The 144,179-nt window shown below is 42.7% G+C and overlaps 1 protein-coding gene across 1 annotated transcript; it reads right to left on the bottom strand.

Moving 5' to 3' along the window:
- Nucleotides 1–20,037: 20,037 nt before the first annotated feature.
- LOC147637215 (translocator assembly/maintenance protein) lies at nucleotides 20,038–93,179 on the bottom strand. The gene is made up of 11 exons (XM_086800837.1): nucleotides 92,948–93,179; nucleotides 71,398–71,531; nucleotides 65,486–65,542; nucleotides 65,336–65,395; nucleotides 65,079–65,147; nucleotides 64,800–64,892; nucleotides 64,586–64,690; nucleotides 21,197–21,274; nucleotides 20,967–21,098; nucleotides 20,769–20,865; nucleotides 20,038–20,690 (listed from the first exon to the last, which is right to left on the bottom strand). Exons 2-11 carry the CDS (start codon nucleotides 71,521–71,523, stop codon nucleotides 20,518–20,520), a joined length of 990 nt encoding a protein of 329 aa, XP_086656963.1. The 5' UTR covers nucleotides 71,524–71,531; nucleotides 92,948–93,179; the 3' UTR covers nucleotides 20,038–20,517.
- Between the last annotated feature and the right edge of the window lie 51,000 nt (nucleotides 93,180–144,179).

Below are 144,179 nucleotides of genomic sequence, written 5' to 3' on the forward strand. Positions count from 1 at the left end.
TGTTTTTGCACTTCCGACACTCTCTTTTGAATCGGTTTTAGACTTGAGTTTTGGTTTTTGTTTCTTCGTTTTTTTACGATTTTTGCTAACAGTTGTTAGCTTATCTCCTGCTTGGAATCCATCTAATCGTTTTACTTGGTCTTTGATACGATCTTGTGCTTGGACATAGTATAGATATCCGTTCTTTCCTGAGAAGTGAGGTGGTGGTCGAGAGTTTTGACTCTTAGACTCCTCCTTTTCTTTTTGTAGTCTCTCACGTCGTTCCCTCTCATCTTGTTTACGGATTCTTTTATGGCTCTTACAGCATTTACGTTTGGGTCGGCTTCGAGGGATCTCTACTTGAACCTCCCTTCCTCTCAAGAGTAGGCGTGCCTTTCCTAACTCTTCCTCAGGGATTGTCACATCATTATCAAAATCAGAGTCCCATCCATCTTCCTTATCAGCATCATTAGCAGATTCGAGTGTTAAATCCTCCACTGAGACTTCCTCGACATGCAGAGCTGTTGTGGATGTATCCCTATAGTACAAATCATCTAGAAGGGCACGTGGTTGTACCATTCGTATAGGAATAATATCATATCCATCTGAGTCACAAAATTGAATTGGCTTCGGTAAAGCACATGTCGATAATGTTGCAAGGACATGACTCCATTCTAATGGATCAATTAAATGCTCAGGGAAGGGTTGTGGAATGTATGCCTCGTCTGATACACTTTGATTACCCTTAAGTCTCTCAGTGTTGAAATCCCTACATGAGGCTCCACACATCCATAGATCTTCTCGCCCGTCTGACAATGTAACTCTTGAGCCCTCACATGAAGCAGAATCAAACTCATCTATTGGAGACCTTGTTACATCACGATATGAGTGATTCCTTAGGTTGACTCTTGTGATGACAGAATCATGTCGGAGGTACAAATAGTTGTATCCCCAATCTTGAATCATTTGAAATTGTCGCATGAATGGTCTACCCAATATCACTTCATAGTTTGGATGTTTTCCAAAATCCACTACTGCAAAGGTGTGCTCATATTCAATCCCACATGTGGTGACCAATATGTTCCCAAGCAGCCCAAGGGGATGTTCTAAGCTTCCATCTGCTAGCTGCAAGCGCATCCTGGTACTCCTAATAGCTGGTTTGCCCCACTTTTCCCAAATGGACCTTGTCACAATGCCCACTCCTGCACCACTATCAAGTATTGCAGTTGAAGCTACTTTTCGCACTTCTAATGGGAGGGTAGCATTTCCCTGATCGTCCTCACAAAATTTTCCTACTTTGTTGATAGGAACTGGCATAACATGCTTTGTCTCGGGGTGTATAGTACACTCATGGTGACCCTTTTGTAGCAATACCTGCTCTGACAAACATGTGGCAATATCTTTCCACAACTCAGGTCGAATTTTTATCAAATCAAGCAAAGGTAAGGTACAAGCCACTGGTGCTGACAAAATAGCTTGCACGATACTCATATCCTTCTCCTTTGTCAACCTTTTATGCATGGAGGGTATCCTCAAGGTTTGAGAACAGTTCTCATATTCTCCCAGATATGATGGTAAGGTTTTCATTGTATGCTTACTTCTAGGAGAAACAATTGTTTGAACTTCCTCCTGGATGCTTGGGCGTCTAAAGTTGTTTTCCGTGCCCCTGGTAAAATCCACCTTAGAGAATGGAGGCGAACTAATAGAAGACATGTTCTCATTAACTTTCTCATGAACTGCGGCCCACATCTCATTTGCCATGTCCTCATTAGCATCAATAACTTCATCATTGCATGGGAAGACAAGGCTAGGTGGTGGCAGAATACCTCCTTTCAATTGGGTGTCAATTGGTGCAGACCTTTCACTATGAGCTTGTGAAATGTGCTCACTTTTCATTTCCCGACTTGATGACACTTCTGGTATGGTTTCTAATGTTGGCTTAAGAGAGGTTGGGCCCCGAGGAATAGGTGGTGGTGGTCCCTCAAGTATTGACTGAGCTTCCCTAATGAGTTGCTGATGTACAGCTAGATTGATCTTCTCCTCACGAGGGTTTGGGTATTCTTGAAGCTTCTTGGGTAGCTCAGATAAAGCTGCAATGCGACTTCTATGAGCATCAATGATGGCATCTAGAGTCTCATTCACTTTATCCACAAAAACAGAACCCCCAGAACTATCCTCAGTCGTACTAGTCTCATCTGGTTTAGCACTAGGCCCAGGTTGAGGTTGATGTTCCTCATTCACTTCTTGGGATGTAAAAGTTTTATCCCTCATGTTTTGTTTAGAGGCTTCTTGAGAACTAGTGGATGCACTTTTAGTTCGCTTGTTTCGGTTCTTTTTCCTCCTAGTGGTCTTTTTTCTATTGGACTGTAGGGTCTTGTCCACTAGATTTGTCTTTGCATCCCTAGTTCGAGGTGTCTCATCAGTCTGTATTTCGGCATTTCGTGTCTGTGATCTAGTCATGACTCTAAGTGGCACGACATCCTCATTCTCAGATGAAGATTGTGATGGAACTGCCCCTACAAGGTTGAGTGAGACCTTTGGTTGAGAGGTGCCTTCCTCATGTGGTTTCAGCAAACAATCCTTTGGGAAGTGTTCCACACAACACCCTAGACAATATCTTTCAATTGGTGGAAACGGTTGTACTGTTGTATTGGATCGAGATGCTTGCCTTGAGCGATGTGGAAAATCACGAGCCCAATGGGGTTCTCCGCACTCATAACAGGGGTCCATTAGTTTGGCCTCTACTTTCCTTGGCTGCCATTGACCTGAGGGGCCTGGAGTCCTAGGTTGGTAGCCGCCTAGCAACATCAAAGAGTTTTGTTCCCCTGGTTGAATCTCCAGTGTTGGGCTTGGGTATGCGGGACTTTCAAAGAGATTTTCCTTGGATGAATATGATGCATATTCCTCCTCCACATAGCCTGGGTTTACCAAGTCTCTACACATATTTGAATTGTCGTAGTCAACAACCCTCACAGGAGCAGTCCTAGGAGCAGGAGGTTGAGCACCAAGAACAGGTCGTGCTTGCTCTTGTGTCATCGGTGGCTTACGTTCAAAATTAGTATACTGTTGATACATTTGTGGAGCCACTCCTCCCCTTGGCTGCTCACGTTCCTGTCTCATTCTTGCAATGCGAGTACATTCCTGTGTGGTATGGGTGAAGTTCCAAGCATAGGCTTGGCACCACTTTTTTGTGGGTTGGTTTGTGACTAGAGGAGAAAAGGTATTACATTCCTCAGTTTTATGGTTACCGCCACATGCTCCACAAAGATGAGGACATGTAGTAGGAAGTACACTTCTCATTCGTTGCTGCTGTTGTTGTGGCTGCATGGGTGGGCGATAGGTCTGACCCAATCTCCTTAGTACTAGGTTAGCCATCTGGTCTGGATTTACTAGCGCGCTAGACCCTGAACTTTGGTCATCACCCCACTGATCTCTAGGTTTCACCTTAGGGCCAGAACCATCTTGGAATTTGAAGTTATCGGTGAAATCCATAGCATCATGGCAACACTCATTGAAATTTGTATGCTTCTTCGCATAGACATGGGTATGCAGTGTTGAATTTTTGAGTCCTTTTAAGAAGAGAGAAATTAATCGACTTTGGGCGGGCTTCTCATCTTCTGGGCAACGATTAATGTACTGCTTCATTCTATTTACACAGTCTCTAACACTCTCATTCTCACCTTGCTTGAAAGAGTAGATGTGTGCTACCGTGTCATGTTGAATTCCCATCAAGGAAAAAGCAGCAATGAATCTCTCTTCCAAAACTCGTAAAGAAGATTTGTCTGAAGCCTCTAATGCCTGAAACCAAGCAAGGGCCTTTCCCTCAAGAGTGAGCCCAAATCCTTCAATTTGAGTATGCTTGTCAGCCACTTGCTCAGCTCGAAGTGCTTGCCTAAATGCTGCTACATGGTCATATGGATCTCTCGACCCTTCATACTTCTTTACCAGTTTCTGAAGAGTTGATGGCCTTACTTGTCTTGAATACTCATCATAGGGCCTACGGCCTCTCACTCTCAGTGGGAATTGTTCCTCTCTTTGGTAAGATGGTCCACATGCATCCAAAATTGGTGTGGGTCCCCTATTACCAGCCTCACCAAACCCCTCCAAAGATCTTGTCACCCGCATCAGCCCCATAGCGATGCCTGATTCTTTCTTTTTCTTTTTCTCTAGTCTTTTTTTGCACTCATTTATGTAGTGCACTGGTTTCCTGCAATAGTGACACTTGCCCTTCTTTTTAGACTTATTACCTTCTTTCTCTGTATCCTTACATGAGGATTCTGAAAAGATGCAGGGGAGAAGAGAGCTTGAGCTCTTGCAAGCACACACACACTCACAAAACCCTAATAGAGAACACACAAGGTACTTAACCAAATACATACAAGGGTTCTTTATAGCGTGAACCCAACTAAATGAGTTGGCGCTATAACTATTCCAGTCTCTAGAATGGCTGTCACACAGCCTGTCATCCCACTGGCCGCATATCACCCATGATCTCACCAACCATGTCAGTGGTGTAAGTGTGGGGCCTATCCCCTAGGCGAGTCATCAGTGTCCACCGCCTCACTAGATAAGCTCGATATCTCAACACTCCCCGTCGAGCTCAACTCCATCTCATGTACACCAAGCGAAGCCCTGAATTTGCGGAGCTTCTCTGTACCCAATGCTTTGGCGAAGATGTCAGCTTCTTGATCCTGTGTGCTGACATAAACAAGGTCAAGGTCTCCTGCCCCAAGACCTTCTCTCTGACAAAATGGTAGTGGACCTCTATATGCTTCGTGCGAGCATGAAAAACTGGGTTCCTGGCCAACTGTATACTGCTAATGTTGTCACAGAAAATGACAAGTTGTCTATCCAACTGATAGACCCAAATCTTCAAGTAGCTTTCTCAACCAAGCTACCTCACATGCTGCCATAGCAGCACCTTTGTACTCAGCCTCTGTACTGGATAGAGCAACCATAGGTTGCTTCTTGCTGCTCCAAGTCATATAGCAGTACTCCCCAAAGAAAACATGAAGCCACTAGTAGATCTTCTATCTGAGATACTACCAGCCCAATCAGCATCTGTGTACCCATGTACACATATCTCTGTCCTAGTTTCATAAAATAGTCCACAATGCAAAGTAGACCTCACATACCTCAGTATGCGTCTCAATGCATCCAAATGCGGCTTCCGTGGAACCTGCATAAACTGACTCACGAACCCAATAGCATAGCTCAAATCTAGTCTGGTGATCGTCATGTAGATCAAGCTTCCTACTATGCGCCTATACATAGTAGGATCCTCCAAAATCTCTCCTGAATCTGCTAGGCTTACAGCCTGTTATACCATACTTGGACAACATGTCCAAGCCATACTATCTCTGTAGTAATCCAATACCATGTGGTGACGTAATCACCTCAATGCCCAAGAAATACCTGAGCTCCCCCAGATCCTTCATCTCAAACTTCTGTCTAAGCAAGAACTTTACATCAAAGATCTTTGCATCATTGTCCCCCCTAATGATCAAGTCATCTACATAGATGACAACAAGCACAACCCCTCTATCACCATGTCTCACATACAGCGAGAAAATGTGTAATTTCCTATTACAAGATATTTGATAAAAAAATCGACTCAACAGCTGCACGGCACGCTGGTACACGCACCACAATGCTATTGACGCTGCGGCTACTCCTCGCTCACCTGCCTCCCCTTCGCGCTACGGGTACTTGCTCGTAGGCGTGTTCGATGGATGCCCGCCTGCATTCGCCTAGTAGCCAGCCGACTAGCGACCAAACGCCTCAACGCCACCCAGTCGCTCGAGATCGCCTTCGACACCTCCGCCTAGTAGCGCTACACGCTTCGTGGCCATGCGTCTACATGCTTTCCCACGTTCACACAGCCTTATGCCTTGTGGACCGACGCCTGCTGCAAGCTGCTCACGCTGCCTATGACTTGGCTGAAGAAGCATGGCAACCAGGGTTACCAGGTCTGCACAGCAGCACACAGGAGTCCGTACAGCACATGAGGTCGTTTTGCAACTCTTCTACGCCGATTTCCAGCTCTGCACCCTTGAGAACAAAACCCTAAAACCAGGGCTCTTGCTGTTGGCTCTGATACCAGTTGAATGGGAGAATGAATTAGGGTTAGAGTTTCATGTGGGAGACATACACACAGAGAAAGAAGGGAGAGAGAGAGAGAGTTGTGGGGATAAGTCAACTCATGATATGAGTGTGTGACTCCCCTATCACACATGTATATTGCACTAGTACACATAGTGCACTTAGTACATTAAAAGTACTAAGTGTACTATGTACTATAACTTATGGGCTAGTACACACTATAAGGGTGGGCATAATGCCTTTACCCCAACACAACCGACAAGTATGACACTTCACCTCTGCCACACCACCAATTGTACCACCACAACCACCGCAGGCTAAAATCAATCAAGTATTGATTGTACCAGAACATCCCCCTAGGTAAGTAGGAAGAGTTGGGTTGTCCAACAATAGCGGTGATCTGTATACAGGAGGCGCAGGTAAAGCCAATGGGGCTCTAAGTACTGGTAGCTGTGCAACATTTTGAAATCTTGGATATCTGCACATTGAAGTGTCGTGATTTCCTAATTTTACACAGTGGGCATAATAGAGTAATGGCCTTGCTCTTAATTGTGGACACTCGGTGGTACTGTGATTTAATCTGCACATAGAGCACCACACCAATTCCCTCTGCGCGACGGGGGGTAAAGATGATTATGCCCATGCCCAGATGTTTCTCTTCCCTCCTTTACTTTCAATTTCTCTAATATGGCATTACTGAGCTCATCCACTGCCATGTTTCTGACTTGCTTGCTCCGAGTTCCAATTTCTTGGTGACTCGAGACACGTGAAGTCGTAGTGCTAAAGATGTTTTGACATCTTCCGATTGCGGCAATTCCAACATACTATCTTTATATTTAATTGCCAATTTGCAACATGCATCAAGAGTAACGGGTCGGGCTAGTACCAGATAATCATGCATTTTGAGGTCTCTAACCCCTCTCCAGAAGAAGCAAGGCAATAACTGATCATCAGTTAACCTCTCCCGTAGTTTGCACCTTGAATTTAAGTGCTTAAGACGAGACACATAGTCTCTCATCGACTCAACTTTCTTTTGTTTGATATTTATGTAACTGTGCCACAGGGCTCCATCTGTCACCACTTCGGGCAAAACTGGGCACAAAAACATTCTTGAGTCTTGTGAAGTTAACCTTATCCTCAGGCTTGAGGGTTCGGATCCACTGATGAGCTTTTTCTTCCAAAGTCAATGAGAAGGCATGAATCATTGTCACATCACTGACAGGCCTGCAGGTTTCACATGTGGATTTAAAAATCTCTACATGTTGGATAGGATCTCCATCTCCCCAGAGAATTTTTGGACGAGTTTGGAAATGATATGTGGTTTCATCTGGGAGGGTCGGGATTCTAGAGCAGTGCCTAGTCTCTGACCATTCCTCGGCCCATCTTCGTCGCCATATTTAGTAGGTCTGTCCTTGTGGCTGCATTAAAGTCCATGGTTAGATCCATTCTTGGTTTGAGGAATTGCTCCCCCCTTCCTAGACCTCGTCCCCTTCCTGTAATGGCTCTTCTAGGTATTTCTGGTTCATGGAATGGTCCTGCCGTTGTACCTTGGAGTGGATCATCATTAGTCGCCTTCGTACATCTTGCAGAATCAGAAGTTCTATGTCTTGTAGGAGCGTAGGGTGATTGATCATCTGCTCAATCTCCTTTTTGGTGTGTACAGACGGTCCTCTACTTTGCCCGCCACTCTTGCTAGGTTATCCTCTTCTTCTATGGTTGTAAAACCTTTCTCAACTTTGGATTCCTCATTTATGGGTTCCAAGTTTGGAATTTCTCCCTCACTTCTTTCCATAACCAATTCTGGTTCCTTACCTCGTGATTGGAGTGGGTTTAAACTTCCCATTTCTTTTTGCTCAGCTCTCGCCCTTCGAGTATCAAGCTCTTGCTTCCTTAAGCTCAATTCTCGTAGTTGTCATTCCACCTCGCTCCTCCTTTTGAGATCTCACTCTACTTCCTCGGAGGTGGGGAAGAATATTTGACCCATCTTGGCCGCACTTTCCATGTCCCGTCTCATTCAAGGGGTGTGCCGGTGTTCGATAACCTAGAATTCAATGTTTGGATGGGCACTTCTTATCATGGACTGAGTCAAGCGCTAGTTGACGGACCCATGCCCGGAGATTGTGCTTCTTCCTCATGTGACTGGTTTGGAGACCAAAAAATCCCCGGGCGATATCAATGATACCACTGGACCTAGTTAGGGAGGGTGGTTTCTCCTCTTCCCCAAACCTAGCGTATCTTAGCCCTTCTTCCATGGATTCTTCGCTACTAGTTTCAACGGTGGTCGGGTTTCTTAAGACACTCAAGTGTGTGCTTGCGGACTGTCGTGATTCCCCACTTCTTTGATAGGAAGATCCTAGGTGATTCGATGCACTATCGTCAGATGTAAGATCGTCTCCAATGAGTTTTCCAGATGTTAAGTGCATTTATGTATGATTTGATAAGCTACTTTGTCGACCCAATTTGATTTTGTTTCGATTCTATCACTCTGTTTCTAAAACTGTGAAACTGTAGAGAATATTCACGGTGTGAAGTTTCAGAAAACGGTTCATGACGTAAAACGTTTTTCTAATCTTTCACGTGTTCAAAATTTTTTGCGCCTAGGATCAGATCCCCTCTTCTTTGCTATAGGCATCTCTCCCTTACCAACCTTCGTGGCCTTGGCCTAACTATTTGTTGGTTTGGACTAAACCGTGAGTTTGTAGAAAAAGTTCACGTCGTGAACACAAAAGCGTTCACGCCATGAAGATTTTCTAAAAGGGTTCATGTCGTGAAGATTTTCTAAAAGGGTTCATGGCGTGAACGTTTTTCTGAACTTTTACGTGATCAAAAATTTTGTCAGACTTCATGGCGTCAGAGGTGTCAGGATAAGGTTGCCTATTTTTGGCAAGGCAAGCCCGTGATTTACGACGTTAATTGCGGCTCTGATGTCGAGAGCGAGTGCGGCGTGAAGTTGCAGAAAACGTTCATGGCATGAATGTTTTTCTACAGTTTCATGTGGAAACTTCCCGCGTCGAATGTTATGTTTTTGGGTCCAAAATACCTATCCAACGGATCCCAAATTGATTGTGCCACGCCTAAGGAATGGAATGCAAGTTCTTGGCACAGTCAATGGATCCTTAAGTTTTTTATTTTTGTGAATTTTTAAAAAAGAAGAAAAACAGAACACCAACCTGTTCATTCACGTTGGTGCTTCCATTGATGCAAATATCAAAATTAACAAGAAAAAACAGTGAAGCTCTATCCTAAGAAGACCACTCCACCACACACATACACATCACAACCAATTTCTAACGATTTCTTACTACCACACAAATCTTATCTATTCATTTTCTACACAATGCACTACCAAAATGCAAGGGCAATCATGAATCTTATGCAATGGGAGCTGAGACTCCAAGAGGATGGAAGAAACAAAGGTGTTTTCCTAGCAGTGGCGCCAAAAATGTTATGGGCTACCACACCTCCAAGAGGGAACTCAATGCATTCACCTAAAGGATGAGCAATAGATCACAACTATCGTAGGAAATTTACGAATGCTTTGAACTTGAGTCCCTTGAGGCCTCCAAGCTCGCTTGTTAAGCTCCAATCTCCAAGCTCCACCTCCACGATGTCACCGTAGAGTTGCTCGCACCGTCGCATAAGGCAATAACTCTCTCTTTCTCAATCTCTCTCAAGATACAAGGAAGAGCTCTCTATAGCACAAAGGAGATTGTGTCTTTTCATTATGAGAAAATGCCTTATATACATTTGGCCCTTATTCACACTTGGACGCCCAAAACTTACTTAACTAGGTCTTGGGTGATCAATATCTCATAATGTACAACTTTTATAGTGCCATTTCATGACACTTATTAATGTCCTCAATTGGAGGATCATGTTTATTAATCCAAAACGGGATGTTTATTAATCCAAAACGAGATTAACATTGTTATCCCTAAGTATCATTGAGAGCACTATTGGTCACACCACCATAGTGATCTAGAGTATGAGAAAGACTAGCAAAGAAACTTAGTGCAGCCTGCATTCAGCAACACAAAGGTCATCTTGCCACCATTGGAATAAAGCCACTGTGAAGAGAAGCAAGCCTAGCAAGAGTATCATTGCAGCATAGAAGCAGCACATAGAGGAGGAGAAGCTCTTGATCTTGGGAGTTACACAAATTTTATGCATAGCTGAAAGAAGGGCTCGTCGCAAATTTTAGCCAGTAGTAAGAGATCGAGTAGTAGCAAAGATTAAGCAAAACAAAAAATGATGGAGGAGACGCTCTCTTGTGCATCTTTGGATACAAGTAGGCAAATAAACCTGCTCTCATGTAATCATCCAATCGTCCAACTCTGCTCTACTATGTCTCGGACATGTTTGTTGTACTCACGACGATTCTCACTATACATGCGAGCAGCTTCTTAGTTTACTGGGTGAATTGGGGTTCGGGTCACACAACGACTGAATTGAGAGTATCATCAAGCCTCACACATGCCTGTGGGAGGCTTGTGCTGCAGTCGCTTAAAATCTCGCCATCACATGCTTGCGAGAGAGGGCGTTGACATAGCTCTTTGCTTGCCAAAAAAAAAAACACAGACGCACACACTCACAGACTTTGTTCAAGAAAGAAGAGAGCAGATCAGAACACCATCGGCGGCCGTTGTTTCCAAATAAGGAGATAAGGTTATGTTATTAAAAAATTATAAAAATAATAAAAATATATAAAAGGAAAACAAAAATTTCTAAGGTTTAATAAACCTTACCTTTTGTAAGAGGTTGTTCACATGGGCATCATTGTAGCCACCATCAATCAAAGCTTTTGTACATGTTCATGGCAATCATTGGTAAGATCAACACCAAACTTATCGAACAAAAACAAAAAATTTCATGGACTTCATAAAATCAATGTAAGCTAAGAATGTTGATCATCCTATCATCAAAAAAATTCTCAAATATGTTGTAAGCTACCAAATGAGCATGCCATTAAAAATCCTCTCACCACCCTTCTCTTAAATAATAATTCGTTATAAAAAATCCCTACTTCCTATAAAATGTGCTTGTATCTAGCCTCTGGTATCGAAGATGTACCCAAGCTAGAAATTCATCCCACCTAAGAGCCAAAGTAGCATTCATTAAGGGGGAGAAGTACCAAAGTAGTACATGGTACATAGGGGAATGTAGAAAGTAATAAACAAAATCATGTAGTAACCCTACTCTTAGAAGAGACCTCTAGACCTCAAAGATAGGTCAAGTCTCTATCAAGGGGGGGACCTCACTCTTAGAGATGAACTTTACGCCTCAAAGATAGGTCAAGTCACCATCAAGGGGGGTGATGAAAATATGTTGTAAAACCTCGCATCCAACCACCTTGAGTAGCCCAAAGATTTCATACCAAGGGGGGTTGTTGAGAAATGTGGTGCCAAAGAGCACAAGGGTAGTGAGAAAGAGTAGCCAAGAAAGTGCAAAACATAGCATGCAGCCACATGAGCAAAGGGATTCATCCCACATTGATGTACAAGCCCAAGGATGTACCTCCTCATATAAAAGGGGACCATTTCAAGCACAATGAATCATATCACTTGCACTTATCTCAAGTCTCTCTATGTATCCAAGCTAATTCATCTTGGTGTTTAATTGTACTTGAGTGCATCTTAATTAGCACACACTCATGATGAGTTTTCTTCATTTTTATCCACCTTAGATTAGTGTTATCATTAATGTAAAATTAATTTTTGATTAGGTAGATGTGTTGGCATGAGGAGAGCGAAATCCACCATGATTCTCAATAACAAGCACACCAAGGGGTAGCTGGTGAACACTTCGCAGCAGGAGACGTTATGGCAAGAGAAATCCTCCAATTGGGGTATTGGTGGCCCATGCTCTTTAAGGATTGTGCACTATTTATCAAAGGATTTGACGAGTGCCAATAATGTGCTAAACCACAAAAGAGGGACATGATGCCCTTGCACCCTATTAAAGTTCTAGAGTCCTTTATGAAATGGGGCATTGATTTTATGGAACCCATCAGTTTGGCTGCACATAGCACCCAAACAAGGTACTATTTAATAGCTACAGATTATGTCATGAAATAGGCTGAAGCAAGAGCTTCACAAAAAGAAATAATGTAATCCAACATCTCACTATAACGTTCATGATCTCACACCACAAGTCTACCCCATACTACCTACAAGTAAATGGTCAAGCTGAGAGCACCAACAAAGGCCTCATTTTCATATTAACAAAAACTGTTGAAGCTTGATGCAATGATTAGAAATTAAAGCTCACAGCAACAGAGCTCTTATAAAGGTGTAATTGGTTGCACACCATTTAAGATGGTATATGGGGTTGAGGTGGTAATGCCCTGGGAATTCATGATACCCAGCTTAAGGGTGGTAGTGTTGAGAGACTTTAGGGTAACATGTTGGCCGACCGGCTATTCATTCTTGAATGATTGGAGGAAGAAAGACAAATTGCAATGCAGAACATATTAACAGAAAAGGATCGACGAAAAAAGTGGTTTGATAATAATCTCAAGGATAAGGAAATCAATGAGGGAGACCTTGTACTCTGCAAAAAAAAAAAAAACTAAAATATACCAAAAAAGGACCATTTCGAGTTAACAAAATAGCACCTCAAGGTACCATGCGTGTTGAAACCCTTGATGGGGTTAAAAACGTTGGCTTCCTTAATGGTAGTAAATTCAAAAAGTATTGTGGTTCTCTTATCGAAGAAGCCTTACGGGTTGCACATGATAAGAAGGCGGCCAAGGAGAAAGCAGAATTAAAGAAAGATCAAGCTCGACAACAAGAAGCTAAAGAAAGACAAATCTGACAGTAGCAATTTCGAGAAGTTATCCTTAATTTTGCACAAGCCTTTGTGGGAGAAGTTGAGTGTGATACACAAGAGCACATAGCATCTCTATGAACGTTCATTCAATCACCTAGCCCTTATGGGGTAAAGTGCTATACAATGCATTGCTTGTAACGAGGGCTAGTCACAATCTAATTTCCTTCAATGCATGGAACTAGTTGGAAAAACCTTAACTCATTGATAGCTCTTTTTTAAAGGTGAAAGGTATCCAGGGTAGGAATACCAAGGTTCTTGGGCTACTACAAAGAAAGACATAATGTGATGGCAACAAGCACATGGTAAGAGACTTCGTGGTTATGCCTGCAAGAACATTACCCGAATCGGTGATAATTTGTCACACATGGATGAAGGTTGTTGGATATAGGATTGACTGGTCAACAGGGTGTGTCTCTGTGGGTGAAGCCAAGGCTGAACATTCTACTCTCATAACCCCCTGCCATCTCTCATTCTTGTTGAGAGTCGCAAACTAGGAGAAACCTTCAACATCCACAAAATCTAAGGAAACCTCTTCCACTTTAGCATCCACTGTTCAAGGAACTCTCGATTCTTTTACCTCCACATGGCAAATATCTCCATGTCAGAAGGACGAGTAGATACAAACTACAGGATAAAAAGTGGTAACCCAAATCTACCTTGAAATGGGTTTCCAAGATTTCTCCATCTATACCACCTCAACCAACCAAGCAAAGAAGGCCTCAACATAATAATCAGTGTAGGAGATCGAAATTACAAGTTACTCCAAAATGGATACCCAAGTGCTTATTAAAAGCTCATAGGACTACTACGAGGGTAAATATTGTATTTGGATACCAAAACATAAATGTATATCAGTAGCCTCACTGTCACCGATTACAAATTCCCAAGTCTCCTCAGTGATGGACAAAAGCTTCAGTAGCCCAAATTCCAACAAAGGGAAGACTATTGTTTTGTAAGACCACCAACACCCAAATAAGTTTGGATCCCAAAGAGAAACCTTATCACATTAGACATGGTGATTGGTGAAGCTTCTACATCATAAAATGTTACAAAACCATTGTTAGCTATCCCAGCCCCAACCCCATTGGTTTCCCTTGAGCAGCCCACTACGTAAGTACAAATTGCCTTGCCACAAGTGTCAACTCCATTACCCATCTATAACAAAGAACCCATAAGTTCCATCCAATCTTATGAAAGCTCCTTATTGCCCTTAAAGCTAAAGATTGATATGCCGTACAAGTGACAGAGGACGCTCCTAGTCAACAAGCACTGATGGAGAAAAGTTGGAAGGGATTGTTACAAAAAACCTACAATACCTTCCGCAAAGTTAAGGTGTCATAGAAGCAGGAAGAGAGGACTTATGCTAAAATCATTACTTCTACACCCCACATTTTGTTCCCTAACGAATTGCATATCCACATCAAGAGGGAGCCAGTTAGAAAAAGCTAACCCATAACAATATAGCTTACACCAACATGTACAAAATATAGCACCCATACACATACTAAAAATCCGACTAGCCATAAAAATAAAAATAAAAATAAAAAAGATGATGAGAAAGAGCACATATCAAAATAAGAGAATGAAGTATGATTGTGTTGTTACTATAGGCTATGAGCATGGACTTTTCGTGGATTGATACAAGTGACCCTATCCTAGACCCAGATTGTCTGGATTGGTACTATCAAGGATAGCTAAGTATTCCTCCTTTCCAAACTAATTCACACTATTTTTATGCACCACTAGGGGAGCGATGTGGTGGAGCCACCTTTGCGGACCTATTTTACCTACACTTTCATCCCCTTGCATCATGTCTTAGTTGTGAATGTCACATGTTGTCCGCAACATCCTACTTATGCGGGTGTTGTAGAATGTATTTTAGGTGCTATGGGACAAGACTCTTGTAGTCCATGGTAGGAGAGACATCACACCCAACAATGACATGATGACGTGAGTGTACTTTACCCAGTGGGAGGACCCCATCAAGTAAGGTATGCACAGAAAGAGCTTGTAGAGCAGGGAAGAAGTGCAAGAGATTATGCACTCACACCATCATTCTATGAAATATTGTTGCTGACTCCTTATCCCTTTTGGAGCATAGTGGGTTATTTCCTAGATAGCTTAGCTAGCGGTACCTACTTAGCTCACTTGCTTGTAGTACCCATGTCATATCATAGTGAGGGTGCACTCGGCATGTTGCCTCGAAAAGGCACATATACTAGAATCAAATTGTGAGGATGATGAGCTTCGTGACACTGAGTCTGACCGAGCATATGAGTTATGGTAATCTAATGATGACTTGTTGTACTGATTTTTGAAGGTTTTTTAAGCTTCACAAAAAACACATTACAAGTACAATTCGCAAGATCGACTTTCCAACCATTAAACCCACCTCAACTAATGCTATTGTTTTCAGTTTTGATCTTTTTTATAATTATCCATTTAATGTTTGTTTGAGTGCTTCCTTACATTGTTTTGGCTATCACTTTGTGCTATCTAGGTAGGACTGTTGGCTCTTAGTGATGGAGCCTTGGGATCGTAGCCTTAATCTCCATGGGTTAGGACCTTGTGGCTAAAAACCTTCCAATAAAGGACTTTTAAAAAAAAAGCATCACTGTAGGGGTACTTATTCTTAGATACTCTTATATGAGGTCTCTAGGCCTTTGCTTGGGTCTCTGTAGGGTGGTCCCTACTTTTACATTTTTATCTTCTTATTAAATTTAAAAAATAAAAAATAAATAAATCAAGGCGAAAGCTTGTATAATAATCACTTGGCAATTTTATTTATGAGACTAGATAATAGCTAGAGATAGTTTCATGAATGATAGTGTGTAAAGACTAGAGTCATAACCCAAGGCATGCCTTTGCTATATCTTAATTTAGATCGAATTTAGAACAACCTTAATATTACCCTTGACCAGTCACTAATTAATTAGGTGTTTGCATTGTGCTTAAATTTTAATTATTTTCCACAGGAACACCTTACTGATTATACCATGTTGCCTTACAGAGCTTACAAGACCTCCAACATTTCCAATGCCAACATTCATCCAGCATAGAATCTCAACACATCTTCACTGACATGTTTGGAGGATGAAATCTGTATCAGGAAGGGGGGTATGTTAACCCTTGCCAGAGACCTCTATGGTGTCGATGCCGGTCACCGTATCATTTTCTCCACCTTTGGGCCACAAGTGCTAGAATGGCAGGAATTCACTTCAGAGTCATGTATTGTATATTTTATGTGTGTGCTTGCCGCTTTTCTATTGAAGGTGAACCATGGGATTTTAGGTAAAGAGTACTATTTGTGGATTAGATGTTACACAAGCTAGAGTGGTCAAATGAGTCCTAGGACCTAATTGTAACTTTGGCCGCCCAAGAGTGTAAACCCTAGCAACCACACATAAGAGGCAAAATGTAACTCTCACAACTCATTCTTTTATGCTAAATCAATAGAGTGCTCTTCTTCTCTATCTACTATCTTATGCTATTGCTTGCTTGCTTGCTTGAGCTTTTATGTATGCTTACTTGCTTGCATGTGAGAGAGTCAGTGTGAGAGATTAAGTGGTGAGAGGAGGGTCGAGTTTCCTACGGAGTGCGGTGATAATGGCGGACGGAGTAGAGCTTTTGGGTGTGGTTGCACGACAACATTGTCTCCTACAAGAATCCTAGGAAAAAAGCTTTCAAGGTGAGTGGCACACCCCGACTATGCATTTGTGTGCTAGGCCATAGTAATTTGGTTTCTCGGTTGAGCCGTTTGTGCTCCCGAGTGTGATCGGAGCACAAAGCCCCATGACATTAGTTTGTTCTTGTGTTCTTTCTATGGCGCAAGGGCTTCCCAATGGATTTTTGAAAAAAGGCATTGCCTTGACTAAGCAAAAGCACAAGTGTTTATGTGCTATAGTCGTTCCGATGGTGGATTATCATCACTGTAGAATTCTTATTTTCTCTCTACTCACCAGTTACCTGTCGTATGGCTAATTTAAGCTTAAATATTTAGGTTTAAAACTTTAAAAGTCTTGAAGTTTTTTTTAAGAAAGAACTTATAAAGCTTATAACAGCTAAACATTCAGCCTTCAAAAAAGAATTCTATAATCATACTCAGGTAGTCGAGCATTCAGTGAAGAACAATTTTAATTCCTTCGACTTTAGTGCTACATGATACCCAAAAAATTTAATGCTACTCGACGGATTCTAAAACCTTAGGGATTATTTTTCTTGCTTCACACTGAATGAGTTTATGACTTCTTACAAATTGCAGCAAAGCGATAAGTATATCATTTTGCCCAGCAATTTCTTTCCATCTATTTGCATTTAAAATTCACATTCTTTATCTATCTACATTCTCTTTTCATCATATATCCTTAACCCCCAACCATTCAAGAGTAAATTCAAGCACTTCAACATTAGATCTTGGTTAAAAAGGAGTTGAGAAGGGATTTAGAAGATAGGCTATCCCACAAAAAGAGGTGATAGTCTATCCCCCAAGAAGAGGCATAAAGGAGTCAATAGTAAGAAACCTCTGATTTTAAAGGAGACCATATTCAAAAAATTATGGAACCTTACAATTACCTAATGATTTCACCTATACAATTACTAATGTGTTAGTGTTATTGACATATGCTTAATGGGGCCATGCTAGTGACTATATATTGTGTGAGTGATATTTTTCATGTTGATACTATGCTAGTGTATTTTGGTGTGTTTGTGCCTTATCACATGACATGATTTGATTGTTATTGTGGATTTACGTGATACGTGTGCGAGGATATTGACTGAGGCATGTGAGGTCACCGGACTGATATGTTGTACGGGTCATGAGTAATGCGAGAATATCGACTAAGGTGTTGCACTGTACGAGGGTCACTGATCAAGGTGTCAATGGATTTTGTTTGTGCCAATATTTCCTGGATGATGTGAACATTATTATTTTTGGTTAGCCTTGAGCCAAATGATTATACATATTATTTATCTACATTTGAGTGCGGTGTTGCAATTATATTAGCGCAAGCGATAGTTTATTACACTTTGTGTGTGAGCAAGCTCTTAGTCCTTGTTATTTTTGTTGAAGCGAAAAAGCAGAGCCCAATTTTTGTACAAATCATCTATTATTAGCTCTAGGTCTAATTTTTGCAATACAATATTTAAAGTACTCATGCGTGAAGGGAGCTACACACATAAGGGGGAAGATTTGACCCGATTGGTGTCAACAGTGATGTTCTTACAGCTTGTTTATGTGATGCTTGTCTTGATAATTTATCTGAAGTCTAAGCTTTTGTTCAACTAAAATACGTGGGAAATTTGATTTATTCTCCAAAGTGTACAAGGGGACCTAACAAATGCACTTCCTCTCCTCAACACATCCACTTTCTCTTTTCAGCCACTTTGCTACTAGCTTCTAGTGCACATCCACTATCGGACATCCTTCCCTTCACTCGCCTTCCTCCTGGCTCAGTTCGTGCTCCAATGCTTGGTTCGAGAAATGGACGAGATATCTCTGGATAGCAAGATGCCCTCCGAGAACCTTACTAAGTATTTCTTGCAGGAATGGTGCGGCTTGCAACAACGAGCCCATGATCAAGCCATGCCCATTGTCAAGCACTATAATGCCACCTCCATCACTACTCTCAAACTAGAAATCATCCATGCAAAGCACGTTGAGATGATGGAGTAAAAAGAGAAATGTTCGTGCGCAAAGGCATGGTGCAATAATCCAAAAGTACATAGTTCTTTTTCCAATTATTTGTCTTCTCAATTAGATTCTTATAGGCAAGTTTTTCCTTCTCCCCATGTAATAGACATCAATTTTAACCATCCCAATAGATAAATCCAAACTTGGATTTAATCAAGATTCAAATTTAATTCAAAAAGTTGCACATTCTAGGTTTCTTTTTTTCATCCAAATAATCCCCATCATCAAATGGGTTCGACTTTTGTCCGCAAGACGGATTGCCGACTGGGTGTGTCAAGTGTTAGCTTAGAAAATAACCCCCAGTCTTATAAATCATTTATACTTTAGCTCAATGATAGCTTAGGAATAAGACTTGAATAGTCATGTCGGATCGAAGGTGACGCTTTGTTCCTCGATTCAAGCTGCTATGTAAGGCGCTAAGCATTGATATATACAAAAGAAGGAAAATACAAAGATTCACAGTTAGATGTGTGATTTACCTTCACAATTCTGTGCAATTTTGCATTCGTAAGTGTTGTAAGTGCACTAATGTGTGTAGCGCATAATCTGAATGTTTGAATGATGGTTAATAATGCAATTGTGTTTAATGTTTGATCCAAATCTCTATGTTGGTTTATTCGCCGCCATGTGGTAGTAGTAAAGCAAGTGTTACTGCCCACTACCCGGTTTGTTACATCTTACTAGTATTATTCTTGTGTGCATCCATAGGATAGGTTGGGAGATCGATCATGAATTTTCTTTGGTCTTGGCTTGATGGCATGGTGAAATACTTGCAAGCATCCGGTTACTAGGGAAGCCTTGTGGTCTTCTTTTTGGGGGAGAATGAAGGGATATAGTAGATGGATGTTCACTTCAATTGATATTAGTTTGCCTTTCTCCCATCTTATGTCTACCAGCATTGCTGTGAGACTCTCTTTTTGCAGGAGAATGAAGGGACAGCAGTAGATGGATGTTCACTTCAATTGATATTAGTTTGCCTTTCTTCCATCTTATGTCTACCAGCATTACTGTGAGAATCTCTTTGAGGCAAAGGTTTCCTTCTAGAAGAGCTAAGATCGACGAACAGCCCTTTACACAAAATGAAACAATCAAAGATCATGTTGGAATACCAATATAGCCGTATGCTACCAAGTAGTTATCCCATCGTTATGTAGAAAGCTTGTATAAGTGGCAGTGTATGAAAGAGAACATAACTAGACCTCCGTGAACCATATATATGAGAGGTTGGGTAAAATGCATATTGAAAAATGATTGTCAAAGCGTGATCTAAGACAAGGTAATAGGAGATAACTACTCTTTTATTATCTCCACCTCTATGTAGCTTCAACCTATTATCTATTTATCCTAGTCACTGGTTCAGTAATCTTTCATGAAGGAAGATGAAACTCAGATTTAATAACTTGACATTAAATGGACAAAAAGGTGAATGCATAGTATTGTGTAGCAAGAACCTGATTAGATAACATCAATCAAAGGAGGCCATTACACTACAGCATGCTGGTGTCCAGCAGTATTTGTAGTAACCGTGTATACAAAATAGCAATTAAATGACACGATGGATATATAAGATGGAAAGAACATGGGTGCATACTTCAATGTGGTGCATTACCCACTAAACCTAGCAAGAAAAAAATCAAAGCATAGCTCTGATGCCACCGAAAGAGAGGGAAACACTCATGAACCCCAGAGTTTACACAATAGAATACACACTCCTGCAATAACCAAGGCTTGTAGACCCCTAGACTTTTCAGCTGCTTCTCAATGAAGAACATAACCACAACAGGCAGCCTCAAATTCTTTCATAATAAAAAGCTTCTTATGGGGCCTTTGAAAAGGTATGCACACCCATAGATTACAATCACATTGGTTTGTATATGCTTCAACCCTAAAATTGCTGAATGAAATCTTCCTTGCATTCAGCATCTTGACCACCAGGCCTTTGATGCCTTTTTCCACACATAGTGCATTGAATTTATACCCCCTGCTGCCAAAAGGCCTGAAAGCATTTGCTTCACACTCGAAGTCCGAACTATACTCCTAATGGCCCTTTGCAAAGGCTTCACTGGGTCACCTACAAGGATATCCTTCCCTACAAAACTCTTACTTTCAATCATTTGCTATTTGCTAATATAAACAAACACCATCAGAAAACACTAGTAAACTATACCTGAACTGCTTGCCAATCCCATCTGTGGAACCACCTTATGCAACACGGTGGTAGGAAGTGAGCTTACGAGTGACTCAACAGCAAGCGGGCTGCAGTCCTGTACGCCAATTTATCTCTGTTAACGAGTCCCTTCTGGCCTCCCTTTATTAAAAACTCAAGAGCATATAAAAGCCAGCTTTTCTTTAGGAGAAAGCTTACTCTTCTGAGAATTGATCCGAGACTTCCAAAGGATCTTGGTAGTTCCAACAGTCCCAAAGCAGCCATATGACAGAGAGGGGTGCGATATAGAGAGTGAAATCGCTCTGCACTGCCTTGTACTATTCTGCGCACCTGAAAATGTAGAGGTTCAAAGACGAGACAAGCCTCTACTTTTAGCTTAGCAATGCTGAGCAGATACACTCAAAAGTTCAAAGCTAACATTGGCTGACCTTGTTTTTGTCCTCTGCAAACAGCATCCTCACATCACCCATGTATGAGAGGCCACATATCTTCGTATACAGTTCTTCCTACACGCACGAGCCCACTTCCATCACAAATTGATTTATGGAATACTGCTCTTTTCTTTCATGGAGACGAAATCATCTGGAATGGTGTGATGTTCTAAACACAAGGACAGGAGATCCCTTACAGTGACCAACATCTTAATAATCAACATGTGAAGTTCTTTTGACCAGAGATGTGGACTGATATCGATTAGTATGTTCGAAACTGTCAACAATGTCAAGTCGATAAGGCACGGTGGCATGTGACAGTGTGGCTTGCTATATCCGTTAGAGGCTTCCAGACAAGGGGAAATATCTTTACCATGAAATACCCCAGCACATGCGTGATTGGAGTGCCTAACTAAGTTAACCAGGTTTATCTATTGTGACTGCTCCTTAACTTGCTCAATTGTTAGTGGAAATTATATTCAGCTGTTGGCAAGTATTGCAATTGATCGTGGATCATCTCAAATTGGACTGCTGGGGGCACAGTAGCATTCTGACACTGGAGGATAAGCTTCGTGCCAATGTCTGCAATAAGCACACTGATTAGAAGCTTTATCTCTTGCATGCTGCTGTGTTGCAAAGCATGCAGTGGTTCAGTTGAGTCCATTAATGTTTGTGTATGGACTCCCCCCTAGAGCTCCATAACCTGTTAATTTGAAGAGCATTAATTAAGGTGTAGGAAGCCTTTGATTTTCTGCAAGAGCAGCAGGTGACATTACTATTCGTTTTTTTTTTTTTAAATGACCCTGCTCACAAGAGAAAGCGAGTGTTGCATGAATCAAAGGTATTCGCCTTAAGTACTCCAGGTTGGTCAAACAGTTAGCCTCCTGATATCCTAAAACTCTGATAACCTTGCCCTCTTAAAAACCTGTTTGAGTGCTAAATTTGCTAGGTCTTCTCTCTCTTGGAATCTCCTCCTTCTGAGAGCCGGATAGTCCTGACCTTCATCTCCTAAGTTAGGATTTTCCTCATCTCCTAAGTTACGGTTTTCTCTATCATCCGCTTCTTTGTTTATGTCTACCCCTGGATTGATTCTTCAAAACAGATTTTACATCCGTTTGGTGAACAGGGCATCCCGCTTGCGCTGCCGATGTAAGAACGGTATGGATTGTGGTTAACCTCGTTGCAGGAGCAAAAGTTTCCTGAAAGTGAAAATCTTTAACTTGTGCAAAACCTTTGGCCACCAGCCGTGCCTTGAACTTTTCCAAAATACCATCAAATCTGTATTTTGCTTTGTAAACCCACTTAGTGCCAATTACCTTACGCCTTGGAGGACGATCTACAAGGTCCCAAGTGTGGTTTTTAGGATAGAGTCATACTCTGCTTGCATCGCTGGTGATGGGCTCGCCTGAATCTTGGGTACCTCTATCATAAGAGAAAAATTCACAAGACTCTCTTGAGCCTTGTTTTGCTCCTCTAACCTTCTAGATCTGCGAACATCTTGAGGCACATCCTCAATGGCCAGAGGTTTTGCTCCATCCAAAAGTTGCCTTCATTACTTAGTGAATGGCTTACCTTTTTGTGGCACATAATGCTCTTGTTCTTCATCTTCAAAATCCATGTCCATAGGAAATGGAACGGACTCCCCTCCATTAGAATGCGAGGAAGCCCGTGTTGCATGTGGAGGTTGTGTTGCTTTGGAAACTTCCTTGTTGCATGATGAAGAAGAAGGAAGCTCCTCCGCCATCCGACATAAATGTTCGTGGAATACCACATCACGGCTCACTATGATCTTCGCCTGAGAGTCATAGAGCCGATATCCCTTCGACTCCATGTTATAACCGAAGAAGATGCATTTCTGGCTTTTGGCATCCAATTTGGTTCTCTCAGCATCTAGAACATGTACATAACATTCACACCCAAAAACTTTCAAGTGTGCAGCTGAAGGTTTCTTACCCGAGTAGGCCTATAACGGAGTTATCCCTTTGATGGCCTTTGTTGCACTCCTGTTAAGAATGTACACAGCCGTGTTAACTCAGCCCAAAAGGATTTAGGTAGATTCTTGCCATTAAGCATACTCCTTGCCATCTCAACAATAGCACGATACTTGCACTCTGCAACACCATTTTGCTGCGGAGTGTGAGCGATAGTACGAAGTGTGAGCGATAGTGAATTGCCTCTTTCTTTGCAGAAATCCAAGAATTCAGGCATGAATTCTCCTCCTCGATCTGTGCTAAACTGCTTCAATTTTGTTCTCGCCTCAGTTTCAACCAATCCAAGCCATTCCTTTAACTTTCCAAAAGCCTGGGACTTTTCCTTAAGAAAATACACCCAATTCTTTCTACCATAATCTGAAGGCAAATGGACACTTATGGTAGTCATTAAGTGTGAACAGGACCCAACCAAGGGCACTTTTTTCCATGTGGTTTTTCCCCTTGGATATCCAAGGTGAAAGGACACTCTATCTATTGTTTTGTACATTCATATTATTATTATGGATGGATATATGTGGATGGCTGACTCCATCACCTCATTCTCACTTTCAACATTTTGGTGTGTTGTCTACCTCAATCTCTATTTTGGTTGTGAGGATACCCCATACAGGTACTCCGATTTGTCTCATAGGCCGAGTTCGGTCTTTTGGAAGACGTTAATAAAATCTTTCTTTCTTTCTTTCTTTCATTTCTCTCTCTCTCTCTCTCTCTCTCTCTCTCTCTCTCTCTCTCTCTCGTTGTGGCCTTCCAACATTTGGTATTATAGCTGGTCTCTCCTGGAGAGAGCTGCCCGTCGAACTGCCTAGACCTACTGAAGGCAGAAGGGGTGTTAGGGTTAGGGTTTGGAGAAGCTGCAAACAGGCGTGGAGGCCAACAGAGAGAGAACACGAAAAAACCTCCACTAACTGAAGTAAAAAGTGCCCTAGTAATCTACTGATGATCACTAGCACTCCTCTGGGTGTATACACAGCATAAAACCCAACAAACCCCCCTGGAGTGATATGTGATCACTGTACATCATCCACCAAAAGGAAACAAATTCAAAGCACTGCGGAATGCTTCAAATTTCGGACGTGGTAATGCCTTGGTGAAGATGTCTGCCACATTCTGATCTGTAGGACAGTAGATCAGACTGATATCTCCTGCCTGGAGTCTCTCCCGAACAAAATGATAGTGAATCTCAATGTGTTTTGTGCGAGCATGAAACACAGGATTCCTGGCCACAGCAATGGCACTCTGACTATCAGTATAGATAGGTGTAGGCTCCTCCACTGAAATATCTATATCAGTCATGAGACGACGCAGCCAAACACACTCAACAGTAGTAGTGTAGGCTGCTCTGTACTCTGCCGCCTCACAAGACGAAGTGGCCACTGTGGTCTGTTTCTTGCTTAGCCAAGAAATGCATGAAGAGCCAAGAAAGAATCTATTTCCAGTAGTGGAATGTCTGGTATCAAAATCACCAGCCCAATCTGAATCACTGTAAGCGTATAACTGCATGTCACCCCCCTCAGGATAAAGCAATCCAAGAGACAAGGTACCCTGCAAATAACGGAATACACACTTCACAGCTTGCCAATGTGACAACCGCGGGCTGTGCATGAATCTGCTCAACTGAGAGACTGCATACTGAATATCTGGCCTTGTATTACACAAATAAATGAGGCACCCAACAGCCTGAGCATATGTAGTGGCATCAAAGGAAATACTGTCATCTTGTAGTGACAGTTTCATCCCAGGCTCCATAGGAGTACTAATAGGCTTGCAATCCTGAAATTTAAACTTCTCCAGAAGTTTAGCAACATACCGTGATTGCAACAACCCAATGCCTCTATTATCCTGCACAAACTGTATGCCCAAATAGTAATGTACAAGCCCCAAGTCAGACATGTCAAATGTCTGTTGCAGTATCTCTTTAAAAGCTGCAATTTTGTCATCATTTGATCCCATGAGCAAGAGATCATCCACATAAAGACTGATGACCAGCAGATCTGTCTCTTCTTTCTTTACATACAGAGTGGCTTCCGATGGGACTGTTCACAAATCCCTGAGTGAGTAGGAAAGCATCTATTTTTGCATACCAAGCTCGTGGAGCTTGTTTCAAACCATACAAGGCCTTTTTCAGCCTACATACTTTCCCCTCATGACCATGTTCTGCAAAACCCATGGGCTGAAATACATAAACTTCCTCCTCGAGGTCCCCATGTAGGAATGCAGTCTTTATGTCCAACTGGTGAACAACCCAACCACGATGTGCAGCCAATGCAATGACACACCTAAGTGTCGACATACGGGATGTAGGAGCAAATGTCTCCTCATAATCAATGCCCTTCTTCTGTGCATAGCCCTTTGCAACTAGACGGGCTTTGTACCTGTCAATGGATCCATCTGCATGTCTTTTCAACTTATAGACCCATTTAGTACCAATTGCTTTCTTGCCTTTGGGCAGATCAACCAAATCCCATGTTTGATTCCTTTTAATAGAATCAAGCTCATCCTGCATGGCTTTGTTCCAATGCACATTATCTCATGCATCCACAAATGAATCAGGCTCATCATCATCCTGTAAACTGGCTGCCATAACCAGATTCAAATCCATGATGTGTGCATGCTCATTGGTCCGTGTCTCCCTACGAGTACGACCAGCAAGAGGACCCTCTAAATGGCTGTCCTGTAATGTCCTCAAATACCATCTAGGTATGTGTCTGACCTGTGGTGCCTGCTGCCCCATATTTGGTTCAGCTTCTGGCTCATTTTGCTGCTGAATTTCTGCACCACCTACATCATTTGCTGGCTGTCCTGTACCCTCATGAGTTGGATCACCAACTGTGGAATGAAACTCCATAGGTAGTAGACCTTCAAACACATCATTTTCAGCCTGATTTGCCTCATAACCAGCCATGGATATTTCTGATTTTTCATCAAAAATCACATCCCGACTAGTGAATATCTTCTTGGATAGTGGGTGATATAACCGGTAGCCCTTGCTCTCACGGCTATACCCAACAAAAATGCATTTCGTGGCTTTATCATCCAGCTTCCTCCTCAACTCTTTGGGTATGTGTGCATATGCAAGACACCCAAAGATACGAAAATGCGATACAGAAGGCTTGCGGCCATGCCAAGCCTCAAAAGGAGTAATGGATACCAATGCCTTTGTGGGACATCGATTCAAAATATGACAAGCACACATGACAGCTTCCACCCAAAAGATATGTGGTAGCCTTTTTGCCTTTAGCATACATCTGGCCATCTCCATGAGTGACCGATTCTTCCTTTCTGCAACCCCATCCTGCTGTGGAGTGTAAGGAGTAGTATACTGATGTTTTATACCTCTACTCCCAAGAAAGGAATTTAGCATATGTGACATATATTCCCCCCCTCGGTCAGAACGGAGAGTCTTGACCTTGCATCCTGACTCTGTCTTAGCAAGTGCTACAAAGGCCAAAAATGCATCATATACCTGTGATTTCTGTGTCAAAGGATAGACCCAGCATATACGAGAGAAGTCATCAATAAATGTTGCAAAATAAAAGCAACCACCTAATGACTTCGTCTGCATGGGACCACAAAGATCACTGTGTATAAGCTGCAACTTTGCAGTTGCTCTTAGAGCCTGATCACGTGGGAAGGAAAATCTATGCATTTTTCCCAAAATACATCCTTCACAAATGTGATCTGGAGGCTTCTCCATGAGAGGTAGATCTGTAAACATGTTATGTCGTTGCATAAGCATAAGACTACCAAAATTTACATGCCCCATGCGAGCATGCCATAACTCCGCATCAACCATAGCTGGAGTAAGAGTGAATGCATTATAAGCAGACTGATCCATTGGCTGAAATGCATCCAACTGATAAAGTCCATGACATAATGTACCAGTAAGCATCAAGGTCAAGGCATTAGCTTTGTCTCTGACCATGCATTTATCATCATCAAAGTGGACTTGCATACCACAATGTGCTAAAGAAGAAATGGACAACAAATTCTTCTTTATCCCTGGTACATAAAAGGCATCCGTAAGGTGGAGAATGGAGCCATCAATGGCTGTGAGCTGAATCTCCCCAATGCCACGAACTGGATATGAAGCATTGTTGGCACACTGAACAGTTTTGCCAACAGGGGTAGGGCCAACATGACTAAACAAATCCCTGCGAGATGTGATATGTTTTGAGGCACCACTATCAAAATACCAAGCACATGCATGCTCTGTCATACTGAGTGCCTGTGAAGACCAAGAGGCATCATAGCTGCATGTATAAAAACAGTAATCCCTGTCCTCAACAAAAGAAGCAGTCTCTGGAGGAGCTTTAGAAGCATCATTAACAGACATCCCAGCTTCCTTTGCCTTCTCTTTGGCAATCCTCTTCCTACATTCAGTGATGTAGTGACCTGGCTTCTTACAGTAATGACATTTGCCCTTCTTCTTGGGCTGTCCATCACCTTTCTTGGTATCCTGTGAAGAACCACCATCACCTGAATTTTGATTTGAACTCTTTGGCTGAGTTTTTCCTTTCCCCTTTTGACCTGTAGTAAATGCTTGTTCAGCATTTGTGTTCATATTCATATTCTTCCTCATTTGCTGCTCTTGTAGTAAGAGAGCAACAAGTTCCTGATACTTGAGGGGTTCAACAGCATTCCTCATGCTGAGGTTCAAAGAGGTATGAAAAGCCAAGTAAGATCTTGGCAAAGAGTGCAAGATGGTGGACACAAGCTGTGTCTCAGGAATAATCTCATCCACATTGATGAGTTGCTCTCTCAAATCCTGCAGCTTGTTTAAGTGGCTAGACATATCATCTCCTTCATTCATTTTCTGATTTTCCAGCTCTCTTTTCAAAAATGAGATCCTAGCCTCATTACGAGCAGCATACATCTGCTCCAAAGTCACCCATGCATTCTGTGAAGAGCCAGCTGAACGAATATGAGGTATAATGGACCTCTGTACTGACAATGCAATGAGTGACAAAGCTTGTGCATCCCTGGCATCCCATGTCTTTTGAGCATTTGTTCTTTGAACAGGCAATGGCTGCCCTGGAGCCTGTACCTGTTGTCCTCGTCCACGAGCACCCCCTTGGGGAGGAGTTTCTGGAGCCAATGGACCTGGACGTGGTTCATCACCACTAACAAAATCCCAAAGACCTTTTGCCACAAGCACATTTTTCAGCATAAAACTCCACAAGGAGTAGTTCGTGCCGTCCAATTTGTCTTCCTTAGACAAATACGTGAATACATCACTCTGCTGTTGATTTGCCATTATGCCTACGCACAATGTTGTACCTGTGTATCAAAAAACCCAATAGCAAGAACCCTGAAAACAACTGTACTCCACTGAATACAGTTCACCCAAATATGCCTGCACTCTCAATCCTCTGAATGTGCAGCTCAATGCACCAATGACTGAGTAGAGCAGCAAATGGCGTACACAATGCCAAAATGCCCCAAAAATGCCCAAATTTGCTGCACGCAAAACTGTGCAAAAAACCTGTATAGTTCTTTGCTAGAAAATCTGCCTGTTGTGCCTGTAGTTTTTCACTGAGAAAATAGTATTGCCCAAAAAACAGAATATTTAATGCTTACCACAGATTGACTGAGCAGGTTGTGGTACATATGCAGGTACAGTCCACCAAAAAGAACACGTACTGTTGACTGTACTGTGCAGGTACAGTCGACTTGTACTTTACACGACTGAAGGCGACTGCAGGCTAATACTTTTCAGGTACTGTGAAGATACTGATGAGGCGGCGCTGCTGTGCAAGTACTGACAAGGCGACGCTGACGTGTGCTGACTGGTACGGAATGAAGGCGACGCCTGACAGGTACTGAAGTTGCACAGAGTAGAGCAAGGCGACCAGGTACAGTATACGGGCTGCAGCAGTCGACTGAGTGCAGTCGAGAGACGACCAGCGTTGACAGATACAGTCGACGTTGACTGTACGGAGAAGGTACAGAGGCTGACAGGTGCAGTCGGCTTGGACAAGATGCAGTCGGCACTGACAAGATGCAATCGGCGCTGACTGTACGGGTTGTACGGAATGTACTTCAGTACTCCAGCTGGCGGCGGCGAGCAGGTACAGTGACTGTAGTCGAACAAGTACAGTCGGCAGCTCTACGGTTTGCAGAAGGCACACAGTGTACGGGCAAAGCAAGAATGTACAGGCAGTTTATGAAAGCGACTGTGTACAGCAATGGCAAGCCTTCAATGCTCTGATACCAAATGAAGGCAGAAGGGGTGTTAGGGTTAGGGTTTGGAGAAGCTGCAAACAGGCGTGGAGGCCAACAGAGAGAGAACACGACTTTTGTGTATTATGCTTGATGAAAAAGTGAAGTACAATAGCCACATAATAGTGACCTAAAGATATGTGTTCACATGTCCGGCCATAAAATGTGCCGGGTGGACCAAAACACCTATAAACTGAATATAAGTGAAACTAAGCTAAACTGGGGGAAAAAACCTCCACTAACTGAAGTAAAAAGTGCCCCAGTAATCTACTGATGATCACTAGCACTCCTCTGGGTGTATACACAGCATAAAACCCAACACCTACCTGCCTTCGAGCTTATGTGGACGCCTGCGATATTCAGCCACCCATCTGCTCAGCCCCCCTTGGTGGCACTACCACCTCTGCTCCTTTCCGCCAACCAACTGGGTGGCACTAGTGCGGCGTGGACCACCCCCGCGCCCAGCCGGTGGGTGGGACTCAGCCCATTCTTGGGCTTACATGGCATAGGCCCAAGTTCTTTGCGGATGACGTCATCGTTCCATCGTTCTTTCTGTCGCCGTTGCAGCCCCCATCGCTTACGTGCTGTTGTCGTGCCATCACTGTCAGCTGCCCTCGCCGACTCACTTGGAGTTATCGTGCCCTCGCCGTCTACTGCAGTAGCTCCCCGTCAGCCACCGTGCCTGCACCTACATTACCCCGTCAACTGCCATGCCTGCGCCTACAGTACCAGGTCAACTGCCATGCCTGCACCTACAGTACGTCCCTGTCGTCGCCAACCAAGTCACCATCTACTACTACAGTGCCCCTCCGACCCGCACACCTTCGTCGAAGATCTACAGGTCTGCACCTTTGAATCTCTGAATTTCATGAGGCTTTAAGCTTGCAGGTACTACGATACAGAGCTACACAGTTTGGGGCTTTTCTAAAATCCATGCAGTTCAGCACAAATTGAGGCCAACACTCTATACAACTTTTGGGGCTTTTTCTGAAATTCATGTAATTCAGCACAAATTGAAGCCAACACTCTATGCAAAATTTGGGGCTTTTCTATTTGGAGCATGTATTAGGAGATTTGAAACATATGTACACACATTGAGTGTTTTTCTCGACACTAGAGAGAATTTGCAAGAAATCTCTTCCTTGAGGTTGCATTTTTTGCAAGTAGAAAGTTTGCACAACATTGGGTTGCCTGTAACTATTTGACCCTCCTAGCTCTATTTCATAGGATGAAACACATGCCCGGACACTAGACATGTGGAAGAAGACATGAGGATAGGGTCCATAAGGTTTGATTAAGAAAAAAGCACCACTATTGGTCAAAAAGCAAGAAAAGAAAAAAGTCAAACAGGGTTGACCGCAAGCCAAGGGCACCATTGGAAAGAGGACACTGAGCCGGACCAAAAGGCTAAAAGCCACTTTTTCAAAAAGCAACTCTAGGGCCAAAAAGCAAGGCCCTGAAGCTAGAAAAGCAAAACAAGAACTTTTGACTAAAGTTGAGTAGTATTTTACTATTAAAAAGGCCAAAAGCAAAGCAAAAGCATCACTTTTTGGCAAAAAGCAAGGCTTCAAGTATAAAAGAAGCATGAGCCTCTCTTGAGCATCAAGTTGAAGAAGCTGCTCTTCATCGTATTGCCATCTTCGTTGAAGCGTGGAGATCATCTTCTCCATCATCATCTACTTGATCATGAACCAGATCATGGGATTTTTCATCGTTGCCCACTGATTCAGAGTGCCTTCATCAACTGTTGTGCCACATCATCACTTGTAATTACAAATGTACGGATCTGTACAACCGTATGGAACTGTACGGGCATGTATGGAGCTGTATTGACTGAAAATTTTAGAAACCCTAAAATTGCTCCAAAAACTCTAAAAAATGCTTTTTCGAGGTTTTTATCGCCCAAAAACCATTAAAATAGGTTTTATATCAGTTTTCTTGCCAGAAAGAGCTTTTTTCATCAACAAGGCAATAGTTGTGGAGATTACTCATGGATGAGCGAGTGATTCTTGGACTTGGATTAGGACGTGGATATGGACTTGGACTTGGATTTAGACTTGGACTTGGATTCATTGGATTTGGATCTGGTACTAGCTCGGTGAGAGTTTCTTGTGGGTCATCCTCATAGTGTGCTCGGCATCAAAGATCCTGTGCCTCAACATCGACATCGACTTGGAACTCAGCCATAATGAAGCCTAGCACTAAGGGAAGTAACAAAAAGAAAGAATTAGTTCACCTAATAAGTAGTTGATAGGGCAAATGCACCGCTAAAGATAGAAAGAATTAGTACAGCTACTAAGTAGTTGATTGTATTGATCCTGGCCAGTGTGCCCGTGGATTGTTCTTCAATAAATTCCTGAAAGGAGGCGGGGCCTGTTCCCCGCTCAGTGTGGTGTACTATGCAAGATCCCTATTCCCTTCTCTCTCTCTCTATATATATCTTTATCTCTTGGACACATGGTTGAGTCTGTCACTACGCGCCCCTCCGTTGGGCTTACAGTGGTATCAGAGCATAATTTCTCTTAAAGAAACTTTCTTGGGCTGACAGAGCCATGTCGAGAGCAGAGGAAAACCAAGGGCCTAATGAAGGGAACACAACTGAGGCCAATCTAGGACTTCAAGATGGGAACCAAGGCCGACAGTCTATTTCTCATGACCAAGACTTTCAGCGGTTCAAAAGATTTCTCAGAGATAAAGAATTCTTTTCTTGGAGAACCAAGAGGGAACAGGACCAAAGAAGGGCTCAAATGTTTGAAGGATTCATCAGGGAAAGAGTCACCGAGCCGAAGGAGTTGAAGTTGCCAAAGATGCCACCATTTCGGAAGGATTTAGAACCACCATTTTGGAAGGATTATCAGATTGACATCACACCGAAAAGTTTGACGAATGGTTTGCAGTGGTGTGTTTAGCCCATTACATGCTTCGACAAAGAAAGGCGTGGAATCTTTGTGGACCAAAGTTGAAACAAAACCCTTTTGAAGCATTGAGACTTTATGCTAGCAAAGGACCGGTGTTGGTTATTCTAGACCTTTTTGTGGTTGAACAAGATGAGATTGCATTGGAGCAGTCTTGAACCAAGTAGGTCATGTTGTGGCCTATGAATGTCAAAGACAACAAGGAAGTAGATGCATTATCTCGGAGACCCATGAGCTATGTGGTCTATGGGTTACCATATGGATTTCACTTTGATGAAGGATCCTTATGCTACCAAAGAGAATTTCAAAGATGTTTTGGAACAGATTGCATATTAGAGATTTGGGGACTTTTTTATGTCATCAAGTAGGGTTTTCTTATGATGCAAACCCAGGTTATGTGTGACACAAGGAATTGAGGCCAAAGTAATGGAAAAGTACCATGCTCCTCCCTACATGGGACATAGAGACACATTGACTACACTTCAAGCTTTGGAGAGCTATTTCTATTGGCCTACTATGAGAAAGGACATTGAACTTTATGTTCAAGAATGTTCGGTTTGTCAGAAGGTCAAGTTTGATTGACAAACACCAGCAAGATTATGGCACCCATTGAATGTTCTATGGGAGACTATTGCTATGGATTATATCTTTGGATTGCCAAAGTCAGGGAATGATGGTATATGAACCTTTCAGATTACCAAGAAGATCAACCATGTATGTCATCGGTTAGACCTTTCAGATCAATGGAGGATACATAATGCCTTCCTTGACAGTTTATTAGAACCATGTACAAGGTTACCCTTACAGAAGCTTGTATTGAAGGATCCGGGGGTGGAAGAGCCAGAACAAATTGAGTTTCATTCTGGGAGAAAAAAGAGGAAAGACAAAGGTCAGAAAGTTCCTCTTGGACTTCGAGAATTATTCGCTATTGGATGCGAAAGGAATGCCAGAGGAACTATCCAGATATACTTCGAGTTTATGAGGAGGTGGTTGGTTCAGATATATTTGAAGTACAGGTATATTGACATCTTGCGATCAAGCCAGATTTGAGAGGGAGGGATTGTACCCTAGCCCTCTCCATTGTATATATCTATTGGACTGGAATTGATCATTATTCTACTTATAATGGTTACTTGGACATGCTCTAGTTAGGTGGCAACGATGCCTGATAGCCCAAGGAGCAAGATTTGTATATGGGAGGCAACAATGCCAAATGACCCATTGGACGGCAACGATGCCGGATATTTTTGGACTTCGCAGTCGTGCGGTCATTGCAACCAAATGGCCCAGATGACTATATTGGATTTCGCAATCGAGCGGTCATTGCGACCAGATGGCCCAGATTGAAGGCAATGAAGGTGTTAGGGTTAGGGTTTGGAGATGCTGCAAACCCTAACCCTAACACCTTCATTGCCTTCATTTGGTATCAGAGCTTTGAAGGCTTGCCTTGCCCTGCCCGTACACTGCCAGGTTATTATTGCTGCTGCCCGTACAACTCCGTACATCATTCTTGCTGCCCGTACACCTGAGCGCCGCCTGCAGTAATCGTACAGCTGCTCGCCTGCAGCAACTGCCGTACCTGTTCGTCGCTATCAGCACCCGTACCTGCTCCATACAGCCAGCGTCGACTGTACTTGTCAACGCTGGTCGTCTGTCGTGTACTCAGTCGACTGCTGCAACAGGCGTCGCCTTGCTCTTCACTGTGCAACAGGCGTGGCCTTGCTTCCGTACAGTCAGCGCCGCCTTCAGGTACTGTACCTGCCCGTATACAGACTGCGCCGCCTTCAGCATCTGGTCGCCTTGCTCTGTACAGTCCTCCGTACAAACCTGCGCAGATAGCCGTGCAGCATTCAGTGCTGCGTACCTGCTTCTGTACCAGTCGACTGTACCTTCTGTACATTCGACTGAAGCTTCAGTACTGTACTGCTTCGACTGTACCTGCTGTGATACGACTGCAACTTCCATACCTGCTTCCGTACAAAACCAGTAGACTGTACCTGCACAGTACAGTCAACTGTACTTGTTCAATTACTGAGTACAACTGTGGTAAGCATTACAAGTTTTGAATATTGGGCATTTTTATTTTCTCTGTGAAAATCTACAGGCAAATACAGGCAGACTTTCTAGCAAAGAACTATACAGGTTTTTTGCACAGTTTGGGTGCAGTAAATTTGGGCATTTTTGGGGCATTTTGGCATTGTGTACGCCATTTGCTGCTCTACTCAGTCATTGGTGCATTGAGCTGCACATTCAGAGGATTGAGAGTGCAGGCATACTTGGGTGAACTGTATTCAGTGGAGTACAGTTGTTTTCAGGGTTTTTGCTATTGGGTTTTTTGATGAACACGTACAACATTGTGCGTAGGCATAATGGCAAATCAACAGCAAAGTGATGTATTCACGTATTTGTCTAAGGAAGACAAATTGGATGGCACGAACTACTCCTTGTGGAGTTTTATGCTGAAAAATGTGCTTGTGGCAAAAGGTCTTTGGGATTTTGTTAGTGGTGATGAACCACGTCCAGGTCCATTGGCTCCAGAGACTCCTCCCCAAGGGGGTGCTCGTGGACGAGGACAACAGGTACAGGCTCCAGGACACCCATTGCCTGTTCAAAGAACAAATGCTCAAAAGACATGGGATGCCAGGGATGCACAAGCTTTGTCACTCATTGCATTGTCAGTGTTAGGGTTAGGGTTTGGAGATGCTGCAAACCATAACCCTAACACCTTCATTGCCTTCATTTGGTATCAGAGCTTTGAAGGCTTGCCTTGCCCTGCCCTGCCCTGCCCGTACACTGCCAGGTTATTATTGCTGCTGCCCGTACAGCTCCGTACATCATTCTTGCTGCCCGTACACCTGAGCGCCGCCTGCAGTAATCGTACAGCTGCTCGCCTGCAGCAGAGCTGCCGTACCTGTTCGTCGCTGTCAGCACCCGTACCTGCTCCGTACAGTCAGCGTCGACTGTACTTGTCAATGCTGGTCGTCTGTCGTGTACTCAGTCGACTGCTGCAACAGGCGTCGCCTTGCTCTTCACTGTGCAACAGGCGTGGCCTTGCTTCGGTACAGTCAGCGCCGCCTTCAGGTACTGTACCTGCCCGTATACAAACTGCGCCGCCTTCAACATCTGGTCGCCTTGCTCTGTACAGTCCTCCGTACAAACCTGCGCAGACAGCCGTGCAGCATTCAGTGCTGCGTACCTACTTCTGTACCAGTCGACTGTACCTTCTGTACATTCGACTGAAGCTTCAGTACTGTACTGCTTCGACTGTACCTGCTGTGATACAACTGCAACTTCCATACCTGCTTCCGTACAGAACCAGTAGACTGTACCTGCATAGTACAGTCAACTGTACTTGTTCAATTACTGAGTACAACTGTGGTAAGCATTACAAGTTTTGAATATTGGGCATTTTTATTTTCTCTGTGAAAATCTACAGGCAAATACAGACAGACTTTCTAGCAAAGAACTATACAGGTTTTTTGCACAGTTTGGGTGCAGTAAATTTGGGCATTTTTGGGGCATTTTGGCATTGTGTACGCCATCTGCTACTCTACTCAGTCATTGGTGCATTGAGCTGCACATTCAGAGGATTGAGAGTGCAGGCATACTTGGGTGAACTGTATTCAGTGGAGTACAGTTGTTTTCAGGGTTTTTGCTATTGGGATTTTTGATAAACAGGTACAACATTGTGCGTAGGCATAATGGCAAATCAACAGCAAAGTGATGTATTCACGTATTTGTCTAAGGAAGACAAATTGGATGGCACGAACTACTCCTTGTGGAGTTTTATGCTGAAAAATGTGCTTGTGGCAAAAGGTCTTTGGGATTTTGTAAGTGGTGATGAACCACGTCCAGGTCCATTGGCTCCAGAAACTCCTCCCCAAGGGGGTGCTCGTGGACGAGGACAACAGGTACAGGCTCCAGGACAGCCATTGCCTGTTCAAAGAACAAATGCTCAAAAGACATGGGATGCCAGGGATGCACAAGCTTTGTCACTCATTGCATTGTCAGTACGGAGGTCCATTATACCTCATATTCGTTCAGCTGGCTCTTCACAGAATGCATGGGTGACTTTGGAGCAGATGTATGCTGCTCGTAATGAGGCTAGGATCTCATTTTTGAAAAGAGAGCTGGAAAATCAGAAAATGAATGAAGGAGATGATATGTCTAGCCACTCAAACAAGCTGCAGGATTTGAGAGAGCAACTCATCAATGTGGATGGGATTATTCCTGAGACACAGCTTGTGTCCACCATCTTGCACTCTTTGCCAAGATCTTACTTGGCTTTTCATACCTCTTTGAACCTCAGCATGAGGAACGCTGTTGAACCCCTCAAGTATCAGGAACTTGTTGCTCTCTTACTACAAGAGGAGCAAATGAGGAAGAATATGAATATGAACACAAATGCTGAACAAGCATTTACTACAGGTCAAAAGGGTAAAGGAAAAACTCAGCCAAAGAGTTCAAATCAAAATTCAGGTGATGGTGGTTCTTCACAGGATACCAAGAAAGGTGATGGACAGCCCAAGAAGAAGGGCAAATGTCATTACTGTAAGAAGCCAGGTCACTACATCACGGAATGTAGGAAGAGGATTGCCAAAGAGAAGGCAAAGGAAGCTGGGATGTCTGTTAATGATGCTTCTAAAGCTCCTCCAGAGACTGCTTCTTTTGTTGAGGACAGGGATTACTGTTTTTATACATGCAGCTATGATGCCTCTTGGTCTTCACAGGCACTCAGTATGACAGAGCATGCATGTACTTGGTATTTTGATAGTGGTGCCTCAAAACATATCACATCTCGCAGGGATTTGTTTAGTCATGTTGGCCCTACCCCTGTTGGCAAAACTGTTCAGTGTGCCAACAATGCTTCATATCCAGTTCGTGGCATTGGGGAGATTCAGCTCACAGCCATTGATGGCTCCATTCTCCACCTTACGGATGCCTTTTATGTACCAGGGATAAAGAAGAATTTGTTGTCCATTTCTTCTTTAGCACATTGTGGTATGCAAGTCCACTTTGATGATGATAAATGCATGGTCAGAGACAAAGCTAAGGCCTTGACCTTGATGCTTACTGGTACATTATGTCATGGACTTTATCAGTTGGATGCATTTCAGCCAATGGATCAGTCTGCTTATAATGCATTCACTCTTACTCCAGCTATGGTTGATGCGGAGTTATGGCATGCTCGCATGGGGCATGTAAATTTTGGTAGTCTTATGCTTATGCAACGACATAACATGTTTACAGATCTACCTCTCATGGAGAAGCCTCCAGATCACATTTGTGAAGGATGTATTTTGGGAAAAATGCATAGATTTTCCTTCCCACGTGATCAGGCTCTAAGAGCAACTGCAAAGTTGTAGCTTATACACAGTGATCTTTGTGGTCCCATGCAGACGAAGTCATTAGGTGGTTGCTTTTATTTTGCAACATTTATTGATGACTTCTCTCGTATATGCTGGGTCTATCCTTTGACACAGAAATCACAGGTATATGATGCATTTTTGGCCTTTGTAGCACTTGCTGAGACAGAGTCAGGATGCAAGGTCAAGACTCTCCGTTCTGACCGAGGGGGGGAATATATGTCACATATGTTGAATTCCTTTCTTGGGAGTAGAGGTATAAAACATCAGTATACTACTCCTTACACTCCACAGCAGAATGGGGTTGCAGAAAGGAAGAATCGGTCACTCATGGAGATGGCCAGATGTATGCTAAAGGCAAAAAGGCTACCACATATCTTTTGGGTGGAAGCTGTCATGTGTGCTTGTCATATTTTGAATCGATGTCCCACAAAGGCATTGGTTTCTATTACTCCTTTTGAGGCTTGGCATGGCCGCAAGCCTTCTGTATCGCATTTTCGTATCTTTGGGTGTCTTGCATATGCACACATACCCAAAGAGTTGAGGAGGAAGCTGGATGATAAAGCCACAAAATGCATTTTTGTTGGGTATAGCCGTGAGAGCAAGGGCTACAGGTTATATGACCCACTATCCAAGAAGATATTCACTAGTCGGGATGTGATTTTTGATGAAAAATCAGAAATATCCATGGCTGGTTATGAGGCAAATCAGGCTGAAAATGATGTGTTTGAAGGTCTACTACCTATGGAATTTCATTCCACAGTTGGTGATCCAACTAATGAGGGTATAGGACAGCCAGCAAATGATGTAGGTGGTGCAGAAATTCAGCAGCAAAATGAGCCAGAAGCTGAACCAAATATGGGGCAGCAGGCACCACAGGTCAGACACATACCTAGATGGTATTTGAGGACATTACAGGACAGCCATTTAGAGGGTCCTCTTGCTGGTCGTACTCATAGGGAGACAAGGACCAATGAGCATGCACACATCATGGATTTGAATCTGGTTATGGCAGCCAGTTTACAGGATGATGATGAGCCTAATTCATTTGTGGATGCACGAGATAATGTGCATTGGAACAAAGCCATGCAGGATGAGCTTGATTCTATTAAAAGGAATCAAACATGGGATTTGGTTGATCTGCCCAAAGGCAAGAAAGCAATTGGTACTAAATGGGTCTATAAGTTGAAAAGACATGCAGATGGATCCATTGACAGGTACAAAGCCCGTCTAGTTGCAAAGGGCTATGCACAGAAGAAGGGCATTGATTATGAGGAGACATTTGCTCCTACATCCCGTATGTCGACACTTAGGTGTGTCATTGCATTGGCTGCACATCGTGGTTGGGTTGTTCACCAGTTGGACATAAAGACTGCATTCCTACATGGGGACCTCGAGGAGGAAGTTTATGTATTTCAGCCCACGGGTTTTGCAGAACATGGTCATGAGGGGAAAGTATGCAGGCTGAAAAAGGCCTTGTATGGTTTGAAACAAGCTCCACGAGCTTGGTATGCAAAAATAGATGCTTTTCTACTCACTCAGGGATTTGTGAACAGTCCATCAGAAGCCACTCTGTATGTAAAGAAAGAGGAGACAGATCTGCTGGTCATCAGTCTTTATGTGGATGATCTCTTGCTCATGGGATCAAATGATGACAAAATTGCAGCTTTTAAGGAGATACTGCAACAAACATTTGACATGTCTGACTTGGGGCTTGTACATTACTATTTGGGCATACAGTTTGTGCAGGATAACAGAGGCATTGGGTTGTTGCAATCACGTTATGTTGCTAAACTTCTAGAGAAGTTTAAATTTCAGGATTGCAAGCCTATTAGTACTCCTATGGAGCCTGGGATGAAACTGTCACTACAAGATGACAGTGTTTCCTTTGATGCCACTACATATGCTCAGGCTGTTGGGTGCCTCATTTACTTGTGTAATACAAGGCCAGATATTCAGTATGCAGTCTCTCAGTTGAGCAAATTCATGCACAGCCCGCGGTTGTCACATTGGCAAGCTGTGAAGCGTGTATTCCGTTATTTGCAGGGTACCTTGTCTCTTGGATTGCTTTATCCTGAGGGGGGTGACATGCAGTTATACGCTTACAGTGATTCAGATTGGGCTGGTGATTTTGATACCAGACATTCCACTAGTGGAAATTGTTTCTTTCTTGGCTCTTCATGCATTTCTTGGCTAAGCAAGAAACAGACCACAGTGGCCACTTCGTCTTGTGAGGCGGCAGAGTACAGAGCAGCCTACACTACTACTGTTGAGTGTGTTTGGCTGCGTCGTCTCATGACTGATATGGATATTTCAGTGGAGGAGCCTACACCTATCTATACTGATAGTCAGAGTGCCATTGCTGTGGCCAGGAATCCTGTGTTTCATGCTCGCACGAAACACATTGAGATTCACTATCATTTTGTTCGGGAAAGACTCCAGGCAGGAGATATCAGTCTGATCTACTGTCCTACAGATCAGAATGTGGTAGACATCTTCACCAAGGCATTACCACGTCCGAAATTTGAAGCATTCCGCACTGCTTTGAATTTGTTTCCTTTTGGTGGATGATGTACAGTGATCACATATCACTCCAGGGGGGTTTGTTGGGTTTTACGCTGTGTATGCACCCAGAGGAGTGCTAGTGATCATCAGTAGATTACTAGGGCACTTTTTACTTCAGTTAGTGGAGGTTTTTTCCCCCAGTTTAGCCTAGTTTCACTTATATTCAGTTTATAGGTATTTTGGTCCACCCGGCACATTTTATGGCCGGACATGTGAACACATATCTTTAGGGTCACTATTATGTGGCTATTGTACTTCACTTTTTCTATCAAGCATAATACTAAAGTCGTGTTCTCCCTCTCTATTGCTCTCCACGCTTGTTTGCAGCATCTCCAAACCCTAACCCTAACACCTTCATTGCCTTCACAGATGACTGTATTGGATTTCATAGTTGGGCGGTCATTGCGACCAAATGGCCTAGATGACTATGTTGGACTTCGCAGTCAGACATTCGCACTCGGACAGTCATTATGACCAAATGGTCCACATGACTGTATTGGATTTCATAGTCGGACAGTCATTATGACCAAATGGTCCACATGACTGTATTGGATTTCATAGTCGGACAGTCAATGCGACCAGATGGCCCAGATGACTATACAAGAATTCTCGGGCAGTCCTAGTGACCAGATGGCCTTGAGCGAGAGTCTGAGCGGTGTCCCTCAAGAGCCAGATAGCTTAGCACGGTTTCCGATAAAACAAGACAGGACAATCTATGAACAGGAGGATCATTCCTTGTGCACTACATACTCATGTATGTTTGAATTTCTTTGACTTTGTGTGCTGTTTTTGATGTGTGGACAATGCTTGGATTTATGGCATGTGATAGTCCACTGGGCTCTAGACTACCTGGAATACCCAGTAGATGCGAATGATGCATACTTGTTTGTTGACTAGCTTCTGTCTAGTTTTTGCAAAAGGTAAGTATCCATTTATTATATCTAACACATGTGATAGGCCATGAAGATGTACCATCAAGAGCAAGGATATCGGTCAAAGAAAAAAAGGCATTGAGATGTTGCCAGATGAGCAGATGTACTTGGAACACATGAATATACATAGAGCACATTGATGTGCTTGGAACACTTGTTGCAGTCTGCAATTGAGGACAACTGCGATAGAAGAGGGAGGGAATGTAACTATTTGGCCCTTCTAGCTCTATTTCACATGATGAAACCCATGCACGGACACCAGACAAGTGGAAGAAGACATGGGGACAGGGTCCATAAGGTTTGATTAAGAAAAAAGCACCATTCTTGGTCAAAAAGCAAGAAAAAGTAAAAAGTCTTATAGGGTTGACCGCAAGCCAATGGGCACCATTGGAAAGAGGACACTGAGCCAGACCAAAAAGCTAAAAGCCGCTTTTTTCAAAAAGCAGCTCTAGACCCAGAAAGCAAGGCCTTGAAGATAGAAAAGCAAAACAAGACTAAAGTTGAGTAATATTTTACTATTAAAAAGGCCAAAAGCAAAGCAAAAGCATCACTTTTTGGCAAAAAGCAAGGCTTCCCAAAGTATAAAAGAAGCATGAACCTCTCTTGAGCATCAAGTTGAAGAAGAACCTCTTCATCGCACTGCCATCTTCATTGAAGCGTGGAGATCATCTTCTCCATCATCATCTACTTTATATCAGTTTTCTTGCCAGAAAGAGCTTTTCCAAAAAATTCTTCATCCACAAGGCTATAGGAGTTGTGGAGATTACTCATGGATGAGCGAGTGATTCTTGGACTTGGATTTGGACTTGGACTTGGATTAGGATCTGGATTTGGACTTGGACTTGGACTTGGACTTGGACTTGGACTTGAACTTGGACTTGGATTTAGACTTGGACTTGGATTCATTGGATTTGGATCTAGTACTAGCCCGGTGAGAGTTTCTTGTGGGTCATCCTCGTGGTGTGCTTCGCATCAGAGATCTTGTGCCTCGACATCGACTTGGATATCCTACATCGGCATATCTGTTTGTTTTGTATTCACTGATTTTATTGATCTTGGCCAACGTGCCCGTGGATTGTTCTTGAATAAATTCAAGAACGGGGACAGGGCGGCCCACAAGGCTCGTTCCTCGCTCAGTGTGGTGTATTGTGCAAGATCCACCGTTGGGCTTACATTGCCTGGTAGTGCACGTAAGTGCTTTTTGATTTGCCTGCAGGTATAAAAGTGTGCACTTTGACATCATGGCTCAAAATGTGACAAATGTATTTCGTGTGCTATCCCAAGAGGATAAGCTAGATGGATCAAACTCCTGTTATGGACTTTCATGATTCGGAATCTGTTGGTAGCCAAAGGGCTTTGGGGCATTGTGTGTGGTGATGATATATGCCCACTTGTTGAGATATTGAGCTCAACTAGTGTTGCGGACATTGATAACCCGCCTAGGTGATAGCTTCCGCACTTATGCCACTGGCATGGTTGGTAAGGTTATGGTTGATATGCTGTCAGTGGATGACAGGTTATGTAACAGCCACTTTGGAGTACTAGAGTTATGGCATAGTCATAGTGGCACCCGGTTCGCGCACCGCCCACCAAGAGGTACGGTTCGGTACGGTTCGGTGGAGGTACGGTCGACTAAGATTCGACTGTTTTTTTACCCTTCTTTTTTTTGACCATTTTTTGGGGCTGTTTTTTGATCTTTTTTTCACTCACAAGTGCTCATTGCTCAAGTCTATCCTCTCCCTTGAGCTCTCCTTCAAGGCTCAAGCCTCTCCCCTCTAGAGACTCTCAATCATCTCCCTCTTCCTCCACCGTATTTTTTTATTTTTAAGTATTTTTTAAATGGACCGTACCTCCACCGTATTTTTATTTTCAAAATTTAGTGGTGCGTTCCGAGACCGTATTTGAACGTACCGTACCGAATCGAACTTTTCGTACCTGACAACTATGGGCATAGTTATAGCACCAACTCATATAGTCAAGTTCACACTATGGACTGACCATTGTATGTTATAGTAGAAGAGTACTTTACCTTATAGTATGTGCTCTTTTATAGTAGCAGAGTACTTTTCCTTTTAGTATGTACTCTTATCTCTTTTCTGTTAATAGTTATAGAGAAGAGAAGAAGATAGAAGAAAATTCAGCCATCCATCTCTCTCGTGTCTTGCTCTCTTTTGTGTATGTGTGTTTCGCTTGCAAGGAATTCAAGCTCTTCTTCCCCACATTCTCTTTATGGTATCCAAGCTTTGGTTCGTGTGAGAGCTAAGAAGACAAGCACGAGGCAAGAGAACAAGGCAAGCAAGGAAGCAGTACAAGGGTGAGAGTATTTCCATCTCTTTCCCTCTTTGATTTTGGAGCAACACCTTCTTCAATAGCTGTGAGAGCTGCAGGCAGACAAGGAAGTCACTGTCTCAAATTGAGGCATCCTCTTGGGTGAAGGAAGAAGACGATATTGCGTGTAGTTAAATTAAGTTTTTGCGTGTTTTGGCACGATTCGGGTCTCGTTTTGGCTCTGCATATTTTTTGCAGACACTCTATGAAGTGTCGATTTTGACTATATATACCCAATTTCTCATTCGGTGCAAAGTTGCAACAGAAATTTGATTGTGGCAGTCTGTGCAGAGAATCTAAGTGTTGTAGGTTGTTGATGGATGTGCATATATGTGACTGGTTCACATACAGTGGCATTATAACAAGTTTACAGCAGCAAGACGCTAGACAAAAATAACTTCCAAGCATGGAAGTTCAAGATGACCAATTCCCTTATGGAAAAAGGATATCGGGAGTTCATCACAAGTAATGAAAAGGAGCCAGAGATTGCTGAAGAAAATTCAACCCCTCAGCAAGTGCAAGCATATAAAGCATGGTATAAAAAAGCTAAAAAGGTGCTATATTGGTTGTCTGTCAGTGTGATAGATTCTATAATTGTGTATATACAGGATGCACAAACGCCTAAGGAGGCTTGGGACATCTTGGTGAAGATGTCACAAACACCCAAGCTCGGAAGATGTAGCTAAAGCAGAAGCTGCATAATATGACTAGAGGAAAGCTGAGTATAAATGATTACTCAGTGAAGATTAAAGGGCTTACAGATACCCTTGCTTCTATTGCATCCCCAGTAGATGATGATGATATGGTGTCTGTGACCTTGAATGGTCTTGGCAAAGAATCCAGCCAGGGTTCTTTCCGTACGGCGTATGACGGCTTATTGTATGGAATGTATGATACCATACAGACTTGTGCGGATTTTTTTTTAATCTGAATTTTTTTTTTAATAAAATTTTGGAATATAATGGTCTTTTTTTTTTGCTTATCTATGGTTGTTTGAGCTTCCTCTGTACTATAATGCTTCCCTCCTTTTTAAAATACTCCATATCTGGAATTGAAAATACCTAAGTTTATAAGTATTTTTTTTAAAGCATCGTATTTTATCATACGATAAGAAAAAAAAATTATGTCGCGCCGTATTTTCCCGTACGGTATCGTACCTAATAACTATGAATACAGTCAGCTTCAAATCTCCATTGGAGTTCAAGAGTTTGAGAGAAATTTTTTGATTTTCAAGAATTGATTGCTCTCCTCATATGTGAGGAGATGAATATTAGGAGAGGTTCATTCTCTGGAAATTCAAATGAGCAGGACTTCTACTCAGATACAGATAGAGGCAGAGGAAGATCATCATCTAGAGACCAAGGTGGAGACCGTTTTCGAAACAGAAATCATGGGCAACGACAACAACAGGATTCAAATGTACAAACACGTGGAAGAGGCCACTCTAGAGGCAAGGAGAGCCAGAGGAGCCGACGTAGTTAGCAAAGAAATCAGAGTGCAAATAACATAGAGTATTATTACTGTGGCAAACTAAGACACATGGCAAAGGATCGCTATAAAAAACGAAATGATATTAAAAGTGAAAAGTTGTAGCAAGGCAACTATACATCATCAAGTAAATAGGGTGGTGATGACACAAGTGAGCAGTTGTTTGAGATATAGCATATACTTAGTTTTACAACAGGAGATGTGTCAAGATCTAGAGTTGTTTGATATGTGGATTCTAGCTCCTCTAACCACATGGCTAGTCATAGTGAGTGGTTTAGAGACATGTAGAGAATGGAAAAACTAGGTTATGTAGAAACAGGTGATAATACTGTGCATGCACATGTTGGTAAAGTGCCATTATCTATGCAGAATGACAAAATAAAGTACTTGACAGATGTACTTCATGTTTCAAATATTACAAAGAACCTAGTTTCTGTTGGATAGATGGTTGAGTAGGGTTTGCAAGTAAGATTTAATCCTCAAGGATGTTTTGTGGAAGACTTCAAAAATCAATACTGATTGGTTACAAAGAGAAATAGAAATGGCAAGATATTTACTTTGAATGTTAACATGCTTAAGGTGAAAGCAGTCATGTTTACACATGGGACAAGTGTCATTGCATATATTAATATATGGCACGAGTGCATTGGTGAAGCATGATATTGACATTTGACACAAGTGCATTGTGCATGTAAATTGTAACATTCATTGAGGTTGATCGTAGTAATCACAATCTTGATTAACTTAATTACTATAGAGATGAATTTATATGAATGCAAATGAAACTATATTAATGATACAAATGATTACAACTAAGATGAGATCTGTGAACAGATCTATGATGCTCATGCTAACGTTGACTTCATGCTAAATTACGACTTCCACTGCTGAACTTCTGACTTGATCAACGTTTGATTTGATAAAAGAACTCGATGAATGACTGAATTATGCCGTTTTGCTTATATATATGTGAGGGATGCCAGTCGGCCAATAACAATTGTTATCGGCCTCTTTTGTGGGACAAATAATCATGATATAATCCATTTAATACTGCGCTTTGCTTCTAGCCTTTCCCACAACTTCTACCATGCATATTGATGCCTAACCGCCTGCTACCTGAGCCACCTGCTGACTGCATGCGCAGGCTGTCAACAAGGTACTCAACCCCCATGCTCATGCTGCTAATGATGCTGTTGACGTTGATGATGTGCTACTGCTGTTGATGATAACGATGATGCTAGCTTGTCACCGTGCAATACGAAGGGTGTACACGTAACATTCCCTTCTGCTTAACTTGTTGGTAGGGTGGAGACCTTGCAACACTTTGATTCCAGCAACTGATTGCAACTCCACTGACCCCATACTTCTTCTTTTGCGACGATTGAGGCTTATGCAGGAGCAACCGAGAAATACTTGAACCAAGAGTCCTGAATTGCGAGAACTTGTCTAGCGATGCGGCGTAAAACTGCTTAGAAAACTTAACACACCATTGACTGGCCTATTGAAACCTTTCACACACCATTGACTGGCCTATTGAAACCTTTCACACACCATCTCTAGAAAGCATGAAACTCCGTACCTCCTGAGGTGAATGTTTGAAACCCCTTCCTACTACCATACGCAAGACCCACTTATTTGCCGGGACATGCGCTAACCGATGGCGATGTTCAAGAGAACTTCCTTGTGCCAACTGATGCACAAAACTCCACTTTCCCCTTTGATGATGGATGTCGGACTTCTTCTAGACAACCAAGGATGGTCTTGTCTGCCTTGCGAATGCAAAGGATTAATGCATGACTGAATGAGATGCAAAGGATTAATGCATGACTGAATGAGATGCAGGGCTAAAATGACCTACATGCTAATGCAACCTATATGCTATGCAAATGCAAATGAAGGATTACTAATGCAAATATAGGCTAAAGCCTATAATGATGACCTGTAAAATCTTTAATACTGGATTTATTTGAGTGGAAACAACTACTGAAGGAATGGAACACATCTAGCTAAAGTGAAAGCACACAACTAGTCTTTACATTAAAAAGGAAACTCTCTCTCTCTCTCTCTCTCTCTCTCTCTCTCTCTCCTGACAGGGTACTCAGCTCCCATGCGCATGCTGTTGATGATGCTACTGATGTTGATGATGACGTGCTGCTGCTATTGATGATGATGATGCCGGCTTGTCACCATGTAATCCAAAGAGTGTGTACGTGACATGAATATATAGTGGCTGAAGTTTACAGGTCCAAAATATTGTTGCAGGTTTACCAAAGTTTAAGGTTCATAGTATGCATAAAGTATGTGAAGCATGCCAGCTTGGTAAGCACGCCAAACATGCGTTCCCGCATGACAAGCATGTCAGTACAAGGCCATTGGATGTTATACATTCGGATATATGGAGACCGACCATGACTGCAACAATTGTAGGTTGCAGATATTATATTACATTCATTGATGATCACACGAGGAAAGTGTGGGTATATTTTATGAAAGAGAAAAGTGAGGTGTTTTCTCACTTTCAGAGATTTAAAGCCTTGGTTGAGAAGAAAAAAGAAATGCAGATCAGATGTCTAAGATTGGATGGTGGGGGAGAGTATTTTTTCAACGAGTTCAGTGATTTCTTGAGAAAGCAAGGAATCAAGAGATAGTTTACATGCAGGTATACTCCGCAACAACAGAATGGTGTTGCAGAAAGAAAAAATAGGCAATTGCAGAAGTGGCATGTGCTTGCCAGATTATTTTTGCGCAGAAGCAATGGCAACTGCTGTGTACATTATGAACAAGACCCCCACTGGAGTTGTTCATGGTATGACGCCTGAACAAAAGTTTGCAAGCATAAAACTAGATGTGTCTCACTTGAAAGTGTTTGGGTGTATTACATATGTGCATGATCTTGATGAAGTGAGAACAAAGTTGGATCCAAAGGCAAAGAAATGCATCTTCATTAGTTATGCTTTGGAGCAGAAAGGTTATAGATGTTATAACCCTACCACTTGTGAGATGCGAGTAACCAAAGATGTTGTCTTTGATGAGATGAGTAGCTGGTATGCACTAGTGAAGGCAACATAAGATGCAGATGTAAGTAGTGAATCGTGATGTTATCCCACATGTAGAGCAGCAACCACAAGTGCTTAGTGGACCTGGAGAGTCCTTTAGCAATGGATCCAATGTTAGTCCATGGTCAGGCAGGTTGAGGACACATGTATCACACAAAGGGAAGGAAAAGATAGATTAACCTTTTTGTTAGCATATTCATCCCCAGTTTCTGCCCATGTTTGGAGTCCCCTTTTGATCCCTTTTATGGCCTCCCCTTTTGATCCCTTTTATGGCCCTTGGTTGTGGGCTGGCCACCCCTATTTTCCTAGTATTTTTCCCACGTCGGGCGACTTTTTCCCAGTCGGCCAATAGCTTTGCTCCAGTCGGCCAGCCCTCATGAGCTATTTATAGGTGGGCTTGTCTCCTCACTTTTTCATAGTTTGGTCATCTTTTGCATCCCTCACTTATGAGACTAGTTTGTCTCTTGCTCGGGATTGCTTTCATTGCAGCATATTCAGCATAGTTACTTTATATCTCTCTCTCTCTCTCTTGCACTTCTCAGATCAGCACACTCTAGTGCTTATCTTGCTTCCGCTCTATGCACTCTCTCATGGTATCATCGCTCTAGGTTCAGAATTTCTCTACTACCCCTAGTTTTTTGCCCTGTTTTCAGTACCTTCATTTCTGCGTTTTCTTCCCCAGATCTGCTGCTGGTCAGCCTCACTCTTCCAAGCACTTCACCATTGCAGGTTGTGGTCAATCATCATCGTTTTTGACGCTCGGGACCCCTGTACAGCTGTCGGCCTGCTCTGTTTTTAGAGCAGCAGACTGTTTCTGCTATGTTTCCTTCTCTACAGGTGTTTTGCAGATTTTGGGTTGCTGATTTGAGGTTTTGTGGCATCCGGTACCTATGGAGGACATTTCTTCCTCTAAGATTGCGGTTTTTTTTTTCCCCTGAGATTGAGCCCGAGCTTTCGTGATGGCTGCCCCAACTATTCTTCATATGTTCTCTGAGTCTGCAAAGTTGGATGGCTCCAACTATTCTTTATGGAAGGTGACGGTGAAATCAGCCTTACGTGGAGTGGATCTCTGGGACTGGCTTGTTATAGCTGCCAATGCCACCCCTCCCACCATTTCTACCTTTGGTGTGACTCAGGCACAGATTGATGTTTGGCGGGCAAATAATCATCGTGTTTCTCCTTTCTGATGTTGAATTCTCAAGATTTTGTTCTCTCTCATGTGCGTACAGCAGATGCTGCACATGAAGTTTGGAAGGCATTTGCAGATCTTTACGAGATTAAGACTCCGCGTCGGATTTTGGCTTTGGAAAAGCAACTTATGAATTCGTCAATTTCTACCTTTCCATCTTTATCTGTTTTCATCTCGAAGATGAAAGATCTCCTGGACGAGCTTGTAGTTTGTGGCAAGGATATCTCTACACAGGATATGACTATTCAGCTCCTCTCCAAGCTTCTAGAGATGCTTTCTTTCAATCTCTTGTTGCTTCTCCTCGTCCTGTTCCAGTCACTGGTGGTTCTGATGGAGTTTTGGCTGCTCGAGATAAAGGAAAGAATCGACAGACGAAAGGGAAAGGGGGTTCTAGCAAGAACTCCAAGGATACCGACAAAGATAAAGACAAAAATAAATCTTCTAAAAACAAGGACATGGAGTGTCACTATTGTGGCAAGAAGGATCACAGACAGCCCCAATGTTACAAAAAGAAGCGATTTGAAGAATCAAAAGATTCTACCTCTACATGGGTGTCTCAGACCAAGAAGGATGATGGTATTCTTCTATTAGCCGGTGCTCATCGTGTACTGGCTCTTGTGACTTCTCAGTCACCGCATAGTAACAAAAAAAACTGTTTCTAGCTTTCAAAACCTCGAAACCTCGAAACTTCGAAAAAGTTTTAAAAAAACCTCGAAACCTCTCAAGTACGGCAGTTTTGCCCAAATTTCAAGTTTCGTTCCCTCCCCCCTTCCTCAGTTTTTATGGGGTTTTTTATTTTTGTTTTTCTTCCATATCCTTCCTTCCCTCTTCTTCTCCTGCCTCCCTCCTTCCCTTTTCCATCTTCTGCTACTTCTTTCACCTCTACTCCTCCTTCATTCTCTTCTTCTCTCCTCTTCTTCTTCCTTTCTTCTCTTTTTCTCTTCTTCTCCTCTCTTCTTTTCCCTTTTTCTTCATAGACCATTCTTCAATGTCTTAAATCTTTCCCAATTTCTACCTTCTCTTCTTCAATTTCTTAAGTCCTTGATTGAACCATTTGTGGTATCTAATCAAGCAAAATTGCCATGATGCCTCAGTAAAATAAGGATGGTTCCCCGAGATGTGTGAGAAGACACCATTTTTTCATCATTACAATATGTTTTTAGATGGTTACTATAAGTTCTTAAGTATTTATGCTTTATGAAATTATTGATTTTTCGAAACCTCGCGGTTCTTAAGCGAGGGACAGAACCTTTCTACACAAAACCCGAAAAACTTTGAAACAAAAAAAACCTCGAAACGTTTCTTGTGATTATGAGTCGCAGTCTTGGACTGTGGATAGCGGTGTTACTGCTCACATGATACCTCATTGGGATTGGTTCAAGGACTTCACTACCAGGACAGGCAATATCACTTTGGGTGATTCTTCTTCCGTGCCAGTTCATGAATGTGGCACCATCCCCATCTTCCGCTCCTCCGAGGACAAGAGGTACTTCTTTCACGTTCTGTACATTCCAAATTTGGCATTTAACCTTTTGTCACTGAATGCTCTTACACCTCAGGGTGCGGAGGTGATCTTCTCTCGTTACGAGATTACTATTCGTGATAAGGAGACTGGTAGCATCTTGGCTCAAGGAGTCCAGGATAGTGGCTTGTACAAGTTGACCATTTTGCTCTCTATTGGTTCTTCTTCAGCTCTTTGGCATGCTCGGTTTGGCCATTTGAGCTATCCGCTTCTACAGCATTCAGAGACAGCTTACTATAGTATATACTCCATCAAGAGTTGCAGAGAGGAAGAATAGGACCACCATGGAAATGGCCCGTGCTATGCTTGAGCATTCTTCGTTACCTCGACGTTTCTAGGCTAAGGTGGCTTCTACTGCTATCTATATTCAGAACAGGTCTCCTACTGCTGCTCTTCCAGATAAAACTCCATATGAGGCTTTCCATGGTGAGAAGCCCTCTGTTGTTCATTTGTGGGTATTTGGTTGTTCAGCGTATGTACGTGTGCCTAAGGAGCATCGCTCGCCATGGTTGAAGATGGCTTGACTCTTGAGCCTTGAGGAATGAGAGAGAGAGAGAGAGAGAGAGAGCCTAGAGGCTTGGAAGTTGGAAGAGTCAAGACTCAAGAGGCTTGAGGGAGAGGTGAGAGCCTAGGCCCTAGAGCTTGGAACTTGGAAGTTGGAAGAGAGAAGATTCAAGAAGCTTGAGCCTTGAAAGCTTGAGCCTTGAGAGTTGTGAACTTGTGTGTGCTTGTAGCCTTGTAGAGGCTTGTTCTTATATAGATAGGCAAGAGAGAGAGGAAAGCCTCAAGGGCAAGAGAGAGAGAGAGGGCCAAGCCTCAAAGAGCCAAGGCCCAACAGCCATAAACGGCTAGAAACGGGCAGGCAGGTGCAACGGCCAAAAATGGCAGCAACAGCAGGCGCAACGGCTCTCTGCCGTCCCCGCACAGTGCTGTCCCTGACAGCCGTCCCCGTCCCTGCGCTGTCCCCGTCGCCGTCCCCTGTGAGAAACGTCCAGTGGGGGACGTCCGTCCGTTTCGCCGTCCCGTTTCGCCGTCCCGTTTCGTCGTCCCGGCATTCCAAGCCTCCGTCCCCTCCGTCCCCTATGACTATGGTCAAAGGACATGCCTCTTCAAATGTGTCTCTTCATCTCCTATATAAAAGACCTATTGTACTCAATTTAATCAATTCAATTCAGTCTTCTCTCAAGTGTTTTTCTGAAGTCTCTTGTTCTCTAAGTTAAGTACTTAAGTAGTAATTAGTACACAATATGAGGGATTAACAACATAATCCTCACAATGCTGCTGACGGGGTTTGGATGTGAAAGAACTCAATAAGCTGACTTCGAAACAAATGTCCAATCGGGAGTAGGTCAACCATACCAAACAACTGACGAGAACCCGATACTGTCCTTGATCAATCCCTGGAGAAGCATCAAGAAGAGAAAGCTTCTCACTAGTATCCATAGGAGAAGATACTAATCTGCATCCAGTCATCTGAAACATGTCAAGTATATTCCGTGTGTACTTCTATTGAGAGAAGAAAATACCCTTAGGGGTTTGCCGAATCTCAAAGCCAAGAAAATAATGCAAAAGGCCAAGATCCGTCATCTCAAACTCTGTCTCCAAAGCATCCATGATTGAACGGATCCTCACAGAATAAGAACCTGTAAAGATGAGGTCATCAATATAGACCACAATGATAACAACCAACCCCCTCTCAAGGAGGATATAAAGGCTCGAATCTGCATGAGAACGGCGCAGGCCAAGCTTTTGAAAGAACTCATCAATCCAGTGGTACCAAGCCTGCGGAGCCTGCTTCAGACCATACAAAGCTTTCTTCAGTTGGTACACCTGATCTTGTCTGCCTGGAACTTCAAATCCCGGCGGCTGATCAACATACACTTACTGTGTTAACTCTCCATTTAGGAAAGCTGACTTGACGTCCATCTCGAATACGGACCATCTATGATTTCCTGCAAGAGCAAGATTTCCTGCAAGAGCAAGAACGGTGCAAATGGTAGTCATCCGCGTTGTCGGAGCGAAGGTCTCATCAAAGTCGACTCCAAGGCGCTGAGCAACCAACCTCACCTTGTGCTTGTCCAAGCTGCCATCAGCTCGGTACTTCGTTTTGAAGATCCACCGCACACCGATCACCTTACGTTGCTATGGCCTAGGCACCAAAATCCAAGTGCCATTCCATTCAATAGAATCCAGCTTTGCCTACATAGCACGACGCCAAGGCTCAAGTGAAAGAGCCTCATCCACAGAAGTGGAATCAGAAGGACCATTAATAATACAGGACATAAGGGCATAGTTAACAAACATGTTGCTCTCATGAATTTGTTTCCTTGAAACTCTTGAAGATCGCCTAAGAGAACCAGGCGGAGAAGCAGAAGGAAGCTCTCGTAACCTAGAATCACGAACTGTCTGAAAATACCATCCAGGCACTGATCTGCTCAAACTCGCTAGAGGAGGAGCAAAGTCATCATCATCATAAATCTGACTAAGAATCCATAGCTGGAGAAGTAATAGAAGCAGGGGAAGCAAAAGGAGGCGGCGGAGGAAGAAGAAGCTCACCACCCCCCTCTGAAGATGTCGGAGTCTCGTCGAACACCACATCACGGCTCACAACTACTTTGCCGTCCTACTGATCATATAGACGAAATGCCTTGGACACAGAACTGTATCCGAGAAAAGTCATGCGCTGAGACTTCGTCGGCCATGGGTATGCAAGCTTTGCCCGTACCGGCGAACGGGTGGCGCCGACAAAGTGCGAGCCCACCTCTTGCATGAGGTGAGGTTTTGCACGAATGTCACGCCCGAGAAGAGACGGGAACTTCTTGACAAGCTTAGCGTCTATGAAGCGGTCGAAGCGACAAGAAGGACACCACGAGTGGCCGTGGATCCCGCGACGATGGGGAGAGGAACTCAAGCCTCTACAATGGAGTCATGTGGTGGATTGGGATCATGCACACCATCACCTTCACCATCAAGTCGGAATGTTACTCCATCCACGACACCGGCACCCTCCATCTCCACGGCCTCTCAATCATTGCGTGGCCCACGGCGACAATCTACACTTGGGGAGAATTGGAGCCCCAAGTTGAAGGAGGAGGTGGATATGGCGGTGGCCCACTTCTTCTTCCACGACCACATTGCCTTTCAAGCGGCTAGGTAAGTGCAATGGATCATTGCCAATTCATCATTCATGTTTTCATCATCCTAGTCCCCTTCTCATTAGTAAATTACTTTCTTGAATAGGTCGGAATACTTCAAGGTCATGGTTAAGAAGATTGGGGAGTATGGCTCAACCTATACGCCCCCCTCATCCGAGAGCTTGCGCACTACATTGCTCGACAAGGAGAAGCGCATTGTAGAGCAAGAGGCCGACAACACAGAGCGGCAATGGGAGAGGAACGGAGTCTCCCTCATTGTGGATGGATGGAGTGACACCCGCAAGAGGAGTATTCACGGCATGGTTGCATATTCCCGCACAGAGATGTACTTCATCTCATCTCATGATGCATCCGGCACTGGGAAGAGCGCGGATGTGCTTGCGGCGGAGTGGGCTACGACCATGGAGATCGTTGGCCCCGAGCATGTAGTGGGCTTTGTTGCGGATGGGGAGCCTTCCAATAGGGCGGCGGGAGCTATTCTCCAAAGTATGTATGGACATGTCACAGTGTCCTTTTGTATGGCTCATTGCCTAAACAACCTCCTCAAGGACATCGGGGCATTACAATGGATCAGCCCACTCATTGAGGAGGCCAACACCATGGTCTCCTTTGTCCTCAACCACCAAAGACTTCGGCATGAATTCAACAAGCGGTCCTGTCTCTCTCTCCTCAAATATTCCGACACCTGGTTTGCCTACAACTTTCTCATGTTGGGTCGGTTGAAGGATTGTAGCGGTGCTTTGAGGGGGCTTTTCCTTAGCGACGAGTTTGTCACCATGCAAGAGTCCCATACAAACACTGGCCAAGAGTGTAGGCTACGGGCGGATGACGCGTCTTGGTGGGAGCGTGTGAAGACCACAGATGCTATGGTGAGGCCCATAGTCCACCTATTGAGGAATGTAGACGCTATGCAACCATGCATAGGCAAGGTCTACGAGGCCATCGATCGCATGATAGAGAAGTTGAAAGACTTTGTGCCTGACGAAGACAGATACGAGGAGATCCATGCCTTGTGTCTAGGAAGGTGGAATTCCTACTACTCTCCATTGCATGCAGCAGCTTATGTGGTGGACCCAGAATTCCAAGGCAACAAGCAAGAGAGCGACCGGGAGGTGAGCGCTGGATGGAGGATCATCTTGGATCGTATTGTGCTTGATGTATCGGTTAGGCGCAAGATCAGGGACCAGCTTTCGATGTACAGGTCATTTCATGGCTCCTATGGCTATCATGATGCACAGGTTGACCGCTCCAAAGTTGGTGCTGCTCTATGGTGGGAGGACTTTGGTTCAGATGGACCGGAGCTGCAGCGGCTTGCCATCCGCATACTTAGCCAAGCCGTCAGCTCCTCTTGCTTGGAGCAACTTTGGAGTACCTACAGCCACATTGCCTCTAGGAAGAGGAACCGACTCGGGATAGAGCGTGCCAATGACCTTGTCTTCGTCAGTGCGAATTTGCGAATGCTTTGCAAGAGCGTAACCAAGAAGGCAGATTCCTTCACGGAGTGGAAGATGAGTCAACAAGAAGAGCAACAAGAGGATGAGGTGCAGGAGCAGCATGCCAGTGAGGATGAGACTAAGGATGAGCTTGATGCTTCTTTGGCACAAGCTACCCATGACCATGAGGCGAGCACTTCACGTGGATGATCATTCATGGATCATGATTCATGAGCCTTACTACTTAGCTCTAGCCTCTAGCCTCTAGTCTTCAGCACTTTTTTGTCATTGACTCATTTGAGTCCGTCCATGTATTTTGCCTCCTTAAGGCTTAGTCCTGACTCCTGAGTCCTGACTCCTGAGTCCTGACTCATTTTGTATCTACTTAATTATTAATATGACTCAAAAGCTTACCATTTTAGTGTAAATTTGTGCTCATTTTGATGTACTTCCAAAGTAGAATAAGTGTAGAGTAGAAAAATTTTTTAAAAAAGTATTTTTTGAGTGCCGTTCCCTCCCCCGTCCCCGTTCCCTACTTATGGCCGTCCCCTGTCCCGTCCCCGTCCCCGTCACCGTCCCCCGTCCCTTGTGACTATGCCTTTGACGAAAGGACATGACCATAGACGAAAGGATACAACTTTAGGCTAAGGGATGCGTCTATTCGATGTAGAGGCACAACCATTCATCAAGGGATACAACCATTCGTCGAAGGGATGTGGCTATTCGATGAAGAGGTACATCCTTTGGCGAAGAGTCGCAACCAATCGAGGGTAGGGGTTCCCTTGGCTGGTTACTCTTAGCATCTGCAACAAGAATCAACAATGAAGAGAGAATCTGATACATACATACATCACGATCGTGACATTTCCTCCCATTTAAAACAAAACCTATGTGTCAAATGATAGACATCCGTTTGTCAAAGAATTCCTGAAGAAGATTAGGGTATTGCTGCATTTCTTCATCTGTTTGCCAAGTGGAATCTTCAAGAGTTGTTGTTGACACCGAAGAGGTATTGTTCAAATATTCATATGCAGCGACTAAAGTCATGCTGCAAGAGTCCGCAGTATCCGTTGTACCATTCAAGGTAAGGTCTTGAGTCTTCAAAGTTGACTTAAGGTTCTCATTCGCCACTGCATCGATTTTCTGGTCAGAGACAAAGACTTAAGTTTGTAAGGGCGGTGACGAGGCCATTGTTTTTGCCTGGATCACGGCCGGAGGAGTTGTGTGCTTTTGGGTTGTCACACACGAACCATAATTTCTTAAATCTTCAGCTTGTTCAGCGGGTGTATTAAGGCTTCCGAAGTAGAAGGGCATGGCTCGCGAGGGAAAACTTGTCCATCATCGCGGCCTTCACGACCGAGTGCTCGACTAGGGTCAGAAGTTCGTGCCATTAGAGAAGTCCACTTTGAAGAGGTTAAGTGCTCTTCAAGGGGAGACCTTCTGAAAGCTTCATGTTGCTGCTTTGTGTTGCTGATGTTGATTCGAAGAAAAAAGTTGTTGTGAACGGTAAGAATGTCGATGTCGAGTCTATTGTTGCTCAAACAAAGATAATGTGTGTCTGGTTGTCTCCAAAGAACCGTGCTTCGGGTGATTTTTTTTTTTTAACGCCAACTTCAAGGCTTCTTCACACACGTGCGTGCGTGAGAAGAGGGTGGGGAGGATTTATTTTGTTTGTGTTTTGAACGTGACTGCCCGTATGCATGCTGGAGGACTTCTTCTTTTTTTTTAAAAAAAAAGTGACATGTTGCTTTTTTTTTTTTTACCTAGGGCTGGACCCGTTTGTTTACGCAGCGTACAAATTATTATTTTTTTGTAGTGCTGTTTGGAAAGGGTGTGATCCAGAGAGGAGGATGGGCAGCCATCGCACGAGAGAGAGGGGATTATTATTTTTTTGTAGTGCTCTTTGGAAAGGGCGCGATCCAGAGAGGGGGATGGGCAGCCATCGCACGAGAGAGAGGGGGCTTCACTTGTGGGCATGGAGGGGGGAGGGGGGGGGGGGGGGGGGGTTCCGCCTAGAAAGGGAGGGGGTACCATCTGCACGCCATAGCGGGGCCAGGCGCGGCCTTCAACGAAGAGGGGCAGCCACCAGCGCAAGGAGGAAGAAGTAACTCCTGTGTGCGAGAAGGGGGGGCCCACATGTCTTGTCCACCGCGAGGCGCGAGGGGGCAATGGCCTCCGGGAAGGGTAAGTACACCTGTAGTGGCCCGGTAAGTGGAAGATCGCCTCTCTATCTGCGTGAGCGGGGGGGGGGGGAGAGGTTTACATCACCATGAGGGGGGTTTTACGCCAAGTCCGCCATCACTCCATAGCTTCCATACAACACACTTGTGGGTTGTCGAGGGGGGAGAACGCTGAGCAAAGAGGCTAAGTGGCCCGCATAACCCACGGGGGGAGGAAAAAAATATTTTACATCACCATGGGCAAAGCTTTACGCCAGGTCCACCATCACTCCGCTGCTTCCATACAACACCGAGAAGAGGGATGGAAGGGGGAGTGCCGCGGAGAGAGTGAGGGCTTCACAACCCACGGGTAGGAAAAGTTTTTGCTCTAATACCACTGTGAGGATTATGTTGTTAATCTCTCATATTGTGTACTAATTACTACTTAAGTACTTAACTTAGAGAACAAGAGACTTCAGGAAAACACTTGAGAGAAGATTGAATTGAATTGATTAAACTGAGTACAATACTTAAATGTGATGAAAATCATTCTTTTAGCCAAGGATATTCAATCCTAGAATATGGTAGGAAGTCCTAGGAGATGAAGAGACACATTTGAAGAGGCATGTCCTTTGACGAAAGGACATGACCATGGACGAAAGAATACAACTTTAGGCTAAGGGATGTGTCTATTCGATGTAGAGGCACAACCATTCATCAAGGGATACAACCATTCGTCGAAGGGATGTGGCTATTCGATGAAGAGGTACATCCTTTGGCGAAGAGTCGCAACCACTCGAGGGTAGGGGTTCCCTTGGCTGGTTACTCTTTGCATCTGCAACAAGAATCAGCAATGAAGAGAGAATCTGATACATACATACGTCACAATCGTGACAAGCATTGGTGGTATGCTCTCAGGGTTCTTCGGTACTTGCGTGGTACTTTGGACTTTGGCATCTTCTATGGCCAAGGGTGCACTCTTCTTGGATGGTCTGATTCAGGAGATCCAGATACTCAACGTTCAACCACCGGTTGTCTTTTTTCACTTGGGTCAAGAGCCATTTCATGGAGTAGTAAAAAGCAGCCTACTGTGCCGCTTTCCTCTACAGAGGCAAGGTATCATGCAGTTTGTTATGCTGCATGTGAGGCAATTTGGTTGCGGAGATTATTCGGAAAACTCGGCTTTCCTTCTACCGGATCTGCTCTTCTTTGGTGTGACAATCAGAGTTGCATCGCCATCGCCAAGAACCTTGTGTTTCATGCTCGTACGAAACACATTGAGATTCAATATTACTATGTTCATGAACGGGTTCTTGTTGGAGATTTGTGTTTGGAGTATTGTCCTTCAACACAGAACGTAGCAAATTTGTTCACCAAGCCGGTTTCTCAGGCTTCCTTGGCTCCTCATCTTCGGCTTCTCGGAGTTTGTTCAACATCTGGTACTAAGAGGAGTGTTGGCATATTCATCATCAGTTTCTGCCCATGTTTGGAGTCCCCTTTTGATCCCTTTTATGGCCCTTGGTTGTGGGCTGGCCACCCCTATTTTCTTGGTATTTTTTTCTATTTTCCTAATATTTTTCCCACGTCAGGTGACTTTTTCCTAGCCAGCTAGCTCTGATTTGTCCAGTCGGCCAGTAGCTTTGCTCTAGTCGGCCAACCCTCATGACCTATTTATAGGTGGGCTTGCCTCCTCACTTTTTCAAAGTTTGGTCGTCTTTTGTATCCCTCACTTATGAGACTAGTTTGTCTCTTGCTCGGGATTGCTTTCATTGCAGTATATTCAGCATAGTTGCTTTATATCTCTCTCTCTCTCTCTTGCACTTCTCAGATCAGCACACTCTAGTGCTCCGCTTTGTGCACTCTTTTCACTTTTGTGCTTATGTGTCAGCAAGTCACTCACATGTGGATGGTGACGTTAGTGGCTCTAAACAGAGCCTTGATGAGGACCTTGGCAGTCCGTCAGTGGTTACTCTTGGTGCAAGGAAAACCCAAGACTGTTTTGAGGACACCTCGCATTGATCCAGGTGTACGGAGATCTACGAGGGTTAGATACCTTGTTGACAGGTTGAGATATGATAGATGTACAACCCATCATTATGCTTACATGGTGAAAGCAATACAGAAGTTGGACCCCACTTATTTTGAGTAGGCACTTGGAAATAAAAAATAGGAAGATCAGTCATAGAGAATGAGCATTTTTAGAGTCGGGAATGTTAGTGATGGCAGCATCTTCCCGTTCCCGTTCCCATTCCCATCCCATGTCACTCTATAGTCACAGGGAATGGCCATTCTCAATCTTTTCTGTCCCCGTTTCCCGTCCCCATTTCGTGTCCAATGTGACTATGAGGAAGATGCCATGAATGAGGAAATGGCAACATTAGATACAAATGCAACATGAGAGTTAGGGCCTTTGCCTAAGGAAAAGAAGACAATTGGATGTAAGTGGATGTGTAAGGTCAAGTATAACGCAGATAGATCAGTGATCAGGTATAAGGTAAGATTGGTTGCCAAGAGTTATGCGCAGACCTATGGCATTGACTATGAAGAGACATTCAGCCCAATTGCGAGAATGGCAAAAGTGAGAGCTGTCATTGCTATGGTTGCAGCAAAGAGTTGGTCTTTACATCACATGAATGTAAAGAATGCTTTCTTGCATGGTGATTTGCAAGAAGTATACATGATGCAGCCATCAAGTTATGAGAGTGATACACACCCAGATTTTGTGTGCAGGTTACGCAAACTCTTGTATGACTTGAAGCCCGCATCCAGGGCATGGTCAAACAAGATCGAGGAGTATCCTGTCACCATTGGATTTCAGATTCAATGCAAATTTTTCACTTTATGTGAAAAAGATAGACAGAGGAATCATGCTATTAATCATTTATGTGGATGGCTTGATTATCACCGGTGGTGATAGTGATGCTAACATACATGATGTCAGGAGACTTTTGAAGCAAAAGTTTGAGATGAAGAATTTGGGTGACCTACGGTATTTCTTGAGCATAGAGGTGGTGAGATCACCTCATGACATTTTGTTGTTACAGAGACAGTATGGCTTGGACATGTTATCCAAGTATGGTATGAAAAGGTGTAAGCCTATTTCAATGCCATTGGAGTAGAACACAAAGCTTTCCACGAGAAGTGAGCTTTTGGAGGATTCCAGTATGTATAGGCACATAGTAGGTAGGTTATCTACATGACCATTACTAGGCCATACTTGAGCTATGTTATTAGACTTGTGAGTCAATTTATGCACGCCCCTAGAAAGCCACACTTGGATGTGGCTAGATGGATTCTCAAGTATATAAAGTTCACAGTTGATTATGGACTTTTCTATGAGGCTGGTACAAAGATACAGCTATATGGATACAGAGATGCTGATTGGGTTGGTAGTGTCACAGAGACGAGATCTACCAGTGGCTTTATCTTTTCTTTTGGGAGTGCTGCTCAAGGTCACCGCGAAACGTTTCACTACTGAAACGAAACGATGCTGAAACGATTTATTTTGGAACAAAACGTTTCAGCACCAGGTAGGTGGACAATGAAACGTTGGACCGAAACGATCATATACATAAAATGTGAAGGTATTGGCCAATAGTTATAAGATGATATTAGCATATTTATCATCAGTAAACAAAGAAGACATACAAAAGAGAAGAGAAAAGAATGAATAGGATGAAAGAAGGAAAGAGAAAGAATTATAAAAGATAAAAAGCATACAAAATCAACCTTTTTCCCCACATGAAACGATATGGTTTCAATGTGCACATGAAACGTTTCAACACCGAAATGTGAAACGAGTTTCAAAGCCCCCGAAACGAGTTTCTTGGTGACCATGGTGCTGCTATGAGTTGGAATAGCAAGAAACGGCCGACAGTGGCCTTGTCGAGTATAGAGGCAAAGTACAAGAGTGCTACTATGGCAGCTTGTGAGGTAGCTTGGTTTCAAAAGCTACTTGGTGACATGGGTGATAAGGTTGTTGTCATTTATTGTGACAACATGAGTAGCAATACACTTGGCATGTAACCCAGTATAACATGCCAGAACGAAGCACATTGAGGTGCATTATCACTTTGTGAGGGAGAAGATTCTAGCAAGAGATGTAGATATAGTATATGTCAGCACAGAGGATTAGGTGACTGGGACGTTAATATATCATTTCATTTCATTTTCATTTCTCTCTCTCTCTTTTCATGTGAGGGTTGCAAGACTTAAGAAGGGGGAATCTCCCAAGGCTTGGAAGAGGAGAAGAGGAGGAAGGTCCGTGCTCTTCATGTGAGGGTGACAAGACTTAAGGAGGGGGAATACCCCAAGGCTAACGCCCTAGCCCTATGAAAGAAACTCAAAGTGGAAGGGACCCCTTCGGTGGACACATGGCGTGTGGGATGGGACACCCCGTGAGAGCACCCCCTCGTCTTGAAATTCCCAGACTTGCTAGCCGAGAGGCCGTCATGGACACACGGACAGCTCTCCGAGGGGAGAAGATATACCTACGGGGATGATCTTACCCAAACCCAGGTAGAGTACAAACGGGCAAACATGCCCAAGATGCACAAGGCCCGCAAGGCGGGAAGTGGGCAATATACAAGGACAGGGATGGGCAAGTCCTCATCATAAAGCGGCGTCCCAAATAGAGGCGCAAGGTCTCTGGGACCACACACCTGGAGCTGGGAGTTTGGAACTGCAATGGGACACTATGGTCGCACATTCGGGGAGCTTAGGGAAGTTTTTATACAAAGGGACATCATCCTCTTCACAGAGACCCACCAGAGCCCAAAGAGAAGGCTACCATGCATTTTTGGCTATGAGTGGGCATTCGCCTACCAAGAGGAGACACATGCATGTGGTGAGGTACACGGACAGGTCAAGCTATTCAGGACAAACCTACGGCCCATGATCACCATAGTCCACAGAGACACAGAGGCACGCTTTATGTGGGTGAGGTTGCAGATCACAGTAGAGAGATGTATAGACATTGCAATCTGTTACTTCCAACCTAGGAAGTCCTCATATGCATTATGGAGGAGAGAGAGCACTTGTATCCCCTCACAATGAAAGTGAAAGAGAACCATATGCTCTGATACCAATGTAACTCCACCGATCAGTGTGAAATGCTTGGTTGAACACAATCCTAATCAATACACTTAAATACACTGAGGAGAGTGAATACCACCTAGAAACACTCTTGGAAGCTTGGAAAACACACTAGCAAGCTTGGATATGGTGTTGGAAAGGAGAAAGTGCAGAAAATACAGCCAAAGAGCCTCACGAAGGAGGGCGCCAACTTCTAAAGAGAGAAGGAAGAGAGATGATGAGATGTCCACCCTGAGTGTCAGGCAGAGAGGGCAAGTGAGTTGGGATGCAAGTTGGGATGGACACATGGCTGGTTCCTCTCTTTGAACAAAGGGGATAAGGTCTGCACAATAGGTATTGAGCTTTGTCCACCTTGGGACATCAGTGCATGCGAACACAGGATTGATCATAATTTATAAGTGAGTTTTAGTCGCCCAAAACTTAATAAAGTGTGTACACACTCACTCATAAATTAATGCTAGATTCTAAGGGTAGGTTTTGACCAATACTTACCACCTATCACATGCCACATAACCATGTCAACAGACAATTTCACACACAAGGTTCATGGATGGACGTCCCCTTACCCGCAACTACACATTGATCAAGCAAGCATGAAAACAGCATGCAAATTCAATTTCCAGGCAAGCACATAAAGATGCTATGCAATGCAACATTGGTATGGACAATCCCTGTTCATGAGACTATACCAAAGTAGATTAAGTACACAAGGTACCAGACCCAACGGAACACCAATCTTCCACGCATTTCTGGGCATGTACATACAAGCACAAGTTCCAACCAAAAGCCAAGTCCACAGTATCACATGAGTGGCATCAATCCCCGGCATGGACGCCAGTCCAATGTATATACATAATGAGAAAGTGCAAGTGGAACAGTTGGGTGGCCAAATGGTGACAAAGCAGCTAGAGGGGGAACTCCAGCTCTGCCTATCTCATGCTTGATGAGTAATTGCACTCACAGACAAAGAGGGATTTTTGGAGGAAGTGGATGGAATACTTGATGGGTGCTCTTCTCAACAATCCTCATTCAGTTGTTGGACCTTGCTCGATTTGATGAACCAATAAACAGTTCTGAATTATTGTGCAAGAGGATTCACCTTTAGAGATGCTTACAAAACAAGGGGACTGCTCTAAGCAAGTTAGTTCCAGAGAGTTAGAGCTCCCTCGAGAGGTGATTCCTAAAACCATTATTGTGCAAGAGGATTCACCTTTAGAGATGCTTACAAAACAAGGGGACTGCTCTAAGCAAGTTAGTTCCAGAGAGTTAGACGTCTCCCTCGAGAGGTGATTCCTAAAACCATTAACCATGAACTTCTGTGTTTTTTTCCCCATGGGTAGATCGTTCTGTAGTCGCAAGGTTTTGTACCCACCCAGAAGGCAGCTTGGTCTTCCCACCCAGACGCATTACAACTTGTGGTCACAAAGTGGCAAACATATCTAGTCCCAAGCAGACGTATCTAAGCTAGGGTTATAATGGGGTTAGGTAAAAGGAGGGAAAGGATCAGTGACTTTTGGGTCACTATCATAAGTCACATATTGTGTGGGACGGTGTGAAAGGGCTTATCTTACTATATAACCTCCTTCAACCTCCATTCTTTTCCTTCCCCTTGCCAGTTCTGGTATCCAAATTTTGCTGATCCTCTCCTCTCCCAGAATGTCAAGCACCATCTGCCTTCCTACCTTTTCCCAAATCCTGGTAGTGTGCAACTCGAGTCAAGACATGGCATATAGATTTTCCATTTAAATAACATCCAACCCAATGTAAAAAATGGACAATCACACTCTTTTGAAAGACATTACAGACAGATCCCCTGCCCATCAGATGGGCAGGATCCCCCACCCATGAGAGACAAGTGGGTGAGATCTCCCCTTCACGCCGGTGGGAATTATGTCTGTAGAGGCCCTTAGCTTCAAAGATTCACACTTCTATTGCACAAAATAGACAACAATCACTTGAGATAGTTCAGACAACCTCTGAGAACTCAGCAGGAAGAAGAAGCAGTGCCGCTGAAGCTGCTGCTTGCAGATTTACTTGATTCACCCTTGCCATAGCCCAGTCATCTACAAGTATTTTCACCTAAATGGTGAACCAAAGAGAGAATTTTGGACCGTGTTCCACAGATGGATTCATATTACACACTGCAAGCTGTCTTTGATGTATTGCTGCTACAAAAACACACACATACTGGTTTTTGAAGCCGCCCACTAATGTACAGTGATTTCCATGACAGTATGTCTTGGGTCAGATACTTCATGTTGATAACCCCATACTTGATCATCTGCAAAGACATGCAAAGGTTAGTGCCCTCCAGACCTACATACAAATGTGATATCCTGTGTCAAAAGACCAACAGGTCACATGGCATCTAAAGAGTCCTTCACAATTGCAGCATATGTCTATTAATGGATTTAGAAGGTTGTGATCATGTGTACTCAAACAAGAAGCCACAAAGCTGCATACGTACCTTCCCTTTCCAAGGCACAAAGGCATTGAAGTGCACGCCAGCACCAACCTTGTCTGCAATCAAGGAAACCTATAGTGAAGGTAAATCTCAAATCATTCAAATGCTCACAAAGCTCACAAAAAGAATAACCGCAATACTCAAGTCTTAAGAAGGTATTGTCCTTATGCTCGTGCTTGTCAAGAGACTCTCTCAAGGAGCACTTGATGCCATAGAAGGAGAAATCCCATCTGTACAAGTTCCTCACATGAACTGCTTACCCCTTTTCCTCCAAAACAAGCAAGCAACGAGTTGTAATGGTGTGGATTTCTCTCAAGGTTCTGCAGAAAAGAGACCAACTCCATAAAATATTGGCTTTGCTAAGTTGTGTCCACAAAGGAACCAAACCAAGAACAAGCAATAACTTTCACCTCCGAATGCCACAGCACGGGTACCTTGACACCTAAAATGTAGTCCATCATAGGTGCCTGCTCAGCCCATCATCATATAAAAGAGATCAGCATGGTTTATCTTTCAAGCAAGCACAACATTACATCACTCCAGACACAAGATGACTCTGAGAGAGTACACAGAGCGGAAGCAAACAAGCACTAGTGTGCTGTGAGAGAGTGCAAGAGAGAGAGAGAGAGAGAGACATATGAAGCAACTATGCTGAATATACTGAAGTGATAACAGTCCCAAGCAAGAGACATGAACAGTCTCATAAGTGAGGGAAGCAAAAAGGAAGACTAGACTATGAGAAAAGAGGGAGGCAAGCCCACCTATTTATAGGTAAGAAGGGCTGGCCAACTGGACACCTGAAACAGGCCGAATGGACACGGGGCAGCTGGCTGACTGGGCATGAGGTACCCGACCTGGGGAAAAAATGCCAGAAAAATATACAAAAATAGGGTGGCCAGCCCACAACCAAGGGCCATGAAAAGGGACCTAAAGGGGATTCCAATAATGAGCAGAATCTGGGGATGAATGTGCTAACACCCCCTCTCAGCACCAGATGTTGAACATACTCCGAGAAGCTGAAGATGAGGAGCCAAAGAACCTTGAGAAACCGGCTTGGTGAACAAATCTGCTGCATTCTACGCTGAAGGACAACTCTCCAAACACAAATCTCCAACAAGAACCCGTTCACGAACATAGCGATATTGTATCTCAATGCGTTTCGTACGAGCATGAAACACAGGGTTCTTAGCGATGGCGATGCAACTCTGATTGTCACACCAAAGAAGATCCGGTAGGAGGCAAGCCAAGCTCCCCCAATAATCTCCACAACCAAATCGCATCACATGCACAATAACAAACTGCACGATACTCCACCTCTGTAGAGGAAAGCGCCACAGTAGGTTGCTTTTTACTGCTCCATGAAATGGCTGCAAACCACCCAAGTGAAAAAACACAACCGGTGGTCGAACGCCGAGTATCTAGATCTCCAACCCAATCTGAATCAAACTATCCAAGAAGAGTGCATCCTTGGCCATAGAAGATGCCAAAGTCCAGAGTACCATGCAAGTACCGAAGAACTCTGAGAGCACACCGCCAATGCTAGTGACGGGGTTTGGATGAGAAAGAACTCAATAAGCTGACTGCGAAACAAACTTCCAATCGGGAGTAGGTCAACCACACCAAACAACCAACGAGAACCCGATATTGTCCCTGATCATTCCTTGGAGAAGCATCAAGAAGAGAAAGCTTCTCACTAGTATCCATAGGGAAAGATACTGATCTGCATCCAGTCATCTAAAATCTGTTAAGTATCTCCCGTGTGTACTTTCGCTGAGAGAAGAAAATACCCTTCAAGGTCTGCCAAATCTCAAAGCCAAGAAAAAAATGCAAAAGGCCAAGATCCATCATCTCAAACTTTGTCTCCAAAGCATCCATGACTGAACGGATCCTCACAGAATAAGAACCTGTAAAGACGAGGTCATCAACATAGACCACAATAATAACAATCAACCCTCTCTCAAGGAGGATATAAAAGTTAAATCTGCATGAGAACAGCGCAGGACGAGCTTCTGAAAGAACTCATCAATCCGCTGGTACCAAGCCCGCAGAGCCTGCTTCAGACCATATAAAGCCTTCTTCCGCTGGTACACCTAATCCTGTTTGCCTGGAACCACAAATCCCGGCGACTAATCAACATAAACCTCATGTGTAAGCTCTCCATTCAAGAAAGCCGACTTGACGTCCATCTCGAATACGGGCCATCTATGATGTCCTGCAAGAGCAAGAACGGTGCGAATGATAATCATCCGGGCCGTTGGAGCAAAAGTCTCATCGAAGTCGACTCCAAGGCGCGGAGCATAACCCTTGGCATCCAACCTCGCCTTGTGCTTGTCCATGCTGCCATCAGCTTGGTACTTCGATTTGAAGATCTAGCGCACACCAATCACCTTACGCTACAATGGCCTAGGCACCAAAGTTCAATAGCATCCAGCTCTTCCTGCATAGCACGATACCAAGGCTCATGTGAAAGAGCCTCGTCCACAGAAGTGGGATCAGAAGGACCATGAATGATAGAGGACATAAGAGCATAGTTAACAAACATGTTGCCCTCATGAATTTGTTTCCCTGAAACTCTGGAAGATCGCCTGAGAGAACCAGGCGGAAGAGCAGAAGGAAGCTCACGTAACCCAAAATCACAAACTGTTTGAAAATACCATCCAGGCACAGATCTGCTCGAAATCGCTGGAGGAGGAGCAAAGTCATCATCATCTAACTGAGAATCCACATCTGGAGGTGTAACAGAAGCAGAGAGAGGAGGAGGAGGAGGCGGAGAAGGATGCAGAGGAAGAAGAAGCTCACCACCCCCCTCTGAAGATGTAGGAGTCTCGTCGAACACCACATTACGGCTCACAACAACTTTGCCGGCCTGCTGATCATAGAGACGATATGCCTTGGACACAGAACTGTATCCGAGAAAAGTTATGCGCTGAGACTTCGAGTCCAACTTGGAGCGATGCTTCTTAGGCACATGTACATACGCCGAACAACCAAATATCCGGAAATGAACAACACAGAGCTTCTCACCATGGAAAGCCTCATATGGAGTTTTATCTGGAAGAGCAACAATAGGAGACCTGTTCTGAATGTAGACAGTAGTAGAAGCCGCCTCAGCCCAGAAACGTCGAGGTAATGAAGAAGCATAGCACTGGCCATTTCCATGGTGGTCCTATTCTTCTTCTCTGCAACTCCATTCTGTGATGGAGTATATGTTGTAGTAAGCTATCTCTGAATGCCATGAGCCTTGCAATATTGTTGAAACTCCTGGGATGTAAACTCACCCACTCTGTTGGTCCTGAGAGCCTTGACCGAGGAACCGGTCTCTTTTTCCACCTCAACCCTCCAATCACAAAAGTGCTGAAAAGCCTCATCCTTGGACTTCAGAAAGAAGACCCAAGTATATCTAGAGAAGTCATCCACCATCATGAGCATGTACAACGCCTTACTCAAAGACGCGGTACTCATAGGACCACATAAGTCTGCATGAACAAGAGCAAGTGATGTCGAAGATCTGTGTCGCCTCCTTCGGAAAGGCGGCTCGGTGTTGCTTCCCTTGTAAACAAGAGGAACAAACATAAGATGGAGCCTTGATGGTCAGTAAACCCTTAACCAACCCATCCTTCGAAGCTCGTTGTAGAAGCTGATAGCTCAAATGGCCAAACCGAGCATGCCAAAGAGCTGAAGAAAAACCAGAAGAAAGCAAAGCGGTCAACTTGTATAAACCACCTTCTTGGAGTCCCTAAGCCAAGATGCTACTAGTCTCTTTATCATGAATGGTAATCTCGTAACGACAGAAGATCACCTCCGCACCCTGAGTTGTAAGAGCACTCCCTGACAAAAGGTTAAATGCCAAATCTGGAATGTACAGAACGTCAGAGAAGTACCTCTTGTCCTCGGAGGCGCGGAAGATGGGGATGGTGCCATGTCCATGCACTGGCACGGAAGAAGAATCACCCAAAGTGATCTCGCCTATCCTAACAGTGAAGTCCTCGAACCAATCTTGATGGGGTGTCATGGGAGCAGTAGCACCGCTATCCACAATCCACGACCACGACTGAAAAGTCACAAGAGCAAGTACACGACAAGTACCTGCTAATAGAAGAATACTATCATCCTTCTTGGTCTGAGACACCGCTGTAGAGGAAGAGTTCTTTGCTTCTTCATCCCGCTTCTTCTTGTGACATTGGGGCGATTTATGACCCTTCTTGCCACAATAATGACACTCAATGTCCTTGTTTTTAGAAGATCTGTTTTTGTCTTTGTCTTTATCCTTGGAGTTCTTGTCAGAACCCCCTTTCCCTTTCTTCTGTTGATCCTTCCCTTTATCTCGTGCAACCAAAGCTCCATCAGAACCACCAGAGGTGCCAGTCCGCTCCTCAAAGCGGGACTCAATCTGCATAATGGAGGGGAGAACTTCCTCCCAAGCAACTAGAACAGGATGAGGAGAAGAAACAAGAGATTGAAAATAAGCATCAAGCCTCTTTGGAAGCTTGGAGAGAAGCCAAATAGCCATATCCTCTGAAGAGATATCCTTGCCACAAACAGCCAAGCTCGTCCTGGAGATCTTTCATCTTCGAGATGAAAGCAGATAAAGATGGAAAGGCAGAAACTGACAAGTTCATAAGCTGCTTTTCCAAAGCCAAAATCTGTCTCGGAGACTTAATCACGAAAGATCTTCAAATGCCTTCCAAACTTCATGTGCAGCGTCTACTGTACACACATGAGAGAGAACAAAATCTTGACAATTCAACATCAGAAAAGAGAAAACACGACGATCATTTGCCTACCGAATATCAATCTGTGTCTAAGTCACACCACCGGAAGCAAAGGTGGGAGAGGTAGCATTGGCAAGTGTAACAAGCCAATCCCAGAGATCCACGCCACGCAAGGCTGATTTCACCTTCACCTTCCACAAAGTGTAGTTGGAGCCATCCAACTTTGCAAACTCAAAGAACATATGAAGTGTAGTCGGGGCAGCCATCACAAGAGCTTGGACTCAATCTTAGAAGGAAAATGCACAATCTCGGAAGGAGTGTCCACCATAGGTACCAGAAGCCACCAATCCTCAACTCAGAACACCAAAGACCACAAGAAACACCTGTAGGGAAGAAAATGCAACAAAAAATAAATGCTACAGTCCTGAAAAGGAGCAGCCGGCAGGTGAAAAGGGGGATCTCAGAGATAAAACCGGTGAAGGAAGACCCGAATCTGCAATGGAGAAGCGCCGGAGGAAGCCCACCTATTTATAGGTAAGAAGGGGTGGCCGAATGGACACCTGAAATAGGCCGACTGGACATGCGGCAGCTGGCCGACTAGGCATGAGGTACCCGACCTGGGAAAAATGCCAGAAAAATATACAAAAATAGGGTGGCCAGCCCACTACGAAGGGCCATTAAAAGGGACCAAAAGGGGGACTCCAATGATGAGCAGAATCTGGGGATGAATGTGCTAACAAACTCTTACTGTCATCAACATACATCAAGAAAAAATCATCCATTACAACATGCATGCTTAGACAAGGCATAAAAGCTCCTAAATTTTAATCAGGACTATCCATAAAAATTGGCAGAGAGCCGTATCTAAGGGGGAGTCCAGGCTCTAAAATATCGTACTTTGGTCTGTTTTTCACCTTAGTGAAGCACAACTAGTGCATCAAAATACAAGAGGTGTAGATGCAACAAAACCAGGCCAAGCGCAAGCCCAAATACAACACTAAGGAGCAGCCCAGCCAAAAAGTATGAAAGTAGACAAATCAGGCTTAGAGAAAATGCACTCAGCATGAAGTAAGGACATTAGCCTGCTTTGAGCACCCAAACAGCCATCACAACTTATAAAGTGGTTGGGCAGTTTGGGCCGACTTCAACTCGGGATAAATGCTTTTAAGCAAGCTGTCAGCTGGTTGGATGCAGATGCATTTGAATGGAGGGATCTGGCTCTATTTAAAAGCACAAACACATCCCTTCCCCCCCCCCCAAAAAAAAAAAGACAAACTCTAGAAATGGACAACTTCCTGTTGTTGATGGGAACACTTACACCAATAGTCTAAGTTTTGGTTCCCGTGCAGCCAGTTTATAGCTTACAATAAAGTTTCCTCTGCATGCCATGTGCAATGTACACATGACACATGTTCAGCTTATGTAACAAGATGCGTACGTAATACATGCATGCATTGCCACATAACTAGTCAATTAACTAACATAACTGGTGCTTTAAGGAGTAGTGCATTGCATAAAAAACAACGCTATGGCCTGCCTATTATCATAAGCAGTGCTAACAAGAATGAACGTTCATGCAATGATCCACATCAATTTATGAGACATCCCACCTCATTTCTAGCTGCATGCGAGTTCCCAGGCTGCTGAAATACTCCAGATCCATATGCAAACGCAAACTCAACAGGAGGTAAGTCTTCCAATGGTGCAATCAATGCCTCCTCCCTAACATCTATCATCTTTGTAACTGCCATGACCATACACAAAACATTACACCTCCCAGATGAGTGAGCATCCAAAAAAACCTGTTTTAAATTGACCACTTCCAAGTTACGCAAGTATGCAAGTATCTTAAAAGGAGGACAAAAAAGGCTTTTACATAAGAAACAAAGTCAACCCAATACAGGTCAAGCTTCTCCAACATCCAATTTCTGCATTGTGTTGATAAAGGACAAAGTCAAGTAGTCCCCTCATGGAAAGCCTTCCTAACAGTCCCGACTTCCATGCAAAGCTGATGGTGGTATGTGAAATGCTCTTTACAACAAGTCTATTAAAACTTTTTGGCATTGCAAGGCACAACCATGAATAGTAAAATGATACCATGGGAATCAATGCCATTGTTGCATGCATGGAAGCCTTGCTGTACTGATCCACAACCCTAAGCCTGATTAAGAACAAGATGCTGATTTAAATATGATTAAGACAAAGGAAAGAAAAGAAGAGAGAGATTGGTATCAAGGTTTTTCTTGTATTTAATATGGTACAAAAAGGTGGCTTAATGAATGTACATGGCTAAGGCCCTTAGTCGGCCCCAAAGGAGTTGACCTGTTGAATGAGTGAATGATTGCTTGATGAACTTGATTTATGACTTGATGTATCTATATATTCCTGGTGGGCCGGCAGAAGAGACTGTCGGCCAGGTACTAGATTTATGACTTGATGTATCTATATATGCTTGGAGTGCTGGTGGGCCAGCAAAAGAGGCTGATGGCCAGGTACTGGACAAGGAAATGGGCAATAAATGCCATAAATGCTGCGCTTCACTTCTTATGCCGCCCCACCTTGCTGGCCTTTGCCTGAATGCTGTCCCACCGCTGCAAGCGAATACTACTTGCTCCCATATTTAAGCATAAAAGCTTACCAATAGCAAGTAGAGTCGATGACAGCGGAAGTCTTCGCGATGGAAGTCCTTGGAGTGTTGAGATCTTTGATAGAGGATGAAGGGAACCTTGGGAAAGCTTCCCCTATGGTTCAACTTGAGAAAGGAAGGCTGAAATTAGGGTTTTCAGCAAAAAGACCAGAAATCACAGTAAAAATGAGAACTGTTTTGCTGAATTTCAGTCATTGGGAGTGAGTAGGAGAGTGATTAGCACTTGGAAACACTCTTGGAAGCTTGGAAAACACCCTAGCAAGTTGGGTATGGCTATGGAGAGCTTGGAAATGGAGAGAAATGGTAGAAAAACAGAGTTTTCAGCCTCCAAAAATCTTCATGAAGAGAAAACACGAATTTTCTCTCAATAAGTAAGTAAATTGGGATCCAATCAGGTGAAGTGACATAGGGAGATGCCCATTTATGAGTAAAAGGGGAGGATCAGGTCTTGGACATTGAGTCTTGTCCGCCTCGGGACTTCAGTGAGTGTGAACTTGGAACAGTCATAATTTATAAGTGACTTTTGGGGGCCCAAACTTTAACGCACTCACTTATAAATATTGGCTAAGTCCTAAGGGCTATTTGAGCCTAGATTGGGTAATACTTACCACCTGTTCACATGCCACACAACCATGTCAGCAGACAGTTTCACACGCACGGTTCACGGGCGGGCGCCCCCTTACCCGGAACTACACATTGGTCAAGCAAGCATGAAAAACAGCATGCAATTTTAATTGCAAACAAGCACATAAAGATGCTATGCAATGCAGCATTGGTATGGACAAACCCCGTTCATGAGACTATACCAAAATAGACGTGCTCCAAGCAAGTACACGAGGTACCAGACCCAATGGAACACCAATCCACCAAGCATTTCCGGGCATGTACACGGAGGCACAAGTCCCAACGGAAAGCCAAGTCTACAGTATCACATGAGTGGCATCGATCCCCGGTATAAACAACTACCATGGACACCAGTCCAATGTACATACATGATAAGAAAGCACGGGTGGACCAATTGGGTGGCCAAATGGTGACATCCCCCCCGGCTTCTTAACATTGTCCGCAACTGAAAAGCATCCAAATATGTCTGAAGCACATGCGGGCAATCTTTGAAGAACTCTTCATCTACCCATTTAGCATCATGATGCGCAATAAATCCCAGGCAGAGACAGTCCCTTGAGTCGATGAAGAAGGCAGCCAAAGGAGAGCAGCAACAGTACAGCGGGCTGTAGCAGTTCCAATATGACGGGCAGCAGCAGCTCCAAGAGAGATAACAGTAGCAGCTCCACGAAAACTTTGAATAAGGACAGCCCGATGGCTGAGATGAAGGCAATGGGCTGAAGAGGCTAGGAGGAACCTCGCTCTGATACCATGTAAAAATATGGAAACAAGAGCTAGAAACTAGAAGACTAGAAGTGAAATAAGAACAAGATTAAAGGACAAAGAGTTACCTTGAGATGAGTGTAGACAAGACACAAGCTAGATACTTCTTATGATGTGACACCCACAATATATAGGTGTAGTACAAGAGATAGTAGCCACGCTGATATGTGGGACAAATAAGATGCCACATGGCAGACACACAAGACTCAAGACAAAAGTTTATACTAGACTAGGAAAAGAGTACCCCTAGTGTGCACTTATTTCCAACAATTACAGCAAAAATGAGAACTGTTTTGCTGAATTTCAGTCATTGGGAGTGAGTAGGAGAGTGATTAGCACTTGGAAACACTCTTGGAAGCTTGGAAAACACCCTAGAAAGTTGGGTATGGCTATGGAGAGCTTGGAAATGGAGAGAAACGGTAGAAAAATAAAGTTTTCAGCCTCCAAAAATCTTCATGAAGAGAAAACACGAATTTTCTCTTAATAAGTAAGTGAATTGGGGTCCAATCAGGAAAGGGGAGGATTTGGTCCTGGACATTGAGTCTTGTCCGCCTCGGGACTTCAGTGAGTGTGAACTTGGAAGCGGTCATAATTTATAAGTGACTTTTGGACGCCCAAACTTTAATAAAGTGGGAACGCACTCTGTAACTCGCGGCGCCGCCCGGGGGACTAGGGCCTTTGACACACTTGTTGATACCATCAATGCATATTAAAACATTTAAACATGGCCACAGTCTTAACACATATCCATCATCACTTTGCATAAAACATAAAAGATGGACAAAACATCCACAAATGCTGAAAATGGAGCTTGCACATGAGGCCGGAATGGGCCGTCCCCCCTCCCCCCCCCCCCCTTGGAGTATTTTATTACCCAAGGAGAATAATATCATGTACAAGCTTTGAGGGCCTTACTCTCCCCATGGGAGATGCCGGATTATCCATATATACAAATGCCATAACACAGCCCAACACAAGGCAACTGAGCCGGAACATAGGCTGTAGAAATGCCGAGCCAACAACATAATCCATATACCTCTGTGTGGGTACTGATTCTTCCCCAAAAACCACGGGTCTTCATGCAATAGAGCTGGTACAACAAGTACAACTCTCCATTCAGCCGGTACAGGAGGTACAATGGCTGGTACAGCCGGTACAGTGGCTGGTACAACAAGTACAATGACTGATACAGTAAGTACAACAAGTACAAATGTTGATACAACATGTACAGTGGCTGGTACAGCAAGTACAGAAGCTGGTACAACCGATACAATGGGTGGTACAACAAGTACAAGGACTGGTACAGCCAGTAAAATGGCTAGTACAATAGGTACAAAGGCTGGTATAACAAGTACAATGACTAGAAATCATAAAAAATGATTAAATATCCTTGCCTTCAGTATTTCTTCGCAATGGAGGCCTCCAAAACAATCCCCAACAGCCGGTATTCTTCATGGGCAGCCTTCAAAAAGAGAGAGAAAGAGAGTAGCCATCATTAGGGCAGCCTGTAATGGTGGTAGAGGCTAGTGTGCAGCAAGAGAGCCTCCATTAATGAAGAGAGTGAAACTCGCCGCGGGTGCCCGGGGGACTAGGGCCTTTGACACACTTGTTGATACCATCAATGCATATTAAAACATTTAAACATTTAAAAGCTGGACAAAACATCCACAAATGCTGAAAATGGATCTTGCACATGTGACACCACATAGAGGCCGGAATGGACCGACCCCCCCCTTGGAGTATTTTATTACCCAAGGAGAATAATATCATGTACAAGCTTTGAGGGCCTTACTCTCCCCACGGGAGATGCCGGATTATCCATATACAAATGCCATAACACAGCCCAACACAAGGCAACTGAGCCGGAACATAGGCTATAGAAATGCCGAGCCAACAACATAATCCATATACCTCCGTGTGGGTACTGATTCTTCCCCAAAAACCATGGGTCTTCATGCAATAGAGCTGGTACAGCAAGTACAACTCTCCATTCAGCCGGTACAGCAGGTACAATGGCTGGTACAATCGATACAATGGCTTGTACAGCAGGTACAATGACTGGTACAGTTGGTATGGTGGCTGGTACAGCAAGTACGAATGCTGGTATAGCATGTACAGTGACTAGTACAACAGATACAGTGGCTGGTACAGCAAGTACAAAAGTTGGTACAACCGGTCCAAGGACTAGAAATCATAATAAATGATTAAATACCCTTGCCTTCAGTATTTGTTCGCGATGAAAGCCTCCAAAACAATCCCCAACAGCCGGTATTCTTGATGGGCAGCCTTCAAGAGAGAGAGAGAAAGAGAGTAGCCATCATTAGGGCAGCCTATAACGGTGGTAGAGGCTAGTGTGCAGCAAGAGAGCCTCCATTAATGAAGAGAGAGGGCTCCAATTTATAGATTTGGGCCTCCCATGAGCTAAAATGGCAAGAGAAGGCTACAATGACAAGTGGAGAGCCACACAATAGCTGAAGTGACAAGTGTGAGGCCACTTGTCTCACTTTGATCCACTTTATAACAAGTGTCAGGCCACTTGTCTCACTTTGGTCCACTTTCTTGCCACATGTCCCAATCTAAGAGATGGGTCCTTCCATAAACTTTATCTCTAAAAATATCCCAACTGGTAGACATTCTGTCATAGGCACTTTGCCAACTTTTGGTATCTGCTCAATTCCAGATGTAATGACGTGAACAGAATTTCCATCGGAGTCGGGCCAAAAATAGCAACTCTCCTAAATTTTAGGAGTGTGGTCCTTTGTATTCTAGGATAATCCCCCATTCCCAAAGCTTGTACTTTCCAAACATTTAGACATCCTTGAGTCCACCAAACCCCTTTCATATTGAGAAATGTCCAGGCTAGTGACATCCTCCCCAACTTCGTACCCGCAACTTTAAGATTCAAGCCATATATTCAAGATATAATCATGTCCCATCAAGTGGGCGAGACGAGACAGTCTCAAAAATCTAATATAATTGAAGAATCCATGTCTCAAAGAAATGGGTGAGACTAAATAAGTCTCCATAATTCTAATATCAAAATCATGTGTCACGATTGTGACGTATGTATGTATCAGATACTCTCTTCATTGCTGATTCCTGTTGCAGATGCAAAGAGTAACCAGCCAAGGGAACCCTACCCTCGATTGGTTGCGACTCTTCACCAAAGGATGTACCTCTTCATCGAATAGCCACATCCCTTCGATGAATGGTTGTATCCCTTGATGAATGGTTGTGCCTCTACATCGAATAGACACATCCCTTAGCCTAAAGTTCTATCCTTTCGTCTATGGTCATGTCCTTTTGTCAAAGGACATGCCTCTTCAAATGTGTCTCTTCATCTCCTATATAAGAGACCTATTGTACTCACTTTAATCAATTCAAGTCAATTCAATCTTCTCTCAAGTGTTCTCCTGAAGGTTCTTGTTCTCTAAGTTAAGTACTTAAGTAGAACACAATATGAGGGATTAACAACATAATCCTCACAGTGGTATCAGAGCAAAAATTTTTCCTACCCATGGGTTGTGAAGCCCTCACCCTCTCCACGGCACTCCCTCGTCCACCCCTCTTCTCGGTGTTGTATGGAAGCAACTGAGCGATGGTGGACTTGGCATAAATCTTTGCCCATGGTGATGTAATCAAAAAAAAAATTTCCACACCCATACACACGCACCGTGTGTTTTAGAGAGGGAACCATTACTGCATACCTGGATTACCCCCCTCCCTGCTGCCGGTGGTGGTAGTCGTTCGCTACATGGCAGGAACCCTCCCCTCTTTGCCGAGTATGGAACACCCCCCCCCTCCTCGCTTCGTTCGCTGCAGGCCGTGAGCCCTAGCTCGCTTTGTGCAGCTGCCGGCCCTGAGCCCCTCGCCACCGAATATCGACCGCCCTCCCCCTCTTCGCATAGTAGCTGGCGGCGCCTTTTCGAAGCGGCGCACCCTTCCTCCGGTCGGCTACGTGATCCAGGCCCCGTCACCTTTACACCATTAAAAATAATAATAATAACATTGGCACTTGGGTCTCTAATCAAAAAAAAAAGGGCGTGCGCTAGTGTGAACCGAACCCCCCCTTCCGTTGGCGATTCAACGCGTGTGAAGCGCCCCCCTTTCCGTTGGCGATTCGGCGACCATCCTCCCCCCGGCTGTCAAGATGCCGCTAGTTACACGTTCACCTTCATCCCCTCTCCCGGCTCTGCCCACGCCACACTGTGTGCGCGCTCTCGCCATCCACGAGCATGCTTCATGGACAATTTTCCGGAGGAGCCCGACATGCACATCTCCTACCTGAGTTACATCGACGAGATCCCCGAGGCTCTTCTTCCCGAACACAGCCCTCCTCATGCCCCCACTCCGGAACCAGTGCCACTTTCCGCCGATGCTGGGTGGATTCCAAGTCTCCCGTACTCTCCTATCCCAGTAGCCCCGGCCTCACAGGTGTACCGCATACATGTCAGCAGCCCGCATGTAACCGAACCCGACACTTGGGCGATCTGGACTATTTTCCTCACCTGCGAGCCACTGCACCTTACTCATTTCGAGTACTTTCTGTCATGGTACCCTCAGTTGGCACACTTTCTTCCAGAGTGCAGTGTGGATGGCCTCCGCAATATCTCGTCCACGCGCCCTCCTGTGACATTCTACTGCGAGATCTTCGTCCCCGATTATACTCCATTATCTCCGGTGCCCGGCTCTTTGGCGGAACCAAACGAAGAAGTGGAAGCAGACGAAGTAACCTCCGAGGACGATCCCGAGGAAGTGGAAGACCCCGACTTCAAGTACGAGGATCCCGTTACTGCCTCTCCAGCAGCTGTTCCTTCCATCCTACATTTCGGGTGGACCTTTCCTGCTTCACCTCAGTACTCTCTCTGAGTTCTCCAGATGTCGACTTCGCACAACATGCCACCCGCCGATCCTCAGATGGAGGCCTTGCAGATGACCACTCTTCAACAACAGATGGAGGACTTGCAACGGGCCCTTTTCGACGGTATGGCATCAATGCGATCACAAATGGAAGACATGCAACAACGGCACCAACACCAACGCGAGGGATCCAGGAAGTCACAACGAGCGCGTCGTTCGCGTTCTCCAACATCATCATCATCATCCTCGGTGGGCCAGCAGGACGATCCCTCAACTCCTCCCGATCCGACCGCCGAGGTAGACAATGTTAAACTCAAACTTTTGTATAAATTAATGACCACAGCACAGACAAGAAAGATGGATATCAAGTTACTTGAGCCCTACAATGGCCGCCGCGATAAGCGGTTAATCGATCACTGGCTCTACAAGATGGAGGTTTATTTCTCAAATACCGAATTGCCCGAAAATAAAAACGTGGCATTGGCCAATACCCTCTTGATGGGAGAATTAGGGTTAGGTCATGTGGGAGACATACACAGAGAAACAAGGGAGAGAGAGAGAGTTGTGGGGATAAGTCAACTCATGAGGCATGAGTGTGTGACTCCCCTATCACACATGTATATTGCACTAGTACACATAGTGCACTTAGTACATTAAAAGTACTAAGTGTACTATGTACTATAACTTATGGGCTTGTACACACTATAAGGGTGGGCATAACGCCTTTACCCCAACAACCTCCCACTTAAAGGCAAAGTGCCCTTAAATGAAGGAAAAGAAAAAATCAGCATGTACATGATAATATACAAGGCCATATCAAGGCTGAAACTGGCCTCATCCAATGCCCATCAAGTGTCTACAATGAGCAAACCGCTCCGGAGGCAAACTCTTTGTCAACAGATCAGCCGGGTTGTCTGAATTTGCTTGTTCTCTATCACCTCTCTGATGAAGTGATACTTCACATCCACATGCTTCGTCTTTGAGTGAAAAACAGGGTTCTTTGCCAACTGAATGGCACTCTGACTGTCACAATGCAACAATGGAATATCCCCTGTATAACCCAAATCAACCACTAACCGAGATAGCCATAATGCCTCCTTGCAAGCCTCTGTGGCTGCAATATACTCGGCCTCTGTAGTAGATAAGGCTGTGCACTTCTGCATCCTGGATATCCATGACACAGCACCTCCTGTGAATGTAAATACATAACCGGTAGTAGACTTCCGGTTATCTGGATGACCGGCATAATCCGAATCCGTGTAACCATGCACTAATGCATCCTGTTTGCCAAAGCAAATGCACAAATCCTATGTGCCCTTCAGGTATCTCATGACACCTTTCACTGCTTCCCAATGCTTCTTGCCAGGGTTGGCCATGTATCTAGAAACCACTCCCACTGCAAATGCAATGTCCGGCCTAGTAGCAACCATGGCATACATGAGATTGCCACAAGCTGAAGCATACGGAATCTTGGCCATATCAGCCCTGTCTCTATCCGACTGTGGGCTGTCCATAGCACTGAGTTTCACATATGGAGGCAAAGGAGTACTAGTCTTCTTCCCCCCGTCCATATTGAACCTCTGCAAGACTTTGCCAATGTATTCCTTCTGAGACAAATACAACACATGCTGATTTCTATCCCGAAGTATCCGCATACCCAAGATGTGATTTGCATCACCCAAATCCTTCATATCAAAGGTTTGATGCAGCCTCTGCTTCAAGGCATCCATCTCCTTACGAGATTTCCCGGCAATCAACATATCATCAACATACAAAATGAGAATCAATAGACTGCCATCCAAAGCTTTTTTGGTGTACAAGCAGTGATCTATGTCACTTCTCCTGAATTTCTGAGATTTCATGAATGTATCAAATTTATGATACCATTCTCTTGGTGCCTGTTTGAGCCCATAAAGACTCTTTTTCAGCTTGCATACAAGCTTCTCCTTTCCACTTACTGCATAACCCTCTGGCTGCTGCATATATATCTCCTCATGGAGATCACCGTGAAGAAAAGCAGTCTTCACATCCATCTGAATCAAGTCCAGATCATCATGTGCAACCAAAGCTAACACAGCTCTAAGTGTGGTCATTTTGACCACTGGAGAGAAGATCTCCTCAAAGTCCACACCATATTCCTGCTTAAAGCCCTTAGCCACTAACCTGGCTTTGTATCTTGGCTTTGCATCTGGTGCAACTTTGAGCCTGTATACCCACTTGCATGGCAAAACCTTCTTGCCTGCAGGCAAATGCACCAATTTCCATGTTTCATTTTTATGCAGAGAATCCATCTCTGACTTCATGGCACGCTCCCAAAGAGCCTTGTCTGCCCTCTGTAAAGCCTCCTTATAACATGAGGGCTCCCCACAGTCAGTGAGCATCAAGTAGTCAACCCCTGGAACAAACCTGTCAGGGGCTCGGGAGGGTCTAGTGGACCTCCGTACCCAATGACCATCATTTGCAGGTTGCTGTCCAGCCTGCATATCACCCATTGGTGGCTCCTGTTCCATGCCATAAGGCTGAAAAATCATGCCCGGTATCTCCTCTAACTGTGGTATATCCATAGGGATATCTTCTGCCATCTCTGGCTGTCCATTTGGACCATTTTCAGCACCATTTAAGGGCTAGTTTTCCTGCTGTGATGGCTGATTTACAGCCCTTTGTTGTTGTCCATGATGTCCATCATCATCAAAGATGACTCTGCCAGGCTCCTGTTGCCTTGCAGGCTCCTTATACATGCATGTTTCATCAAAAATGACATCATTGCTGCGTATGGTCTTTCTATTCATGGGATCCCAAAGTCTATACCCCATTTCACCTCTGTCACCATATCCTAGGAATATGCATTTGTGAGACTTAGGATCAAGTTTGGTGCGCATTTCCCTGCGTATGTGCACGTACGCAACGCAACCAAACACTCTCAAGTGCTTGTATGACGGAGGCTTCCCTGTCCATACTTCTTCTGGCACTTTCCCACCAAGCCTCGTGTTAGGTGACCTGTTTATAAGGTGAACGGCTGTCATAACAGCTTCAGCCCAAAAACCATGAGGTAATGCAGCATGTGACAACATAGAACGGACCTTCTCCTGTATGGTCCTGTTCATCCTCTCTGCTGTCCCGTTTTGTGGAGGATCATAAGGAGTAGAGAGCTCCCTCTTGATGCCTTTAGCATCACAAAAGTCCTGAAACTGTTTGGACGTATACTCTCCACCATTGTCGGAACGCAAAGCCTTCAGTGTTTTGCCAGTTTGATTCTCAACAAGAGCAACAAACTTCTGAAACACTGAGAATGTATCACTCTTCAAACGAAGAGGATAGACCCACACCTTACGTGTGGCATCATCAATAAAAGACACAAAATATTTTGCCCCTCCCAAAGAAAGCTGAGGCATCTCACATACATCTGTATGCACAAGCTCTAACTGAGCATCTTTTTGTCCAAGAGCTTTCTTGTGGGGGCACTGTAGTTGCCTACCATATATACAATGCTCACAAAACTGAAAACTTGAAAACTTTAGAGAAGGCAAGTAACCCAAACGAGACAATTGCTCCATTCCCTTGACACTCATGTGTCCCAACCGGCTATGCCACATAGAAATTTCCGGCAGCTCGGTTGCATTTACATTAGCATGGTGACAAACACCTGCATGCATGAAATAAAGAGTGTCCACCTTAGAGCCTCTGGCAACAACCAGTGAGCCCTTACAAATTTTCCACTTTCCACTACCAAATGTGGTAACATAATCAGCATCATCAAGCTGTCCAGTAGAAAGCAGATTCTTCTTGATCTCAGGCACATGCCTGACATCATGGAGCATAAGCTGTGAGCCATCTGAAAATACAAGCCTCACATCACCTCTGCCAAGAATTTTGCATGCATGGTTATCACCCAAATAAACCACTCCTTCATTGCCAGCAGTATACCTGACAAACAAGTCTCTGCAACCTGTGACATGAAAGGAGGCACCTAAATCAATGATCCATGAGTGCATACCATGACCACCTGTAAGAAGTGAATGGGCATCAAGTGAAGACGTAAAGAGGACCTCATCCTCACTGCCACCTGCATGTGACACATTGATTTCTTCAATCTTGACTCCACTTTTGCCCTTTGGCTTTACATCTTTGGCTTCATCTTTCTCTTTGTCTTTGCCTTTTCCCTTTTCCTTTTGATCATTTTTCCATTTGTAGCATTGCTTTTTAATGTGTCCCTTCTTGCCACAATAATGGCATTCCAAATCCTTTTTGGAGCGAGACTTGCTCCTTCCCCTTTCTTGGCTTTTTCCCCTTTGCTGGGATCTCCCACGTGCATTCATTGCATTGGACTTTCCAACAGAGTTGTTTTTCCTGTTCATCTCTTCTTGAAGAAGAGCACCCTCAACATCTGCATATGACAGCATAGCATGCGAATTGCTAGTGGCTGTCCTGAATGTGTCCCAACTCTCTGGCAAAGTGCATAACAGAAAAGTGGCTTTGAACTCATCGTCCATTGCCAACTTTTGATTAATGACCTGGCTGACAATACCATTAAACTCATTTAGATGGGCTGTCATAGACGCCCCTTCCTTCATCTGAAGACCTATGAGTTTCTTCAACCAATACACTTTGCTTGAGGCACTTTGTTGGGCATACAAGTCCTGCAATCTCTGCCACATTCCCCAAGCTGTCTTCTCTTCACGAATGCTGAAAAGTAAAGAGTCTGACACAGACAACATGATAGTAGATCTTGCCAGCTCATCCATATCTTCCCACTCTTCAGCAGTAAGAGAAGCGGGCATCACACCCCTTTCTTTGATAGGCTTGTGCTGCTTTTTCTGGAGCAACACATTGTAGCACTGGGTTTGCCAAATATCATAATTATGCGAGCCTTCAAGCTTCTTGATGTGAAGCAATGAAGAGCTCTCACCTGTGGTTGCCATAGCAAAATGCAACCTGTCAATGCCTGACTCCCGGCAAAAAATGTGCAAACACTGCACCAAAAGCACACAAAGTGCTCACAGTTTTTCTCCCAAGCTTTATCTCCCACTGCGGAAGCAAGAATGCAACTTTTCTCCCACTTTATGTGATGAAAACAACAAAATCTGGTTGCTGCAGATTTTGGACAGCACCTTAAATGTGCTCTATTGCCCTTCCAAAGTACTGTACAGCAGTACTAAGTGCTCACCTGTAATGTACCAAACCTGTCCCGGCAAATGCAGCAGCTGAAATTGAACCTTTTGGTCACTCAAAACAGTGTACAGCCATGCCAAAACTTGCACAAAGCTGTGCCAAATCTGTACCAGCAGGTACAATAGCAATAAATGCTCTCTTGGCTGTCCAAATGAGTGAAAATCAGACTTTTACAGTCCCATACACTGCATACAACAGTCCCGAACAGAAATTGGGCAAAAGCCCCTTGACTGCAAGCTGATTTCTGAGGATTCAAGGCATAAATGTCTTGCCTGCTGCTTTGCCAAGCTCAACAAGCATACGAACTTGAAAAGCCCCTTGATTTAAGATCAATTTCTGATCATACATGGTACATTGACGCACATGAAGGCATCCAGAGTGTTCACGATGCTTCCCCCTGGCCACATGTACATCCAAATAATGAAAGCCCCTTGATTTACAGGCACATTGAGTGCTTGTAAGGCATCAGCACATTATCCACAGCATCAAATGCGATCGCCTGCATGCAAATCAACCAAATCGGCACAAAAGCCCCTTGATTTGCACTGCAATTTGCCGCAATTTTGCCCAAATGTGCGATTTTTCACATCATACAGCATGTATGAGTGCTTAATTGCACAATTACATCAAAAGCCCCAAATTTCAACATCCAATTTCCTGCAAATTGATCCTGATTTGACCAATTTCCTGCAAATTTATCCTGATTGTGACCAATGTCACCCAATTTTGCCAATTTTGCTCAAAAATTGAGCAATTGGACACCTGTACCTGCTCAATTGCTTGAATTGATAAGAAATTCCCAAAATATTGAAGGCAAATACCTCTGAAATTTCTGATTTTTCTGAGTTTCTTGACTTGCAGGTTGAGACGGAGGCGGTGGTGGCGGCGACTTCGGTGCTGGGCAGTTTCTGAAGCAGCTGGGCAGCCCCACCTGGCTGTGGGCAACCAGTTGGGTAGCCCTTGTTGGGCTGCGTGGGCTGTCGTGGGCAGCCACGTATGCTCGTTGGCCAGCCCCTTAGAGGTGGTATCGGCCGGCGACGGCAGGGAACGCAGCGGAGCTCTCGCGTGTTCGTTCCACGCTCATCCGCCCAACACTTCGCCTAGCACAGGTTTCAACGTGCGCCAGTTCCGCCCGTCAACCTTCTCCGCCAGCAGCGCCACGTTTGCACGGTTGACGCCCGCCTTGTGGACTTCGTTCGCCTACGGCTGCTGTGCGCTTCGCTCGCCTAGCTTGTTGACGTATTCGCCTAGCGCCAGCATTCGCTCACGCTTCGCCTGGCTGCTGACATCTTCGCTTAGCGCCAGTCTGGCCTATACCAGGTATGCGCCTTGTGGGTATGCGCCTTGTGTAATGCTACACGTAGCTCTGTCTCTCTCTGCAATTTACGCAGGTTGCAGCTGAATCAGGTCGACAGAGCTACAGAGAGGATACAGGCAGCTCCAAGAGGGATTCAGCAGGCGACCAGCGTGACAGGGCTGTCTCATGCAGGAGCCATCAAGGAGAAGAGGGAGGGACCAAAGCTCTGATACCAGTTGATGGGAGAATTAGGGTTAGGTCATGTGGGAGACATACACAGAGAAACAAGGGAGAGAGAGAGAGTTGTGGGGATAAGTCAACTCATGAGGCATGAGTGTGTGACTCCCCTATCACACATGTATATTGCACTAGTACACATAGTGCACTTAGTACATTAAAAGTACTAAGTGTACTATGTACTATAACTTATGGGCTTGTACACACTATAAGGGTGGGCATAACGCCTTTACCCCAACACCTCTTGAAAGATACCGTCTTCCTTTGGTGGCGACGCAGGATTTCAGACGACAAGTATACTCCGACATGGGATAAATTTCGGTGTGCTCTTCGCAAGGCTTTTGAGCCTGCCAATGCGAACTTTCATGCCAGGTCTTCTCTCCGCCGCCTGAGTCGAACTGGCTCCGTGGCCGCATACATCTCAGAGTTTCAAAAACTGGTTCTCGAGATAGAGACACTCAGCCCCTCTAACCAGCTTCACAGCTTCATTGACGGGCTTGAACCCACGATCCAAGACGAAGTCCATAAGTACAATCCTGCCACCTTGGGTGAAGCAATCTCGTATGTCGAGCGCATTAGTGATTACAGGCGTACTCCCAAGAACTTTTCCTCTGGCGCCCGTTCTTACCAGCGAAATCGATCCAATGGGACTAGCCAACCCCAGCGTCCCAATTATGGACAACCCAACTCTCGGCGACCATATTCTGGACAACAATCCTTCCGGTCGCGCTTCTCCGGGCAAGCTCCCGCGTCAAACGCAGGATCCTCTCAGACCGAATCCTCTGGCAGCAGAAACCGAGATCGGTCCCGACAGGACCGTCGCAGCAATGATCGGCGCAACTTCAAGCGAGACACCTCTTCAGGACAGCAAACCTCTTCATCGACTGCCACTTCATCCCAACCTAGTCGTCCAAGCCTCTGTACAATTTGTTCTGGCGATCACCGGTGGTATGAATGTCCTCAGCGCCCTAAACCCTCCAACACTCGGCGCAATTCTCAGGTGGACAGTTGCCACCATGGTGATCATGACCCGCCTCCTGTGAAAGACAAAAACAAACAAATAGCTTGTTCTGTTCGTGTTTCTTAAGTTGTCAGTACCCTGATGCTTAATGGCCAGAGTATCAACCCTGTTCCGGTGAATCTTTCCAAGCAGGTCCTTAGTCTTCTGGGTTTCATTGACGACCATCCCATCAATGTGCTGGTGGACAGTGGCTGTTCCATTAATTTTGTGGGCACTTCTTTGGTTCACAAGCTTCGCCTACAGACCCGACATTTTGTGGATGCTTTTCAAGTAGAGCTTACTGATGGTTCCTTCCTTAATTGTAACAAAAAGGTGCAACAGCTTCAATTCCAGATTCAAGATTACCAAGATCACCTTAATTTTTCAGTGATGCCGTTGTCACATTATGACATGATACTGGGACAATCTTGGCTGTATCAATATGATCCAGTGATCAACTTTCGTTCTCATTCAATCCAGTTATACCATGATGGTCGAGAGCTGGAACTTCGTGGCCTTTTCAGTGCCAAACCCATCACTATTGTTTCTGCCCTGCAAGTCAAGCGCCTTGTCCGCAAACGTGACTGTACAACATCCTTGGTCATGTTACGGGAGATTGAAGCAGAAACTAGTGAGCAATCTCAAGCCTCGTCATCAACAACTGCTTACTTGGAGCAACCCTTCTTCAGGCCTTTTCAAGATCTGTTTCCGAATGATCTTCCGATGACATTGCCTCCTCGTTGTCCTGTGGATCACCCGATTGATCTTATCCCAGGTCAACCTCCTCCAACCCGAGCTCCATACCGTGTTTCTTACTCTGAATCTCAGGAGATACAAAGGCAATTACAGGAGTTGCTGGACAAAGGTCACATCCGTCCCAGCAAAAGTCCCTTCGGCGCCCCGGTTTTGCTTGTCAAAAAGAAGGATGGATCATGGTCTTCTGAAGCTAAGCAATCCTTCAATGATCTCAAGCATGCCTTGACGACAACCCCGGTCTTGGCCATTGCAGATCCCACCCAACCCTTTGATGTAATGACAGATGCCTCAGATCGTGCTTCTGGTGGAGTTTTGATGCAGAATGATCGTGTCGTTGCTTTTGACAGCAGGAAGTTTTCAGCCATTCAAAGCAGGTATCCTATGTATGATAAGGAGTTTTTGGCAATCGTGCATGCTTATCGAACTTGGAGACATTATCTTCTTGGAGTAGATTCAGTTGTACGTACAGATCATCAATCTCTGACGTACATTTTCACTCAACCTCTTATGAACTCTCGACAAGGCCGATGTGGTTGCAGATGCTTTGAGCCGCATGCCTCGAGCCACTAATTTTGCCATCACAGATGTACAAATGGAAATCCCTGCTTGTTTCAAAAATGAGTATTTGACTGATAGAGATTTTGGAGATGCGTTCCGTGCTCTCAAATCTTCTAATCCCAGTCCTGCAGAAATGAACATGTTTGCAGCCTACACCATCATAGATGAGTTGCTGTTCTTTTCTGATCGCATTTGTGTGCCTCACAATACTTCATTGCGGAAGATTCTCATTCAAGAGCATCATGAAGTTCCTTATTCTGCTCATCCTGGTATCAACAAGACATATCGGCTTTTGTCTACTACATACTTCTGGCCTCAGATGCAACAAGATGTTATCAAATTTGTCAAAGCTTGTCATTCATGTCAGATAATGAAAGCATCTCGACAACTTCCTCAAGGGTTACTTCAACCATTGCCAGTTCCCAATGAGAGATGAGAAAGTATCAGTATGGATTTTATTACCACTTTGCCTCGTTCATCCAAAGGCAATGCTCAAATTCTTGTGGTGGTTGATCGATTTTCCAAAATGGCGCATTTCATTCCTTGCAAGAAAGCTGCTTCAGCCCCAGATGTGGCGTCATTGTTCGTGCAACATGTCTTCAAATTGCATGGTTTGCCGAAGACCATCATCTCTGACAGAGATCCAAAGTTCACTGGACATTTTTGGACGTCTTTGTTCAAATCTCTTGACACGAATTTGCTGTTCAGTTCAGCCTATCATCCTCAAACAGATGGACAGACTGAAAGAGTCAATCAGATTTTGAAAGAAATGATTCGACATTACATTCAATCCTGTTTGGCATCATGGGAAGATTATTTGCCACTCGTGGAATTTGCTTATAATAATTCCCATCATTCAGCAATTGGATTAACTCCATTTCAAGCAGCATATGGGCATACTCCTCTTGTGCCTACAAACTTTGTTTTACAACACAAAGTGGCGTTGGCAGATCAGTTGGTTCAGGAGATGCAAGATGTGCTTATGCAAGTTCGAGATAAATTGGTCCATGTGCAACAAAAATATCAAAAACAGGCCAACAAGCATCATCGACATGGAGATTTTCAAGAAGAAGAGTTGGTCTTGTTATATGTGGCACCTCACCGCTACAAAACAGTGAAGTCAGTTTTTCCAAAGTTGCGACCTCGCTTCTATGGGCCTTTCAAGATTCTTAAGAAAAATTCAGTTGTCAGTTACAAGTTGGAACTTCCACCTTCATGGGGGAAGGTTCATCCGACTTTTCACATTTCTTGGCTCAAACAGTATGTTCAAGGAGATTCACCTATTCCAGACTTATCTTCATATGTACCAGAAATTGAAGATGACCATATTATCCTTGTTCCAGAAGTAATTCTTGACGTGCGACAGAAGGAAACAAGAAGAAAGTTGACTACAGAATTTCTTGTGAAGTGGATGGACTTGGATGAGTCTGATTCCACTTGGCAAACAAATGAAGAAATGCAACAGTATCCTAATCTTCTTCAGGAATTCTTTGACAAACGGATGTCTATCATTTGACACATGGGTTTTATTTTAAATGGGAGGGAATGTCACGATTGTGACGTATGTATGTATCAGATACTCTCTTCATTGCTGATTCCTGTTGCAGATGCAAAGAGTAACCAGCCAAGGGAACCCCTATCCTCAATTGGTTGACTCTTCGCCAAAGGATGTACCTCTTCATCGAATAGCCACATCCCTTCGACGAATGGTTGTATCCCTTGATGAATGGTTGTGCCTCTACATCGAATAGACACATCCCTTAGCCTAAAGTTCTATCCTTTCGTCTATGGTCATGTCCTTTCGTCAAAGGACATGCCTCTTCAAATGTGTCTCTTCATCTCCTATATAAGAGACCTATTGTACTCAGTTTAATCAATTCAAGTCAATTCAATCTTCTCTCAAGTGTTCTCCTGAAGATTCTTGTTCTCTAAGTTAAGTACTTAAGTAGTAATTAGTACACAATATGAGGGATTAACAACATAATCCTCACATCATGTCCCAAGATAAATAGGTGAGACAAAAACAGTCCCATAAGTCCAAATATCATAATCATGTCCCAAGTACATGGACGAGACAAATCAATCCCATAAGTCCAGATATCATAATCCAAGCTCAAAGCACACAAACATGTGCCAATCCACATGACCCTTGGCGTACACATAAGTCCCTTGCCAACCAGGTGTCATGTCCACTTTACCACTTGCACTCCGTGTTGGTACTCTGACCACACACCTTGGATGAGAGATGGGCACCAGTAACAAGATAAAACAATCACTCGCAGGCATAAATAGCCTGGTGTTCCATAAGCATTTTTGCTGCACATAGTTTATAGACATTTCGGCCACCAATAGTTTATAGACATTTTTGCTGCACATAGTTTATAGACATTTCGGCCACCGATAGTTTGTAGGCATTTCGGCCACCAACTCACACTACCCTCTCAAGTGTCCATGTTCCCTTCCATCTGCACTCTATTGTTCCACCCACACATGGTAGAAACAATCTTCAAGAGAGCACGTAGGACAAGAGAACACTACACAAGGTATATTGTGCTTGTCACTACCCTTTGAAGTGCCCATGTTCCCTTCCATCTGCTCTCTATTGTTCCACCCACACATGGTAGAAACAATCTTCAAGAGAGCACGTAGGACAAGGCGAACACTACACAAGGTATGTGAACCATGAGTTCCATAAGTCCAATGCATCCCAAATAAAGGAAGCCAAAAAGAATAATCCATAAACTTGAGGATAGATCCAAATCCCTAGAAAAGAAGTCCAGGAATCCATAGACCTGTATACCATACCTCTTACCACATACTCTATGCTAACCACACACCTTGGAGTAGAGGTGGACTTTTATCCATAAAAGTATCATATCCATGAGAGATCCAAGTATTTCTTCTCTATAAACTGGGACAGATTCGTCCATAGAAATTGCATGTTAAGCCCAATATCTATATAAATCTCGTCCAAGAAAGAAATCTCCATAGATATAATCCATGCCAATAAAGGGAGCCATAAACAATGTTTCCCTGAAACCATCTCAAGGCAAAAAATAACACCTTTCTCCTTGCATGGCTATACAAGGGTTAGTGAACATCAAAAATACTTCATAGTAAATAGCCAAAGCACCAACTTTGCAAACTCAAAGTATACTTAGCTTTTCTTTGCTACCTTGGTCATGAAGCCAAAAGAAATATCTCGTCACCATATCCTTAAGATATCCTGAGATATATCTCCGTATAGCTTGCCTGTAAGCTTGATAATATAATCCACAATATCCATATGGAAAGAGTGCTAAACGTGTGCACACAAAGCCAACTTCACACTTCCAAGATAAAATTTTGTGAATTCATAAATCCTTTATTGGCTCATGCTCTTGCTTCATAGGCTCTGAAGTGGCTGGCCGCTGGCCATGCTTAATAGCAATGATGGTAAGTGTGGTCCCCACTTGAGATCTTTTCTCTCCCTTATTGATAGAAGGAAGCCTCCGCTTCCAAGAAAGCCTATGCTCTGATACCAATGAAACTCGCGGGCGGGTGCCCGGAGGACTAGGGCCTTTGACACACTTGTTGATACCATCAATGCATATTAAAACATTTAAACATTTAAAAGCTGGACAAAACATCCACAAATGCTGAAAATGGATCTTGCACATGTGACACCACATAGAGGCCGGAATACCAGCATATACATGGACGTATAAAAGGCACCTCAGCCCTTAGTCCATAAATCATCAGAAATCAAATCAAGACTCAAGCAAAACAGTCCAGCATGTGTGCTTAGGCATCCCACCTTTGCATATTTACAGCCATTCTTGTGCTTTCAGCCCAAGGCAAACGGAGCTCAGCCTCTTCAAGAGATCTCAACACACCAACCCTCAGTCTTGGGCCGGTGTATCCTCTTCGAAGACAGCTTCACAATCACCTACACCTAATACACAGTTCTACCCGGCGTTTGGTCGCTTTGTCCTTGCGTTTGGTGGTCAGTTAGTCAGTTTGTCCGCTCAATCTTGTGGACACAGTTCAACTTGTATCCAGCTCTCCAGAAGAAGAAATAAAGCAAATACTCCTGCTTGCAAGAGAGGGACCCTTCAGTGGGTAATTTGGGACCCCATATGGTGGCGTCTCAACTACATCTTTCAGATTCATTGTATGATATTTAAAGGATTGTTAAAGACTCAATAAACTCAGGTTTAAACAAGGCTTCGTTGTTTCACACGGTCCGCATATGCTACGCTATCAATACCAAAAAGAATGTCTACAAGACTAGCATGCATCATTCCAACAAGCCAACAAGGATGCCTAGCAAGACTAACATACATTATGTTGGGATCAAAGACAAAGTCTAGCATTGAACAGATGAGCATGCATCATAAGGATGTCTCACAAGACTGGCATGCATCATATTGGGATCCACAAATATGTCAGGCAAGATTTGGCATGCATCATATCGTGGTCTACAAGCAAGACTGGCTTGCATCATGTCAAGGTCCAATAGGATATTTGGCAAGGCTAGTCTGCATCATCATGGGTTTAACAAGGATGTTTGGCAAGGTGACATGCATCATAACTAGAATGTCTAGGATGCGCGTCAAGGCCGACATGTCATATTGGCCCCAACCACGATGTAATGCTAGCATGCATCATCATATCCAAGTCGACAAGGATGTTTGGCAAGGCGACATGCATCATATCTATGATGTCTGGCAAGGCCAACATGTGTCATATTGGGGTCAACCAGGATATAATGCAAGGCCTATGTGCATCATATCAGGATGATCTGCCCGCAAGGTGGACATGCAACGAGGATGTCTGGCAAGACTAACATGCATTATCTAGAAATCAGCAAGGATGTGCAAGATTGGCATGCAACCATATAGAGGTCAACAAGGGCTTCTAGCAAGATTGGCATGCATTGTATCAGGCTCAACGAGAACAAATGGCAAGACTGACATGCATCATACCGAAGTCAACAAGGATGTTTGGCAAGATCGACAACGATTCCTTCCGTAATGAAAGTGGATGCTGATACCTTTCAAGGATGATGATACCTTGCCGGATCATCCCTGACTATCGAAAACAGGACATAAGGCCCTTATTCCAGAAGCTGCTCCCGATTGCCTTTCCATTAATCATCATTGACACACGTGGGGATCATTAGTTTTATATAAAAGAAGCCAAGGTCACATATTGGAGAAAAAGATAATCGTAAAAGCTCACTTGAGGACAGATTTCGTGGGACCTCACCTCGAAAGAGAACGCGGCTGAACGCCCAACAAACTAGTCCGAATTGTTCAATGTGAGGCTTTTTAACTACAAAAGTTGAGGGAACACTCTGAAATAAACATATTAATAGGGGCCTACAACGACCTCCATCTCTTCGTCTGTTCTTCTTCCGGAGGTGCGGAGAGACTGCAGGAGTCTCCAGGAGTGCTTGTTGCAACAGGAAAGCCAGAACACCAACCTTTCTTGTGATGCAGGCACAGAAAGTACGTTTTTAAGAATCCCTTATTTTGCAGAGGGCAGAGACGGGCGCAGCTTAGTGGATTCAGGGTTTCCCTCCTTCTCCCACCTTGAGAGATTCCAAGTACTGGAAGACGACGGTGTGGTAGTTCTGCAGGTGATTCACGCCCTCCCAGCGGTAGCACTAGCGACAACGAGAGAGAGAAAGAGAGAGTATGTGTACGTCTCTCAGAGAGAGCCTACCTGCAGGAGAGACACGGGCGCACCTACATCAGCTCTGAGATTCTCCCGCTGCCACTGCACAGCGTCCAGTCTGCAGCTAGCTCAGAAAAGCGGTGAGGCCTCAGCTTCTATTTAATAATTAACAATAACTATAAATAGTTTTATTATTATTACTAACAACATTTTAAGTATAATTTTATATCCTTGTATTGATTATATTTATATTTTATAATTAACAATAACTATAAATACTTTTATTATTATTACTAACAACGTTTTAAGTATAATTGTATATTATCTAGATTATGCAATTTGTTAAATTTTCTACCTATTAATAATTATATACCTTTTATTTAGTACTTATTAACTTTAATTATTCTATTTAATTAGATTGATCTTTAACGTTATACCTTGGTCTTGAAGTCAAGCCATTAATTTTGTATGTACTTTACCCTTTTGCCAAGGAAAGGAGAATTTGAACCCATTTGTCTACCCATTTTATAACGTAAAAGGAATTTGAGCCCACACCAGTGTGTTGTAACTCATGTGTTGTCTTGTTACACACCATTCTTGACATGTGTATTATAAATATATAACTCTTGTTTTTATTTTGGATTGATGCCAGTAGAAGGGCAAGCTTTACATGATCAAATATCATTTTTTACAAAAACAAATTTACGCTACCATAATCCGTAACTATTTTTTTAGAGTAGACCAAAAAACCATCATACCACCAAGGCAATTTTTTTCTTTCAAGAAAGAGACTTCTATTAAAGTATGAAAAAGGCATACAACAATCACAGCTATAAGCCGGAATAGAATAGAATCACCCCAATACCATGATGCCACTAAGGAGCATCATGATGCCATGAGAGACCTGTGGGACTAGAGGAAAAGAAAATACCATGGTCCCACTCCCGCATAAATATAAGGCGCTTTGCCTACGCGGAACGAGAGGACCCTTGAATACGAGCCCAAGTAGCCATGAGAGTATGGATGATATCACCCCATATAGTACTAATGCACATAGACCCAAAGATTTGGACACCCTCAATAGCCTCCGTGCATATGGCTCTCCAGATTTGCCATGCTGTAATATTGGCAACAATCTCCCAACTGGTGTCAATCCTCTGTCTGGGGGGTGTATAATCTGAGTGAGGGACATCTTGCAACAAAGCATGCTAGGCAATACCTCTACGAATGAAAATAGTAGAGTCTGTACCACTTCCCTCGTAAAAAAGTTTCAAACCGGACTGGGAGAGCCAAGCAACTACCCCCCCAAGTCACATGCATGGCACAGCCACTCAATTTGCCCATAAGTTGGGCTATAGAATCCCAAATCTACTGTGTAGTGTTGCATCCCCATAAACAATGTTATGTCATGTTCACTAAACCTCAGGCCCCATTTTCAGTCACACAACTCCACGACAAGTACAAAAATACGAGTCTCTCCTATTCATGAAGAATTTGTACAGGAAAAAGTAGAAGTTACACAATAGGAGGAGCTAGTGCAACCCATGATCCTAGATCCTAGAAGAGATTTAAGTACCCTCCCCATCACAATAAGAGCTACCAAAAAAAGGTAAGATGGTAGTAGCCAAAGAAACAAAAGATGTTCAAAAGGCCGAGGAGTAGGAGAAAGAGGTGCCATAAGAAGAGAGCCCACCTACGAAGCCCATGTTACAAGAAGCCACTCCTCTAGGTGAAAAGGTAACAAAATTGGACATAGTAGACGAGGTTGGACCATCCAGAAAACATGACAAATTTAAAGTACATAAGAGGCATAGAGAAGCCCAAGTAAAGTATAGTGTAGGTTCCCTCTTAAGGATCTTACTTTATAAATACTAGCCATAGGATTCCTCACTGATTTGCCACTCTTATACCCTCACCACATAGAGCCTAATCTTCTAAGTTACATGTCGGCTATATAGAATAGAGATAGAATATTACCTTGGGAAAGAGATGGATGCAAGATCCTACATGGAACCCCCAACAAAGAAGGGTGATCGCAATGAGGGCCAGTGTCCGATTGCCACCAATTAACTAGCTATATAGTCGATAAAAATTAGCACCTACACATGAAAAGACTACAAGCTTGTGAGGAAGAGCTAAAAAGAACAAAAGAGGGATTGATTAGAGAAAGTGCAAAAAGAAGTAAATCCGGAAAGAAATCAATGAACAGAAGTAAAAGTGGAGGAAATAAATGTCCATCTCAATGTAATGAAATCATAACTCGACAAAAAGTTACGGGAAACTCTAGCACATGAGACAGAATCCTGGAGGCTGCAAAAGGCTAGGTAAGCCAACAAGTCAAGCAATTACAGGACATAAAAGAGAATTATGATCTGAAACTATAAAAGGGGATAGAGTTATCCAGTGAACTAAAAGGCAAAGCTTCATCGTGCGGATAACTCTAAAGGCAAAGCTTTAGCAGACATATAATGACTTTAAAGCAAGTAAGAACTAGGTAGAAGTGCAGATAGAGTTATCCAATGAACTAATGTCAAAGCTTCAGCAAACATATAATGACTTTAAAACAAGTAAAAAGTTGGCAGAAGTGTAGATAACTGAGCTCCACAAAGCTATGCAAAGAAAAGGAAAAGGAAAGAATAGAATATCTGGCTCCACAAAGTTGAAGAAATAAAAAAGGAAAGATAGAATATCTAGAGAAGGAAAGACAAGAATAGAATATCCTTGCTCTTAATTTGCCTTGTGGTACATATGTGACACCATCTTCTCATCATCCTCTTTACTCATTGATCATGGAATTTTCGAATCCACTCGAGAAAGAGACTCTGAAATGTAGACACATACTCAATCTTGCACAAACCAACCCTCTAGCATGCTTCCTTCTAGCCTTTCTCTTATCCTTTACGGTCTTCACAAACCGCTCGAGGGGGAGAACATCCACCAAGCATGCACAACACCACACATGGATGCTTCATTTGCTACTAAATGTACCACAAGATGTAGTTGACTAGTGAGTGTAGATCTTGGAGAGTTGATTGTATACACTGCCTCCACTACCATTCAATAGTTGATGGATGTATCTCTTTTAAACTTATTTACCTAAGATGGCGTGACTTAATTTAAGTAGCACAATGAACCCTTAAAACTTGCACAACAACAAAAGAAAACCACATTAGAATTTTTTGTATGCATATCTCACAAGTGCCCCCATTTTGTATATTTCCTTGCATAATCTTAATCTCCACACCCACTAATGTATAGAAGAAGAATGAACTACATAGCACAAAACATCACAATCAATGTTGTGTCATTATAATTTCATAATCATGTAGATACAAAGACTAAACATACATGTAACCTCTCAAAAATCATATGATTTTAGACCATATAATTGTATTGCTCTCTTTTTTTGTTTTGTTTTTGTGAATGACCCCTTCAAAGGTTGTATGATGACACCTGTAGTGTATGAAATGATGCAATTTGATCCTTCACTCTCTTCTCCTCCTTTGTCAAGATCCAAGGTGCCATAGATAAGACCACCTTTCCATTCTCTTGAACCCTCGGCCTAGTGGTTGGGAGAGATGTTTAAGTCCTCCCTATGTGCTAGACTCTTTTGCTTTTCCACATGCACCTCTTTATCTTAGCCTCAACTCCACCACCGCTCACCCTTCCCTTATCACTTCCACTATGTCGATCCCTCTCCCTTTCGGTCCTCTAAGAGCCGCACTAACACGTTTGTTATATGCACATTATGTGTGCATATACTAGGAGGCTAACCCACATTAGGCTTGTGAGCATGGGAGCATGGGAACAAGCTCTAGTGGAGCATGGGTTAGGACTAATCTTAAGGGTTAAGGTTAGGGTCAGGCATCCAAGGGTCACACATGGGAAATGAAGAGTCAAGAGTCACTTGAGGGCCCTCCTATATAATAGAGGCATGGGACACACTCAAGGGAGACTAAGGCTATGATATCTTGAGGCTTAGGCTATGGTCTCTTGATGTTATCTTGAGGCTAGGTTAGGTTATGTTCTCTTGTGTAGAGGATCATAACTACTCACTACCATTTCACACTATAGCTACATGCTACTGGATTGGAGTTATACCTCTTGATAGTATGGGACATCAAGGCAAAGGTATGATGTACTTCATTATAATTCATGTGTGCATCCCTTGGACTCGGGGGTGGTTGGGTGGATGAGTTTATGCATGATTTATGCATAACAATTATCTAGATAGATCTTAGGGTTTTAACAGTGGTATCAGAGCAATCTCTAGTTAATTGTTGTTATTTTTTCTTTCTTATTGTAAATTTTTTGGCATTTTTGAAGTAAATTTTAATATTTACTAAATAAAAAATATTATTTTATTGATTTGTGTTGATGATTTTCACGTGGATCGTTGATATGGCGGTTGGAACACGTGCTACTACTATTCAATGGAGGACGAATCGACGTTGCGGGAAAATTCCGTGAGTTTAATGCTATTTTTTCTATTTTTTGTGGTTTAAAATAGGCATTAATGGAAGTTTTTACCAAAATACCACATATTTTACTGTGGATATTTTTGGTAGAATGGATTTCTTGAATTTCTATAATTTTAAGGAATTTTTCCTAATTTTTAAGAAATTTTTAGAGCATTTTATGAAAAAAAATATATTTTTAATGCATTTTGCGGGTTTTCTACAGGTATGCTTTCGGTTTTCTACTAATTTTTTGCTAAAAAGCAGTGTGGGGTAGTCAATTAATGCATGGAATGCTCTCCCATGTGTGTGGGATCCTCTTTACCTCTCAAATCTGAATCTCTTTTCTATTTTCCTCCCGCCCGTGTGAACGCCTCTTAGGCACAAATTGATTAATTTTTGATTATGATTAAGGTAATTTAATCAATTGTTAATCCTCTCTGTGATATAACAGAGGAGGGGTGGTGAGAGAGATGAAAAATTTAGAGAAGAAGGAGAGAGGAGAGTGGAGAGGGAGACCCTTCTCCCTCTTTCACAGTTCTGCGCGCACGTTGGGGGGGGCTGCGCAGCAGCAGCCGCCGGGCGAAAACTGCCCCCCCTTAGAATTTTTTTTATAAGCTTTTTACAAAGCTTAATTGAGTTTTATTAAACTTTTTTTAAATAAAAAAATGTTTTTTGAAAATTAAAAAGCTTTTGAAAGCTCTTCAAAAAAGCTTAAAAAAAAGAGAGGAAAGAGAGAGATTTGAAATTTTTCATTTATTTCTCTGAAATTTTCTTTTTCTCTGAAAATTTCTCTTGGAGCTTTTTTTTGGCTTTCCATCTCCCGGAAATCTATTGGCTTTCCGAATTCCAGAAAATCTTTTGACCTTTCGGATTCCGGAAACTTTTGACCTTTCACATTCTAATTTTGTTTGTCTTTTCATTTGCCCGAAATTGTTGGCTTTCCGTAATCCGGGAAAACCGTTGGGATTCCGAAATTTTTTGACCGTTCGTATTCTAATGCATTTAGGGTTAATTAAAAATTTTAAGAAATTAGTCAAAAATTAGGAAAAGGTTATTTTAAATTTCTGGAAAATGTGGGGTTGGTGTTTGGCATGTGGTGTGTCCATTTGGGCACTCGTGGCCATTCAAATTCCTTTATATATATATATTTTTGACCCAAAAAATTAGAAAATCTATTAAAATTATAAATTTTCATTGGATTTGAGAATTGTCAGGCAAAATTGAAAATTTTGTGGAACGATGGGGTTCTTAGAAAAATTAGGAATTTTCTAGAAATTATTTTTAGAAATCCTAAAAATTGGTATTTTTAAAATATCAATGGTATTTTGGCAAATCTAATTGCTAATTTTTTAAAAGAAAAATATAGGTTTGGAATGCCATAAGATAGGTTTGGTGGAATTCAAAATTATCATATTTTGAGGCCTTATAAAATTAGAGAAAATTAGGAGAAAATTATGATAATTTTTTTCTCAAGAATTTAATATTTTCGAGGGTTATTTAATGTTGAAGTACGTTTTCTCATGCTGACATTAGATAGATGCGGGTTATTCGCATATTATTAATATGATTATACACATATTAATAGATATTTCTGTTTCGATTAATTCTGAACGATATTTTCATGATTTTCTACCATTGTTTAGCCATTCTTTTTGGACATGTTCCTTAATTTCTTTAATGATGGGCTAGAATTTCCATTCAAAGTGTGTTTCACCTTTGACACTTTTCCATGATAATTTATTTTGCACTTGTTTAAGTGTGGTTTATGCTTGTTTCCTAAGCCTAAGATAATTTATTTTGCACTTATTTAAGTGTGGTTTATGCTTAATTTCCTAAGCGTAAGATAAATTATATCATGGGTCATTTGATTGGTTTGTTTTGGTGGATTTTATTGGATGTTTTTCAAGTTTTATTTGGACTCATCAGGTTCTACCTAGATCACTTGTGTCTAGGGGTTTTTTAATGAGTGCTACACACATGTGTTTCACTTGCTTACTTTGGAGTTTTGCTTGAACGACACCACGTTCATATACTCCGGATTGATGACTTGGCCACCAATTTTAATGCTTCTTTTCGCATGATTAATGACCATTAGATGGCATGCATTGATTTTTATGATCAACTATGGTTTTCGTGGATTTGAGGAGCTTCTATGCTTCTATCCATGGTTTTATAAGGATCTTTTGATCTTTTGATCTTTTGATCTTTTGAATAATATCATGTGCTTTGAAGGTAGCATTTGCCTTCGTTTTTTGCACATAATTTTGGACTATGTTTCTTGTACTTTTGTACATATTCCAACTTGGATACCTAGTTGTTTATGTATCTAGGTGAGTTATTTTTTCTACCCCAGCTTTATTGTGTTTATTGGGTAGTATCATTAGAAAGGCGCCAATAATTCAAAATTCTTTTCTAATGATGTACTCGAAAAGAGTTATTCCTTGATGTAGTCTCAGGTATATAGAGACATGTTTTAGTATGTGAAAGTCTAGGATAAGGCCATCTTATTCCTTTTATATAGGATTTTATTCATTTTTCCTAGACGGCATACTAGGAAGCTTTAAATTAATAAAGTATGTATGGGTGGTATCATGGTGGTATGGGACGCTAGCGATCCCTCACATATATTATCTTATGGGATAATTTGGGCTCAAGATTGTTGATTTGCTTACATCACTTAGCATGTTGACCTCAACATTCAAAGACAATCTCATTTTTTGAATTCATTTAAAGTTATTGTGTGGGCATTCTCTAGATAAACTTCTTTTATCTATAGCCTGCATGTATTGATGAGTGTAATCTCGTCGAAATTTTCACTTGTTGAAATCTCTTTCTTTAGAGTTCAACGAGTTTATCTTGTTGTGTTCGGATTAAGGAAATTTAGATTTTTCCTTTGTTGGCATTTCTTTCTCTACTTTCGTACTTTAGGTGATTTATACAATCAACCTGATGGTTTACGGATGAACATATGTGACTCATCGAGACGTCAATGACTCTCTATGTTGATATGGATAACTTGGGATGCCGATAATTCCATGTGCAGATGTGGGTACGTCGGGTCGCCGATGGATACCTGGTTCCTGCTGTTATAATGCCATGTTTTCCTACTTTATTCCGAATGGTTTACAACGAGGAAACTACTTTGAGTATGAGTTCCTTTGATCATCGTAGTTTGATGGGCAAACAGAGCGTATGAATCAGATTGTAGAGGATATGCTTCGTACATATGTCTCTGAAAAAGCATCAAATTGGGAAAAATACCTTCCAATGATGGAATTTACCTATAACAGTTTTAAACATACGGCTATTGGTTTTAGTCCATTCATGCTTATGTATGGGTATCAACCCAGGGCACCTATTGATGTCGGTCTTAAGGACATCGAGCTTGATGCATCGAGGAATTTCTTGCATGATATGCAAGAAATGTTGACCGAAGCTCGGGATTCTATCAGGAGTGCTCAGGATAGGGCACGGTTCTATGCTGATAGAGGATGCTCAACTTGGTCTTTTGAACCAGGAGCGTTGGTTTATTTAAAAGTTCCTAAAGATTCTCAAACTTTGTCAAAAGAAAATCCTTGAATTTATCTCCTAGATATTGTGGTTCATTTTCGAGTTATACATCGGATTGGCACGGTTGCGTATAAACTAAAACTACCTCCAATTGTCAGAGTTCATCCAGTCTTTCATATCGATAGATTGAAAGGGAAACTGGGAGGTGAGGATAACACAGTTACTCCTTAAGAACTCGTTGAAGTCGAAGAATTATCCTATGTTCCACATGAACCTGATAAGGTACTTGAATTCAGGGAAAGGAAACTTTGTAGTTGACTAATCCTTGAGGTTAAAATTAGGTGGAAAGATAGGGAAATAGAGGATTCGACTTGGGAGTCGAAGGTTGAGATGGTTCAGCGCAGTTCTCCTTCTTTTCATTGCAAGAGTGCAATGTTTTAAGACAGGGGAAGTATTTTATATACACATTATGTGTACATATACTAGGAGGCTAACCCACATTAGGCTTGTGAGCATGGGAGCATGGGAGCATGGGAACAAGCTCTAGTGGAGAATGGGTTAGGACTAACCTTAAGGGTTAAGGTTAGGGTCAGGCATCCAAGGGTCACACATAGGAAATGAAGAGTCAAGAGTCACTTGAGGGCCCTCCTATATAATAGGGGCATGGGGCACACTCAAGGGTGACTAAGGCTATGATATCTTGAGGCTTAGGCTATGGTCTCTTGATGTTATCTTGAGGCTAGGTTATGTCATGTTCTCTTGTGTAGAGGATCATAACTACTCACCTACCATTTTACACTATAGCTACATGCTTCTGAATTGAAGTTATACCTCTTGATGGTATGGGACATCAAGATAAAGGTATGATGTACTTCATTATAATTCATGTGTGCATCCCTTGGGCTCGGGGGTGGTTGGGTGGATGAGTTTATGCCTGATTTATGCATAACAATTATCTAGAGAGATCTTAGGGTTTTAACAACGTCTCCCCTTTGGTCCTCCTACTACCCACATGAGGCCCCTCTCCCTTCCAGTCATCACACTTTCTGTCAGACCATGCTCAATCACTACCCCTCTTCATGGGGGTAGTGGCTGTTAATGTGGTTCTGTCTTCTTTGTCTCCACTCACCACTTAGGCACTTGTAGTGTAAGCGGTTCTAGTAGCCATCACCGAGGGTAGTGGCTCTCAATGTGGTTATGCCTCCTATTTAGCCACTAATAGTGTAAGCGGTTCTCAGATCCATCATTGTCCTTATATTGGTGTTCTAGTGGTGGGTGGTCTAGCAAGGTGCTTTAGATCATCTTTACCTAGTCCTGGGGAGACAAGGATCCCAAGGATGATTACATCTATTATGACTTGGGTGATGATTGGGCCCTTCATGGTGGATGATATGGGGAAGAGGTTCTTATATACCTTCTGATAATCGGTGAACCAAACTTACAACAAGGATGCCTTTATCTACATAGTGCAAAGGAGTAAAGACTTTATCTACGTAGTGGAATGCATGAATGAGTAGTTACCCAATCCCCAAAGTATGCATTTTTTGATAACAAGCTAGAGATTGCATTAACAAGATACTCAACAATAGGAGATCATGCATAAGGAAAAACATCAGGAAAGGAAAACCTCTACGGGCCCATTGCATGAAAAAGAGTTAAAGAAGGCTTGTATTACAAAGCACTAGCAATATTCTCCGTCATCTTCTTCATGGGGACAATATTGCCTTTGAGCTAGGTGAGGCTCAAGTGCAACTACCATCGTGGAGCTTGGAGACAAAGGACAAGTAGCCACAATTCCTTTCTCTGAGCATTAGGATTAATAAGGCCACCAATGTTTGCAAGGAGGCACATGTTTATGAATTATTTTCTCTCTGGGAGGGATAGGTTGGGAGCCGGACGACCTCTTCATGGGCTTGACCCTATACATTTGAAATGTGATGACTTGCTTCCTCTTGATCTAATGCGCATCTATCAAGTGGTTGTGCTTATCTTCTTTGCAACTAGTGACACTTGGTGCCTTGGTTTGTAATCTTGATCAAAAAGGGCAAGCCACCAGTGATGACGATGATATCCAAATTAAAAACCTTTTTACTCCAATATCATCCAAAAATCTTGTCATAAATATGGCCAATGGAACCTCATCAAGACCCATGGGAGTCTTGTCGTAGATCAAATTAAAAATATTTTTGCTCCAATGTCAGCACACATTCGTGGTGATGAGATTCTCGCATGCCAACCAGATTTGTATGCCACTTGGGGTGGTAGACCTTCCCTGAGGGAGGCCAGGTTGGTGTATGATTTGGCCTTAGACCAAGTGTCCTTACAAAATAATGCTTAAGTTCTAAAGATGGATAAATTTCTAGACATGGAAGACTCCCATGTGATGGTGGAGGGTGACCTCTTTGGAAATGACTCTATTACAAGTGATCAAACCACATTAGTGTAAGTGTGTGAAATGTAAATTGTTTGAGACAAGGGTGAGGAAGATATGATGTATACGTCCCTTCCTCCTCCAGATTTTAGTGAAAATTGGATGCACGTGCTGTCAATAATTCATGTGTTCCTTAGTTAGGGAACCAAGTACATGGATTGAGAGACCTCAATTGCCAGAGAAGGTTGAGCCACAATTTTCTAGATCAAAAAGGTGCAGGAGAAACAGAGCCTTGGCAAAAGATGAATGATAGGCAAAAAGGATTTTGGCTCAAACCGAGGCAAAAGAAGATGATGTGATGGACTTAAGACTAGTCCTTAAGCACTATAAATCGTATACAGTGGGTGTCTAATATAATTGTTCACTTCAAAGCTCAATAATCTATAAAGGGACAAGAAGTGTTCCACATATGGGCCCATGGAAGTCGAGGAAGTAGACTTGGCTAAACCTTGTTGAACCGAGGGAGAAGCCTCAAACCAGTGTTCATTTCTAAGGATCAAGATGATTAAAGTGAGATGGTAGATTTGTTAAAAGAGTTTAATGATTTCTTTGTTTATAAATACATAGACATGAAGGGAGGAGTACCATCGTTGAGGTAGTACAACACACAATCCCTATTATAAAAGGATCAATACCAATAAGTAAAAGACCTTACCGAATGAATCCCAAGTATTCAACCATTGTACAAGAAGAGACTGACAAACTTATAGTTGTAATTAAAAAATCATGCACACTGACTAGGTTTCACCCATTTTCATTGTTCCGAAGATAAAGGGAAAACTACGAGTGTGTGTGGACTTAAAACAAGTCAATGTGGCCACACAAAAAGATCATTATATGTTTCCATATACTAAAAATGTTTTAGAGAGAGTTACCACTATAAGGAAGCCTATAACTGTCACGGATCTAATTTTCTAGGAAAATAGAGTTAAAAGAAACTTTGCAAGAATTGATTGAATTAAATCACGTCACTCATCAAATACCACATATTCAATATTTGAGTGAAACACAAATAATACTTAGCCCATAAGCATACCAAGATTGGGTGCAATCTCCCCCCTCATGCGTGTAGCTTCACTTCCACGACATGAATATTTTGAGAATTGTATTCGATAAATAGCCCAAGGAGCTATTAATAGTTGTGCATACAAAATTGGGCTTTGCTTTTACACTTTTTACAAAAATAGCTCAAGCACTAGAGCTTGTTCACACACTGTGTAAATAATCAAAACTCTTCTAGCATATGTGCTAGGAAGATAGCAATGCCATGCACAAGCATGCATAAATAATTTGTACAAACATTTGGCACGTGGCTAACAAAAATAAGTCATAAAATAACCTTGTGCTCATTCGCACATTCCATTAAGCTTATTTTTGCACACACTAAATCAAGATCATTATGCATTAAAAATATGATAAAATATATACCTATATAACAATAACTTTCTCTTACTACAATCGCGCACCTGAACACTAGCACAAGATTACATTCAGCACTATGTGGGTGACACGCTTGCCCATGCGGTTATGAATGATGCAGGGGAGAGGATGAAGCAAAAATACACACACACAAGAGTAGACAAGGACACGAGAGTGATGGATGGATGAATTTTCTTCTATACTCTTCTCTTCTCTACAACTATAACATAAAGATAAGAGTACTCTCCTACTATAACATACAAAGGTTGGTCTATAGTGTGAACCCGACTTTATGAGCTAGTAATACTATAACTATGCCATAACTCTAGTAAACCAAAATGGTTATCACACACCATTGGGTGGCATATCAACAATAATCTCACCAACCATGCCAATGATGTAAGTGAAGAGCCATCATCCTTGCGTGCCACCCATATTTGCACTAGTTGAGCTCAATATCTTAACACTCTTCCTCAAGATCAACTCCATTCCATGCAGTCTAAGTAAGCTTCTGAACCTTCTATAAACCCAATGCCTTTGTGAAGATGTTAGCTTTCTAATCCTTTGTGTTGACATACACTGAATCTATATGCCCCCTTATTAAGTCCTCATTAACATCGGGTCGGTTATGAGGCAAACAAGTTAAGAGTATGTGGAGGGTCCTCGGAGTCACATCGAGACAATGAGGCCAGCTGTGATGCGTGCTCCACCAGAGTTGCTTCACTTTGTCATTTGGTTATGTTATTTTTGTGGCTTCTATAGTTGACTCAATTGCTATTCCAATCTTTTAATACAGGCATCCTTTTCAGTTAGAAGAGCTATGATATAGCCTCCTTATGAGTTGCTCTTTCCTATAGAAGAATGGTATACTTGTTATTGGTCTTTTCTTATCATATCTTGAAGTTGGAGAAAAGACTTTTGAAGAATGTCTTTTTTTTTTTTGCACTTCAACCTTTACCTCATGGAGTGAACTTGTTAAATACGACACTACTTGATGGCTACTTGCTAATTACAAACTCTAATTGATCATTTCCCTTCTATACCTCTACATGGAGAGAATGGATTACGCATGTGCATGTGCCTTGGTAATCTCTTCACATTATCCCTCCAAATGCGTTATGCACTTTCTTTGGATCTCCTTGGCTTGCTGAAGCTCCTCTTTAGCCTACTTTTTGGTGGCCTTTATTTCATTAAATTAAGGTCCTTCGAATGCTCTTCTTGTTGGCTTACCTATGCCTTTAGCTTTGTGGATACTCTATTTGTGATTATATCTCACTTTGATTGGACGTGTACTTCGAGGCTATTAAGTCCATGTTAGCATTTATTTCCTTCATCTTACCTTCATGTTGTTGTTGCTGCTCCTTAAGTGTTTGATTTTCTTTACTTCTTTTTGATCTTTCTACTACCAATTTGTCTTGTGGCCCTTCCAACTCCTTTTCACACACCTTGAGCCTTTTTATGTGTAGGTATTGATTATGATGCAGAATAATATAACTTGTAAGCATGTGATAATCTGATACTAAATCCTCACCATTATCATCCTAATTCTCTAGATTTATAATATAAGCACCTGTATCTCTGTATTTATTGCCATGGAAATGCTCTAGTTTAGACATTTAGCTTAAAAGGTTTGGTTCTGTATGGCTTGGAGATAATAGTGGAAGATCTTTAAGGAAATTGGGTGTAGGCATATGTGAGCTTAGATCTTTGAGAGGGAACCTCCTCTACAATTTACTTGGGCATGCTTTTGCTTCTTCACATCTTCATCCCTCCCATGCTTCCTTAATGGCCTTGCTAAATTAGTTTTGACTCGAGTACATGAGCAACTACCTATTACTGGAGTGTTGGCACTTCTTTTCTATACTGCAAAGCTCTATTTTTGGCACCACTTCCTCTAGTCTTATTTCCTTTGCCTTGTTGGTATCCTCTTTCTCCCTTGCCTCTTTGGCTTTATCCTCTTTTGGTTATTCTTTTTGTAGTGGGGAAGGACCCTAGGGTGGCTCTTTGGCTCTATCCTCTTTTGGTTATTCTTTTTGTAGTGGGGAAGGACCCTAGGGTGGCTCTTTGAAGACCTCTAGATACATGGCCTCCTCTAGGGGCTTCTCAGTGTGTTCCACTATTGGGTTCCACTAGGGTGTGGAGGGTTTAGATACTAAACAACAATGGTTCTTTGTTGTTGCAATGGGTGTGATCCTCTAATTAGAGGTGTTGTCTGTGCCTTATTGAAGGAAACAAACTCAATCCCCATATTTGGATCCCTACCTAAGTGAGGGAGGGAGATTTCCCTATACATATTCTTCACCTTCATCACATGCTTCTTGCTCACCCTGGGCTTCATGAGTACATGACCTTATAGGAGTTTTCTTGGTCCAAGGTCATGATTTCTTCTTACGAGAATTTCCTTTGTACTGGGCAACGAGGACATTTACATCCTCTAGATCCTCCACCACATCTTCTTGGCCGAGCTTGGTAGGTTCTATAAAGATTTCATCTTCTAAAAGATTTCATCTTCTAAAGGAAGTGGGGTGCATGTTATGAGACTCAACACCTTAGTGAGAACGTAAAGGTTTACCACTTTGTTTTGGTGATGTAGTAGGTATGCATAGAGCTCCTTGTGAAGATAGTAAGCCGAATCATCCTTGAGGCTCATATGTATCTTTTGCACCTTATGGAGGTCAAAGTCATTGTACTTGTCAACTGGCTTAATTTACATTATCATGGACATTTCCCTACTGATCAACTCATCTGCCTTTTCCTTGATATTAGTATATTCTAGTCCATTGTTATTCAACACCTTTTCTTTGAACATTGTGTCAAAGGGTAGGTATTTGTGTTCCACTTTGTTTGTGCGTTCCACCTTGATATTAGTATATTCTAGCCCATTGTTTCCACTATGTCCATGCATTCCACCCTATGTGTGCGTGTGGTTGGTGGTAATGGCCTGTCAAATGTTGCCTTCTCTAATCATTACTCTTTTTTTGGTCCCATCCACCACACCGGCACAATCACTTCCCCTATTTTTATCCTTTTGTCATAGCACTTACACACAGCTAGACATTGATGATTCTAGGGAGTTGTTTATAGCAATTGTCCAACCCTATCACTTCCATCTTAACTTTGATTTTTGGGGCTTTAAGGAATACTAGTATACATTCTGGTGGTGAATGATATTGGAAGGCTACCTTCCCCTTGTGGTTGGGATGGCCCTAGATGAGTGAGCCTCTTTTTTTCTTCTTTCCTTTCTTCTTTGTTGAGATGGTCCCGATATCTCCTCAGGACTCGAGATCTATTGAAGCATAGTTAGAGTCATCATGCTTCTTCTTATGGGGAATCTTGTAAAAGGAATAATCAAATGTCTCATATATAAGCTGGTTATTAGTAGGGAAATTCCTTAGTTGCTTTGTCTTTTAAAGGTTAGTATATTAATGTCTAAAGCTCGTGTTAGAGTGTGTAAATTTATCTATACACTTGTGTGATGATCTGGAAAGCTTTATTTAGGCATGAAAAACTAGATTAGTGTTTTGGTTTTTCACAATCATGAATATCTTGAGATATTCACATCAAAAGAATGTCATCATCTTGAAGCAAAACATGCTAGAATGGATTACTAGTCTAGAAGATGATGAGATTAAGGTTAATAGCGTCATTCCTGATAACTTCCCTCGACGTGAAAAACCACACTGGTTTTTCATGGCATGAATAGCTTGAGATATTCACACTAGTTTTTCATGGCATGAATATCTTGAGATATTCATGCAAAAAAAAGTGTTTGAAGATAAAAAAGATGTTAGAATGGAAGATGCAAACATGTCTTTCTTGAACAATTTCTTTGATGTGAAAAACCAATCTGGTTTTTCATGGGGCGAATATCTTGAGATATTCACATAAAAAACATTATCTTATTTTGACAAGTTTAATGCATATTAGTAACCCTCATGAGCCAGTGCACAGGAGTGGAGATGTACCTAGATACATTGTAGTCAATGCTATTAGATTGTTGCGTGTTGGTGAGGAGTCGCTAGTGAATTATGGTTGGCGTAGGCGATCGCTAGCTCCACATAGAGAATATATATATTCATAGCATTTTTAGTACACATGTCTTTTGTAACGGGCTTCGATCCATGACATTCTAGTAGTATATTTAAATTTTTCACTTATTATATCTTGTGACGCTAAAGGTCCTATTAATTTGAGTATATTTGAAACAACATATGTACATGATGTCAAAATTTAATTTGATGAGACTTTGCAAATGTGTTTACTCGTGCTTTGTTGTCACTTGTCCTATTATGAATTATTTTATCTTTATGATTGTCGAATTCGTATTGGATCATAGGTTCTAGACTATGATATTGCAGGGGATGTGCCCTTATGAATTATTCTCTCTTTATGATTGTCTAATTCGTATATTGGATCACAGGTTCCATACTATGATATTGTAGAGGATGTGCCCTTATATCGTCAAGGTCACTCTCGCAGTAGAGTTTATGCAGATTCTTAGAGCACAGGATCCTAGTACTTTTCAAAGGTTGAGAGAGCAATACGCATGTCAAACAGAGAAACCTGATGATGCAGAGCATGATGGTGATGACATGACTAGATTTCTTGATGATTGGTTTCAGAGTAATACTACATATGGCAGTGATACTCATGAAAAATATCTCTGAGAAGAAGAACCTCTCACAAATATATATAAGGGTTCTTCTACGTGACGAGATTATCTACAACCTTCTTCCTCATCCTGAATCTCCAAGCTTGCTACTCCTGGAGCAATGTATCAGTTTTAGCATTACTAACGTAAGTGGATCCGATACAATAATACATGGATGCTAAGTGATAGGGTATGTTTTTTTTCCTAATAAATTGTTGTTGTTGCCAGATTACTTTCTAGTAAGATTTTATCGCCGCCCGATATCACCATCCAAAAACAAGGAACGAGGCCCAAAAGATGATGATGAGTCTTGGAGTTGATTATGAAACGATCCCTGCATGCATTAATGATTGCATTTTGTATCGAGGAGAGCATCAAAACTCCATTCTCTATCCCAAATGCAGTGCTTCACGTTTTAAGGAGGGAGCAGCACTTATTCCTCATAACGTTCTAAGACATTTTCCATTATCTCCACGAATAGAGTACCTATTTTGGAGCCCGGAGTTGTCAAAGCTTATGGATTGAATGGCAAAGAATGTGAGCACAGATGGGATACTACGCATTCCATCTAACTATAAAGCTTTCAAGTTGCACATTGATAGAACATGGCCATAATTTAGTCAAGAACCCCGTCACTTAAAACTTGGTGTTGGTCTCGATGGAATCAATCCATTTTCACATAGATCAAGTAAGTGGTCAACTTGGCTGGTGGTGCTGATCAATTAAAACCTACCACCATTCATGTCCATAAAGAAAGAGCATCTAGTTTTGAGTTTACTAATTCCAAGTACATGCACAAGCAACATGGTTTGAAATTGTATCCACCCTTTATACTTCTTGAAAACTTTGACTCGATACAACACTTCAATACAGGAAAACGACAAGTCAAAGACATCAGTGTGTACCTAGCACTACTCATCGAAGATCTACAACAACTTTGGAAAGGGATAAAAGTGCTTGACATGTCCAAGCCTAGAGGTGAACGAGGCTTTGAGGTTCACGGCATTCTAACATGGACTATTCATGACTATCCTGCCTACGGTTATTCTTAAGGTACATGATTGGAGTTACTTTGGATTTGAAGTGACGTGAAATAACAATTGCACTAAGAATTTGATTGTTCGTAGGTCTATCAACAAAGGGTTACAATGCATGTCAACCATGCAGAGATTGGCTACGATCAAAATATAGCAAAAATCTCAACAAGAATATATATCTTTGACATAGAAGATTTCTACTGGAAGGACACATTGCGATTGAAAGAATTGGCAAGACATTTCAATAGAAGGATTGAGAGTGGAGCGTGCCCTATACGAATGACTCCTATGGATTGGTCAAAAAATGGAAAATTGGACCTATTATAGATCCAGATGCAAAGCTCACAACAAGCGGTGTGAGGAAGATGAGGATTGTCACAAAGACAGAGGAAACAAATCAATGACACCTGAGATTTCAATATGGTATATTTTGGAATATTGGAAATAATTAAAAATCACACATATTCTTGACCCCATGCATATTTTCAAAAATGTTGGACACTCACTTTGGAAACATCTTGTGGGTATCAAAGATACAGAGGCTGCGAGGGAGGAGGATTTGAAGGAACAAGTTGGAAATTGGGAACTTGAAACATCTCACCGATCTAAGGCTCTTCTTGGACCTATTATAGATCCAGATGCAAAGCTCACAATAAGCGGTGAGGAAGACGAGGATTGTTACAAAGACAGAGGAAACAAATCAATGACACCTCAGATTTCAATATGGTATATTTTGGAATATTGGAAAGAATTGAAAATCACACATATTCTTGACCCCATGCATATTTTCAAAAATGTTGGACACACACTTTGGAAACATTTGGTGGGTGAAGATACAGAGGCTGTGAGGATTTGAAGGAACAAATTGGAAATTGGGACCTTGAAACTTCTCACCGATCTAAGGCTCTTCTTGAACTCTCTAATTGGCCCCATTCCCACCTCCCTGTACAACTACACCAACCTTGTGACACTACAGCTTCAAGTGAATCTACTTACTAGCACCTTGCTGTCAGAGATTAGAGTATTCAAGAGCCTGGATTATTTTTTTGCTTTCGAAAACCACCTAACTGGAAGCATTCCCACTGAGATTGGAGCTTGTGAAAGCCTTCGATCCCTATACTTACAACAAAACAACTTGACTGGCTTTATACCAAGTTCCTTGGGCTTGTTGACCTTGTTGCAAGCGCTAGATCTAGGGGCAAATGCACTCAGTCGGCCCTTGCCCGACACCATAGCTAGGCTTAGTAACCTCACTTGGCTGTCTTTGCCACTCAACAACCTTGATGGTGGTATGGCATCCCAAATCATAGCTTTTTCTAAGTTACAATACCTTAATCTAGGTCATAATCAATTCATAGACAGGATACCTGAAGGCATCAATAACTGCAAGGCTCTAATACTGCTCTGCCTTAGTCAAAATCTTTTACTGGAACTGTACATTCAGAGAGAAGATTTTGGCTGGTGACATCTTGCTAGTCTTTTGTTTGATGGAGGATAATGCAACGGACCTCTTCATGAAGCCTATACCTCAGCAGATGCTTGGTCAGCACTCTAGCTCATAGGGATTAGTTCCACATCCAGGAGTTGAGAGGGGGTGTTAGCAGTCATCTCCTGTCTGTACATATTACTCAATAGAGAGTGAGAGCGATTGTTGTTGGTGTGCCCGCTCGTGTAGAAGTTTCTCCATTTTTTCCTCATTGTTCCTTTTTTTCTCAGTTTTTCTCCACGTGGTATTGTTGTAGTTTTTTCCGTGGTTGGCTGTAGTAGCTTGCTAGCTAGGAGGGCCTTTTTTTTGCTAGGCTAACCAGACTTGGTCTCATGATCGACCAAGTGGTGCTCGTCGTGGGCTAGCTGATTAGCTTTTATGCTAGCCGACTGGATATTATCTAGTCGTGGGCCTATTTAGGGGCTGTCGGCCCAGTCCCTACTATTGGCCGATTAGTTGCTCCTTTCACATGCACACCCAGTTTTGGTGTACAGGTGACATGGCATTCTTAGCATTCATGAGCATTAAGCAGGGCATTCAAACATTAATCCAGCATTTACCAAGCAATTAAATCAGTGTTAACAAGCTTAAATCATAGTAATAGCATTGTATGGGGCTATTGCAGCACCTGCAGCAGCAGCAGTACACAAGGCATCAACAACATTTCAGACATGCATCACATCAGGTCGGGGCATGGGGAACCAATCGACAATAGCTATGGGGCATATATGAAGTCGTGAAGATCCAGACCTGCAGGCTGACAGCATAAGCCTGGCTGATGGGGGGCAGCATCATTCCATATAAATAGAAAAGCGGCTCATTCCATCGACAATAGCTATGGGGCATATATGAAGTCGTGAAGATCCAGACCTATAGGCAGACAGCATAAGCTTGGCTGATGGCAGCATCATTCCATATAAATAGAAAAGCGGCTCATTCATTTTAGGGATCTCCTTCTTTCTAACATTTTCGACCTATAGAGCAAGGGGAAGCATTCATCATCAGCATATAGTCATAAAGTTAGAACAGTAGTCAGCATACAGTCATCTCCTACCTCCTACATAGAGGAAAGCCAGCATCTGAAGGGTGGACCTCAACATTGGAGAAAGGACCATTTAATCATCATCATTATTTAGCATCTCTCTCTCTTCTCGAGAAGGATACTCATTTAGGACAGCCATAGATCTATTCATAGATCTCATTGTAACCATCACATTTAATATAGTTGTGTTGCATTTGCATTGAGACCATTCTCTTTCTCTTAAGTGTTTTTAGGTGAATTTTAGTTGAGCCTAAGGTTGTTTTACTATGGTCGATCCCTCACATGTCACATTGGTATCAGAGCATAACTACAGGATAGCTAGCCTTAGTTTATGTTCATTCTGTAAGTCATTCAGTAAAGTCAGCATGTTAGTTGCTTTCGCTCAGTTAAATCTAGTTCTCAAGATCTTGCAGGACATCCTTAGGGTTTTCCCCTTAGGCATGCATCAGTAACCCATTCATTTGCATTCTTGCATAGAATATAGGGTAGCACATGGCTTGCATCAGTATAGAAGTCATCCTAGTAGTCTAGTAAAGATAGTCAGTCTAAGCATCTTACATCTGTAAGGCATACATGATTTACCCATGAGTTTTCTGGGGAAGAATGACATCCAACATCAAAGGAGCAAATGGAGTTTTGGGCTTCAAGTGGCATCAATAGGGGGTTCTCTTCCACATAAGAAGACAGAAGTGGCTCCAACATCGCCTCAAGAGGTTCAGAGTTTCATGAACGACGAAGATGGTGAGTGAAAGGATTCCATAGGTAGGTCAATGGTGGTGATTCAAGTTTTTCCAAGAAGATTTATCAGCATTTGCCATGCAGTTTTCGCAGTGGAGGCCTTTGGCTCAAAGCATTTAACTCATACAGTCGACCTGAGTCCCGACAGCAAAAGACGAAGTGGGGCAGTGGTTTCAGTGGAGGAGGATCAGCATAGGAGTCGAAGGGTTGTCAGGTGTACCACCTAGCAATAGTTTAGCAAGGGGAATGTCATGTGCACACCCAGTTGGTGTACAAGTGACATGGCATTCTTAGAATTCATGAGCATTAAGCAGGGCATTCAAACATTAATCCAACATTTACCAGCATCAATGTTAACAAGATTAGATCATAGCAGTAGCATTGTAAGGGGCTGTTGTAGCACCTACAACACTACACAAGGCATCAACATCATTTAGGACATGCATCACGTCAGGTCAGGGCATGGGGAACCAACCGACAACAGCTATGGGGCATATATGAAGTCGTGAAGATGCAGACCTGTAGGCTGACAACATACCTGGATAGATGAAGCAGCTGGGGACACGGACGAGTGGAGAAGCGGTGGCGGCGATGGGCTTGGCGATTGTCCTCCAGACTCAATGGTGGAGGGAAGGATGTAGACAAAGGAGATGGCTCTTGCAAATTTGCGGGAGCCATCTCTTTTGGGTATTTTTTTAAAATTCCCAGAGCGTCATGTAAGCGATGGACCTATAAATGACGTCACTTACACGACGTAATGCAGTTTACTAGCGTTGCTTATGCCATCGTTTATACGAGGCATTATTATCTATCGCTTATGCGACCATATTGCGATGGGCTTTGCAATGCTGTTCTTACATTTAAAATGCATCGCTTAAGTGATGCATTTAGAAAATTGCATCATTTTGGCCCCGTTTTGCTAAGGGGGGGTTTGTTATAGTGGCGAGAGAGAGAGAGATGCAATAGAGCTCAACTATGAGAGAGAGATTGCACAACTTGAATGGTACTCATTGTATGAATGAAGGTCGAAGTACATACTTTTATAGGCACCCAGGCCTTATCTTTGACCCTTAGATAGAGGTGGCTCACACCTAATGTGTACACACCAAAGACCTTTCACACCAATGAGACTCCGATAATTCTAACACCCCCCTAGAGTGAAAGTGGTGAGATCCGAATGCAAAAGAAGCAACCAGCCTCCTCCAACTCCATCACATCACTGCAGAGAGGCGACCTAGCCATGCACACATCTCATGCCATAACTATTCCCTCAATGAGCTTATGACCGAAGCTGAGATTATTACTTAGTCACCTCCCCGGCTCCTAACTAGGATAAGAATACATCTTTTCCTTTTATAGCATCAAGGCTTTACAACAACTTCAAAAGACATCCAAAATATTCAAATTTTGAGGGACAACCCGGGAAAAGAACCCTTGACTCATACATAAAATAGAAAATAGATTAAAAACTTGGAAAATAATCCCCCCTCGATGCCGGTAAAGACCCTTTTGCGGTGTCATTTCGATGCTAAAGAGACCTCAGCTCCAAGCACGATTTCCGAGGTAGATGTGTTCAATGAAGTAGTAACCATTGTTAATGAATATCTCATCAATGAAGTAGCCGATGCATATCACATATGCCTTGACATAGGCATCACTGATGCCTTGACATAGGCATCAGTTTTGACTTTGGAAGATTCCATAGCTCCATGAAAGAGGCACATGATGTAGCCCATATGGTTGTGCCAATAGCTAAGACCAAATAGCTTTCTTGACCTTTCTAAATGCCATGGTTGTGTAACAAACTTTCTATTATATCAAACATACTCATGGAAGAGTCAAATACAACAGCTAATGCATACAATATATCCTCTTCTTTCTCCTTGAAAGAAAGAAAATGTTGAAAGAAGTAGTGATCCATGTAACTGCTTACCAGAACACGATGATGAGGATGATGTAGAATATCCTTTGTTGATGATAACTATTGCAAGTCCAGACGCCTCAGAAAAAATGATGATTTTTGAATAGCTGCATGAAAGAAGCTGAACGCACAACGCTTCAACGGCGGTCAGCCAGCATACGGAGGCGGCGCAGCTCTGCTGCTGATGATCAAGAGACGCTATGGAGAAAAGCCTGACAACACACAGTAGTAGACGACTGCTGGAGAGGCTGGTGTGTGGTGGTCGTTGGCTAGCGTCTGACGCAAAGATGGAGACGACGGATGCCACAGCACGACGAGTAGGTGCTACATGGCGAGTAGAAAAAAAACGTAGCAAAGTGACTGAAGCCGTGGCAGTGGTGGTCGTAGGCGATAGGCGGGCTGGTAAAAACGACGAGGGCTCAACTGACGTGGGCTGTGATGATAAATCCCTCAATTCGAACCCGGAAAAAACTTCCCTTGCCTAGAAGCATAGGCGATTCCTCCAAGAGAATTATTCTAACATAGTCAAGGGCCTTAACTTCCCTTCTCGCGGATCACATGGTCGGATCAAGGGAGGATCTTGCACTTGGATCATAGAGACCAATGCTTTTTTCCTCGTCAAAGAGGCATAGCCCCGTCTTGGATTGTTCCACAATAATTTAGCATGCCTACTTCAGTATGGCCATCACTTGCACTTGAACTACTTTCTTGCATGAAATTAGCCTTCACACCACAATCAAATGTTGTTCTCTTTTTATCTATTCCTTCTACTCGAAAGTGACATCCGCGTAACCAAATTGCCCCAAAGTTACGATACTACAAGCACAATAAATAAGTACTCTTATTGTATAAATTCATGAAAGCACAACATAAAAGACAATGCGTAGAAATCTCAAACTCACATACATGGAAATCACAACCATATACAAGCTCCTCCTCCTCATCACTTATTGATTCACCATTGCGTTTAGCTTGCAGTATGGTTTGCTTGAGCCATTTATTAGAAGAAGAGTCTGGAAGAACTACAAGTTTTGTTGGGTACGGTAGTGTATGGGTTGTTTGACTCCTTCTAAAACTCAAACGAGCTTGGTCCCTTTTAGCTTTCACCAAGTTATATCTCTCGATCCATTTCTCCATAGCATGTGAGTTTAAGATGCAAAATTTATTGATCTTCTCATGCAATGCTATATCCATTGTTCTCACAAGGCCTTTCCCTTGTGGCTCTTCCCCCCCAACTAGTCGATCATCTTCTTCTTGTGTCCATAATCTTGGCATATCGGGATCAGACATACTGAGAAATTCAATTAATATATATACAAGTGATTCTTGAACATGCCATCCCGCTTCCATACTACCTTCAGGACAAGCTCTTTGACGAACAAATCCTATAAGTGTCTTCATAAATCTCTCCAAGAAAAACATCCATCGGCTATTGACAACCCCAGCCACAATAACCTTGTCAACCACATGAACTAGCAAGTGCAATTGAATGGTTAAAATACTTGTTAGAAAGTATTTCTCAGCCATTGTAACAACCTCGATGGAGTTTAACCGTGCTGCTTCCAATGTGTCTCTACTAATCTCTTTCCTTGATATCCAACGTACCACTACACCAATTTTGTAAATTGTTGCTCTAATGTCATTGTTGAGGCAATCCTATAGGAAGCGCGAATTGTAAGAATTTGTGCCAATCATGACTCTTCAAGCCACTAAGCTCATCTTCCTTTTGAAATGCTCCCTTCAAGCAATGCATGCATCCTGCAGGGGTACTAAACTCACTAATGTACTTCTTTACAAGTCGTTGCTCTTTCTTTGTCATCATGACCCAAGGTGCTTTTGGTAGCTTCACCTTCCCATCTGCTCTATTTTGGGCCCATAAGTGTTGCATGCATTGAACCTCTTGTAAATCATCTCGTTGTGCCTTGCTCTCCTTTGCTCCTATGATGGTTTTCCAAAGTACCTCGGCTATATTATTGAAAATGTGCATTGGGTCAAGAAGATGGTTCACTAGAAGGTCATTCCAGTATGGAATTTGATGGAAAATGGATAGACGCTTCATTCCTGGAGGTGTGTAGGTTGGATCCAGCTCCCATAAGATCCTTCAATCACTTCTCTTCCATATGCGAGGAGACCTCCCTACTATAAATCCCTCACGCAAAGGATGGTTGTTAGGGAGATACTTCTTGTGGCCCTCGTATACTATCTTCTTCATAGACTTTGAGTACCGAGCCTCAAGTTGCGGCCCACATAATGGACATCCATTATACCCTGACATAGAAAGCCCTCTGTAGAACATAAAAAAGATTGTAGTAGGTAAGGTTGTATGACAATCATGACTTAACATAATATGTTAACAAGCTACAGTATTACTAGAGCACTCTCCATAGCCAGGCCAATCATGCATAGTCCACATAAGTATTTCTCTCAATGTTAGCGCATGTTGTCCAAACCTCTTGGAAATATCATGAAATTCAATGCCCTCCCATAGAACACAAAGCTCCTCAACTAAAGGGTGTTGGAATTAGGGTTGTAGGAAAGCACACCAAGCTTGGAGAAGAAGAAGCAAGAATGCACACAATACAAAGTGTATTAGATTGTGTCAATGTACAAAAGATAAGTTAGCCCTAGAAGGATGGGCGTATATACAAGCCGGGGAAAAAAACCTCCTAAAGAGGAAAAAAGTGCCCGACGGTCCTAAGTGTGTTCACACACATCACTGTCTATATGTATATATGGGAACAAATCCCCCCTGGGAGTGATGGTGTGAACGAGAGCTGGCACTCATGTATAGGGGAGTGCCATGCCCGAAGTAGATCAGTCCACAAAGGAGAGCAAGCCCAAAGCTTTACGGAAAGCTTCGAACTTCTCACAAGGAAGTGCCTTTGTGAAAAGATCGGCGAGGTTGTCCTGTGTTAGCACATAGGCCAAGCTGATCTCTCCTGTTGAGAGTCTCTCCCTGACATAGTGATAATGCACCTCAATGTGCTTTGTGCGAGCATGAAAAACTGGGTTTCTCGCAACTGCCAATGCTCTCTGACTGTCAGTGAAGATAGAGGTGACAGACTCTTGTCCAACACCCAAGTCAGCCATAAGCCATCTGAGCCACACACACTCAACCGTAGCTGTGAAAGCTGCCCTGTACTCAGCTTCACAACTAGAAGTGGCCACAGTAGGTTGCTTCTTGCTCAACCAAGATATGCATGAGCTACCGAGCATGAAACAAAAACCACTTGTGGACACTCTTGTGTCATAGCAACCAGCCCAATCTGAGTCCAAAAAAGCATGCAAATCTGGCGGCAACGATCCCCCCTCGGGATAAAACAACCCAAGATGTATGGTGCCACTCAAGTAGCGAAAGATGCATTTGACTGCCTTCCACCAATGCTGAGACCCTGGGCTATGCATAAACCTGCTCACCTGTGAGACTGTAAACTGAATGTCCGGCCTCGTAATGCATACATAAATGAGGCAACCAACAGCTGTTTGATAGAGTGTGACATCAAAGTGATCTCCAGCATCATGAAGACTCAACTTCAAACCTGTCTCCATTGGAGTAGCAATAGGCTTGCAATCTTCAAGGCCAAATCTCCGTAACAATGTCTCAATATACTTTGTTTGACACAAAGCAATACCTCCATCACACTGCTTAAATTGTATCCCCAAATAATGATGCAAATGCCCCAAATCTGACATCTCAAAGGAAGCATTCAAATCAGCCTTAAAATCAGCAATATGACTCTCATTTGGTCCTGTGAGCAGCATGTCATCGACATAGAGAGCAATGACTAGATGTACACCATCCACACGTTTAACATACAAAGTGCTTTCTGTTGGACTATTCTGAAACCCATGTGCAGTCAAATATGCATGTATCTTTTCATACCAAGCTCGTGGAGCTTGCTTTAAACCATATAAAGCCTTTTTCAACCTGCACACTTTGTTTTCCTGTCCTCTTTGAACAAAACCACGAGGCTGCGATACATACATCTCCTCATGCAAATCTCCATTCAAGAACGTAGTCTTTATGTCCAGCTGATGTACATTCCAACCATTATGAGCTGCCAATGCACAAATGCTACGAATGGTAGTCATACGACAAGTGGGAGCAAAGGTCTCATCAAAATCAATGCCCTTTTCTTGAGCATAACCCTTTGCAACAAGTCTAGCCTTATAGCGATCAACACTGCCATCTGGCTTTCGTTTCAATTTAAAAACCCACTTACATCCCCGATGGCCTTTTTACCAATAGGCAAATCACACAAAGACCATGTACCATTCTTCATTATAGCATCATATTCACTTTGCATTGCAGCCAACCAATTTTCTGATTTTTGTGCCTCATCAAATGAAAGAGGTTCTTCCTCTTCACACATACTAGACACAGCCACAAAGCATAACAATCTTATGCATAAGAGGCATGCTGAAAACCTGAACGAGTACGACTAGATATAGGTGCATCAATTTAACTATCACGCAAGGTTTGCACCAGCCATTTAGGCATACCTCTAGCCTGCTCATTTTCAGCCCTATCCTCAGAAATTACATCTTGTAAATCTGCATCAGAAATAGGCTGATCTATGATGTCATTTGAAATCTGCATAGGCTGAATATTTGCCTCATTAGGACTTACATTTGAATTCCCACCTGTAAACAGAGGCAACAATGTATCAAATACATCCCGTGAGCTCACACCTGTCTCTTTGGTACATGATAACAAAGGCTGCACAGCATCTTCCACAAAAACAACATCTCGACTAATCAAGATACGCTTTGATTGCGGATGATACAATCTGTAACCCTTGCTCTCAGCACTGTAACCAACAAAAATGCATTTGACAGCCTTATCATCCAATTTTCTGCGTTGTTGCACAGGCACTAAAGCATAGGCCAAGCAACCAAAGACACGCAAGTGACCAATAGAAGGTTTCCTGCCATGCCAAGCTTCGTATGGAGTAATAGACTGCAAGGCCTTAGTGGGACACCTGTTGAGTACATATGCAGCACACATGACAGCCTCAAGCCAAAATGCATGTGGCAAATCTTGGCTCTTGACCATACATCATGCCATCTCCATAAGTGACTTGTTTTTTCTCTCAGCAACACCATTTTGCTGAGGGGTATACGGCACTGTACATTGGTGTTTTATCCCACGACTAGCCAGAAATGCATCAAACTCTTTAGACATGCACTCCCCCCCTCTATCAGAACGGAGGGTGCCCACATTACAATTGGATACATTTTCAACCATAAGCAAAAACTGTTTGAAGCACAAAAACACTTCGGACTTTGCCTTGAGTGGATAGACCCATGCATGCCTTGAGTAATCATCAATGAAAGTCACGAAGTACAAGTGTTTACCAAATGATGGAGTTTGCATAGGCCCACATACATCACTATGTACAAGTTGCAATTTGCGAGTGGCCCGCACAGAACCATCCTTTGAAAACGCAGAATGCTGCATTTTGCCCAAAATACAGCCTTCACAAACATGTTTCAATGGTGCCTCAAGAGGGGGCTAATGAAGCAACCATATCAAATTTCTGCAAACGCAGCAAACTAGCAAAGTTTAGATGACCAAAACGAGCATGCCATAGTTTTGCATCTGAAACTGTCTTTTTATCAAAAACTGCATTTGCTGAATCTTCCACACACTTGTCATAAGAATTGAGCCTATACAGCCCACGAAACAAGGTGCCAGATACAATAATCGTATCACCAGAAGTCAAATCATGAACAGTACATCTGTCATCCACAAATTTGACAACAAGTCCAAGTCTAGCAAGTGCAGAGACAGACAATAGATTCTTCTTTATCCCTGGTACATACAAAGCATCTGAAAGTGTGAAAGCGCTACCATTTGCAGAGCATTAAGCATAATTTTACCAATGCCCTTCACTGGGTAAGAAGCATTATTGGCACATGTGACAGTATTCCCATTAGGGACAGCCTCAAGACAAGTGAACATATCACGATGCGAGGTAATGTGCTTTGTAGCACCACTGTCAAAATACCATACATGAGAGTCAACAGAAACTGCCAAATATGCATCATGTACAAATGGGTCATACTAGCAATACACGCTAAACGCCCATTCTGTATCCTACACAACATTTGCAGAATCTGCATTTGTAGAAGCATCCGCTATTGTGGCTGCATTTGACTCTTTCTTCTTTGCCTCTTTAGCCTTTAGCTTAGGGCAATTCTTAATGACATGATCATTTGCCTTACAATAGTTGTACCTGGTCTTTTTCTTGCCTTTATCAAGAGCCTTCTCAGACTTATTGTTGCTACCTGTGGAAGGAGAAGAAGTTGTAGACCTACTAATAGGAGAAGAAACAGTGGAAGGGGCTGCCTTACCACTTCTTCTCTGCTGTGTTGCTCTGCTGGGCAGCAATAAATGCTTGATCAACTGCACGCTGCCTGGCCCTGTTTTGCTTGGACTGCGCTTCTTGCAAGAGCTTGTTGACTAAAGTATCATACTTGACAGCATCAGGTCTGTCCTCAGCAAGAAGTCTCCACGTGGAAGCAAAAGTCTGATATGTCTCAGGTAAAGCATCATGAACAGTCTGCCCACTAGAGAATGATCTGGAATAATCTCACCTACAGAAATCAACTGTTCTTTGAGATCTTTAATCTCAGCAAGAAAAACATTTATGTCATCATCTTCCTGCATAATCTTCAATTCTAGCTCTTTACGCAGGTAAGAGATTTTTGCCTCGTTACGACCTGCATACAAACCAGCTAGAATATCCCAAGCCTGTTTTGCTGTTTTAGCTGAACGAATATGTGGGGTGATGTTACGTTTGACAGAAAGTGCAATCAAGGCATGAGCCTGCGCATCTTTACCATCCCAACGAGCTTGTTCAGCAGTGGGTAAAACAGCAGCAACAGTAGAGCTGCTAGAACCTACAACATCCTCAACAGATCCTACATCCACAGAACCTGGACGTACATCCATACCCTGCACAATGTTCCACACTCCTTTTGTAACCAAAACATACTGCATCATGTATGCCCAAAGTGGGTAGTTGCTGTCTCCATCCAGTTTGTCTTCAGCAGACAACATGCGAAATACATCATGTATGCCCAAAGTGGATAGTTGCTGTCTCCATCTAGTTTGTCTTCAGTAGACAACATGCGAAATACATCATTGTTGTTATCAGCCATGGCCATTGACTGAAACATATACAAAAGCTACCTGTAATGAAGCAAAAACTGAACAGAAAACAACTCGTGCTATGTAGCACAGTCCACAATAGAGTACGTATGCTTGTTTTGCAGAAAACTGCACTGTCGAAATTTCTGCACAAAATGACGAAAACACTTGTGCAGAACTTGAAATGCAAAAAACAGAGCCCGAAACGACCTCAGATGCGAATTCTGAGAACTCAAAGCCCTACAGGCATATTTACAGAGTATAGGGACTTGCAAGCGCTCGTGAAAGCTCACCTCAATCAGAGAACGTGAGTCGGAGGGTGCTGGCGATGTAGCCCTGGGAGCCGATGCCTGCTCTGATACCAATTGTTGGAATTAGGGTTGCAAGAAAGCACACCAAGCTTGGAGAAGAAGAAGCAAGAATGCACACAACACAGTGTATTAGATTATGTCAATGTACAAAAGATAAGTTAGCCCTAGAAGGATGGGCGTATATACAAGCCGGGGGAAAAAACCTCCTAAAGAGGGAAAAAGTGCCCCGGCGGTCCTAAGTGTGTTCACACACATCACTGCCTATATATATATATATATGGCAACAAAGGGTCTAAAAACACATCCATGTTCTTCACCTTGTACTTTCCAGGAACTATCAAAGACAATAAAAGATGCCCTTTTTTATCGCTAGCCATGGTGGAAGATTATAGTTAACTAGAAAAAAATGCCATGTACTCCATGATAAACTTCGTAGACCAAATGGATTCACTCCATCCATTGCTAGTCCGAGTTGAATATGGCGAGCCTCCTCCTGAGAAAGGCTACCCACTTCTCTTCAATGTGCTTCCATGCAAGGGAATCTGCGAGCACATGCATAACACCATCCGTGGACCTACTAGTGTTATGGTGCCAACTCATCAATCCTATAATGGATTTGCACTTGAACATTGTTTTAATCCGAGGGATGATGGAAAAGTGTCGTAAAACTTTTACTGGTACCCTTTCTCCTATCCATGCCAATTGAGTGCAACATTATTTTTTCTCAACTACGGTCCACAGGCATCTCATTATCTTCTGGCAATATTTGATGTTTCAATAAGCTGTTACACAAAATAGACAGGCTAAGAAAATGCAAATAACGGTACACAACTCACTAATTGCATATGATATCATCACTTACGCAAAAAGTTTTGATACGCTCGTATCTCAGACCATCCAAAAATTGATTGCAAGTTCAATATGGATAGGCAAACGCGTAAAACAAACACATGTGCTCCACGATATAGTGGAAGATGAGCAAGCCTGCATAGCTCTTTCTCTTCTTGGGAAGCATAATTCACACATCATCATATGATTTCTTCTACCCCTTCGTGTTCCAAACCACGATCTTCTATTCCCATCATGTAAGGCATTTATCATGTCATCCATGTCATGTTCTAGTATTTGCTTCGAATTCGCCTCAAGTTCCTCGGGTTGTTGGATCACCTCGTTTGTGGCTACTCTTGTTGGTCTCCATCGTTCAGGTCAGATATCCACTGGTTCGTCATTGTTGAAGCGTGCATTGCCACTAATTAGATGTTCCAATCGCTCCATCGAAAATATTTTCCATTTTTTTGTATGATCATTGCAAACTCGTCGACGTCCAGCCACTTGGTATTTGCAGCAGCAGTACATGGGCAAAGTGTCTTCTCCTCTAAATCAACAAAATTTGAGGGTGTGCCATCGTCCATGGTTTCCATATTGATTTGCAATGGGAACAAATGCTTATTTTTGGAGGGGGATCCTCCCTTAAGTATTTGTAGAGGGTGAAAGTCTGTGATATGAAATTTGAAATGTCGGGGGCGCGCAAGATTTGAAAAGATTTTGAATTTGAATGAAATGTAGCGACCGTCGAAATAAGCGTCGTCAAAAAGGTCGTGGAAATAATCATGAAAAAGGTCATCACGAAAAGAACATCGAAAAGGTCGTCGAAATAGCAGTCAAAAACAGTGTGGAAAACTTTTTTTTTCGACACCTATTTCCACATTCCGGGTGTGAACTCGTTATTATTTTTCGACGCTTTTTTCCATGCTAATTTTCAAACCGTTTTTGATGGTTCAGGCTTTTACAGTAAAACAAAGCCTTGCTTTCTAATGTCATTTTCTGTGTTTTTGGAAGTGCACGTGCATTTTTCTCCCTCTCAAGCAGCCGGTTCACCTCCTTTGCCCTCACTCCCCTCTCCTCTCTTGGCTGCATGTGCGTGTTTTGTGGGATGTGTGTGTGTGTGATTAGGGATAATGGTCTTGTTTTTTGCTTTGTTCTTTGTTTTGCAGGTTCTCTCTCTCTCCCAAGCTCTTCTCCACTTAGGTTTGCCTCCTTCTTTGCCCTCCCTCCCCTCTCCTCTTGGTTGCATGTGCATGTGTTGTGAGATGTGCGTGTGTGTGATTAGGGATAATGAATGTTTTTGTTTTTTGCTTTGTTCTTTGTTTTACAGGTTCTCTCTCTCTCTCTCTCTCTCTCTCTCTCTCTCTCTCTCTCTCTCTCTCTCCCCCAAGCTGTTCTCCACTTCCTTACCACACTCAAGCAAGTTCGCATCCTTCTTTGCCCTCCCTCCCCTCTGCTCTTGGTTGCATGTGCATGTGTGTGATTAGGGGGGATAATGTTTTTGTTTTTGCTTTGTTCTTTGTTTTGCAGGTTCTCTCTCTGTGTCCCAAGCTCTACTCCATTGGCTCTCCACTTCCTTACTCCTCAGTGCTTCGATCTCATGTCGGTAGATGCTCTAACATTCATCTTTGCATGGTTTTTTCATGTGTATGCTCTTATTCAAGTGCCCATGTGGGCTTTGTTATGTGTGTGTAGAGACATGTCCCGCACTCCAGATGAGACATCGGCTTACTCTCCATCCCTCTCTCCATATGCCATGTCACTTGACCAATTTATGGATTTTTTAGCACAAGCCATGCCCGAGCAAAGAGCGATGGCACAACAATATTTTAGGGGAGGGGCAGGCACTTCGGCCGCACCATCGGGCACCACCACCGCTAACCCTAGTTCACCAATAGAAACCCCACACAAAGGACTCCACGAAGAACTATAAGAACCCCTCCCTCAGGTCGCTCGTCCAGCTCGCAAAGGACAACGCTCGAGTGGTGGAGGTGGAGGCGGTTGTCACGTCCAAGTCCCGCTAGGGTTAGATGAATCAGGTGATGACTGCTCAAGTGATGAAGAGGATGGTGACGTCCCCTTGTATGCCAGGGACCATGATGCACTGAGCAACGCATTGAATGTAAGGGATAACTATGCAGTTATCACACAGAGAAGGAAGGCTTCAATTTTTACATACTAAAGTGTACTGCCTCTAAGGAGTTGACAAGCAAGGCATGGAGAGAAGGATGGAGAAATTTTATTCTTGCAGGGACTTATGTGGTTCAGGGGTACTGGTATAACAAAGTGTTCGATGATGTGTACAAGCTCCTTGATAACATGTCGATTGTTGCTATCATATACTCACACTTGGTTAGGGCCATTAAGTTTCATATGACACCCATTGAGGATGAAGGATAATTGTTATATTTTATGGCCTGAAACATATGATAGCATTTACAATAGCATGCCCTATGTATGAGAACATTTACAAGTGCTTTGTCTAATGCAAGAAGCACTTTTTTTGCATAACAAGTACTTTTTCTTATGTAAGAACTACTTTTTTGCATAACAACTTCTTTTTCTTATGGAACAAGCACTTTTTCTCGATAATAAGCGCTTTTTTTAATGCAAGAAGTGCTTTTTTTTTTTTGCATAAGAAGTACTTTTCTTGTGCAAGTACTACTTTTTTGTATACTAAATCCTTTTTCTTGTGGAACAAGAAAAAGTACTTGTGGAATAAGTACTTTTTTCTCTGTAAAAATTGCTTTTTCTAATGCAAGTGCAAGTACTACTTTTTCTTGTGCAAGTACTACTTTTTTGCATACCGACTTCTTTTTCTTGTGAAACAAGCACTTTTTCCTCTCTATAACAAGTGTTTTTTCTAATGTAAGCAGTACTTTTTTGCATAATAAGTATTTTTTCTTGTGCAAGTACTACTTTTTCACATACCAAATGTTTTTTCTTGTGGAACACGTACTTTTTCCTCTATAACAAGTTCTTTTTCTAATGCAAGAAGTACTTTTCTTTGCCTTAGCAAGTATTTTTTCTTGCATAACAAGTACTTTCTTCATCTTTGAACTACCTCACAAGCACTTACAAGTTAGAATAACAGTATTCTAACTCCTTTAATGAAAACAACTCCTTTAATGAAAACAAATAAAAATAAAAGTACTCAACAAGTGTGACAAAATCCAATCGTATTTCCTTGCATCCAATAAAGCACTTACAAGTTAGAATAACAGTATTCCAACTCCTTTAATGAAAACAAATAAAAATAAAAGTACTCAACAAGTGTGACAAAATCCAATCGTATTTCCTTGCATCCAATAAAGGACAATTTCATCGGCTCCCAGGGTGTTTGGGTATACATAATTACAAAAATGTTATTACAAAAATTGAGATTTCTGGATGATGTTTTTGTAACCATGGCTCTATATATCACTATTGATAATTTTTAGATGGTAAATACAAAAAGAAGAGGGTTGATTTGAATGGGAAAACTTCTATGGCTTCTTGCTATCCACCCCCTCTTTGTGTGACACTATGCGTCTTAAATTCATCAATCGATTGTTGATGTAGTGCTCCCGATCCTTGTTCTCTTTACTCTCCTTGCTCTTGAGTGAAGGAATCCATAGTTGCAAAAGCAAGGATGTTTGTGCTTGTCACCCACTGGTAAAGCCACATGCCAAGCTCACATAATAAAAAAGATGTTTATCATTCGATATTCATGTCTTTGATTCTTGGGACTATCACGTACGTGCCTAGGATGTTCATTGAGTATATGTATAGAGTGTCTGTGTAATCCTCATTACATTATAAGCTTGAGGACTAGTAAGACTAGAAATTTGATTCTCCACCCAACCATTTCTCGAATGGACCCTAAACACATGGTTATATAGGCCGCAAAGTGACGCATGACCTTCAACTTCAGCCCCTTGACCTTTCATTGGCTAGACATGGCCTTTTCACTCTCCAATGCCTCCTCAAATCCTCCTAGAAGGGGACGCCTACTTCTGTGGCCTTTGGGCATCCCTTGTGCACCATCTACATCCCTTTTACTTTAATGTTAATGCCTATTAACCATTGCTTTAGGTATTTCCAATTTGAAATCCCCTAAACCTTATTTATATCCAAACCTTTTATATATAAATAATCTTTTCTAGTCTTACCTTACAGTGTTTAGTGCTGTCAGTCTCATATAACAATGTCATCCATCAGTAACAACAACGTGTTAGATGCATTAGAAGTTGGAACCCTATCCCAAAAGCTGCTCAGGTGCTAAAAAAAGATTGGAAACTTGTCGGGGTTTTTAAAGGTGGGTCACCTGGTAGAGCTCCCACCCACACCAGCCTCTGCAATATACTTGTTTGATGTTGGAAAGTATTTTTCAACGTACTGCTCTCGACGATGTGCCCTGGCCAACAACTACAAATCCATATTGATGCAAGCAGGCTTGCATGATGTGAGGAAAGCCTCTACATGTATCCTTGTGACATATCATTTCACCCCCCCTCCCCATCTTCTACTACATAGAAGTCATTGAAACTCATGTTTGGTACCTGCTCCTTGGAGTCTCTGGAGGGTCGTCCCAAGAGTGCATTAGCATCCCTTCCATGTCCACAATGGTGTTGGACACTCCTCATGGATAGATCTGGGCATGAACTGCTTGCATGGCTCCAATTTGGGCAATTCTCTCTCTATGTATTCTACCACCACCTCCATTGAGGGGACTGTTCTTGCTTTGGCCTAGTTCCTACACACCTAGGTCCCTTAGAGATGTTTATTTTTTAGCACAATTACAAAATGATAGATTTTAGGGACAATGAAAGAGACTTCACGAGAAGGAAGCAAGAACAACAACAATGGATGAGATAAAAAAGAACATTTTTCATTAAGTGGTGATTGTACAATATATGAGGGGATAGAAAATAGTTGTAGTTTGGCTTCTCTATAGTTTTTTGCATGTCTGTAGGGTCAGTAGGTGTAGCACTCTTTTTCTTCTTGGTCAGATCAGTAGTAGGTGCCTGCAGGGTGCCTCCTAGTGCCCTCAGGGTAGTGGGTGCCTCTCTCTTTTGCTTACTTATCGGATCAGTAATAGGTGCTTGCAGGTCGTCTCCTACAAGGTGTCTCACTCTTTCCCTTCTTGGTCAGATGATCAATAGGTGTTTGCGAGTTGCCTCTTGGAGCCGTTGGGTCAATGGGTGCCTCACTCTTTTGCTTTTTGGGTAGGTTGCCTCTTTGTGGTGCAGGCTACCCACCTATTACAACATGGTAAAAGAAATTAAGATGGTGTCATACATGTTAACTAACAAACTAACTGATAGGTTGAAGAATTAGCATACCTCATTTTTTGTTGAGTTTGTAGCCAATGTGTCAAGGGTATCATCATCATACATCATGGACACTACTACCATACCATATTTCAAGGCATCCTCCATGTCTGCTACTACTATCTCTGCCTCTGTCTTTACAGCCTCCTTGGTTGTCTTTGCATACTTCTCTATGTCCACACTCTTATAGTTCTAGCCAGCTCAACATCAACCATCGCCATTAGATACATCTAGGCCAACTACATCCTGATCAGCACCCCCAAGACTGTTGTCCATATCGATGGCTGGCTTACACTTGATGTAATCAAATAGGTGGTGGTGTTCCTTAGACTAGTGATGTGTTGTTCTCTGCCTTTTAGGTGGACTTGAAACCAAAAGCAAAGAGTCAACCCTAAACCACTTTGCTGTCCATAGATTATTAACACTAATAATACAAATAATGCATGCAAGGAAACATACCTCCTTCCCTGGCCACAACGTGAGTATGCCCAAACAGGCACCCATTACCTTGCTATATTAAAAATTTCTACATAGATTATTAACACTAATAATACAAGTAATGCATGCAAGGAAATATACCTCCTTCCCTGGCCACAATGTGAGTATGCCCAAATAGCCATTGCCTTGATATATTAGGAATTTCTACTGTGCACCCAAGTTTTCCACAGTGCCCGCTTCCTGACACTCATTATTGCGAAGCACATGGGGTGGTACTTGTGCCTACATGAAAGCATGTACATCCCAACAACATCTGCAGCTTCCAACAACCCTAAGCCACACCCAACACAGTCTCCCAGGAAAGGTACAATGGCTGGTGATGTGCACTTCTCATGAGGGGTAGGGAGTATGGTGAATGTGTCACCCCACTTCAGCTCTTGTACCAAATCATCGACAAACTGACAATGATGTGAAGCTTCTTTCTCCTCAGCCACAAGGAGTGTTTCGTGCCTTCTCTAAATAATAAATGTTTTGAATTCATCATCAATCTTAGAGTACAAAGAAACTACTTGAAAACAAAAAAGTATTTCCAACAATAACAAACAATCTAAGAACTTGCAAAAAGTACTCAAAGCACTTGTAAAAGTACTTAAGGTAATTGCAAAAGTATTCAAAGTACTTGTGGCAGTACTTAAAGTACTTGCAAAATCAATTTAACATGAATCAAAGTACTTGTAGAAGTCTTCAAAGTACTTGTGGTAGTACTCAAAGTACTTACAAAACCAAGTTTCAAGAATCACATGTTCTCATGTGGTCTTGTTCCTCGTGCTCTTAATTTTGGAGGGTATTTCCCTACCCTATTCAAAATCAGCCCTTGTGTCCAAGGGGTCCGAGTTCTCATCTAGGTTCCTAATGAAGACTGGCTCTTGAGGTGTCCCAAGATTTGTCTTTTTGGTTTCCTTTATTTTCCCATTCTTAACCGACTTTTTTCTCCTATTTTTATTCTTCTTTTTAGATTTCGCTCTACTGAGGCCATAGATCATTGCTCGAGAACATGTTGGTTTTGGGCTTTTAGACGGGTGATAGCATTCGAAGATGTGTGATATAGATTTTTAAGGATATTCCTTTGAGTTTGATTAATTACCCCAATCATGTTTAGGGGTGTGATGATGGTTCCTATTTGTGGACTTGTCACCACAATCTTGTTGGGGCAGTCCTTAATTCAGTGATCTATGCTGCCCACAACGGTTACAAGTAAGCCGATGGCATGTTTGAGGGCACTGCTTGGTTGACTCATTAAGGAAACTTCAGAGGGCATTCTAAAACTTGATGGTGGGGACCTTGATAGTGGTAACATTGAAGAGGCATTCTAGCTATAGCATTAATGTCCTGACCCCTTCCCATCGCAGCAGCAAGTTGGTAAACTGGCTTGACTCCCCCTCTCCCGTCCACCACGACATAATAGTTAGGATGAAGCTCTGCGGGGTCCTCAAAGAGGTGGGGGTGGGTTTGACATCTACCTCATATTCTTGGTAAGGCTCCTTGAAGCTTACTTCATTAAGAGGTGTCACCCTTGGTGTTGAGGTGGATGAGGTCCTAACAGTGGTGAAGGTGGTGACACATTTTGTGCATTGTAAATCCTCCTTGCAATAGGTTGTTGTGTCATTTTATCAACATCGGGTTGAGATGTTACTGTAGACATTATGGCTTATGGCTATGATGGGGCCGGTAAAGCCAACTGTTGAGGCCTAAAAGCATTAGCAAGGGTTTGCAAACGCGTGTGGCACTCTGAAGCCTCATGAACATAACATCCATAAAAATCACAATTACCATTATAGCATGCCCTTAGGACTGGACACTCAGTGGTCAAATGTCCTTGTTGGTAGATTGAGCACCATTGAAGATATCGCCTTGGGTACCTATGTATATTTTGCGAGGCTCTATTGGCCTTCATACCCTCTTAGAGTGCTTTCATGAAATCTGTGAAATTCACCTCCACTATAAAGTGTTGTATTTAGCAAGGGGTTTAACTATAGAAGTGTTATGTCCCATGACTTTGGAAGTAATAGATTTAGAATCCGATGCTTTAGATCCTTTGACCATGAGATTATCTTCTAGTTGGATGCTTCTAGTTGGATGGTATTTGTTGCGACTTCATCCCATGTAGTGATCCCTCTAATGACTAAGCCATTATAGATCACTTCATGGTTAAGCCCATGGATGAATCTATCCAACAATTAATTATTTTGAATAGCGTTCATGCGGAAGGCAACGAGAGTTCAAATTCTTGAGATGGCTAGTAAAATCTCTAACCGATTCCTCTTCTTCTCTTTTGGCTTTATGTAGCTGTGAAGCTACACCCCATAAAACTTCTTCACCCACAAATTGCTTTAAGAACAATCTCCTAAGAGCGGTGAAGTTCAAGCATTCCTCGACCTTGAGAGTTCTATATCAATCCCTAGCCTTATAGTCTAATGTTAGACTAAAGGCATTGGTCTTGGAAACCTCATTTCATTCTCCTAGGTCCTCACACACTTGATCAAATACTTCTAAATGTCTCTTAGGATCACCATCTCCAGTGAATTTATGAGTTAGCTTGGTTATCTAGGTAGTCTTTCCATGGCTCTCTCAACCACAACCCTCACAATAAGTACTATGCTTTCTGCTACCGTTCTTCCCAGATCTTGTGCAAAAGCAACTAGGTGTGTGGGTAGAGCTAGTGATGGCATAACAGGAGCAATGATAGGAGTAGGTGGAGGTGCAACACGTTGTGAGGATGCCTACGGGGGGACACTAAAATCCCAGCTCCAAGGGCACCAATCAACTCTGCACCCATCCTCAGCCCTTCAAGTGACACCTTCGGGACATCTATATACACCCCAATCTGACTCATCTTATTCCACCAACTATCCTCCCAAGTCAGATCTAACCTCTAATAGCTCTAATCTTCACTCATAACCCCTCAACTAACCTCTCACCCAGTTGATCTAAAAAGCTCCCAGCAGCTGTGCTGATCAGTTTGCTAACTGTAACCTGAGTTGGATGCCTACAGCAGATATATGTCTGCAAATCTCCCAAACTGTCCTCCAAGATCCAAAAATGTCATCGAGTATTAGCAAACTTCAAATTCCTTACTTTAGAACTTCATCGATCCTATCATCTCTCCTCTGCCGACTTCCTCCTAACCACCTACCTAAAATAGCTGACCCAGCTGTTCTCAGATCTGACTTACAACTCACTAACCCCATTGTCCTCTAACACCACTACACTCTTAAAAACCTCAGATAACACCAAGAATTAACACAACAAACCCAAGATTGATAGTAATTGATTGCATGTGCTGACCTTTTGCTGACACCTGTCAGACTGAATCTGATTGAAACTGACTTGGATGTCTGAAACAAACCCAATTGATTCAATTGAATCAGACTTCCTCTCCTCTCAGACCCTTTGCTAACACCTATTAAAATTAGTTTGACTCAGCTGTCTAAAATAGATCCAACTACTGAATCATACTTCCTCTCTTGTCAGACCCTCTGCTGACACCTGTGAGACTGAATCTGACTAAATCTGACTCAGCTGTCTAAAACAAACCCAACTAATTTAGCTGAATCAGACTTCCTCTCCTTTGTGTCCTCTGATACTTTTTAGACCCTCAAAACACTCAAACCTCGCAACAAGGATCCAGCACTATGGACTCTCACAATTGATTACAACTGATTACAACTGATTACAACTGATTACAACTCTCACAATTGATTACAACTGATTACAACTGACTTATAGCTGACTCAAAATCACCATTCAGCCCATTAACCAGTTTATCTGACCACACACTGACAGTCCCCTGACTATCAGACTTGTCTCAAAACCACTTCCTTTCACCCAAGATAAACCACTTCCTTTCACCCAAGATAAACCAATCCTAGTCCTCTATACCTTCAGCTGTTTAATGATCAATCGACCTTATCTGACCTTATCTGACTCTATATCTTCTCATCTGATGTTTAATGATCAATCAACCTTATCTGACTCTGTATCTTCTCATCTGATGTTGACTGAGTCAACTCTGACTTAGCATCAGCTCCCCAGACATCAGATCAGCACTCACAGGCATTCCATTTCCATGAACTCAATCAAAGCAACACATTCACCACAGCTAAAACATAAAAATAAAAAACTTTGCATCCATTAATAACAGAGTCAATCCAAACTCTTTGACTTCTTTAAGTAGATAAGAAAACACATTAGCGTCTCAATATCCCAGAGACATCGGCTCAAACATACAAGAAAAAAAAACCAAAAACCTTAGGGAGCCTCCATAGAGGTAGTCCCTAGAAACAACTCTTCATTAAACTATCTTCAGACCCACAACTTCAAATCTCACTGAAACTACTGCCAAAGAGTGTGTCTTTCTCAAACACATACAATCTAGCCTTCACCTGGCAGATAACAGTTACAGTTGAGAAAGTATTAGACCGAGCCAAGTCTCTAACAAAGATGCCACAGAGAGATCCTAGGGCAACCACATCCCATCCCCAATTCTCTGGTCCTCAGCACACCCTCTGCTTTGACTCAAAAAAACCTACTCGTGAACATTATACCGATCTTCTCTCTGCCACCTTTTTTTTTTTTGTAAAGCCTTCAGCTTGGGGCGATCCCTCCTCTATAGTCCCCTTGCTCACTCCTCCTTTGAAACTTCTAAACTTCTCTCACCTCAGGCGACGCTGCTCCACAGGAAGCTAAGGGCCTAAGCTTTCTCTTCCTCTTTCCACGCTGCTCTCTTTTTTAGATCCCATTTTCGTCTCTTTTATCACCTTCCATGTGGCTTCAAGTGGCAATTTTCCTAGTAGTGCTGCGAATTCGGCTCACCACCTTGGGCATGCAATTCTCTTTCATTGCCACCTTCGCACTTGCTTTAACAAGCCTTTGACCAAATCATGGCTTCCATTATCTAAAGGTTCACATGCCCATAATAACGAGGCTCCAAACAAAATCACCATGAGTAAGTATATTAAAATGCCATGGTCTCATATATAAGGCATTCACATCGGGCAACATTACCACATCAATGCTCGTCAAGGCATGGGTAGGAGTATACTGTGGTCACAGACTATTGGCATTTCCTTATGTACTTCATCCACTATTTCAACTTCATTCTTTGGCCCATTCCAATGCATCATCCAAAATCTCTAGTAGCAGAAACTGTTCATCAACTCATGACTCATCCTCATGCAAGGATTGCTCTAGATTCACCTAGCCATGAGTTCCACGACTTGTCCAAGTCACACCATCAGAAGCTCTCATGGCTTCTCCTCCTCTGGGCTTGCTCAGGTCCCATCTACATGCATCACAAAAGTTTTCCTCACAACGTGGCACTTCATGAGGATGTATTGGTCTAAACCTTGGTGGGGGTAGGTGTGCTACATAAGGTATGTGTCCTATTGGTGGCCCAATAGGTGCTTTAGTCATGTAGGCATTAGGTGTAGCTGGTCTCGCAGAGCAGGAGTTGGTAGCACACTCACTCTAAGGATGGGATGTTTCATGGGTGCACTAGAATGAGCTATGACCTCTCTAGGAATGGTAATACTAGATATGCGAGGCGCAGGGGGTTCCATGTGTGAAGTGGTATTGGCTACCATGTGGTAATTGTGGGCTTGTGGCTCAAAGGTAATTATGTGTCAGTCATAGGTGCCATAGTTGGTGGTGTGGTGCTTGCCACTAGGTGAGGTAGTGTACTAGTATTGTCCTGGGTGGGGGCAGCTCCAGGATCTAAGAAGGTGAAGCTCATGCTAGTATGCTCCTGAGTCCTTGAAACATGGCATTGTGGGTTAGAAGATGTGGGTTGGTCCATGGTATAGCTGGGTGATACTACAAAAGTAGGATACGTTGGGCTCACATGAGGTGTTACCATTTCTCTCACTGTGGGAATTCTTGCTTTGGATGTCCCAACTTGCGCCATATGTCTTTGGCTCCTTTTATGTTCAATGAACCTATATACGCAATCTCGCGGATACCCTGCAATTGTTCCCCTCTATTTTGGCCCTAGATATTGATTAGAAAATCCCTTCCCACAACTAACACCATAATCTTGGCATGTGGCGAAATCTACAAGAGTCTATGTTGATGCGTTATACTCCCAATCATTTGTGAGAAGATGTTGATATATGATTTTCAAGCCTAGCTCTTTCCCTAAGGTAGACACAATGTTATTGCTTGTGTTGAGACTCTCGGGGACACTAACACCATAATCTTGGCATGTGGCGAAATCTACAAGAGTCTATGTTGATGCATTATACTCCCAATCATTTGTGAGAAGATGTTGACATATGATTTTCAAGCCTAGCTCTTTCCCTAAGGTAGACACAATGTTATTGCTTGTGTTGAGACTCTCGGGGACACTTCCTATGCAGTCTTAGCTTGGGACTCATTTTGGGCATACTGGGCTGCTAATCATTGTTGTGCCACTTGAAAAGTCTCCTCTTCCTTTGCTCTGGCAGCTTGGACTAGTGCCTCTACTTCTTGCATTTCTTCTAATGTCCTACCATCGGCGGGGGGGAGGGGGGGTTGGAGGGGTGGATTGATGGTCATAGTTGCCAACAGGTGCAACAGAAGCTGTATGGACATGGATATCAATGTGAACGCTCCCTACTACTACTGTCAACGATAAGAGTACACTAGGTGTCTCTTTGGAGTTTACCTCAACTCCATCATATGGTCTATATGTAGTAAGATTTGATTTAGAGGTAGTGGTTAGGGTTCTCAGTTCTTGGGAATGGGGATCCTTCCATTGACTCAAAATCTGACGATGTATCACTAGCCCCTAGTACATGTCCTACCGAAGGTCCCAAGCCCAGTGTAGGCTGGTACACATCTAACTTGATAGATGCACTATCGTCTATATCGTCCTCTAATACACACCTAGATCGTAGGTGCATGTGAATACGGGGTGTTAGAAGGTCCTACAGATACCCTGGACAAATTTGGAAACTTTTATTTTTTTTTAATTTTTAAAGTTTTTTTTAAGATTGTCCAAAGTTTTTTCGAAAAACATCTTTTGTGTTTCTTAACCCATATGGCACCAAAAATAGTGTATTTTTTTCGGGTCAGTTAAGCGCTACAGGCACTGACTCCCATAGTTAAGAAAGTTCCTTAACTATGTAAAAATGCAAATTTTTTTGGAATCCTAATCCCGTATGAGCCTCACCTACTTCCTCAACTAGTATGTCTTCTTCTTGTTCTTCTTATTGTTCAATAGGTGCTAGTGGTGTATGCTCAACCATCACATGATCTAGGGGGAGTTCCTCAGTATCTGGCAAACAGTCAACTGCTATTTTCACCTCTTCAAATATTTATTTTCCACGTGGATTTATTTGGATCACAAACAACCATTTATGATATGTCGGGTCTTCCACAAAGATAACTTGCTCCAGTGCTTTGGTCTGGTAGCAAAAATTTGTCCCTTTGGTCAGTCCATATCTTTGTGCAGTCTACTTGAAGAAATCCACACTTGTCTTTGCGTACAGTCACTTGTGCCCCTTGAGTTACCAACTTGAACCATTTCACATCAAAAATGAATATATCAAACTTTCTGAATCCAACCTTGATAATATCTTGGATTGTTCCACAATAATCTAGCATGCCTACTTCAGTATTGCCATCACTTGCACTTGAACGATTTTCTTGCATGAAATTAGCCTTCACACCACAATCAAAGGTTCTCTTTTTATCTATTCCTTGTACTCGAAAGTGATATCCGCATGACCAAATTGCCCCAAACTTACGATACTGCAAGCACAATAAATAAGTACTTTTATTGTATAAATTCATGAAAGCACAATATAAAAGACAATGCGTAGATATCTCTAACTCACATACATGGAAATCACAACCATATGCAAGCTTCTCCTCCTCATCACTTATTGATTCACCATTGCGTTTAGCTTGTAGTATGGTTTGCTCGAGCCATTTATTATAGAAGGAAAGTTTGGAAGAAGAAGTGCAAGTTCTGTTGGGTACGGAAGTGTGCGGGTTGTTCGGCTCCTTCTAAAACTCAAATGAGTTTGGTCCCTTTTAGCCTTCACCAAGTTATATCTCTTGATCCATTTCTCCATAGCATGTGAGTTTAAGATGCAAAATTTATTAATCTTCTCACGCAATGCTATATCCATTGTTCTCACAAGGCCTTTCCCTTGTGGCTCTTCCCCAACTAGTCGATCATCTTCTTCTTGTGTCCATAATCTTGGCATATCAGGATCAGACGTATTGAGAAATTCAGTTATATATACAAGTGATTCTTGAACAAGCCATCCCGCTGCCATACTACCTTCAGGATGAGCTCTTTGACAAACAAATCCTTTAAGTAACCTCATGAACCTCTCCAAGAAAAACATCCACCATCGACGGCTATGGAAAACCCCAGCCACAACAACTTCATCAACCACATGAACTAGCGAGTGCAATTGAATGGTTAAAATACTTGTTGGAAAGTAATTCTCAGCCATTGTAACAGCCTTGATGGAGTTTAACCGTGCTGCTTCCAATGTGTCTCTACTAATCTCTTTCCTTAATATCCAACGCACCATTGCACCAATTTTGTAAATTGTTGCTCTAATGTCATCGTTGAGGCAATCCTTGATGGCTATAGAAAGCACGAATTGCAAGAATTTGTGCCAATCATGACTCTTCAAGCCACTAAGCTCATTGTCCTTTGTAAATGCTCCCTTCAAGCAATGCATGCATCCTGTAGGGGTACGAAACTCACTAATGCACTTCTTTACACGCTGTTGCTTTTCCTTTGTCATGACCCAATGAAAGATCCCTGCCCGCTTTGCGCAATGAATTCAAGGGTGCTAGTACCAGCGGAAGTAGCACTTCTTGCGCAGGGGCAAAGCCTCTCACTCGAGGCCTCGCCCATGGATATCCGGACAAGAGACTAATCCCTCGGTTCTTCCAAAACCGAATCCGGAAAAACTCCCCTCGCCTAGAAAGCATGGGCGATTCCTCCAGGATATTTTTATTCTAACGTAGTCAAGAACCTTAACTAACCGAACTGATCTGATCGAACCCGTAAGTCACATGGTCAGATCAAGGAAAAGACTTGCACTTGGATCATAGAGACCAACGCTTTTTTCCTCACCGAGAGGCACAACCGTTGATTCTTTTCCATAGAACAAGGACTGTCCGAGATTTACTTCATCTATCGTACCATAACAGAATTGAGTCTCATTTTAGGGATCCAAGCAGTCCAGCCTAACCCCATCGAGTCCCATGGGTTAGCCAACCGCCCAACCGCTGTAGTGATAGAATCCGTTTAGAAATTTGGTTATGTTTTGTCCCACGTGTACAAGGGAAAAGAGTTCTCAGGCCCCCTAGCCGGCGCTTCATGCAAACTTCAAGATAGTCACACCACTTACACACCCAATATGAAATTGCATGTTTCACATATTCAGCTAACTTTAAAACAATCTTTTGAAATCATAGTATCACTGATCATAATCCTCCAAAATATCCGGTTGATTTCTAGTTTCCGATCATTCCTTCATCGGTGTACCTATGGCATCATTGGCAACCATAACGCTCACCACCTGTCCACTCAGGGCCCTTTTCAATAGTTCCTAGCTCATAGTACTCGGAAATATATTCACTTATAAAAATCCAGATGGACTCTCCATTGAAGATCAGCAAGATCAACCAACAGATCCATATAAAAGAGCTGTTGAGGACCAGCAAGGTCAATCAACCAGATCCATGCCCGAATTCATAAAACAACTCTTACTCCTTGTTCCAATATCTTCCTTGATACATGCGTGGGTATCTTCGGCGACCCAGAGCCCGAGCACCGTATGGTCAGCACCCTCTAGGATCCTTTGCAGGTCACCTAGCGCTTCACTCATAGGCTGCTTCCTTGGTCCCTCATCCACCGTACCGGAAGCTCACCATTTAAATCGAACCGAGGTTGGTCAAGACCTCGATCGAGACCGTGCTATGCGAGACGTCCTCCATTGACTCTCTGTCAACAACTGTTGCAACTTTATCGTTTAGGTCTCCACGACCTTATTCCATAAGACGGTCAAAATGCTTCCCGAGCATTCTTGACATAAAACATTCATTTAAAAACAGGTCATAAATACAGTTTCTATAACGAACTCTCGTCTTTCCACATTGTTCTACATCAATCCACATTACTTAATCCAAGTCCAATCATATGTATTCCCATCGTCCTTCATCCATTCTCATCCATTTTTCATCTCATCACATCTTTCCACATTTATACTCATCACATCTGCATCTACCCATATCCACATCACATTCATTCACATCTCATCCATTCATTATCTACCCTGATCCACATCACATCACATCACATCCATTTCACCTTACATCTCATTCATTCACATTTATCTCGATTCACACCCCATCACATCACATCTCATTCATTCACATCTATCCTGATTCACATTACATCACATAACATCCATTTCACATCACATCTCATTCATTCACATCTATCCCGATTCACATCACATCACATCTCATTCATTCACATCTATCCCGATTCACATCACATCACATCCATTCATATTCATCACATTCATTGTATCCCCATTCCATCACATACATTATATCCACATTACATCACGTCCACATCTATCCACATCATATCTCATTCATTCCATCCACTTTACATCACATCCACATCATATCTCATTTATACACATTCCATCTCATTCAGCCACATCCATCCAATCATTCACATGCACGACTATCCACATCTATCCACATCTATCCATACATTCACATTTATCACTTCACATCCACATATATTCACATCACATTACATTTCATCCACATCTCTTTACATTACATCACATCTCATCCACATCCACATCCCCTTACATCACATCACATCTCATCCACATCAACATCACATTCACATCCACATCTCTTTTCAGCACATCACATCTCATCCACATCCCTTTTTAGTACATCCACATCACATCCACATCCACATCACTTTCACATCCACATCCCTTCATATTACATTCTTTCACATACACATCCACTTTCACATCCACATCCCTTCACATTACATTCTTTCACATACACATCCACATCCATTTACATCACATTCTTTCACATACACATCCACATCACATTCACATCCACATCTCTTTTCAGCACATCACATCTCATTGTCATCTCATCATTCACATCCACATTCATTTACATCACATTCTTTCATATACACATCCACATCCATTTACTTTACATCTCATCCTTTCACATAACCTCTCATCTCATCATTCACATCCACATCCACATCCATTTACTTCACATCTCATCCACATTCATTTACATCACACCACATTCTATCACATCCCATTCACATCTTATCACATCCATTTACATCCTATCACATCCCATTCACATCCTATCACATCCCATTCACATCTTATCACATCCATTTACATCCTATCACACCCCATTCACATCTTATCATATCCATCCACATCCTATCGCATCCCATTTACATCTTATCACATCCATTCACATCTTATTTCCATTTAGTAGCTTTTTCTACTTCGATAACGATAATGGGACTTTTTCTAAAGTTCTGCCAATTGCTTGGCCTAGATAAAGATTCTTTTTCTCGACGACTATTTCCATGTTCTTTCTCAATTTCTCAAATGAGTTATATTCAATATTTCTCTTTTGAATAAAAGAATTCATGGGATTTACAAAAATCAATTCTACCCATATTTTCACTTTTGATAAATATTCATAAATTGAATTATACTAAAAAAATCCTCTTTTTTTCATTTAATTTCTTGGATCTCAAATATCATGGGAATTTTTTTTTGCATTTAATTAATTACATTCCAAATGTCATGGGAATTCCTCTTTTATCATAAAATAAATTTATCTAAATTTCCTCTTTTAAATTTAGATAAAATATCCATTAATTCCAATATACCAAGAATTCCACTTTTCCCATTTAAATGATTGAATTCCAATGTCATGGGAATTCCTCTTTTATCATTTAAATAAAATTATCTCAATATCATCTTTTCTTAATTATTTAATTATGCATAAACCTTAAAAATTAGTTTTTCATTGAATGTGATGAAAATCATTCTTTTAGCCTAGGATATTCAGTCCTAGAATATGGTAGGAAGTCCTCTTTTCACGCTATGCATAAGAATGAATTATGTATTAATTTCTTAAAAATTTTACCATAGTTCCGCTGCTATTTTACTGACAATTTTTAATATTTTTGAAAGGAATAAGACTTAGTAATTTAATTATGATAGTATAACTATCTTTCAACCTTAAATCCAATTTATGGATTTAACTCATAAGATTACCATAATTTACTATCATATAAGTATAAAAATCCATTTTCGTAACCTCTAGCTTTACAAGCCTAGAGTTTGATTTGTGAATTGAGAATTTCTCCATGAGAAGCATCAATTGAATAGAGAATTGGTCATAGGAATGACCATTCTTTGGGGGAGAGAGAGATAAACATAAAAAGCATCCTAAATTAAGCATAAATATAAACTTTTCTTAATTATAGATTCCCTTTTACAACCTCTTACTAAGGGCTTGTTCCCACACACACCCTATTCACTTGTATATTTCAACACCTCCCCTCAAGTGAATAATCCTAGCACACCTGGACCCTATACCAAGTTTCCCTCTTACTTGGTAGTCCGCGACCAGTGCCTCAAGTCCCTAAACTCATAGTCCTTGACACTCTCTCTCTCTCTCTCTCTCTATGTGTCCAAGGTTACTACAAGTACCCGTGACCTTGACTAAAGTGCTCACACATACATCTACCACATGGCCTACATCATCGGGTGGCTCAGAGGTGGTTTTACTCTGTTGGGACAGGTTACATTGGGTTGTGGGGTTTCTCTCTCTCTCTCTCTCTCTCTCTCTCTCTCTCTCTCAGAAAAGATGATCTGACTCCACTTCCTTAGGAGCCTCCATGAAGTTTGCCGATGTCGTTCCTTCTCCATTGGGTTTGCTGTAGCAGTCTCGTCATGTGTCATGGCTTTCCACAGCTGTGGCAAGTGAAGGTCCTTCCTCCTACTCTTCCTCTTCCTCGTCCTCGTCCTTGGGTGAAAAATGTTTTTTCTTCTCCAGCTGTTGAGTCGAGCCATTTCTTCTCTTTGACCTTGGTCTCTTGCTCTAGTAGAGCGCCTTCTATCTTGTGCAGCTTCAATTCAGGTACATTCTTTAAGGTTGCTACAATGTTTTCATATTCACCTTTGTGTCCACACTCTTCATTAGAAGCACTGCTAGGGCCTCATCATCTTCTACCTTCTTGCCAATGGCTGCTAGTTATTGCTTAATGCTTTTATATTTGTTCAAGTGTGTGATTAAAGGTTCACTTTCCTTCATATCAAGTTTGTAGAATTACTAAGTACAAGGTTTATTAGTTAAAAACTATGAGATACTACTAAAAAAATGAGATATTTTGGAGGAATGATGAATTTTTGACACCTTGGTAAGGAAGGGGAGACCTTTAAGGTAGGTGCATATTTCACACATGTGGATGAGTTTTTAATTTAAAAAAATTGTGATATTTTTATCTCTCCTCTCTCTTGGATCAAACCCAAACTAAAAAGGGAGCTAAACTGGTCCAAACCTTGTCCAAATTCAGCCAAACTGAAGCTGGAAAATTCTAGAACTTAGTTGGATCTGTAGTTTTCTTCCAGAAATAGGCACTTCAAAAAACATGATTTTCAGCAGCTTCTCTAGGGGCGGTTTAGTGATTTGACTTGACTGGCTTATGCATGGGGAGTATGGCTATGTGTGGGGCTGAGAGGTTTTGGCCAATGTTATGTGTGAAGGAAGAGAGAGCTCCTCCACCAGCTGGGGTTACAGAGGTTAATTGAAAAAGAGCTAAAGAATTATTTTTTTTCTAATCCTAATTAACTAGGCAATTAGCAAGATAATGTGCTCATAAATTTGATGGATTCTAAGCTAGGCTCTGATACCATGTTAAATTTGCAACAATGTGATGAGCTATGGTGGATCAAATGCTAGAGTCAACATCATTAACAAAGAGATTA

Source organism: Cibotium barometz, chromosome 7 (genome assembly GCF_041138505.1).
Source record: "Cibotium barometz isolate CiBa-2024 chromosome 7, ASM4113850v1, whole genome shotgun sequence".
Lineage (NCBI taxonomy): Eukaryota > Viridiplantae > Streptophyta > Polypodiopsida > Cyatheales > Cibotiaceae > Cibotium > Cibotium barometz.

Coding starts and splice junctions, on each gene's coding strand:
- LOC147637215 (XM_086800837.1), bottom strand. CDS start 71,523: ATGATAGATGTTAGGGAGGAGGCATTGATTGCACCATTGGAAGACTTA. Junction 65,543..71,397: donor CGCATGCAGCTAGAAATGAG/GTGGGATGTCTC, acceptor TGGGCTGAGCAG/GCACCTATGATGGACTACAT. Junction 64,691..64,799: donor GTGGGCGGCTTCAAAAACCA/GTATGTGTGTGT, acceptor TTCACCATTTAG/GTGAAAATACTTGTAGATGA.